The sequence below is a fragment of the Bufo gargarizans genome, chromosome 1 (genome assembly GCF_014858855.1).
Source record: "Bufo gargarizans isolate SCDJY-AF-19 chromosome 1, ASM1485885v1, whole genome shotgun sequence".
NCBI classification, from domain to species: Eukaryota; Metazoa; Chordata; class Amphibia; order Anura; family Bufonidae; genus Bufo; species Bufo gargarizans.
The window spans coordinates 373643287-373787465 of NC_058080.1; the positions used below are offsets into that span (position 1 = coordinate 373643287).

General features: G+C 44.1%; 1 protein-coding gene across 3 annotated transcripts; it reads left to right on the plus strand.

The window, feature by feature from the left end:
• The first annotated feature begins 26928 nt into the window (after positions 1-26928).
• On the plus strand, positions 26929-113671 carry LRRC25 (leucine rich repeat containing 25). 3 transcript variants are annotated; one of them, XM_044284883.1, is made up of 4 exons: positions 39132-39147; positions 46472-46543; positions 106211-107078; positions 112394-113671. In XM_044284883.1, the coding sequence occupies exons 3-4, from the start codon at positions 106219-106221 to the stop codon at positions 112560-112562; spliced, it is 1029 nt and encodes a 342-aa protein (XP_044140818.1). In that variant the 5' UTR covers positions 39132-39147; positions 46472-46543; positions 106211-106218; the 3' UTR covers positions 112563-113671. The 3 variants fall into 3 exon arrangements, with proteins under 3 accessions (XP_044140809.1, XP_044140827.1, XP_044140818.1); XM_044284874.1 differs by lacking the exons at positions 39132-39147; positions 46472-46543 and adding an exon at positions 26929-27057; XM_044284892.1 differs by lacking the exons at positions 39132-39147; positions 46472-46543 and adding an exon at positions 26929-27057 and having other exon boundaries at positions 112397-113671.
• The last annotated feature ends 30508 nt before the right edge of the window (positions 113672-144179 follow it).

Below are 144179 nucleotides of genomic sequence, written 5' to 3' on the forward strand. Positions count from 1 at the left end.
CATTTTCTGTCAGGTAGTCACACCTTGTGATGGCAAAGGCAAAAAAACTCTCCATTTTTGAACCTGGTCAGGTTGTTGAACTGCATAAGCAGGGTCTCTCACAGCGCGCCATCGCTGCTGAGGTGGGACGCAGTAAGACAATCATTTGGAATTTCTTAAATGATCCTGAGGGTTATGGAACAAAAAAGTCAAGTGGAAGACCCCAAAAAAATGTCATCAGCACTGACCTGGAGGATCCAATTGTCTGTCCGTCAAGACAATGGACGATCCTCGACCCAAATTAAGACCCTTACTGGTGCTGACTGCAGCCCCATAACCATCAGACGGCATCTGAGATTGAAGGGCTTCAAAAACAAAACAACGTCTTCAAAGACCTATTCTCCTTGAACGCCACAGAACTGCTTGTTTGGACTTTGCAAGAGAGCACTAAACATAGACATTCAAAGGTGGAAGAAAGTTTTATTCTCTGATGAGACAAAATTTAACCCTGATGGTTTTCAACGTTACTGGCATGACAAGCAGATCCCACCTGAGATGTTTTCTACGCGCCACAGTGGAGGGGGCGCCATAATGGTCTGGGGTGCTTTTTCCTTCAGTGGAACAATGGAGCTTCAGGAAGTGCAAGGGCGTCAAACGGTCGCTGGCTATGTCCAGATGTTGCAGAGAGCATTCCTCATGACTGAGGGCCCTCGTCTGTGTGGTAACGACTGGGTTTTTCAACAGAACAACGCTACAGTACACAATGCCCGCAGGACAAGGGACTTCTTCCAGGAGAATCACTCTTTTGGTTCATCCTGCGTGTTCCCCTGATCTAAATTCAATTGAGAACCTTTGGGGATGGATGGCAAGGGAAGGTTACAAAAATGCACAACAGTTCCAGACAGTAGTTGGCCTTCGTGCGGCCGTCTTCACCACTTGGAGAAATGTTTCCACTCACCTCATGGAAACTCTTGCATCAAGCATACCGAAACAAATTTTTGAAGTGATAAACAATAACAGCGGAGCTACTCATTACTGAGTTCATGTTTGGAAGTTGGATTTCTGTTTTGGGGGGGTTTAGTTTTTTTTGGGAGGTGTGGTCCTAAACTTTTGATCAGTCGATCAGTTTATTCGTTGTTTTCATTAAATCGAATGCTCAAAAAATGTGTTGTCTCACTCCCATTTCTTCTTGTTGCATGTTGAAGCTCTACTTGGAACCTTGTTAAGATCCAGCCATGTTAAATATTATTTTTTGGCATTTTTCAAGTGGTCTTAAACTTTTGATCAGGACTGTATTACTGGCTATAGCTACTAGAGAGGGGTCGTTGATCTAGGAAGTTATCTGATTGCCTGAATGGAGTCGGGAAGGATTTTTTTCCCCTCTTAAGTAAGGGAAAATTGGCTTCTACCTCACAGTTTTTTTTGCCTTCCTCTGGATCAACTTGCAGGATAACAGGCCGAACTGGATGGACAAATGTCTTTTTTCGGCCTTATATACTATGTTACTATTTTGGCATCAGATGTGTGGCATCAGGCTGGTGGCAGCATCAGAATAGTAGCTGAGGCAGGTAGTCAGAAGAAACCGGTCTATTTTGTCAAAGTGTTGGTGTGGCACCATGGATGATCTAGTCTGATGTATCAGGCATTGGTGGGTGGAAATCCTGGCTGATCCACATTTTTGGTGGACAGGCGAGTTCTTCTTGGGGTAACTATGGCCCTCGCCGCACTAATCACCCACTCTGATGCCACACTACTGGCCGGGCAGGACTGCTTTTCCAGGGCAAACTTAGCCAGTTGCGGCCACAAATCCAGTTTGGCTGCCCAGTAGTCCAGCGGATCTTCAATGTGGGGTGGCTGGGTGCTGTCCAAGTATGCCACCACCTACTGGTTCAGGTCCTGTTCCAGGTCTAGCTGCTGCTGCTGCTGCTGGTGAAACGTTTCTTCACTAGGTGGGTTAAGAAAGCTGCTCTTCAGGGACTCTAGACTCAAGTTGCTGCTAATGGAGCTGGAACTGCTCCAATTCCCCCACCCTGCGACAGCAGCCATGACAGAGGAATGTGAGCGCAGAGGACCCCCTGTCAGACCTGCGAGAGGACAGACAATGGTGCAGATAGGCAGCAACCAACGGACTACATAGGATGTCTTTATAGTAGTTCAGTTTGTCTTCCTTCTCAGTGGATGTAAAAAAAGGCCCCCATTTTGGACCGGTAGCGAGGGTCCAACAAGGTGGAGAGCCAGAACTCATCCCTCTGCCAAATGCTGTCACGACGCAAGCAAGTGAGCATGCATGGGGCCATTTGTTCAAGTGACTCGGAGGGAATCCCTGCCTCCATCTTCACTGCATACTGCCACCGTGTGTCTGGGTCCTCTGCCTCATCTTCCTCACTGCCCTGTAGCTCCTCTGGCTGCTTCTGCTCCTCCTCTCCTGTCACCTGTGTAGAAAAACCACCCATTTCGTTACACATTGCTTGTACTCCAATGTCTTCCTCCGCCTCCCGTTAAGCCCCAACAGGGCTCATGTGACCGTGAGATCTAGGCGCTACGTCTTCAGTCTCCTGACCAGCTAGATTTACCAGCATCTGTTCCAGGACATGAAGCAGTGGAATGACATTGTTCATCCCATTTTCCTGGTGACTGACAAATAACTTCCTCAAAGGGCCTGAGCAAATGGCAGGTGTCACACATGAGCTGCCACTGGCTGACATTAAAGTTACACAGGGAAGTACTCCTATCCACTTGGCTCATCAAGAAATTTTTTATGGCCTTTCTCTGATCATATAGTTGGTCCAACATATGGAGGGTGGAATTCCAACAGGTGAAAACGTCACATATCAGCCTATGTTGGGGGATGCCGTTCTGCCGCTGCAGCTCAAGGAGGGTGTGCTTTGTGGTGTACGAGTGGCTGAAGTGCATGCAAAGTTTCCTGGCCATTTTTAGAATGTCTAGCAGATGGGTGGAAGACTTCAGGAACCACTTGACAACCAGATTGAAAACGTGTGCCATGAAGGGGGCATGGCTCAGCCCTTCTTGACGCAGCGCTGACACCATGTTTTTCCCGTTGTCGGTTACCATGGTTCCAATTTTGAGTTGTCGCAGAGCAAACCAGGATTCTATTTCATAATGAAGGACATGGGGCAGTTCCTCCCATGTGTGTCTCTTGTCGCCCAGGCAAACAAGGTGTAGAACAGCGTGACACCGCCGTTCCCTCCACATTTGGTATGCTGGAGGGGCACTGTGAATTGTCCATGCAGTGGAGGCTGACGACATGTTGGAGGATGAGGAGGCAGAGGCAAACATTGTTGCAGGACCAACAGCGTGAGAACGTGGAGGCAGAAGTGGTGTCACCTGGCTAAGTTGCTGGTGTGGCTGTGCAGGAACCACATTCAACCAGTGGGCCGTAAAGAACATGTATTGTCTCTAACCTTAGTTACAGCTCCACATGTTATCGCTGCCGTACACTTTGGCAGACACTGGCAGGCTCAAGGACTGTTCTGTTCGTGTGCAGGGATGGTACTGCCTTTTTGGCAAAGAAATAACGGCTTGGGACTCTCCACCTCTCCACCAAGCCATCAGTTCTCTGAAAGATGCAGAGTCCACCACTTGGAAAGGGAGGGACTGCAGCACCAGCAACTTGCCCAGGAGCACATTTAGCTTCTGCGCTGTTGGATGAGTGCATGCATAACGATGTCTCTTGGCAATCGATTCGGTGATCTGACGAAGAGTACGAGGAGGGGCAGGAGCATCAGGACCAGCAACAATGGCACCCTGGCCACGCTTCACCTTCTGCCCACAGATTCTACAAATGGCCATGTTCACCTCCTTCGGCGGCTTATTAAAACTGCCACATCGCCGAGTAGGTGATTTTACCCCAACACTCTGCACTGACTGACTGATACTGCAGATATTTCCGTGAACCCCTGCACCACTACTTTCCGGGCAGGTAGGCTCCTACGAAGCGGGTGGTCTACCCCGGGCACATTTGGCTTCCGACCTCCCACTGCTTCCACCCTGCTGACTCACTGCCACGCTAGTGACTTGCTGGCCTGTGCAGGGCCTGGCACTTTTATGTCTGACATACTGTTGGATCAAATAAATAAATAAATACAAAGGAAATTAAAACACCCCCAAATTTTTTTTTTTTTACTTCACCACACAACGGCTAATAAGCCCTTTTTCCCTTACTACCACTGAATAGCAAATACAGTAGGTCCTTACTTTTTTCCACTTATACACTCCACAAAAGGCTCTAGAACATATAACTGCACCACTTAACGTCAAATAAGATATATTTTTTTGCCACTAATACACGCCAAAAAGGGCTTTAGAACATATAACTGCACCTCTGAACTGCAAATAGGCCCTTTTTTTCACTTATACACGCCACAAAAGGCTTTAGAACATATAACTGGCTGAACGGCAAATAATATATCTATTTTTTTGCCACTAATACACGCCAAAAAGGGCTTTAGAACATATAACTGCACCGTTGACTGGCAAATATATATATATATATATATATATATATATATATTTATTTTTTTTTTGACACTAATACATGCCACAAAAGGCTTTAGAACATATAACTGCACCGCTGAACGGCAAATAATATAACAATTTTTGCCATTAATACATGCCAAAAAAGGCTTTAGAACATATAATTGCACAGCTAAACTGCAAATAGGCCCTTATTTTTTTTCTCACTTATTCATGCCAAAAAATGCTTTAGAACATATAACTGCTACGCGCAAGGGCAAATAAGACGTAGAAATATTTCCTTGTAATAAACCTTGTTAAACTTGTTAATGGCTGTATCAAACAGCACTTGCATCCCAATAACAAGAACGGTTTGCTGGAATTATAGAGCTGTATAATGGCAATTTGGATGCAGCAAGGTGTAATAGAATTGTTCCTATTACCCAGGCTGTAAACTCCCCTACTGAACCCTGTATTTTCTACTGCTGTCCCTAGTGTTTGCTGGTGTCTCTCCCTGCATTAAGTACACTGGAAAATGGCTGAATTCAAAATGGCTGAGGCTATTTATAGGGCTGTGACATCACAGGGCTGGCTAGCTGCTCATTAGTTGCATACAGAGAGAATGCACCAAACAGATATAACACTGACTATGCTGGCAAGACATAAGTAAAGGTATTAAAAGCTGAGACTTTCGCCAATATGTTCCAGTCATGGAGATATCGGAGCCCACATGCACCACGTCACGGTTTCTCAGCATGGCAAGGGGTCCTAACCACTGCTCTGACTATGGTGTGAACACGGTCTGGGGATGATATAATTCAGCTCACAGCCAAGCTCCCCACAATTGCCCAGCATAAATGCTGTGGTTGTACAATGTGGATGAAGCCAGGCCGTGAGCCACACCCACACCAGACCATGTGAGGGAGGTTACCAGGTGCAAAAAAGTGCTAGAGTGCCAAGACCGTGACGTGGTGCCAAAACCGTGACGTGGTGCATGTGGGCTCCGATATCTCCATGACTGGAACATATTGGCGAAAGTCTCAGCTTTTAATACCTTTACTTATGTCTTGCCAGCATAGTCAGTGTTATATCTGTTTGGTGCATTCTCTCTGTGTGTTCTCTATGATTGCTACATTCTGTGTAGTTTGCTCTTGTGGTGCATGTGGACCGCGTCGATATCCTCCATTGTATGCATATTTTGCTGGGGTTAGTCGATTACTGCGGTCCACATGCGGTCGGGCTGCTCCCCTAACTAAAGACACGCTACAGTGTCATGGGCTGAGCAGCTCCTCCAGAATTGCCACTAAATTTTTTTGTTTTTCATTTTCTGTCATTAGTTGCATGCATGGCATTGTGGGTGATTCCTCATTCCCAGAGTTCCTTGGTCCATGTCCTAACATGTGCAGCAGCCATTTGAGGAAAAAATGCGATTTGTTACCACGAAGCGTGAGAAAATTCTGATTTGGTGCAAATTGAATGTTTTCCTGAAATTCAAATCGAATTCCATTTTGATTAGCTCATCTCTACTAATAACTAACACCTTCCATTTCCCTTATAAATTTAATTACTGTTTTTTGTACCTTTTCCTGCTCCAGTGCACCCTTTCTATGGACTGGTGCCCAGAACTGAACTGAATTGATATGCCATCTCATCTGGTTTCAACAGCTCCGGGCAATGTAAAGGAGTGATAGAGTGCTCCGTCAGATGAAATATCCTCCATTATCATCTGACCCTAATCCAATTGAAATGATTTGGGATGAGTTGGACCATGGAGTGAAGAAAAAGCAGCCAATTTTGCAACCTCTCTGGGAACTCCTTAAAGGGGTTTTTCACCCAGGCAGCCCTACATTTTCACCCAGGCAGCCCCTGTCACGGTCTGGAGTCAGGCTCGGAGGCCAGTAGCTATAGCAGCGGAGCAGATATTCACACTGGTCACCCTGGCTGATGACACGGGTTCACCTGAGGTGCGGGGTCTAAGTACTAACCGGTATTCGCCAGAGCTCCTGATGGTGGAGATGGACTTTGCTGCGTGTTAGTACCAGGTCGTGGTCCTCAGGATAGCCCCAGCAGGAGGTGAGCAAGCCGAGGTCCAGTAGCAGATATAGCAGACAGGGATCAAGCAGAAGCGTGGTTGAATAACAAGCCAAAGTCGGTAACAAATAGTGCAGGTTGGGATTAAGCAGGAGCATAGTCGAGGAACAAGCCAAATGTCAGTAACCGATGGTAGCAGAGATAAGGTCGGCAGCAGTATAAACAAGAGCAAGATATTGGCTGGTAAAGGCACAATAATCTGGCAACCAGGAAGTGCAGAGACATGGCTTAAATCAGGAAGTTCATGGGAGGAGCAAGGGGTTCAAGGTTCAAGGCAAACAAGATTCAAGACAAGATCATTCAAGGAATAGTCTAAGGAACTGTCCAGCACTTCAGGTGGCTCAGCAAGTAGAGGCACCGCCAGACACAGCAGAAGTGCCAGGTTCAAGTCCAGATCCTAACAGCCCCCCTGACTTGAGCATCAGATCATTTTCAAGAGTTCCGCTAACGAACCGGGCTCTCCATGGGTCTGCCAGGAAGCCCGGTGACGTCACTGGCACTGATGGGCGGGCTTTAGCGCTTCCGTAGCCAGTAAAATGGCTAGGGCAGCGCTAAAGCACGCCCATCAGAGACGGTGGTGTCACCGAACACACTGTTATTGTAAACAAAAGAGCCCTTGCCCTGCGCTATCTAGCACAAGGCAAAGGAGAGCATCAAAGCATGCTCAAGTCAGGGGGGCTGCCTGGGTGAAAATGGAGGATATCTCCGGGTTGAGCTCTGAACCCGGACAACCCCTTTAAAGACTATTGGAAAACCATTCTAGATGACTACCTGATGAAGCTGACTGAGAAAATGTCAATAGTTTGCAGAGCTGTTATCAATGCAAAAGAGGGATACTTTGAAGAATCTAAAATATGAAACATATTCTAGTTTGTTTAATAATTTGTATTCCTACATATATATATATAAATATATATATATATATTAGATAAAAATCGGACAGCACTCCAAACGGTTTCTTCAGTAAAACAGGTTGTGTTTATTCACCCATGTAGTGGCAGCAAAAAAGCGACGTTTCGGCTCTACATGAGCCTTTCTCAAGCATTGACAAAAGTGCAGAGCAAACATTATATCAGTGAATCAATTAAACCATTAATACATCAACATGATTGATACTTAATAAAAAACAGTATAAAAAATATACATACAGTCTCTAAGAGATCATCAAAGTGGTCATTAATAAAGTGCCTAGTGCTAACAGTACAACAAGTGCATAATCAGGCTGACTATCTTATATTATTACATAAAATCCATAAACTTTGTCAGCTGTTCATTGTATATCCATAATTGTTCATAATACATTGATAGTGCACATATGTGGTGGGGGTATAATGATGAGTTGATACCTGGGGAAGTGATGCAGCCCACACATACTATCGCGCTGTTCAGCGCGTCTCAGTGGTGTAAGTGCGCATGTCCCGGTCGCATATATTTCCTCAGACCGCGTCCGAGCAGCACCACGCTAGTTGGTGATGTCGCTCCTGAGTGACGTAACAGGCGCATATCCATTACTCCTGCCGCGTCATGTGCGCCGATTGTAGAGGGAGGAAGCGCATGCGCACTCCTATCATTGATGCCCGAAGTCACCATAATATAGAGGGGAGTCCAGCCAGTGTATCTATTAATACTGTATAACGTGCTGAAGGCCTAATAAGTTTAGTAACTGGTCACAGTGGATGAATTCCATCAAGTCGCATTCAAGAGGAGGGTCCCCACTTTTCCAAGATGGAGAACCCTGCTCAATGTGTGACCCCGATGCTGTCAGCACGCTAATGCCATCAGCACCGCGGGTTACATTCTTGCTGCGACTCATGATCTCGAGGGTTCTCCTCAGTTACATGTGCCAGAGCACAACGTTTTTATAGGCGGTCAGCACTATACTTCTATTCTCCAAATAAACCCCCTTGATATGCCATCGGGACAATAACATCATACCCCAGAGAGAGAAAAAACAAAATTTACACAAAGGGTAATAAATACTTTGTGGGCTCCTCATCCACCATCCAGGTTCATCATTTTTCTTTTGTATCTTTCTGTCCGATTTTTTCTATTTTGTATCTTTCTGTCCGATTTTTTCTATTGTCTACAAGTGGGTAAGCTCCAGTTACCGTACTCGAACTTTGTACCCGCTTTTGTCCAAAAGGTGGTGCTGCCGGTAATTTTTTCATTCTATACCTTGTGATACTGGCTTAGCACACCGACACAGCATATTGTTATATTTTTTCTTGGCTCTTTTTCGGCTTCTTTTGCCATATCAGCAATGACGTTTTTTGACGCACATGGTGGCTGCGTCTTCACGCAGGAAGATGCTGAGCACATCATTGGCGGCATAGAGGGAGATTCGGCTTTTCTCACTACTCCGTCTCCAAAGGAATTAAGACAAAAGTTTGGAAACTTATTCAGGCGAATTTTATCTCTCAAACTACACATGACCACCCTCGGACATTATTACAAAGAACAAAGGATCCCTAGGGGGATGCGATCTCATTTACGTCCTAATCTTTTTGCCAGTAGTGACCCTTTTTGCAAGCGTTTTGAAGCTTTGTCCAATAAGTACTCCATGGACTTTATCCTATTAAATATTGAGTTTTTGCAAGAAGAGGTTACCAGACTGACGGTGGATTTGGCGCAGGTAGAACAACGTTTGCGGATACTCATGACTGAGGAGGAATATACACAGTTTTATGATACATTACAACTACAGTTGCAACAGCTGCAGACTGATCTAGAGGATGGCAAAAGAATCAAATGGGCCCGCGACTCGGAGGATTACAAAAAGGGTGACATCTATAATTGGCAACCTGGCAACCCGGGATATAACAACACAAGAGATAATAAAAAACCAAGAAGGAACATTCAACTGCATAAAGGAGAAGCTGAGCCTTTTTTAGGGAACAAAATGGACACACATTTGGTAAAAGGAGACGCACCAGGAGAGGCGGCCGTCGATACCGACGTGGTAAAAAAAAACAGCAGCATAAAAGCACGGACTCAACATCCCAAAGTGAAGAAGTAGCTGTCATTAATCTGTTTTCAAAATTTTTAACCCCTGCACAGTTAACTGCTTTGTCCAAAGGTCTATCCTTCTGCCCCAACTCACAGGTAAATTGGCTAGAACTGGAGTCCGATTTGAATAATTTTTTCGTTCTTTGAAACTCAAGGTTTGGTTCCATGGAACCAGTGGGGAGCAGATGAGGAGAGAGCGTGAATTTACATGTCATATGTTTAATTTATTTAATCAGAGTTCTTTCACTCCAGTACTAAATGAACCTGCCATTGATGCTTATGCCTCGGCCGTTAAGTCTGAGATTGAGATGCTGAGGTTGCTCCCACATTCTGAGGGCTTCAGATTCCCGAATCTCACTGCGGCGGAGGCCTACGCATTAACTGAATTAAAAAGGGACAAAGATTTAACAATAAAACCCGCCGATAAAGGCGGTGCGGTCGTAATAATGGATACTGCCAAATACATCCTAGAGATTCTAAGGCAATTAGGAGATACCAAAGTGTACAGCAAGGTATCACAGGATCCTAAATTTCAGATTGTACGACTGATTGAACAATGTGTCTCTGATGCTTTGATTTCAGGTATTATAGATCAAAAATTGTCTGAATATTTGATTGTCTCTCATCCCATTACCCCGGTAATTTATGTACTACCTAAGGTCCACAAAACATTGGTGGACCCACCCGGGCGCCCCATTGTTTCGGGGACGGATTCAGTTTTTGGGCACGTCGCAATCTTCTTAGATAAGGTGCTGCGTGACTTCTCTACCGGAGGACAATCTTATATCAGGGATACATCCAATTTTTTGATAAAATTGAGGGAGACCGATTTGGCGGAAGTAGAGTCCATCACTTTGGTATCATTTGATGTTGTATCTCTATATACCTCGATCGAGCATCAAAAAGGAATCCCTGCGGTTCAGAGCATGCTTGAGATGTCTTCAATGACGCCTGAAGCCTGCTTGTTCATCATCAAACTCTTAACCATTGTCCTTGAATTCAATTATTTTCTTTTCCAGGACACCTACTATGTCCAAAAACGAGGCGTGGCAATGGGGTCCAACGTGGCCCCCACATATGCCAATATCTATATGCGCCGATTTTAGGAAGATAGACGACATCTTCCTCATTTGGACCGGAACCGTACAACAACTACAAGACTTCCATTGACATCTAAACAGCGTAGATGACGAATTGCAATTTACCATTACCTATCCGGAGGTTTCTGTCCAATTTTTGGATACTAATGTTTTTGTGTCCAATGGATCTTTGAGCACGCAACTCTATACAAAACCTACGGACAGAAACGTGACGTTACGGTACGAGAGCTGTCACCCTCGCAGGATGGTAAAACATTTGCCATACTCGCAGTTCTTGAGGGCAAGAAGGATAGTGATACCTTAGATAAAACCGTTGAGGAGATGACCTCTAAATTCAAACTACGAGGATATCCCAGTACATTATTAGAGATACAGAAGGACAGAGTATTAGCTTTGGATAGAGATTCTCTGTTGCAGACCAGCAGCAAAAATAGGAAGGCAGAAAAGAGGGTTTCATTTATATCCACTTATTCTGAATATAGCAATGATATCAATAAGATACTGAGACGACATTGGTCTGTATTAAGTGGTTGTAAAAAAGCTGTGCCTGAATTCAAGATACCACCCCTTTGTGCCTACCGGAGATGCAAAAATATCAGAGACCAATTAGTCAGAGCAGATGTGGGACCCAAAATTGCCACTAGACAAACTACATTGGCACCATCGGGCACTGGTTGTTTCCCGTGCCTGCATTGTGTCAACTGTCGATTCATCTGTAGATCTAGGTCCTTTATACATCCCAACACAGGTATATCATACCCTATCAAATTTCATTTATCATGTGACTCTACTTTTGTAGTGTATGTTCTTTCCTGCCCCTGTCAACTACTGTATGTAGGGGAGACCTCCACTGACTTAAAAACTAGGCTTAATAAGTTTAATAACCATAGATTCACTATCAGGAAGGGTCGCACAGATCTTCCAGTGCCGAGACATTTCTCACTTAAAAAACACAATGAAAGGGACTTGAGATGCTGGATCATTGACCAAATTCCAATGCCCCGTAGGGGTGGTGACCGTGTGGCGTTACTTAAAAAGAGAGAATCATTTTGGATTCAGACTCTAAATAGCTTACAACCTAATGGCCTGAATATTGATTACAGGTATGGAGGCACAATGTGAGATGAGAAGTTTGCCCTCGTACATGTTGCTTGTGATGTGTCCAGTACTTCCTCCTTCTGAGGACATGTTCATTGACAAAAATATTTTATATATAAAAAAATGTAAACCGTATAAAAATAATAATAAAAAATAATAGAAACAAGTAAAACAAGGCCATTGTATTTTAAAAATAATTTTTTGGGTGTCACTTACAGCACTAATCTTGTGTATCATTACAGATTCACTGGAATTTCGGGGGAAGATACGAAAGAAAAATGATGAACCTGGATGGTGGATGAGGAGCCCACGAAGTATTTATTACCCTTTGTGTAAATTTAGTTTTTTCTCTCTCTGGGGTATGATGTTATTGTCCCGATGGCATATCAAGGGGGTTTATTTGGAGAATAGAAGTATAGTGCTGACCGCCTATGAAAACGTTGTGCTCTGGCACATGTAACTGAGGAGAACCCTCGAGATCATGAGTCGCAGCAAGAATGTAACCCGCGGTGCTGATGGCATTAGCGTGCTGACAGCATCGGGGTCACACATTGAGCAGGGTTCTCCATCTTGGAAAAGTGGGGACCCTCCTCTTGAATGCGACTTGATGGAATTCATCCACTGTGACGTTACTAAACTTATTAGGCCTTCAGCACGTTATACAGTATTAATAGATACACTGGCTGGACTCCCCTCTATATTATGGTGACTTCGGGCATCAATGATAGGAGTGCGCATGCGCTTCCTCCCTCTACAATCGGCGCACATGACGCGGCAGGAGTAATGGATATGCGCCTGTTACGTCACTCAGGAGCGACATCACCAACTAGCGTGGTGCTGCTCGGACGCGGTCTGAGGAAGTATATGCGACCGGGACATGCGCACTTACACCACTGAGATGCGCTGAACAGCGCGATAGTATGTGTGGGCTGCATCACTTCCCCAGGTATCAACTCATCATTATACCCCCACCACATATGTGCACCATCAATGTATTATGAACAATTATGGATATACAATGAACAGCTGACAAAGTTTATGGATTTTATGTAATAATATAAGATAGTCAGCCTGATTATGCACTTGTTGTACTGTTAGCACTAGGCACTTTATTAATGACCACTTTGATGATCTCTTAGAGACTGTATGTATATTTTTTATACAGTTTTTTAGTAGGTATCTATCATGTTGATGTATTAATGGTTTAATTGATTCACTGATATAATGTTTGCTCTGCACTTTTGTCAATGCTTGAGAAAGGCTCATGTAAAGCTGAAATGTCGCTTTTTTGCTGCCACCACATGGGTGAATAAACATTACCTGTTTTACTGAAGAAACCGTTTGGATTGCTGTCCGATTTTTTTCTATTGTCTACAAGTGGGTAAGCTCCAGTTACCGTACTTTTTGTCCAAAAGGTGGTGCTGCCGGTAATTTTTTCATTCTATATATATATATATATATATATATATATATATATATATATATTATTATTATTTTTGCAATACAAAAAGAACATGCATATAATAACTACACATAAAATTAGTACATCTATCTTTTCAAAATTGTAAATTACCAAATCTACATGACAGTTTATGATTTTGTTGATTTATAATTGTTGACCTATATTAGCACCTTTTATTTACAAATTTATATAACACCTTCTGATATTATCAGATATAGATTTACATGGCATAAATCCTGTTTGATCACCATGAATTACCGTGGATATCACCTCTTTTAATCTAGTAGCTAGGACCTTCGCCAAAAATGTACTGTGTTTATTAGGGATATCGGACGATACAAGTCAAGTTTCTTTGGGCTTTCCCCTATTTTCAGAATCAAAGTTATCAGAGCCTCTTGTAGAGAATCAAGTAATATCACACACTCCCTTGAAACCTCCCACATTTGCAAAAACCTGTAGGACAACACTCCATTGAAATTTTTATAGACCTCAAAAGGGATTCCATCTAAACCTGGAGACTTGTTCTTTGATATGGAACTAAGGACCTTATTGATTTCTTCCAAGGAGATATCTACAGTCGTGGCCAAAAGTTTTGAGAATTACATAAATATTGGAAATTGGAAAAGTTGCTGCTTAAGTTTTTATAATAGCAATTTGCATATACTCCAGAATTGTTATGAAGAGTGATCAGATGAATTGCATAGTCCTTCTTTGCCATGAAAATTAACTTAATCCCCAAAAAACCTTTCCACTGCATTTCATTACTGAGATCATTTCAGTAATCGTCTTGTTAACTCAGGTGAGAATGTTGACGAGCACAAGGCTGGAGATCATTATGTCAGGCTGATTGGGTTAAAATGGCAGACTTGACCTGTTAAAAGGAGGGTGATGCTTGAAATCATTGTTCTTCCATTGTTAACCATGGTGACCTGCAAAGAAACGCATGCAGCCATCATTGCGTTGCATAAAAATGGCTTCACCAGCAAGGATATTGTGGCTACTAAGATTGCACCTCAATCAACATTTTATAGGATCATCAAGAACTTCAAGGAAAGAGGTTCAATTCTTGTTAAGAAGGCTTCAGGGCGTCCAAGAAAAGTCCAGCAAGTGCCAGGATCGGAGTGCCACCAGTGCAGAGCTTGCTCAGGAATGGCAGCAGGCAGGTGTGAGCGTCTCTGCACGTACAGTGAGGCGAAGACTTTTGGAAGATGGCCTGGTGTCAGAAAGGGCAGCAAAGAAGCCACTTCTCTCCAAAAAAAACATCATGGACAGATTGATCTTCTGCAGAAAATATGGTGAATGGACTGCTGAGGACTGGGGTAAAGTCATATTCTCCAATGAAGCCTCTTTCCGATTGTTTGGGATGCTTCTCATCCAAGGGAGTGGGCTCACTCACAATTTTGCCCCAAAACACAGCCATGAATAAAGAATGGTACCAAAACACTCTCCAACAGCAACTTCTTCCAACAATCCAACAACAGTTTGGTGAAGAACAATGCATTTTCCAGCACGATGGAGCACCGTGCCATAAGGCAAAAGTGATAACTAAGTGGCTCGGGGACCAAAACATTGACATTTTGGGTCCATTGCCTGGAAACTCCCCAGATCTTAATCCCATTGAGAACTTGTGGTCAATACTCAAGAGGCGGGTGGACAAACAAAAACCCACTAATTCTGACAAACTCCAAAAAGTGATTATGAAAGAATGGGTTGCTATCAGTCAGGAATTGGCCTAGAAGTTGATTGAGAGCATGCCCAGTCGAATTGCAGAGATCATGAAAAAGAAGGGCCAACACTGCAAATACTGACTATTTGCATAAATGTCATGTAATTGTCGATAAAAGCCTTTGAAATGCATGAAGTGCGTGTAATTATATTTCACTACATCACAGAAACAACTGAAACAAAGATCTAAAAGCAGTTTAGCAGCAAACTTTGTGAAAACTAATATTTGTGTCATTCTCAAAACTTTTGGCCACAACTGTACTTCCAATAGTTCTCTCTGCGGCTCCAACAACTGTTTCAATGATATATTCTCCAGAAACTTGTTCATTTCCACTATATTGCCATTTCCTTTGTACGAATAGATGTCCGCAAAATATTCTTTAAAGAGCTGGATTATATCCTCTTGTTCCGAGACAGAGGGGATATGATAGAAACTTTTTAATACATAAAGGGAATCAACAAGTTAAAAGAGGAGAGAATATTTAAAAGAAGAAAAACTGCTACAAGAGGACATAGTTTTAAATTAGAGGGACAAAGGTTTAAAAGTAATATCAAGTATTACTTTACTGAGAGAGTAGTGGATGCATGGAATAGCCTTCCTGCAGAAGTTGAAGCTGCAAATACAGTGAAGGAGTTTAAGCATGCATGGGATAGGCATAAGGCCATCATTCGTAGAAGATAGGGCCAGGGGCTATTCATAGTATTTAGTATATTGGGCAGACTAGATGGGCCAAATGGTTCTTATCTGCCGACACATTCTATGTTTCTATGTTTACCTGTCCATTATCATTCTCCAGTTGGAAAATGGAGTTGTTACTTGTCTGTGTTTTTATCAATGATGCCTACAGTTTTCCTGGTATATGACCCTGAGTATAATATTTTTTAACATAGTCTGTCTCCCTTAATACAGACCAAAAGTGGGCAGTGGTCTGATACCCCTTTATGTGTATACTTTATCTTATCAATGAAGTGTGCTCCTAAGTTATTACTAAGGGCCATATCAATCCTAGACATAACCTTATGTGATTTTGAATAGCAAGAAAATTTCTTTTTTCTAGGATTCTGCAATCACCAAATGTCCAGCCACTCAAACTCATCTGTGATATTTTTAAGTGTGGATTTTATAGTGCCCGATTTCTTATTACCAATGCTAAACATTTATCATGGATTTCATCCATCACCATATTATAATCCCCTATTACTAATAGTGCTCTGTTACCTCTATTTATAGCAAAATCATAAACCTTAGTTAATACTTCCGTCTTAAAGGGGGGGATGAATATAAATGTTAGCAATTATCCAGGGTTTATTTTCTAGTACACAGTCAAGCAACAAATATCTACCTTCATTATCCACCACTACATCGTTTATTTTTATTTTAATAGCCTTATGTATCAGAATACTTGCACCCCTAGAGTAGGATGGGTATAGAGCATTAACTTTTGATTCCTTAATTGTATATGTGTTCCTCACTTTAGTATGAATCTACAATATAAAAAAAACAAAACAACCAAGAAATAAATAAGAAAAAACATGGAATTAAAAGGTGTGTCCAAACTTTTTACTACTACTGTCTATAAAATCTTTTACTGTTCTATTGTCTCCCATTCAAAATCACATACATGGTGTATGTGTATGATTTAGTAAAGAAAGATATCCAACAAACTTGATTTAGTGTCTACTGTATATTTATAGAAGTCTGTGATAAATATCGTTTAAAAATATACTTTTACTTAATATAAATTAAACATTGAAAAATAAAGTACAGGTATCTGCTATATGTACAAACAATTTCAACATTAAGATGCATAAGTGAATTAAGTTGTGGTAAAAAAAGCACAGATCCTTTTACTACTACCACCTCTTGAATGATTATAAAAAGTGTGAATCCAGGTCCAGAACAGGAGTACTGACAATGCGAGGATCTTAGTGACCCGTTTAAAGAACTAGAATTGGCTAAGTCAGACCCGCATCTGACAGGACTGAGTCACCTTGATACTGCTCATGGTGTGAATACAGTGTTGTCCAAACTACCACATAGTATGCAGGAAAAATAGGTAGACCAGGGCTCCATGTACAAAAAAGAACATAAAGGTGGTAATTTGCTAATCTGAAAAAAGCCTAAACTAGGCGTATTTCAGGCACAGATGGTTATTTGTGCCGCTATCTGCAACTTTGCCCTGCTAACACCAGGTCTAAAATTGTGGGTGTGGTGTCGACAGGGAAGGGGACAGGCCGAGACGGGCCCGGGGGGGGGGGTGGTCTAACCAGGGTGCCGACTCTCACGAGGTGCCACTGCCAGGCCCAGAAGCAATTAGCGCTTTCATAAATACAGATGGAAGCGCTCATTGCTGAAGTGCTGACGCCCACATACTGCGGCGGGGCACAGGAGCGGAGCGCATAGTTCTCTGCCCCGCCGCCGATCACCGCCATAGGCTTCAGGCCTAGTAGGCACAGGCCCGCGTCATCGCGATCGCCTGTGCCGGGACTCAGCAACACAGTGCCGGGACTCAGCAACACAGAGCAAGCACAGGTTAGTATTTAGCTTTTATTTTATTTTTTTGTTTTTTTTTAATTTATGTGCCAACTTTGGGGGACATGAGGGGGGTGCACACAGGAGGACATGTGGGGGGGGGGGAAATATGGTGGGATACTGTGTGGGGGCAAATTTTTTATTTTTATTTTATGTGCCAACTTTGGGGGACATGAGGGGGTGCACACAAATTATTCTGGGAGGGATTACTGTGTGGGGGGTAATAATTATGGGAGGGATTACTATGTGTGAGGCAAATAACTATATGGGCAATGTGGGGGAAACTACTGTGTGGGGGGCACTACTGTATGGGGGCAGTGTTGTGGAAACTACAGTATGGGGGCAGTGTGGGGAAAACTATTGTGTGTGGGCAGTGTGGTGGGAAACTACTGTGTGGGGGACACTACTGTATGGGAAAGTGTGGGAGAAACTACTGTGTGGGGGCAGTGTGGGAAAAACTACTGTGTGGGGGACACTACAGTATGGGGACAGTGTGGGGGAAACTACTGTGTGGGGGTGGTGTGGGGGAAACTACTGTGTTGGGGAAACTACAGTGTGGGGGAAGTGTGGGGGAAACTACTGTGTGGGGGCGATGTGGGGGAAACTACTGTGTGGGGGCAGTGTGGAGGAAACTACTGTGTGGGGGCAGTGTGGGGGAAACGACTGTGTAGGGGACACTACTGTATGAGGTCAGTGTGGGGGAAATTACTGTGTGGGGAACACTACTGTGTGGGGAAAGTGTGGGGGCACTACTGTGTGGGGGCAGTGTGGGGGACACTAGTGTGGGGGCAGTGTGGGGGACACTAGTGTGGGGGCAGTGTGGGGGAAATTACTGGTGGGCAGTGTGAGGTAAACTACTGTATGGGGCAGTGTAGGGGCAGTGAGGGAAACTACTGTGTGGGGGAAATTACTGTATGGGGGTAGTGTGGGTGCAGTGTGTGGGAAATTACTGTGTGTGGGAAATTACTGTGTGGGGGAAGTGTGGGGGAAATAACTGTATGGGGGCAGTTTGGGGCAAATTACTTTGTGGGGGAAACTACTGTGTGGGGGCAGTGTGGGGGAAACTACTGTGTGGGGGCAGTGTGGGGGAAACTACTGTGTGGGGGCAGTGGGGCGAAATTACTGTATGGGGCAGTGTGGAGGAAATTACTGTATGGGGGCAGTGTGGGGGAAATTACTGTGTGGGGGCAGTGTGGGGGAAATTACTGTGTGGGGGCAGTGTGGGGGAAATTACTGTGTGGGGGCGGTGTGGGGGACACTACTGTGTGGGGGCAGGGTGGGGAAACTTCTGTATGGGGGTAAACTACTGTGTTGGGGGAAGTGTGTGGGAAATTACTGTGTGGGGCAGTGTGGGGGAAATTACTGTGGGGGGCAGTGTGGGGGAAATTACTGTGGGGCAGTATGATGGAAATTACTGTGTGTGGGGGAAAATACTATATGGGGCAATGTGGGGGAAATTACTATATGGGGCAATGTGGGGGAAATTACTATATAGGGAAAATTACTGTATGGGGGCAGTGTGGTGGAAATTACTGTGTCGGGGTAGTGTAGGGGAAATTGCTATATGGGGCAGCATAGGGGGACTTGCTATTGGAGAGGCACTGTAGGGGCAATTCTATTATTTTTGGGGACACTATACAGGGATTATTGACAGGAGCACAATATAGGGGACACTATAAATGCTGTAGGCACTATAGGGATATTTGGGGTAATTTATCAAACTGGTGTAAAGTAGGACTAACTTAGTTGCCCATAGCAGCCAATCAGATTCCACCTTTCATATTTGACAGCTCTTTTAGAACTCTAGTTCTACTTTACACCCGTTTGATAAATGACCCCAATTATGTCACTATTTTTTCAGCAGTATGGATCAACTTGCGGGATAACAGGCCGAACTGGATGGACAAATGTCTTTTTTCGGCCTTATGTACTATGTTACTATGTAGTATAGTACCTAGGGCATTGGGGGCATATCGGCCACAGTATTGGGGGTGGCAGCAGGATGACACTGTGGGGACACAAGGATGGGGAGGTTGATGGAAAAACTGAGAAATCTAACATGTCTGTGTTACAAACTCTGTAGAGATGAGATGCGGCTGAAAGAATTTGTCATGGCGGTCTAACGAAGGAGAAGAGGAAAGAGAAAGTCTAAATGACAGGAGATGTCCCTGGATGTAAGAGGTATGTGGTCAAGTATTGATGGGGGGTGCCAGACAAAAGACCCACCCTGGGTGCCAAACACCCTAGGAACGCCACTGTGCAAATGTAAGATAGCTCGGAAGCTGTTTTACATTTAGAACTGCCGCTGTAAGGGCTGAAGTTAGGGAGATGGGATGTTCCTGTAGCAGACTATTTGCATATGTTCTGGTCCTGTGCAGAGTTGAAACAATATTGGGGGGCTATTCATAAATATATTGAGGGAAAATTAAATGTGCTGATCCCCGTTTACCGCTGAGTGCTGGGTATTGGGTGAGCTTACCAAGGTGTGTTAACTTTCATATTGGTTGCTAGGGATGTTGCTAAGCTCAGACAAAGACATTACATCCGTCTCATTGGCCCACAAGCAAGAAAGAAGGTTACTGATTAAAAAAAATCTAGAATATTCAAAATTACGAATGTATATCACTATATTCAAAATATTCGCGAAGTGCCGATATTCGCGATTAATATTCGCCATTCGAATATTCACCCCCAACACTATTCGTTAACTTTGATTTGCTCATCTCCAATTACAAAGTAAAAGAAAAACTCTCTCACCGCATCCAAGAGCCAGATGACATTTCTATTTCTTATGATAATGAATTAGAGAGTGCACAACACAAGCTGTCAACAAAATAGACTTGTTCATAGAAGACAAAGGGCCAGATTTATCACGACTCTGACAGCTCACTCCACTTTCACATATGGCTAAAGTCAGTTTTAGCCAAGTCAGATTTATGATCGGCCCTTTAAGACTGTAATTAATGTGGTTTGACGGTAGCAGTTTATCCGTCAGTAAGCTTTACAAAAGTCGCACGTTTTTATGAAAAAGTCGCATGTTCTAAAAAAAAGTCTCATACGATAAGCATGGTCCTCACTGGAGTGAAATTGCGACTTTTTTGCGACTTTTTAAATAGTCCCAATAGTAAATCTGTCTAGAGATTCATTTACATAAGAAAACATGCCCACTTTCAGAAAACTGGAGAGCATAGTGCAGAGCAGAATTTGTGCGCAGTTTTAGCATTTGGGACTTTTTTGGGACTTTTTCACTTCATTATTCTGACCTGAGCTAATGATAAATCTGGCCCCAAGAGTTTATTAAAATAATGGACAGTGGATTCTCCAAAGATGATTCTTAAAAGCATTGAAAGGATTAGAAAGTCCTCTAAACCTAAACAATGGCATTATTTCCATCTTATCTCAACCCTGCAGATTATGCCACCAGACCAACGTCCTCTAGCGCCTTTGCAAATTCTTCTTGGTTGACAAGTCCAGAGATCCTGCTTAGCCATACTAAAAGACTTCTATTGGAGGTGTCTTCAGTCTCCAAGACCCTTACAATGATCCTAAGATTCATCCTGAAGTTTGTACCTTTTGCATCAAACCAAAAGAGAAGTTTGGCACCTGGGCTGACAACGCTTCCAATGCTTTTTAAGATGGCTAAGGCTTGTGTGTTATCTTTATCTGGGATGGTGATGCAGGAGATCTATGCACTTTTGTGGAAACACTAAATAAAAATAGCTGGAATCTCTCATTCTCGTTTGAGTACAGCCAGAGAGAAATAACCTTCTTGGACCTCCACCTGAGTGTTAAGGGTAACTGCATCACGACTAGAACACATTTCAAGCAGGTTGACACTAACAGCTATCTTGACTATAAGAGCTGTCATCATTACTGTTGGAAAAATAATATTCCATACGGTCAAATGCGTAGAATACAGAGGAATTGCTGTGATAAAAAAACACTACAGGGACAACTAGAGACGATAGGAAAGAGATTTGTGGAAAAAGGGTACCCTAAAAGCCTTATTGCAGACTCAAAAAGAAGGACCCTTGAGACCAAAAAAGAGCCTGTCCCTACAACCAATGTAGATGTAGGAAAGAAATCCAAGCAATTTCCTTTGAATTTCATTACTCGATACAATTCACAACATCTCGCCATCAAAACACCTTTATGAACCATTGGTCTATCTTGTTGAAAGATCCGAACATTGGCAAAAGTATCCCTCAGGCCCCTGTACTGACATTTCGGAGAGCCAGAACATTTAAAGAAATTTTGGCCTCCTCATGCCCTAAAATTGGCAACACAGACAAACCAACAACAATGGAGAGGTTTTTAGGAAACACTGCCCACCCTATCAGGGTGGGGTCTTATAGATGTGGGAAAGCTCGGTGCAAATGTTGCGCTATGATTTCCCATAGCACCAAAGTGTTATCCCTTACCAAGTTGGAGGGTACGATCTCCTTGCGGCAAGAGATGAACTGTGGCACCTGGTGTCTTTTTACATATACCCATGCTGGGTGAGAGAATTATCTCTCTAAAAGACAACTTTTCCCATTTTTTTTATACAAAGTTGGCATTTGACAGAGATATTTATCTCACCCAGCATGGTTATATGTAAAAAGACACCCCAAAACACATTGCCCAACTTTTCCTGAGTATGGTGATACCACATGTGTGACACTTTTTTGCAGCCTAGGTGGGCAAAGGGGCCCACATTCCAAAGAGCACCTTTAGGATTTCACAGGGCATTTTTTACGCATTTTGATTTCAAACTACTTCTCACTAGGGCCCCTAAAATGCCAGGGCAGTATAACTACCCCACAAGTGAACCCATTTCGGAAAGAAGACACCCCAAGGTATTTCGTGATGGGCATAGTGAGTTCATGGAAGTTTTTATTTTTTGTCACAAGTTAGTGGAATATGAGAAAACAGTATCTGATCTTGGGGAGACCAGCTAAAAAAAATACTCCGGAGCATTTAAAAGTCTCAACACAGCAACCCAAAGTGCAAAACTCCCTGGGAAACAGTAATATGCAAAATAACCCTCCATATAGATCATCCCTGCATGCCCGCTGCTGCAACTCCCCATCACGTGGATCAAAACATCTGGCGAGAGGGGTGCAGCGAATAGCAGGCCTAGTTGGTGACCAACTACCCTTGCATCACGGGTGACATATGAGGTACTGTGTGTAGATTGATGGGGGGAAACATAATGTGAAAAAAGTGAAGAGGTCTGAAGACTTTTTGAATGCACTGTCGGCCCAGAATAACTAATGTGTCTGCACCAAAAATCTGTTTAAAAAAGATGTGTAGATTGGCCCTCTAGTGTTTCTACACTTTATGGCATGTTTGACAATGGTGGGTCTCAATGGAAAGGGGGCTAGGTTGATACATTGTACATCAAAATGGTGCAGAAATTCTGGGGTAAAAATCTATCTCAAAGTAAGCCAACCAATCATTAATAAAGAGTCAGTTGAAAGTGTCTATCCCTGTACCAATGTGATAAATCTGGTTCAATCCTATGTCATCTTTAGGATTAGTAAATATTGGCCAAACTGTGTTGATTTCCTTTGTATGGAGAAAATACATTGATGTAAAGTGTGTAGGTCTAGTGTGTTCACTATTACACTGTAATTGGTTTTTCTGTACACTGTGCTTTTATTGTTTGCTTTCTGGTTTTCTTTATCTCAATTCTTTACAGTTTTACTAAGGTAAGGATAATAAAATTAAGAGAAACTTGGGGAATGTAGATTTGTCTTCAAGAGCATATGTACTGTAGATATGATCATGAAAGGAGGAAGGCCTTCTCATTGCTATCTATAACCTTAGCTTTACTTCCTCTGTGAGATTCATATACTTCTACGGAAGAAGTTGCTAAATTAAGTAAAGTCTGCTGCACATAACTAGTCTTACAACATATGCACAAATATGGAACCTTTGCAAAATGTTAAACATAGATTCTACCCGTAAAATTAACCATTTCATTTGAAAAATTTATAAAAATAGTGCCACGGATCAAAAAAATTATTCTTCTAATTATACAGTTGAAATGTAGTCTGTAGGTCTAAATTTGATGGTGTATCCATTAAAGGCTACCTTCACACTTGGTTGTTGTTTTCCAGTATTGAGATCCAGATGTTTCCATTTAGTCCTCATGCATTCTGAATGGAAAGAGATGCATCAGGATGTCTTCCATTCCGGCAGCATTTTGTTTTGTCACTGGACAAAAAAAAATGCTGCAAGTACACTGCAGTATTATGTCCGGTCATAAAAACAAAAAAAAAAATGATAAGGCAGTGAAAACGATGTAAGTCAATTGTGATGGATACGTTTTTTTTCCGTTTTGTTTCCACACGTGTCCTAACGGAACGGATGCATCCTGATGTGCAAAATCAAAACGGACCCATTTAATTCCGGTATTGAGATCCTTTGCCAGATCCGAATAATGGAAATAACAATGCAAGTGTGAAATTAGCCTAAATTTGGTATAAGTGTATGTTCCTGTGAAGTCAAGCACCTTACATATATTTCTTGTAATGCATTCCTCAGAACCTTACGACTAAATTTGGACTGCATATACTGGTTTAGTCAAAAGACACAGAACACCTTTTTATTTAAGAAATGAAAGGGAAAAGAAATATCTGAATACCCCAGCAAGTAATGAGTGAGGGGGCTATGTTTTAGGCTATATCCGGAACATGAATACCATCTTGAAAGTTGCCATATTGGATCAAGGGCAAATTTTTCCAATGGCAACGGAGTCATGTAGCATATCAAAGAAGAATTATCTCAGAAATCGACTGCAGCAATCAGATTTGCAATATCTCATGTGGTTCAAAAGTTATCAACACAGAAATTTGCAACAACTGGGAACATTCCCTGTGATGCACAGCTATTTGACGTGTTAAATGTGTTCTCCCTGATGCTGAACACACCTTTGAAGTTTTTAACTTTCTGTGTTGATAGGGGGTTATATGAATTTTTATATTTGTCCCCTTAGGGGACTTCAACATGCAATTCCATAGACTGCAATGGTTTAACATTGCAGCCTATGGGAGTTGCACTATGTTCCTATGGATTCCTGCCATCTGCAGGCCTCCATAGGAAGTATTACTGTAGTAGGCTTGGATCCTTCAAAGGGGCAGAGGCTACTACAAGAAAAGAACGGCTCTCCTGATCACAGCAAAGGGGAGCTGTTTGGACCTCAGGGAAAGCCGCCTAATGCTGTGGTCACAATTTTCCACAGCATCTGAGGGGTTAAATTGCTATGATCAGTGTTAACGCTGATCACAGACATTAGCCCCGGCATGTCTCTGTTTTTTAAGACCACATATAGCTAAGGACTCCCTGCTCTGCATCCATATATGGAGTCATTTGATTCTGGGAGTCCCCTCCTTTCACTCTTGTTGACTTCATACATGGAGTCAGTCAGTACACTGTCAGTACGTTTGGGGATGCCACTGCATATTTAACTTTTCTTTATTAATTAATAATTATTTTTATTATTATTATTATTATTTAATTGTCACTGCCAGGTCAGGAACCCAGGACCTTCTTTGTTGAAGGCTGAGACCCTAAACATTGAGCTACAGAGCCCAATGCAATTAATAGGATTTTTTCTGACTAAAAACCTCTATAGTATTCTTCCCATGCTTAATGTATTCCCATGTACAATGTAAGCTTTCCTGAAATATTATTGCGGCGGCCCATGCCAGCTGCCATTCTTCCAGCTTCTTTGACCAGCCAGTCTTCTCATTCTCCTTCCTGGAAGGCCTGACAGCCTGAATAGCTGGCTGGTTATTCACACAGGGTAAGGCATGCTTCTTGCCTGCAGTGCCTCATGCTGCCGTTGCTTCGTTCCGTAGTCCGCAAAACAAATATAACCTGTCCTATTCTTGTCTTTTTTTGCGGACAAAAATAGGCAGTTATATCACGCACATGGACACTATCCGTGTTTTGCGGATCCGCAATTTGAAGACCACAAAACACACAACGGTCGTATGCATTAGGCCTTTCTGTAAGGGTTTCACATCTCCCTTACAATGCTTGTTGGAGGTGCAGGCAGAGTATACCATATATAGGGGTTCTGCCCTAAATTGATAACTTTATGCTCTACCTCTATCAAAATCTGTGATGGGCTGGTATCCAAATTTCGAATCCCCTTCAATTGGAAAGGCAAGTGTCCACTCCTTTTAGACACGTGGATCCCTAAAACAAACCAATCTGTCACCTTGTGTAATTGGCAGGCTGGTAGAACAAAAAATAAGTTTCTTTATTTATAAGCATGGCAACGATGGTTGGACAACATTGCCTGCATGTGTGCTGGAAAGCTGAAGGCATCTGTGTTGGTCCCATGTAAATATTTCAATGCATTGCCGAGAAAGTGATGTTTTTATATATGCAAATGAACTTATAGGAGCAACGGGGAGGGGGGGGGGGGGGGGGGTTGTCATTACACCTAGAGGATCTGCTAACTCTGCAGTTGCCTTGCCTCTAGATATAACGGCAATGCCCCAGTCAGTTGCTCCTAGAGAGCACGTATGAACATGAAACCAACACAGATGCCTAGAGCTGCCCAATGCACAACTAATAGGTCAGCCAATTTTATAGGTACAAAGAGATGCCCTATAAATGTTTATATGCAATATCCTATGTTTCTTATGTACAGAATATCTTGGCTTTTACTTATATATAGGAAGTTTACCTAGTGTTGCTTGACTGGCATTATTTTCCTTTATTTGTATGCCACTAATAATTCCTTAACATCATAATCATGTATATATTCACAGACACCTGTCTTTTAGTTGGATTTATTATTTCTTCATGTTTTATATCCTTTTATTTTGCAAGTGGATATCCCACACTAAGCCTTCGATGTAGAAACTATAGATTCTATGTAGAAATGGGGATTAATTGTGCGCTGGATGAAAGACTCCTCATCCCTACCAAGTGAGTCCCTACAAATTGAGAAGGTTAGCCTTTTTGTCTCCCTGGCTGTAATGCTCTCCGCTGCGATTGGACAGCTCACAACCAGGGAGCAGGAGACAGCCATTGAGAAACAGGGACTTCTCCTCCTCGCTGTACCAATGGTATGAATTGACATACCAGGCGGGAAACCAATTAGGGGGGCAAAGCAGGCGAACGGAGAAGCGCATAGTAAACATAGTAAGCACTATAACATGACTTCAATGCCCTACACAGCCAGCTTAGTTATATGATAATGTCAGGATCGGTGAATGAAAACTCCTTTTAAAATGTAATATGCGTGTGTGGTTTAGACTTGTAGACCATGGTCAGAGCTGCTAAGCCACTTGTGGACTTTACATTTATGTGGAGCCTATAAAACAGTGAGATGTTGTTTTAAAAGGTGAATACTAAGTTACATTGCTGGGATCTGTCATATCCTGTAAGAAAAGAAGAAGTTAATGTTGAAATACCAATGTTTCTGTTTCCTTTTTTTGCAGTCTAGTTTGTAATTAGTGAAAACTCACTCTACAGTACATTGTCACTCTTGGATGTAGTGGACCAGTGTGGACTTCATATGCTGTGCCTATAAAACTGAAACTAACAGAAAGCAGTTGCAGAGAACTATAGATACAATTTAAGAGGTTAGTGACAGTAAATATATTGTTGCATAGTTGACTGTGCAGAAGAGCTGCAGTTTATGTTTTGTCCATTAACTAAAATATTGTTTTTGACAAAATTCCGTTTGTAATTGTAATGAAAAATGTCAAGGATTTTGTACTATTATTTACAGCTTGTTGAATATTTCTCCTATTTAACTAGTTTAGCTGCTTAAGGATGCCAATACTTGACATTACCTTGTGACTGTTAGTGAACTCTGTGCCTGACTGGTAGAGGTTGTGATCTTATAGGCACATTTCCGAGCCCCTTTGAACTGCATTTTAGTTTATGGATAAAACTAGTCCACTGAACTTGAGTTACACATTTTTCTGGCCAGGGACACTGTTAAGATCCAGATGATCAGGGTACTAGGCCCAGGTTATATGTTTTTCTCCACTCCCCAACCACCACCTAAAAACAATGCTGACTTTTAGGACATAATGTGCTTACATATATCACTGCATCAGAAAATATTGCTTTATTATGAAACCTGTAGCCATAAATACATCAGCTCTGCCCCAAAATAATTTGACTTAATGCTTATATTTACAATGTTGCTGAATAATGCTGTCATGCACTTACTAAATAATACCACTATACAAGACCCAAATAATACCTCCCGCGAACTCTGATGTGACCATCATCAATACTAAGGCAAAACCTGCTTTTGTCTCTGAACCCTACTGTTTGCCATTGATGGCTGCCTCAGAGTTCGTAGGAGGGCTAAAGAGAGCCTACTGCCATGATACATACTGTGGAGGCAACCAGAACCAACAACAGGTGTCACGGTGTTTGGTGCCCTTAGCTACCATCGCGATTCCCATATGGTATTCACAGAGGAATCACTGACCAGTGTTCAGTTAGTCCAGGACATAGAGAAGCTAGTCCTAATTTCTTTTTTGACTCAGGAGGCATAGTGTTCCAATAAGATAAAGCCCTCCTATACACTGGCCATGCTAAACAATGTGCTCTTAGAGGGGTATGCAGAACCCAAAATAAAGGGTGCATCACTTTGATTGTGTGATCAGTGACCAAGCACCACTAGCAGTCTATATATATGCAAAAGTTTGTGCAACCCTCATCAAAATGACTATTATTAGAGATGAGCGAATCAAAGCTGAATTCGTTCAGAATTTCAGGAAGAATTAGATTCTGAATGAATGCGAATTTCCTCATGCTTCGTGCTAACGAATCACATTATTTCCTACAATGGCGGGCGGCTAAAATGGCGGCTACCCATGTGAGGACATGGGTCAAGGAACTCTGGGAAGGTGAGACGACCCATAATGTCATGCATTCATTCACCATCGTAAATTGGTCAGGGACAGACCTGTAAGCAGGCGCTAGGGAGATTGAAAGAAAAATTAATTGTAAAAAAAAAAAAAAAAAAAAAGGAAAGAAGCGATTTACTAGTGCAGTGAAAGGATAGTGAGAGGAATCATTTCACAGTCAGGGAGAGACGTGTGCAGATGCTAGTAGGGAGAGTCATTGGAATTTCCTCATTGCAAAAAACAGCGATTTACAAGTGCAGGGAAAAGACAGTGAGAGGAATCATTTCACAGTCAGGGAGAGACACGTGCAGATCAGGGGCGTAGCTATAGGGGGTGCAGAGGTAGCAGTCGCTACCGGGCCCAGGAGCCTGAGGGGGCCCAAAGACCCTTGTGCCACATAAGACACTGGCATTATAGAAAGTGTATGCTGGCCAGCTTACACCTCTGGCTGGAGGGAAGGGGTTAGGTTTAGAATTTGGCATGAGGGGGTGCCCTTTTAATGTTTGCCCCTGGCAGCAGGAAGGATATGTGCTCCCCTGCCCCTTTCCAACAAGCACTGAGGGACGGGGGCCCAAGTAGTACTCTTGCACCAGGGCCCATGAGCTGTTGCATTCATTTCTGGTGAAAGAGTATAGGGGCTTATTTTATAAAAAAATAAAAATATATACGCACTGCTGGTGAAAGCGTATAGTGGCCTATTTCAGTCCAACACGAAAAATAAATTTTCAGGTCACTTTGGCAGTTATTTTTGTTGAAAGCATATAGGGATGTATTTCAGTAAACAAAGAAAAATACATACCCACTGCACTGTTGCAGTTATTTCTGGTGAAAGTGTATAGTGGCCTATTTCAATCCAACAAGAAATATATTTTCTTAAGTCACTTCTGCAGTTATTTCTGGAGAAGGCATATAGTTGCCTTATTTCAGTAATACAAGAAAAATATATACCCACTGCACTGTTGCAGTAATTACTGTTGAAAGTGTATAGGGACGTATTTCAGTTAAAAAAAGGAAAAATATTTACCCACTGCACTGTTGCAGTAATTACTGTTGAAAGTGTATAGGGACGTATTTCAGTTAAAAAAAGGAAAAATATATACCCACTGCACTGTGGGTGCAAGCGTATAGGGCAGTATTTCATAAAAAAAGAGATATATATGCCCACTGCACTGTTGCAGTTATTTCAGGTGAAAGCGTATAGTGGCCTTATTTCAGTAATACAAGGAAAATATATACCGTATTTTTCGCCCCATAAGACGCATCCCCCCCCTCCAAATGGGGGGAAAATGCCCCTGCGTCTTATGGGGCGAATGCTGACAGTTTTACATCGCAGGCTGCGATGTATGCGAGATCGGGGAGGGACTGGGAGGAGGAGCTGGGGCCCGGCAAGTGCGGCGGTGCAGTCACTGTACTATACCCCGCCGCTCCAGTGCTGCACTATACAAATATAAAATGTCTTATTCAATTAAAAGTGATTAAACATGCCCCCCCACTCCTAATATTACTGTACATCCTAACAGCTTCTGTAGAATGCAGGCAGGCCGGGGGGGCGGCAGCGTAACTCCCTAATGTCACGTGCCTGCGCCGCCTACTTTATGAATGAAGCTGAAGTTAGGATGTACGGTAATATTAGGAGTGAGGGGGCATGTTTAATCACTGAATGAGACATTTTATATTTGTATACTGCAGCACTGGAGCGGCGGGGGGGAGGGATTTGTTGATTGACAGTTTTATGGGGAACATCTGTGGATGGCACCGTTAAGGGGTGGGGGTCTGTGGATGGCACTGTTATGGCCTGGGGTGTCTGTGGATGGCACTAGTATGGCCTGGGGGGGTCTGTGGATGGCACTGTTATGGCCTGGGGGGGTCTGTGGATGGCACTGTTATGGCCTGGGGGGGTCTATGGATGGCACATATATAACAGTGCCAGCCACAGATCCCCCCTGTAGCAGTGCCAGCCACAGATCCCCCCGTAGCAGTGCCAGCCACAGATCCCCCCTGTAGCAGTGCCAGCCACAGATCCCCCCGTAACAGTGCCAGCCACCGATCCCCCCTGTAACAGTGTCAGCCACAGATCCCCCCTGTAGCTGTGCCAGCCACAGATTCCCCCCTGTAGCAGTGCCAGCCACAGATTCCCCCCTGTAGCAGTGCCAGCCACAGATTCCCCCCCTGTAGCAGTGCCAGCCACAGATCCCCCTGTAGCAGTGCCAGCCACAGATCCCCCCGTAGCAGTGCCAGCCACAGATCCCCCCCTGTAGCAGTGCCAGCCACAGATCCCCCCTGTAACAGTGCCAGCCACAGATCCCCCCTGTAACAGTGCGTCATCCACAGATCCCCAGTAATAGTGCCATCCACAGATGACCATTTGTTCCAAACCCACCAAAAGCACACCTTTTGGTTAAAAAATTTTTTTTCTTATTTTCCTCCCCAAAAACCTAGGTGCGTCTTATGGGCCAGTGCACTGCATTTCTGGTGAAAGAGTATTTCAGTAATACAAGAAAAATATATACCCACTGCACTGGTGCAGTTATTTCTGTTGAAAGCAAATAGGGCAGTATTTCAGTAAAAAAATGAGAAATATATACCCACTGCAATGTTGCAGTTATTCCTGGTGGAAGCGTATAGTGGCCTTATTTCAGTAATACAAGAAAAATATATACCCACTGCACTGTTGCAGTAATTTCTGGTGAAAGAGTATAAGGCTGTATTTCAGTAATACAAGAAGAATATATACTGTTGGAAGGCGCAAGGGTCCGTCATTGACTGGTGAATATGGCTTGTCAGGGGACTAGAGATCAGGTCGCGCCTAGATCTCACAACCACTTGAGCCCTGTGGGGGCTGAACTGAAAGAAGAGGAGGAGGGGGAGGAGGACATTGCAGCACAGGCAATATGTAGCCAATTGAGTGATTTTTCTACTGCGGTGACAGGAGAGGAGGAGCAGGAGCAGCCGGAGGAGCAAGAGGGCGATGAGGAAGAGGACCCAGACACACTGTGGCAGTATGCAGTGGAGATGGATGCAGGGAATCCCTCAGAGTCACTTGCACAAATGGCCTGCTGCATGCTCACTTGTTTGTGTAGCGACAGCAAAATTGTCACCATTCAGAAGAGGGACAACTTCTTGCTCTCCCCCATGTTGGACCCTCACTACCATTTCAAAATGGGGGCCTTTTTTAGACCCACTGAGAGGTAGGACAAACTGAAGTACTACAGAGACATCCTATGTAGTCAGTTGGCCTCTGCCTATCTGCACCATCGACCATCCCCTTGCAGGTCTAACCGAGGGGGCCCTCTGTGCTCACAGTCAACTGCCATGGCTGCTGGGGAGGGGTGCGGTGGCAGGAACAGTAGCAGCTGCATCAGCAGCCGTCTGATTCTAGAGTCCATGATGAGCAGCTTTCTTCTCCCGCATAGTGAAGAAACTACTCACCAGCAGCAGGTAGACCTGGAGCAGGACCTGAACCAGCAGGTAGTGGCATACTTGAACAGCACCCTGCAACCCCACATTGAAGATCCCCTGGACTACTGGGCAGCCAAACTGGATTTGTGACCGCAACTGGCAGAAGTTGCCCTGGAAAAGCTATAATGACTGGCCAGTAGTGTGGCATCAGAGCAGGTGTTTAGTGCGGCAGAGGCCATTGTTACCCCAAGAAGAACTCGCCTGTCCACTCAAAATGTGGAGAGACTTACTTTTGTCAAGATGAATCAGGCATGGGTCGACAAGGATTTCCACCCACCGATGCTTGATCCAGCAGATTAGATCATCCATCTCCACACCAAGTCACCATGCCACTCTGTGGTATCATGCTGCTGCTGTTGATGCCATCTCCACACTGTCACCTTGCCACATTGTAGTATCATGCTGCTGCTGTTGCTGCCATCTCCACACTATGTCACCTTGCCACTCTGTGGTATCATGCTGCTGCTGTTTCTGCCATGTCCACACTATGTCACTTTGCCACTCTGTGGTATCATGTTGTTGCTGCCATCTCCATGCTATGTCACTGTGCCACTCTGTTGTTTCATGCTGATGCTGTTGCTGCCATCTCAACACTATGTCACCCTGCCACTATGTGGCCTCCTCATGCTGCCATCTCCACACTATGTCACCTTGCCACTAATTTTTATCATCATGCTGCTGCTGCCTGAAGGTCTTGGACGGATTACCCGCCCCACGATCTAATTTAGGTTTTGGAACTGATAAACCCAACTTGCTTTTGAGGGCTGCATTATTCTGCAGGTTACTGTCATACAGCTCTACAGATAACTTTCCATCTGCATCTTTCTCAACAATCTGTGCCCTCAGTGTTTTATCCAGACTATGTCATTGTGCCACTCTGTGGCCTCCTCATGCTGCTGCCACCTCCCGAATCTCTGTCATTGAGCCACTCAGTTGCCTCCTGATGCTGTCACCGACTCCAGACTCTGTCATTGTGCCACTCTATGGCCTTCTCATACTGCTGCGAACTTCACACTGTGTCATTGTGCCATTCTATGGCCTCCTCATGCTGCCGCCACCTCCAGACTCTGTCATTTTGCCACTCTGTAGCATTCCTGACGCTAACACGGACCTGTAAGAGTTAATACTTGAGATTTTTGGTCAATTTTGGCCTCCTGACTGCCCAAAAAAAGTGAAGCGTGCAGTGATTCTAATAGCGACGCCTGTCATCTGCATGTCATCCTCACTAACAGTATTATTTCACTAACCCAGCACACTCCCTTTGCGTGTTACTGCAAGGTACAGTGTTCTACATCCATATAAAGGCTCTCTGCAGCCCAGAAATAGCTATTTTTTTTATGCGATTCGCCGCAAATAAATTTGGATCAAAGTGAATTTGTGCGGAAAAATCGCCAACCCAGCCAAATCAAATTTTTGAGAAATTCGCTCATCCCTAGTTATTATGAAAAGTTAAGCAAGTTGAACATATATAGCTAGACTGGAAACTAGTTTCCAATGTGCAAGTTTGTGGTAACTTTTTCCTTTGGTTTTGGATAAAGCTTTGTAATTTCAAATCTAAGCTAAGCACAAGTCTTGCTCATGCTTAACTGGCTTGTTCAAGAATGAAGGGGAAGGGGAAGGGGGGGGGATGTTGCCGGACCTGTGATACTCTTATGGACTTCCTTGCAGACAATATACAGTTTGACTGTATATCCAATTATTGGCTGTGGCGGTGACCGGATCCGCTTGTACAGTGTTCATTTTAAGACATGGTCAGATATCATAGTCAAGTATCAGAATAATGCCTGCCACTGTGACACCAGACCCTGACTTTGATATTGGACTCTGACATCTGAGTTTGAATTATTGTCTTCATAGGTCAGTGTCAAAGTGGGCAAGAGTTATAGATATACTGTGTAGTTGTATGCTATATCACACAACCAATGAAAGTCTATATAGCTCTGTGTATGAAATGCTATAAGCTGACATATCATAGTATTATATGAGTGCATAGATTACTGGTTTGTACTCTGGATTTTTTGGGTTCAGGTTCAAACCTTAAAACGACAAGTTAATGTTTTTAGACATTGCATAAGAAACAAATTCAAGTGATGTGTGACCTTGATGTCTGACTCCTCTCACTAGTCAGCATCAGCATTTCAAAGACTTTTAGGTTCATTGTACTATTAATATGCTTAATCACAAAGATGAAGAAAATCCTTCAGGTTGCTGTCTGAACCTATAGCTCCGTGTGTGGCAGGCGCAGCACTATGAAGTGCCTTTTGTGCTGTGGCATTAGAAGAATTTTAATATCTGACTTTTAGTCTAACCAGACTGTCTATTACTCTGTAATTCCTCTAGTGCCGTTCTATGAAAACAGTAAGTTTAAAGAGTACACCAAATGCTTCAAATAACTTCTTTATTAAGTTCAACTTTTCTTCATATATAACACTGCCGCCTCCGCAGCAGATAGTACATATACAAAACATGTTTTGAAAAGATATCACAAAATAGCAGTATGCATAAGATGGTGGTTCAACTGTGTAATCTTGTCATTCAACATAAAATGGTGGATATATTTCTCTCTTGAGTATCTGTACTCTCACTTTAAGTTATTTAAGCACTTTATGATCTCTCTGAGAGGAATGTCTGAGGTCTAACTAATAGTTCTGCTTGCTCAACTTGGTTTGCAGTATGCAATTGCTTATGATCTGGTATGAGCAGTTCACAGTTTGTATGCTTGCAATTTGCATTTGCAATTTGATTTGTATGCTATATGTAGTTCACAATTGGTGGAACTGTAAATAAACACACATACAGTCAGGTCCATAAATATTGGGACATCAACACAATTGTAACTTTTTTGGCTGTATACACCACTACAATGGATTTGGAATAAAACAAACAAGATGTGATTTAACTGCAGACTGTCAGCTTTAATTTGAGGGTATTTACATTCAAATCAGGTGAACGGTGTAGAAATTACAACTGTTTGCATATGTGCCTCCCACTTGTTAAGGAACCAAAAGTAATGGGACAATTGGCTTATCAGCTGTTCCATGGCCAGGTGTGAGTTATTCCCTCATTTTCCCAATTACAACGAGCAGATAAAGTCCAGAGTTAATTTCAAGTGTGCCATTTGCATTTGGAATCTGTTTCTGTCAACTCTCAAGATGAGATCCAAAGAGCTGTCACTATCAGTGAAGCAAACCATCATTAGGCTGGAAAAAAAAAAATCAAACCCATCAGAGAGATAGCAAAAACATTAGGCGTGACCAAAATAACTGTTTGGAACATTCTTAAAAAGAATGAACGCATCAGTGAGCTCAGCAACAACAAAAGACTCGGAAGACCAAGGAAAACAACTTTTGTGGATGACCCGAGAATTCTTTCCCTTGTGAAGAAAACACCCTTCAAAACAATTGGCTAGATCAAGAACACTCTCCAGGAGGTACAGTACAGACCAAAAGTTTGGACACATCTTCTCATTCAAAGAGTTTTCTTTATTTTCATGACTATGAAAATTGTAGATTCACACTGAAGGCATTAAAACTATGAATTAACACATGTGGTATTATATACTTATCAAAAAAGTATAAAACAACTGAAAATATGTCATATTCTAGGTTCTTCAAAGTAGCCACCTTTTGCTTTGATTACTGCTTTGCACACTCTTGGCATTCTCTTGATGAGCTTCAAGAGGTAGTCATCTGAAATGGTCTTCCAACAGTCTTGAAGGAGTTCCCAGAGATGCTTAGCACTTGTTGGCCCTTTTGCCTTCACTCTGCGGTCCAGCTCACCCCAAACCATCTCGTTTGGGTTCAGGTCCGGTGACTGTGGAGGCCAGGTCATCTGGCGCAGCACCCCATCACTCTCCTTCATGGTCAAATAGCCCTTACACAGCCTGGAGGTGTGTTTGGGGTCATTGTCCTGTTGAAAAATAAATGATGGTCCAACTAAACGCAAACCGGATGGAATAGCATGCCGCTGCAAGATGCTGTGGTAGCCATGCTGGTTCAGTATGCCTTCAATTTTGAATAAATCCCCAACAGTGTCACCAGCAAAGCACCCCCACACAACCACACCTCCTCCATGCTTCACGGTTGGAACCAGGCATGTAGAGTCCATCCGTTCACCTTTTCTGCGTCGCACAAAGACACAGTGGTTGGAACCAAAGATCTCAAATTTTGACTCATCAGACCAAAGTACAGATTTCCACTGGTCTAATGTCCATTCCTTGTTTTCTTTAGCCCAAACAAGTCTCTTCTGCTTGTTGCCTGTCCTTAGCAGTGGTTTCCTAGCAGATATTCTACCATGAAGGCCTGATTCACACAGTCTCCTCTTAACAGTTGTTCTAGAGATGTGTCTGTTGCTAGAACTCTGTGTGGCATTGACTTGGTCTCTAATCTGAGCTGCTGTTAACCTGCGATTTCTGAGGCTGGTGACTCGGATGATCTTATCCTCCACAGCAGAGGTGACTCTTGGTCTTCCTTTCCTGGGGCGGTCCGCATGTGAGGCAGTTTCTTTGTAGCGCTTGATGGTTTTTGTGACTGCATTTGGGGACATTTTCAAAGTTTTCCCAATTTTTCAGACTGACTGACCTTCATTTCTTAAAGTAATGATGGCCACTCGTTTTTCTTTACTTAGCTGATTTTTTCTTGCCATAATACAAATTCTAACAGTCTATTCAGTAGGACTATCAGCTGTGTATCCACCTGACTTCTCCACAACGCAACTGATGGTCCCAACCCCATTTATAAGGCAAAAAATCCCACTTATTAAACCTGACAGGGCACACCTGTGAAGTGAAAACCATTTCAGGTGACTACCTCTTGAAGCTCATCAAGAGAATGCCAAGAGTGTGCAAAGCAGTAATCAAAGCAAAAGGTGGCTACTTTGAAGAACCTAGAATATGACATATTTTCAGTTGTTTCATACTTTTTTGATAAGTATATAATTCCACATGTGTTAATTTATAGTTTTGATGCCTTCAGTGTGAATCTACAATTTTTATAGTCATGAAAATAAAGAAAACTCTTTGAATGAGAAGGTGTGTCCAAACTTTTGGTCTGTACTGTAGGTGTATGTGTGTCAAAGTCAAAAGTCAAGAGAAGACTTTACCAGAGTGAATACAGATGGTTCAACACAAGATATAAACCATTGGTAAGCCTAAAAAACAGGAAGGCCAGATTAGAGTTTGCCAAACGACATCTAAAAAAGCCTTCACAGTTCTGGAACAACATCCTATGGACAGATGAGACTAAGATCAACTTGTACCAGAGTGATGGGAAGGGAAGAGAAGAGTATGGAGAAGGAAAGGAACTGCTCATGATCCTAAGCATACCACCTCATCAGTGAAGCATGATGGTGGTAGTGTCATGGCGTGGGCATATATGGCTGCCAATGGAACTGGTTATCTTGTATTTATTGATGATGTGACTGCTGACAAAAGCAAAAAAAGTGTTTCAGGCAACATTATCTGCTCATATTCTGCCAAATGCTTCAGAACTCATCGGATGGCGCTTCAAAGTGCAGATGGACAATGATCCAAAGCATACTGCAAAAGTAACCAAAGAGTTTTTTTTTAAGGGAAAGAAGTGGAATGTTATGCAATGGCCAAGTCAATCACCTGACCTGAATCTGATTGAGAATACATTTCACTTGCTGAAGACAAAACTAAAGGGAAAATGCCCCAAGAACAAGCAGGAACTGAAGACAGTTGCAGTAGAGGCCTGGCAGAGCATCACCAGGGATGAAACCCAGCGTCTGGTGATGTCTATGTGTTCCAGACTTCAGGCTGTAATTGACTGCAAAGGATTTGCAACCAAGTATTAGAAAGTGAAAGTTTGATTTATGATTATTATTCTGTCTCATTACTTTTGGTTCCTTAGCAAGTGGGAGGCACATATGCAAACTGTTGTAATTCCTACACAGTTTACCTGATTTGGATGTAAATAACCTCAAATTAAAGTTGATAGTCTGCAGTTAAAACACATCTTGTTTATTTAATTTCAAATCCATTGTGGTGGTGTATAGAGCCAGAAATGTTAGAATTGTCGATGTCCCAAGATTTATGGACCTGACTGTATAACTGATTCAATGTACAGTTCTAATCACAATACTAACAACAGGAACATTATATAACTGTCATATTTTTACTCCAGTTATATAACTGTCATATTTTTACTCCACTGAGAGCTATGTTTTTACATTACTCTCAGTGGAGTGAATGTCTCTTCAGCTCCTGTCTCTGGTGAATAATGATTCTAGCAGCTCCTGCTAGGGGAATTCCCAGACAGGCTGTATGTGAGGCTTGCTGTGATTGGTGAAAACTCTTGCTATGTGAGAAGCTGGCTTTGATTGGTCTAGACTTCTGCCCAGCAACAACAGATTAACACTAGACTTTCTGTTGTTTCTGCTGTGTCACTGAGCTTACCTTACATTACAAAATGAATCTTAAAGGCATATTATCTTTTTCTGCTTCTGTGAACACAAAATATATCAGTTATATGACATACAAAACATGATGTCACAGTAAACTCTGCTTTTGTCTTGAACACATTAACATAGGAACTGTATTAAGGTTATTAGCAGGTTTAGCTGTATACACATATAAGGCTATACTAGCAACCTAGGACAGGTCCTAGCTGGCCAGCTACACCGTCATTTAGACAGTTGCCTCACATGCAGTGTTCTTGGCTTCAAAACCCCTCTCAGTCTTTAACAAAAATTAACATTTTATTGAGCCCAAGAGACTTTTAGGTTTACTGTGTATTTGTCTTCTGAATCACGTAGCTAGAGAAATCACTACCTAACAATGGGTAGACCTGTAAGCTTAATGGTGGGTTGTCTGACTCGCATGCAGTGTCCTAGGGTTTAAAACCCAATAATGGGCAAGAGGAAAAAAGGGCTTGTTTAAAAAAAATATATAAAATAGATGATAAAGAGTACTGTAAGTAGTCCTTTTCTCTTTTATGAAAGAGTACATGGGCAGCACTATAGTAAGGGGGGCACTAATTTACTGTATCTTCATCTATTTCCAGGTGACTGAAGGCTATTTTGTTTTCTCTTGTCTTGAAAGAGTCACTGTACAATACAATAATGTATTCTTATTTCTTAGAAGGGTTCTAATTATCAGATCTGTAAATTACTTTATTGAAATTATTTGTCGGCATCCACCCAAACATAAGCTGCAAAGAAATGACCACTAGAGGTCTCACTAGTGCACTGTGGTTAGGCATGGTTCAGCTCCCCCAGCAAATACAAGCAGGAGGAAGTGTGGGAGTGTTCTGGAGTAGCTGATGCTGCAGGAGACTTGCCAGATTCACTTCTTCTTCACAGATCTGCAAACCAACTTATCTTACTGTAAGTATGCTCTCTCTCTGCTATCTTACATGGCTTATACATTGATTCACCTCTTTCAAGTATGTATGCAGTTGCATATTAGCAAGAATCACTATTTGTCCGGTAGTCATGCTGTTTTTACTGTATAGCATCCTCTAATTTGTTGTGCAGTTACAATAATAGGCATTTTAGGCATCATATAAGTCACTTTTTTTTTTTTTTTTTTACCAGTTAGGAGTTACAGCATGCCTATATATTGTCCCTCTTTTCAACCAAAGTCCCTCTATCACTTTTTGCAACGTAATAAAGTTGTCAGAGTTCAGCTCTGAGCCCCTTTTTTACTCATATAGCCTGTATAAGTGGAGCATCAGAGCTCCCCCTTGCTCTGCACTGCATAGCACAGAATACAGACTTTTCTTTACTACCGGTGAATATACTAGCAGTGAGCCCAGTGATGTCACTGTCACAAATGGGCGATCTAAAGCGCTACTTTAGAACCTAGGTGTCATGGTCTTACCTCCTTGCTGTTCCCTTCGTTTGACATGTGCTGGCGGCCATCTTGGTTTCTGGGTTTTCTTGTAGCCTCCCACCCTGCGGCTTCTCCTTCCCACTGGGAGGAGCTGGATGCCCAGCTCATATATATAGGAGGTCTGTGGCTTCAGTTCCTTGCTTGGTCCTCCTGTGTTCACATGCTTCCAAGACTGCTGCTGCTTCTGGTTCCTGATCCTGGCCTCGTCTGACTACCCCGTTGGTTCCTGATTCCGGCTTCGTCTGACTACCCCGTTGGTTCCTGATTCCGGCTTCGTCTGACTACCCCGTTGGTTCCTGTTCCTGGCTTCGTCTGACTACCCTTCTGGTTCCTGACCTCTGTCTCCGCAAGACCCTGCTTCGGTTTAGCCATCCGTTCGGACTTTGCTTACGGCTTGCTCTTCAATAAAACCTTCTTATTTTCCACTTATCTCTTGTTGTACGTCTGGTTCATGGTTCCATGACATTAGGACCAAGCCTTGAATTCTGACGGTACAGGGCCACCCTCGCTACCTACGCTGGTTGCCAGACTTGATCAGCAGGATCACCTGTTGGGTCGGTTCGCTGTGGCGTTGCAAACCCTGCTTGAACGCACGGCTCATTTAGCTTCCGTTGCCGATGGGTCGGTTGTCGCTCCTGGGCCCGCTCCTACTGCCGCTCCGGTTGTTGCGCCAGAGTCTACCCTGACACCTGTTGCTGCGCCTGTGGTGTTTCAGGGTATGACCGGTTCTGCCCCCCTTCCACAGCGCTTTGGGGGAGAGCCAACTCAGTGCCGAGGTTTCCTTAACCAGGTGGGCATTTACTTCGAGTTGCTGCCACATGCCTTTCCTACTGAGAGATCAAGGGTGGGCTTCTTGATCTCGCTGCTCTCGGACAAGGCCTTGGCCTGGGCCAGCCCTTTATGGGAGAACAACAATCCGGTGGTTGCCGAGTTTTCCGGTTTTGTTGCTTCTCTTCGGAAGGTATTCAATGTGCCGGCTCGTGCTGCCTCTGCTGCGAAGCTCCTTATGTCAATCAGACAGGGTTCACGATCCGTAGCTGAATACGCCATTGAGTTTCGTACCCTGGCAGCAGAGGTGGGCTGGAATAATGAGGCTCTGGTCGCTGCTTTCTCTCATGGTCTCTCGGATGCCTTGAAGGATGAGGTTGCAGCTAAGGACCTACCAGTGGAGCTCGAGTCTCTTATTTCTTTCCTGATTTTGATTGACACCAGACTCAGGGAGAGACCTTCCTTTAAGGAGAGCCTGCGGAGGTCTCCTAACAGATTGGCGCCTACGTTTGCTGTCCCACCCGTGCCTCCCTCTCCTCCCACGCCTCCTGGGGATGACTTGTCTGGGGGTGAACCCATGCAGCGGGGGTTTGCTCGCCTGTCCGAGGGGGAGAGGGTACTCCGGAGACGCGAGGGCCGATGCATGTACTGTGGTCTCGGTGGGCATTTTCGGTTGGCATGTCCGAACCGTCCGGGAGAACGCTCGCACCTGAGGTCCTGTCGGGGGCAGATCTTGGGTGGAGTCTCCTCGTCCCCGGTTTCCCGTGTTGACAAACCACTGATCACGGTTGTCCTCTCCTGGGTCGGGGGCTCGGTGACGACCCAGGCGTTGGTGGACTCTGGTGCTGGTGGTTTGTTCATTGATAGAGTGTTCGTTGCCGCCAATTCCATTCCTCTGCAGCCTCGAGGTTCCCCACTGGCTCTTGAGGCGATAGACGGCAGACCCCTTCTGCCGCCACACGTGACTCATGAGACCCTTCCAGTGGGGATAGCCATTGGTGCCGTTCACAGAGAGTCGGTCTGTCTCCAGGTTATTTCGTCTCCACACTACTCGGTGGTCTTGGGGTACCCCTGGCTCCAGAAGCATAATCCGACTTTCGATTGGAGATCGGTCGAGATCCTCTCGTGGTCACCGCAGTGTGGGGCTAGTTGCATCCATGGGCCTGTCAAGTTGCTGTGTACTTCCTCGGACTCTCTGTTGCCTCCTGAATACGAAGAGTACCGGGATGTATTCGATAAGGTGCGCGCGGTTGCCCTACCTCCGCACCGCCCATACGATTGTGCCATAGAGTTACAATCCGGTGCCGTTCCTCCTCGTGGCAAAGTCTATCCACTGTCGGTAGCGGAGAATGAGGCCATGGAGGAGTACGTGAGGGAGGCGCTTTCACGCGGACACATTCGCAAATCCTCGTCCCCGGCAGGGGCTGGATTTTTCTTTGTGAAAAAGAAGGGCGGCGAGTTGAGGCCTTGCATCGATTACAGGGGTCTCAATCGCATCACGATCAAGAACGCTTACCCGATACCCTTGATTTCCGAGCTGTTCGATCGCCTCAAAGGGGCCACGGTCTTTACCAAACTCGACCGGAGGGCGGCATATAACCTGGTAAGGATCAAGGCGGGCGATGAGTGGAAGACCGCGTTTAACACCAGGACCGGTCATTATGAATCCTTGGTTATGCCCTTTGGGTTGTGCAATGCGCCCGCAGTCTTCCAGGAATTCATCAACGATGTTTTCCGTGACCTGTTGCAGCAGTGTGTGGTGGTCTATTTGGATGACATCTTGGTATATTCTGCATCCATGGAGGCCCACATTCTGGATGTCAGACGAGTGTTGCAACGCTTACGAGAGAACAAGCTGTTCGGTAAGCTTGAGAAATGCGAATTTCACCGATCCCAGGTAACCATCTTAGGTTACATCATTTCCGCTGAGGGGTTCTCCATGGATCCTGAGAAGGTTTCGGCTGTCTTACAGTGGCCCCAGCCCAGTGGGCTTCGTGCCCTGCAGCGCTTTTTGGGCTTCGCCAATTATTATCGGAAGTTCATCAGGGACTTTTCCATGCTAGCCAAGCCTCTCACGGATCTGACCAGGAAGGGCAGTAATCCTCAGGTCTGGCCGCTCGAGGCCATCCGAGCTTTTGAGGCTCTAAAGTCCGCCTTTGTGTCGGCTCCGATTCTGTCGCATCCCAACCCTGGGTTGCCTTTTGTCCTCGAGGTGGACGCGTCTGAGACGGGAGTAGGCGCCCTCCTGTCTCAGCGTAGAACACCAGAGGGTCCTCTGCTTCCTTGTGGGTTTTACTCCCGGAAACTGTCTTCCGCGGAGTGCAACTATCAGATTGGTGACAGGGAGTTATTGGCCATCGTGCAGGCCCTTAAAGAATGGAGGCACTTGCTCGAGGGCTCGGTGGTTCCGGTTCTCATCCTGACGGACCACAAGAATCTGACCTACCTCTCTGAGGCCAAGAGATTGACACCACGTCAGGCCAGATGGGCTCTGTTCTTGTCACGTTTTAATTACGTGGTCTCCTACCTACCCGGCTCCAAGAACATCAGAGCGGATGCCTTATCACGGCAGTACTCCGAGCTGTCCGGGGAGGAGTCGATTCCGACTACGGTCATACCCCCGAATCAGATCCTGGCCGCTATTCGCACCAGCCTGACTTCTCCTCTGGGTGAGCAGATTTTGGCGGCTCAATCTGGTGCTCCCTCTGGGAGACCCAACGGCAGATGTTTTGTGCCTGAGGAGTTGCGCACTCGGTTGTTGCGAACCTACCATAACTCCAAGGCCGCGGGGCACCCTGGAAAGAATCAGCTGTCCTGGGCGGTTTCACGTCTGTTCTGGTGGCCTTCTCTACGTTCCGACATCACCGCATATGTAGCGGCATGCTCCGTTTGTGCCCAGAGTAAGTCCCCTCGGCACCTTCCGTTGGGCCTTTTGCAACCCATAGCCACCGGGGAGCGTCCATGGTCACACCTGGGGATGGATTTCATTGTGGACCTCCCTGCATCCCGAGGCCATACGGTCATTCTCATGATTGTGGATCGGTTTTCCAAAATGTGCCACTGTGTTCCTCTCAAGAAGTTACCCTCTGCACAAGAGTTGGCCTCGATTTTTGCCAGGGAGGTCTTCCGGTTGCACGGTTTGCCCAAGGAGATTGTGTCGGATCGGGGGAGTCAGTTTGTGTCCAGGTTCTGGCGCGCCTTTTGCTCCCAGTTGGGGATTCATCTCTCTTTCTCCTCGGCCTACCACCCTCAGTCCAATGGGGCCGCAGAACGATCCAATCAGGCCTTGGAGCAATTCCTTCGTTGCTATGTCTCCGATCACCAAGACAATCGGGTTGACCTCCTGCCTTGGGCTGAGTTTGCCAGGAACACGGCGGTGAACTCTTCCTCTGGGACGTCTCCCTTCATGGCCAATTATGGGTTCCAACCTGCCGTGTTACCGGAGGTATTCTCTCCCCAGGATATTCCGGCTGTGGAGGATCACCTTTCCGTCCTACGTGCTTCTTGGGTACAGATCCAGAGGTCCCTTGAGGTCTCTGCGCAGCGCCAGAAACTCCAGGCTGATCGCAGACGAGCGCCCGCTCCTTCCTACCAGGTCGGAGACCGCGTATGGTTGTCCACCCGCAACCTCAACCTTCGAGTGCCCACTCCCAAGCTGGCGCCTCGCTTTGTTGGTCCCTTCTGAGTGCTTCGCAGGGTAAACCCGGTAGCCTATGCCCTTGCGCTTCCTCCTGGCATGCGGATCTCCAACGTGTTTCATGTCTCCCTGTTGAAGCCACTGGTGTGTAATCGTTTCACTTCCTCGATTCCTCGGCCTCGTCCGGTCCAAGTGGGCAATCGTGAGGAGTATGAGGTGAGCAATATCCTGGACTCACGCCTGGTCCGCGGCCGGGTGCAGTTTTTGGTCCATTGGCGTGGTTATGGTCCAGAGGAGCATTCCTGGGTTCCCTCCGCAGATGTCCATGCTCCTGTCTTGCTCCGAGCCTTCCACGCACGCTTCCCTCAGAAACCGTTCCTTACTCCGCGGAGGAGGGGCCCTTGAGGGGGAGGTACTGTCATGGTCTTACCTCCTTGCTGTTCCCTTCGTTTGACATGTGCTGGCGGCCATCTTGGTTTCTGGGTTTTCTTGTAGCCTCCCACCCTGCGGCTTCTCCTTCCCACTGGGAGGAGCTGGATGCCCAGCTCATATATATAGGAGGTCTGTGGCTTCAGTTCCTTGCTTGGTCCTCCTGTGTTCACATGCTTCCAAGACTGCTGCTGCTTCTGGTTCCTGATCCTGGCCTCGTCTGACTACCCCGTTGGTTCCTGATTCCGGCTTCGTCTGACTACCTTGTTGGTTTCTGATTCCGGCTTCGTCTGACTACCCCGTTGGTTCCTGTTCCTGGCTTCGTCTGACTACCCTTCTGGTTCCTGACCTCTGTCTCCGCAAGACCCTGCTTCGGTTTAGCCATCCGTTCGGACTTTGCTTACGGCTTGCTCTTCAATAAAACCTTCTTATTTTCCACTTATCTCTTGTTGTACGTCTGGTTCATGGTTCCATGACACTAGGGCAGTACTGTAGACCGCCTATTTGTGCCAGTAATATCACCGGGCTCATTTCTAGGTGGAAGTCTCTACCTAGCATACTCGCGTGAAGCCCTTTAAGACCTGTGTGTAAAATGGCAGTAAATATCCCTTAAGGTTTTTTGATTTTTGTTGTAGTTGTGAAGCAGCATTGATGTGATGTGCAACACCCTAATTGTAAATGCACACTATCAGGTTTGCGTGAGGATTTTCTGTGCCAATTTGCATGCGTAAAATATTTGAAATTCTCATGCACACTATGACGATTTTTTTCCGTGCAGATTTTGACCTACGGTGCGGCTTTTAAAATCCCCAGCATGTCAAATTTTTTATTTTTTTCCCTGACCGGATTTTCTCCATTCACTTCAACTGGGAGATTAAAATCTGCATCAAACCGCACGTAAATGTGCACCAAGTGATACGGATTGACCGCATGTATATCCCTGTGAACATCTGCGGATTTCAGTGCTGATTGTCCGCACATAAATCCTCAATGTGTGCATTTACCCTTAAGCTGGGTTTACACATAGTATTTAAAGAGCTTTTGGAGTTCTTTTTTTACTGATGATCTATTCTCTGGATAGATCAACTGTTTGAGAAGGCAGCAGTGCTCCAGGAGTGCCGCTGCCTCCTCTCTGTTTCCCTCAGGCCCATTGACATCATTCATAACTAGTATCGATGGCCTGGGCGCGGCTAAGCTCCATTGCAGTGAATGTCGCGTAGCCGCGCCCAGGCCATTGATACTAGTTATGGGCCTGCGTTAAACAGTGAGAAGGCCGCGGCACTCCTGGAGCATTTCCTTGCTTCGATGCTCCCCTTGGTCATGCTGCATTGCACTGCGCTAGCCTGTGTGTGTTTGAGTTGGTGATGCACTGAGCTTCACATCACTATGCTAGTCGGAGACTTCCTTCCTCCAAAACAGCCTAGCGCAGTGCTATAGACTACCCATTTGTGCTGGTGATGTCACAAGGTTCACTGCTAGGTAGAAGTCTCTGCCTAGCATAGTGATGTGAAGACAGGTACGTCATTGGCTCAAGACAAACACAGGCTTGCAAATGCTCCGTTGCTCCTCTAATTAATATATATATATATATATATATATATATATATATATATAGTAAAAGAATAAAATAAAATAAAAGCTCATATCTGAACCTGGAGAACCCATTTAACACACAGTGAGAAACTATTTTAGAGCACAAGTGCCATATAACATCATTCCACAGAAAGCAAGAAATATTTTTTGCATTTAATAATGCATTGTAAATTATTATCTTAAAAAAATGACAAAAAAATCAATGTTGCTAAAAATCATACCCAAAAACCATCAAACTAAATAGATTTTTTAGATTTTTTTTCTTTTTTTTTTTGCCTGATGCAATTAGCACTACCATTGTTGTATGATGGTACAAATGACATGCAGTTTGTTAAATCACAGTCCTATAGTTGCTTGATTATTGTTTTTATTGTAATATTTTTAAACAGACTTTGAAACCATGGATAGAAAATCAGATGTGTAATCGAAATACGATTAATTACAAAAGGAACTGAAAGAAGGTATGTATTGTATTAGTTATGTAGGGAGACCTCTAACAAGGTAAAATAGCTAGCAAACTGCGCACAAACTTTGTCTTGAAGAGTTGTACAAACTGACAGTTCATTTACATGTACAGATGGTTCTGCAGATTATTTAGAAGAAACCAAATGTTTCCGATAACTGCATAATAATCAGCGGAGAGGAAGGCAGTATTTACATTCATGAATTGTTTCTTCTGTATGGGGATGTCACAGTGCGGTTCACTGTGACAGTTGTGGTCATGTAGGCTGGCTGCCTTCTCTCTCGTGTACTGGCTGCAGGCTGATTCCTGTGTATGCTGGTTGCTTGGGGCTGTGGTCCTCTGTTTGTGCACTTTTTCCTGTGTTTGTGTCTTTGAGCCTTGCTAGGTGCAGCACCTTTGCTGCTGGCCCAGGGGGTTTTGCCATCAGTGGTGTCGCCTGGTAAAGTATTGATTTTTTCTTGCTTTCATGTCTGTCTGCTCTGTTTTACCATGTCTTGCCTGTATCCTTGTTCATGTCAGCCTGGCAGTGCTTAACTGCTTCTGATCCTGTCCTGTATATGTTTTACCTTCGGTAAGAGGGTGTAGCATGTTCTTTGCCTGCCTTGTCTTGTAGCGTGGTCATTTTGGTTTTCCAGAGGGAGGACATTTTAGTCCATGTGTGCAGCTCTGACTAGGACTGCTATGTAACAGCTTCTTCATAGGGTCTAGTTATCTGTCAGTTCTGTCTGTTCGCCCATGGACTAACTCTGCATTGAGAACAGGCATCTACTTGTCTGGTTCTGTGTCTTATCTGGTTCCCATTCTGTATTTTCTGAACTGTGTTCTGTGTTCTGGTTGGGTTCCTGTTCTTGTTCCTGGGTTCCTTCTAGTCTTGTGTTTGTTTGGACCACTGGTGTGTGCACCAGCATCTGTCTCTGCAGGTGAGTGGCCAAGTGTACCGGGACCATCCTGGATGTGCAACCTGGTGAGCCCTCGGCTAAGTTCATCCCCACCACCAGGGGCTCTGTGAAGAACGGGGCTCACTTAATGTCCACCCTCTGGATTTGGCCCCAAGCCAAACCAGTGCACTTGGACCAGTGGTGCTTTTGCCACAGTACCCTTGCCTGCTTGTCCAGTGGTTACTGTCATGTTCGTTTATTACATGTGTAATAAAGTATTCAGTAGGTTTCTTGGTCTTTTATCTGTCTCGTCATGTTTGTGAGACGCTCTTGGGGTCTGCCTGTCCTTCGGAACGTGACAGGGGACAGCCAATCAATACTGGAATTGGTTGTCCATATAGAAATGTATTATTCCTGCACAGCCGAGTGCTGTTTAAACAGGACGATCTTCTGCACAGGAACGGTGATTTTTGGTGTTGGACAGAATGACAGTCATCTGATAAACGAGCGTTTGCTCATTCACCAGGTGATTGCCAGCCCCTTTTTTTTACACAGGCCAATTATTTGCAACAAGCGTTTCTATAAACATTTATATTCAATAATGTATATATTATACAGTACAGACCAAAAGTTTGGACACACCCTCTCATTCAAAGAGTTTTCTTTATTTTCATGACTATGAAAATTGTAGATTCACACTGAAGGCAGCAAAACTATGAATTAACACATGTGGAATTATATACTTATCAAAAAAGTATGAAACAACTGAAAATATGTCATATTCTAGGTTCTTCAAAGTAGCCACCTTTTGCTTTGATTACTGCTTTGCACACTCTTGGCATTCTGTTGATGAGCTTCAAGAGGTAGTCATCTGAAATGGTCTTCCAACAGTCTTGAAGGAGTTCCCAGAGATGCTTAGCACTTGTTGGCCCTTTTGCCTTCACTCTGCGGTCCAGCTCACCCCAAACCATCTCGATTGGGTTCAGGTCCGGTGACTGTGGAGGCCAGGTCCTCTGGCGCAGCACCCCATCACTCTCCTTCATGGTCAAATAGCCCTTACACAGCCTGGAGGTGTGTTTGGGGTCATTGTCCTGTTGAAAAATAAATGATGGTCCAACTAAAAGCAAACCGGATGGAATAGGATGCTGTGGTAGCCATGCTGGTTCAGTATGCCTTCAATTTTGAATAAATCCCCAACAGTGTCACCAGCAAAGCACCCCCACACCATCACACCTCCTCCCTGCTTCACGGTGGGAACCAGGCATGTAGAGTCCATCCGTTCACCTTTTCTGCGTCGCACAAAGACACGGTGGTTGAAACCAAAGATCTCAAATTTGGACTCATCAGACCAAAGCACAGATTTCCACTGGTCTAATGTCCATTCCTTGAGTTCTTTAGCCCAAACAAGTCTCTTCTGCTTGTTGCCTGTCCTTAGCAGTGGTTTCCTAGCAGATATTCTACCATGAAGGCCTGATTCACACAGTCTCCTCTTAACAGTTGTTCTAGAGATGTGTCTGCTGCTAGAACTCTGTGTGGCATTGACCTGGTCTCTAATCTGAGCTGCTGTTAACCTGCGATTTCTGAGGCTGGTGACTCGGATGAACTTATACTCCACAGCAGAGGTGACTCTTGATCTTCCTGGGGCGGTCCGCATGTGAGGCAGTTTCTTTGTAGCGCTTGATGGTTTTTGTGACTGCACTTAGGGACACTTTCAAAGTTTTCCCAATTTTTTTCGGACTGACTGACCTTCATTTCTTAAAGTAATGATGGCCACTTGTTTTTCTTTACTTAGCTGCTTTCTTTCCATATTACAAATTCTAACAGTCTATTCAGTAGGACTATCAGCTGTGTATCCACCTGACTTCTCCACAACGCAACTGATGGTCCCAACCCCATTTATAAGGCAAGAAATCCCACGTATTAAACCTCACAGGGCGCACCTGTGAAGTGAAAGCCTTTTCAGGTGACTACCTCTTGAAGCTCATCAAGAGAATGCCAAGAGTGTGCAAAGCAGTAATCAAAGCAAAAGGTAGCTACTTTGAAGAACCTAGAATATGACATATTTTCTGTTGTTTCACACTTTTTTGTTATGTATATAATTCCACATGTGTTAATAATTTTGATGCCTTCAGTGTGAATCTACAATTTTCATAGTCATGAAAATAAAGAAAACTCTTTGAATGAGAAGGTGTGTCCAAACTTTTGGTCTGTACTGTGTATATATATATATATATATATATATATATAACATTCTCAATTTCAGAGCTTCTCCTATTCTGTAACTTGTTGTCTCTAGATCATACACCAGGTTTAATGTGACAAAATTCTGTATAATATCTATTTTAAAGAAGCACCTTCCAAAAAAACTAGTTGTTGCACCACTTTACACACATTAAAGTGGTTTTCTGGGATTATGATATTGATCAGTGTGGGAATGACAACTGGCACCTCCGCCAATTAGCTGTTTGAGGAGATTTCAGCACTCCTGTAAGGCTACTTTCACATTAGTGTTAGCAGCGTACAGAGGAACAGCCTGCCATATTCGTACTAACGCTAGCCCACGTGTGCCACCGGAAGTCCGCTCCAGCCCCATTCACTATAATGGGGACGGAGATCCAGCCGCAGCACGGCAAACATGCCAAATGGCATCCGGAAAAAAAATGCAGCATGCGGAAGCAGAGGAAGCACGGCAAAACGTTAGTCAGGGTCTGTCCTCCCCAGATCCTAGATTGTCTTTTTTGTCTCTGCCGTTTCAGTACTGTACCTTTAGTAATGCCATAGTGTGTAGCCCAACTTCCAGAAGGCTCCATATTTCATGTATTGCTATGATTAATGGCTCTATTGAACATTCAGAATACTTACAGAATACTTAGTGATGGACGAACATCGACGGGGAAGTTTCGCAAACGCGCGTTCACGATAAATTTTTAGCGAACTGCGCTTTTGCAGCGAACACCATTCACTTAAATGGCAGGCGACTCCTGAAAAACCTTCAGGTCATATTTGCAGCCATCAAATACTTACTAGAAGTGCACAAATAGTCCCACAACATGTCCAGTAACATAACAGAGGGGGATCAATGGCAAAAATTCCCACAAAAAATATGCATTTTAATCAGGGGCCATTTCTATGCATCTTAAAGGGAAACTCTAAAAAGTGTGCTCTGCTGGAGCCTAGAAATTTTTTATTTTAGCCCATGGGATTACGGGCCCCAAAAATTAGGCTGGAGGTACATTAAGCGGTCACTGAATAACAATTTTACTGTAGGCCAGTGAAGTACAGGCCTGAAAAATTAGGCATTTACCTGACAGAAAAGAACAAGTGATTATGTGGCTGGAGGTATATTAGACGGTCAGTGCAGACACATTTTCCTGTAGGCCAGTGGAATACAGGTCCCGAACATTACTCATTCACCGAACAGAAAAGAAAAAGTGATTATGTGGCTGGAGGTATAATAGACAGTCAGAGGATAATAATTTTACTGTAGTCCAGTGGAGTACAGGCCCCAAAAATTATGCATTTACTTGACAGAAAATAACAAGTGATTATGTGGCTGGAGGTATATTAGGCGGTCAGTGGATAACAATTTTACTGTAGGCCAGTGGAGTACAGGCCCCAAACATTAGGCATTTACCAGACAGAAAAGAAAAAGTGAATTTGTGGCTGGAGGTATAATAGACAGTCAGAGGATAATAATTTTACTGTAGTCCAGTGGAGTACAGGCCCTAAAAATTAGGCATTCACTGGACAGAAAAGAACAAGTGATTATGTGGCTGGAAGTATATTAGACGGTCAGTGCATCAAAATTTTACTGCAGGCCAGTGGAGTACAGACCCCAAACATTAGGCATTCACCGGACAGAAAAGGCCTTTTATGCCGCTGTATATACATAAGAAAGGGGCCATTGTTTGTTGTGGTGGCGGATATGTGTGGGCTAACATGAGGAAATTCAATTACACGTGGTCGTCAAAAGTGTTGAATACCTCTGAGATCCATGCCTCATTCATTTTTAGAAATGTGAGGTGGTCCACACTGTTGTGAGCTAGGCGAGTGCGCTTATCGGTCACGATCCACCCTTCTGTCCTTTCAGAAAGGACACTCGACGAGGGCAAGCCAAGAGTTCCATAGCAAATTGTGCCAGCTCTGGCCACAGGTTAAGCTTGCACACCCAGTAGTCCAGGGGTTCCTCATTTCTCAGCGCGTCCACATCGGCCGTTAACCTGATGTAGTCGGACACCTGTCGGTCTAGGCGTTCCCTGAGGCTGGATCTGGAGGGCGGCTGTCGATAGGTTGGCTGCAAGAATGATCTCATATCTGAAGTGACCAACACATCTTTAAACCCCCCTTTTCTTGCAGGCGCGGTAGGATTGATACCCGCACCTGTTTCACTGCGGGTGGAAATTTATCTTCCAGTGCCCGCAACAGCAGAATGCAGCATCTCTCACAGCAAGGCCTGGAAATGCTGCATTCTGCAAAATTGGTAGCAGTGGAGTGCCATGGCTCCTGCTCATCGCCCAGGAGAATGTCGTCCTCGGTCTCCTCCCCCCAGCCACGGACAACACCAGGGATCCCCGTAAAGTGGTGGAAGGTGGAGTGGAGGACAAATTGGAGGAGAAGGAGAAGAGGTAGTATGTGGAGCATCGGAAGTGTGGCTTTGTGGGTTCTGACGGCATTGCTCCCACTGGGCTCGGTGATGGGAGGATTAAGGCGGTCGTACCTAGGTGAGTGTTGGGCTTACCGAGACTTATGCGTTGACAGCACAGGCTGTAGGTGGCAACACTATTGTCAGCAGCTCACTAGATTAAAAAAAAGCCCACACTGCGGACCAATGTGTCGGCATCCTGGGAGCGCAAGATGTGACCGTGCACGGTGATTGGCTCACTCCAGATACATTTGCAGTCTGCTTTTCGCCTCCTGTGCACTGCGAGTTCTGTCTCCTTCTCCTCCTTCTCCTCCCTATCTGCTTTACGTCCATCGACATGTCATCATCGCCATCTTCACCCCCACGACATTAGAGATCTCGGAATAGGCAGCAACAGCGGGGTCCACCCTCCTTGGGCTGATCTGGATACTGTCGTCAGACCGATGGGTGGCGACTGGAGGGGCTATGGTGGTTGTGGTGGTGGTGTCTTTGGGGGTGCACACAGCAGAGAGTTAGGAGGGTGCAGATACAGAGGATGAGGAGGGTGCAGAAGCAAAAGGCTGAGTGAGACAATCAACCAACTCTGGCGCGTCCTTTGACATAATCGCATGCACCTTCTTCAACGTCCCACTTAGGCTCCAGCCTGGTGCACCTGCCTGACCCCTGCCACCTGTGCGGAATGGCCTGCCTCTTCCTCTGCCTTTCAATTTTAAAATGACCCTGTGCCAAAGTCCCTAGAGAAAAGCTGTATTTGTGGAAGCAGGTATATCGCAGGCCTCAATCAGTATTTGGTGAAAGCCGGTATATCACACCCCTCAATCAGTATTTTGTGGAAGTAGGTTGTCGAGTTATATAAAGAAAATACTTTATATACATTTTTTTTTTTTTTATTAACGGATCAAAAGAAAAATTGTGCAAATGATATTGATCCGCAAGGTGGACATATATACACTTCCAAAAGTGCGATCGAGAACCTAGTTATTTTGTGCAATTAGTAAAACAGGGTACAAGCATCTATGCAAAAATATAAATGGTTTAGTATACAATAGTTTAAAATACAATCAAAAATGAATCAATGAAAATTTCAACAATATACAATTAGATGCAGTACCCAGAATTCGCCACTATATAGTGCCAACAAAACACTATTGGCCACGGAGGAAGGAGCAAGTTCATGCTCCGAAACATGTCTGGTGAACAAGTATACCACTATTCAAAACAATATCAGTGGAGCGCTCCAAGAAGAACAAAAAACATATTCACAGCTACCCGACATCATTCCCGGTTCGCAACACGTGGAACGCTGGCAGCAAATTGAGGAGGTGAACCCACTAATAACCTGTGGACGAGCAGAAGAATCTGGAGTAACACTGAGACTCCGCTATAACACATGGCACTCTAAGTTTGGATAACAGCTGCGATCGGAGGTTCTAAATTTAACTGGATACGGGTAAGTCACACATGGAGACAGACAAACCGTGAGTAAATCATTTTACATATTATAAGTGAAATAAGAAAGGAACTATCTCGCAAAGATTGTTTATACCCCAGCAATAGTGAAGTTACGGAGGAACTGTAATTACCGAGGAACTGCTGTGATTTTGTCTTCAAACACCGTATAGAGAATTAAGGAATAATCCCATTGTGGTTATACCAGCGTTGCACTACATTGCACCTTATTACCATTACTGTTGCTACTGTTACTATTATTGCTGACATTGTCGAAACAGTGTTGCTGGAACATTGCTGCAAGTGGCACATAGACATTGTTATAGCGTAATTTTCCTGATGAGATATTGCTAGATTACCGGCACGCTGGAACATTGCTGCAATTGTTATATCTTAATGCTGCTATCATTGCCCATATATATTTTTGGTCGATGAGATATTGCTAGAATACTGGCACGCAAAGACATCGCTAGAATACCGAATTGCTAGAATATCGCACTATATATATTTAAGTTTATGCTATTTCTATTTTTAATGGTTTGAATAAATGTGTTTTTTATCCATAGAAAACATTTTTTTTCATGACCCCATAATTAGAGTGCATGCACGTCACTACTACCACTAAAACACTACTCAACCAACACAAAAATATTATGCAATACGGCTCTAAAATTGTGAGAGATATAAAATCAATGGCTTATGTGCATCAAGAAAATGACAGATACGAGCCCTTGCTCTGCCCAAAATGATGACCATTCTCAGATAATGGCAGTATTGCAACAAAACTTATAAATTATTGACTTGATATCAAACTAAGTAATATAAAGATTCCTAACAGAGTTTCTCCACTATTATCCCCTTTAATCAGTTATATGCATCGTAACTGAAATCAGCAAAAATATTGATGTATCAACTAACGGTACACGTCCGCAAATGAGCGGGTGTCTGGCTAAGTATCAAGCCAGTTAATTTATATTAATACTACATAAAACAAAAATACACATTACACAAGGGTCAAGTGATGTGCAGAGTCTTGGGGCAGTCAGCTCAAGAGTTTTTCTGATAATCCAAATGTTTCTCCAGAGATCTCCCTTTCTTTCTTAGTTTTTTCCTTTCTGTCCTTTCCTTTTTTTCTTTTTGGAATCTGGTTTCTTAACCAAAAAGTTATCAGATGAACACACCTTCCTAGTTTGGAACTTTCCAATCATTGTTGGATGGGCGTGTGCATTGATAAGGAATGTGACGTCATAACACTACCCAGGATGCAATGTTGCTACTGGTGTAGTATTAACTGCTCATATCTCAGTGGCACTGTTGTATAAGCAATAAGCATCATACTATTAAGTGTTAACTCATACATGCATGATATTTTCAATACTACACACCTCTGACATCTGGAGGCCTTGCCTCAGAGCCGAGGGACAAACTTTGATACATGAATGTATACTTTGAGGAACATTGCACCCCTCAATCATTATTTTGTGGAAGCAGGTATTTCAAACCCTTCAATCAGTATTTTGTGGAAGCAGGTATATCACACCCCTCAATCAGTATTTTCTAGAGACAGGTATGTATATAGAACACCTGAATCAATATTTGGTGGAAGCAGGTATATTGCACCCCTCAATCTATATTTTGTAGAAGCAGGTATATTGCACCCCTTAATCAGTATTTTGTGGAAGCAGGTATATTGCACCCCTTAATCAGTATTTTGTGGAAGCAGTTATCTAGAACCCCTTAATCAGTATTTTTTGTAGAAGCAGGTATATTGCACCCCTCAATCAGTATTTTCTAGAGACAGGTATGTATATAGAACACCTGAATCAATATTTGGTGGAAGCAGGTATATTGCACCCTTCAATCTATATTTTGTAGAAGCAGGTATATCAAACCCCTTAATCAGTATTTTGTGGAAGCAGGTATATTGCACCCCTTAATCAGTATTTTGTGGAAGCAGTTATATAGAACCCCTCAATCAGTATTTTTTGTAGAAGCAGGTATATCGCACCCCTCAATCAGTATTTTGTGGAAACCGGTGTATAGTAGGCCTCAATCAATATTTGGTGGAAGCAGGTATATTGCAACCTTCAATCAGTATTTTGTGGAAGACTGTGTATTGCAGGCCTCAATCAATATTTGGTGGAAACAGGCATATCGCAACCCTCAATCAGTATTTTGTGGAAGCAGGTATATTAAACACCTGAATCAATATTTTGTGGAAGCAGGTATATCGCACCCCTCAATCTGTATTTTGTGGAAACAGGTATATAGAACCCCTTAATCAATATTTGGTGGAAGCAGGTATATTGAACACCTGAATCAATATTTGGTGGAAGCAGGTATATCGCACCCTTCAATCAATATTTTGTGAAAGCTGGTGTATCGCAGGCCTCAGTCAATATTTGGCGGAAGCAGGTATATCACACTTCTCAATCAGTATTTTGTAAAAGCAGGTATATAGAACCCCTTAATCAGTATTTTGTAGACTCGGGTATATCCCTTCCCTCAATCAGTATTTTGTGGAAACAGTTATATAGAACTCCTGAATCAATATTTGGTGGAAGCAGGAATATTGCACCCCTCAATCAGTATTTTGTGGAAGTGGGTATATCAAACCCCATAATCAGTATTTTGTGGAAGCAGGTATATCGCACCCCTCAATCTATATTTTGTAGAAGCAGGTATCTCAAACCCCTTAATCAATATTTTGTAGATGCAGGTATCGCACCCCTCGAACAATATTTTGTGGAAACAGGTATAGTGAACCCCTAATTAGTATTTTGTAGAAGCAGGTATATCGCACCCCTCAATCAGTATTTTGTGGAGACAGGTATATAGAACACCTGAATCAATATTTGGTAGAAACAGTTATATCGCACCGCTCAATCAGTATTTTGTGGAAGCTGGTGTATCAAACCCCTTAATCAGTATTTTGTGGAAGCAGGTATATCAAACCCTTTATTCAGTAATTTGTGGAAGCAGGTATATCGCACCCCTCAATCATTTTTTTTTTGTGGCAACAGGTATATTACATCCATTGCAAATAGTTATTCCAATAACGCTTGTCCCTCTATATGCCTGCGGTATCGCAGAAGAACCGCACACAACTGCTGCACAATACAAATGCACTATAATATGCTTTCTATGTTAGAAAGTATATCATAGGTATATTACACCCCTCAATAATTTTTTGGGGGGCAACAGGTATATCACACGAGTTGCAATTAGTTACTCCAATGACGTTTGTTCCTCTATATAGATGTGGTATTGCAGCAGAACAGCACACAACTGTTGCACACTACAAATGCACTATAATATACTTTCTATGTTAGAAATATATTACACCCCTCAGTATATCACACCTATCTATAGCACACCTATACCAGTCCTTATAAGGACTTTTGTGGCCCTATTAGCTAGCATTTGGTGTCCCTAACAGTCTGTCCCTGCTCCACAAAGAAACCTCTCCCTACACTGTCAAAAGACAGAATGTAAAATGGGTTCTGTTATAGGGTGGGGGTGTGTCCATGTGCTGAAACATCTCAATTGGCTCTCCTGTCCCACCTGATGGATGTGTAATGGGTCAAAGTCTGGCGCAATGCAAAAAAATATGGCGCATGCGAACATCATCATATTTTAGGCAAATCGCGATAGTTTGCCGCGAAACGACCGCCGGGCGAACCGCAAGGCCACCTCTACTTACATGTGTTATGAAGTGATTTAACAGTGGAGTATCTTTTATAAGTTTACAGATTTGTGTAACAAGGTATTAAATACGGTGGGAGGAGTGACTCACTACCTCACTCCAATTATGATATGATTGCTAAGGTGACATACATAGGACCAGGCCACTGGGGGGTTTTTGCACTGTCATAGTCCTTTTTGCATTGGCTTTCTCATATTTATTTATATGTACGTATTGTATGTCTTTTTGATGAGATACAATAAAGATGCGTTTTTTATTGCATGTGTGGAGTTTGTAGTTTGTTTTAGTAGACATGTTATCACACATGATTGTCTGCTTTATGGTTCCTTTTCTTTGGTTATCTAACCATTTAAACCACTGAGCTATAAGTTCAGACAGCAACCTGAAGGATTTTCTTCATCTATGTGATTGAGCATATCATAAGTACAATGAACCTAAAAGTCATTGCGATGCTGACTACTGACTAGTCAGAGGAGTCGGACATCAGGGTCACACATCACTTGAATTTGTCTCTTTTCTAGGGCTCAATAAAATGTTAATTTTTGTTAAAGACTGAGAGGGGTTGTGAACCCAAGAACACTGCATGAGAAGCAATCGTCTAAACCACAGAGCTATAGGTTCAGACAGCAACCTGAAGGATTTTCTTCATCTTGAGCATAATAAAGGTACAATGAACCTAAAAGTCTTTGCGACACTGACGCTGACTAGTCAGAGATCAGGGTCACACATCACTTGAATTTGTCTCTTATCTAATGTTTAAAATCATTAACTTGTCGTTTTAAGGTTTTGAACCTGAACCCAAAAAACCCAGTGTACAAACCAGCAACCTAACCACTGAGCTATGCACTCATATAATACTGTGATATGTCAGCTTATAGTATTTCAGACACAGAGCTATAAGACTTGCTATAGACTTTCTTTGGTTGTGTGGTTTAGCATACAAATACACAGTATATCTATAACTCATTCTCACTTTGACCCTGACCTACGAAGACAATAAGTCAAACTCAGATGTCGGTGTCAGAGTCAGGTGTCAGGGTCAGGTGTCACAGTGGCATTATTCTGATACTTGACTATGATATCTGACCATGTCCTAAAATGAACACTGTGCCCTTGTGTCATGTGACCATTTGTCATGGCATGTGAGGAGCCAGTCACTACTATGGCCAGTGATTGACTGACGGTGATTTTAAACCAGATGTTAACAGCGATGTAGCCCAGTGGATCATCACAGTCCTGGAAAAGAAGGAGCTGGGAATGCAATACCAGGAAGAAGGTAAATACATTTTCCTTTACAGGTCCAGTCAAGTGGGGGGCTGGCCAAAAATCACTCCATTCTTGCACAACCCTTTTACGTTTCTGAGTATGCGCTGACAGTAGGGTTGGTTTTACTAATAATTTGTTTACATTATAGAAGTATTTGCAAATTGAGGTTATGTCTGGGGTGAGACTTCTCAGTGACTCTGATTTGGCACTTAGGTCTTGATGTTTTTAGCAGTGATTCACTGTCAGTATCCTCACACCTTTGCTTTTGACTTTTAAGGCTGGGCAGGCAGTGCGCACATGACTGGCATGGCTTTCTAGTAAAAAAAAAAAAGCAACACCACCAGCCCACACGTAACCACCCACACCCCTTAGCAGGAGTGGTTTATCAGCCTGCTGGCAACTGTAGCAGGCAGCCCACTTATCTACAGTAGCTCCTGACAGCATATGCCGATAATTAAGTTGTTCTGTTTCACTTGTTTCTTGAACTTTCTTGCTTTTCATATTTACTCTTCTTCCTTGAACTTTCTCTTTCTTGTCTCCTCTGTATACCCTTAGTTGAGTTACTCTTCAGTTCAGTTCATGGATACTGGTAATTTTTATTCTATGCCTGCATATGTGACTGTATCATTTTACTGACATTTCTCATTAGATTTGTGGTATACTTTAGTTTTTTTAAGCAAGTGACTTCAGATGCTTTCAGTTTGATGCTCTGTATATTTTGTACTGTATGTCTTCATGTCCATGCCATATACAATTGATGGTTATAAATATACAGCATAACGTACCTATATTATATAATGCAATATACCTATATGCTGCGTGCTGGTTGTAAACTGTGTTCCAGAACTCCCAAGACTGGGCATGCAGTGGTTATAGAGGGGCACTCTTTCTTCTGCTTGGGCATACCCTGGATTTGGGAGCTCCTGCCTGGTAGTGGCAGGGGTGACCTCTGTGTTAGATGAGCATCAGAGTGCAAGTCAGGAGAAATGGTGCCTGAACCAGACAGCTGGTTGGTGCATCCCGCATTCTAAAGCCAGGGTGTTCCTCCATAATATGTGACAGTTTTTCTTTTTAGTTTGTGAAATATCAGACAGGATCAGGGTCAGGAGATAATGTCAAAGGAGTAATAAGCAGTCAGGAACAAGGTCAGATATAATGTAAAAGTCAGAATACCAGTAATACAAACAATAGTGCAATATATGCTGGTATGTCTAAGAAGACCAATCACAGGCACCTGTTGCCAACACCTGCCTGTTTAAATCTCATGTGATGCCAGCACGAGCCTGTTTAGCTCAACATCCCCGCTCCCTGATAGGCTGATCAGTCCAACTGACTGGATGTGCAGCAACAGAGATCACCTCTGGAGCATGGACAGGTAAGTACATGACAGAGAAGCAACATTTCATAGTAGTAGTTGTTGAGAAGTATGAGAAGAAAATTTAGATGGGACAGTTATGAACTGCTGGCTATGAAAGTACCTTTGAGTATTTATATATCATGATGACATTAAACGCAGCACTACAAAAATCTAACAAGTTGGGATGTTGATATTTCGTTACTGTGAAAAGGGAATTTCCCATTAATGTACTGACTTGAAACATATGGACAGCTCTCTCACAGTTGGGATAGGTGGTTTTAGCATTACACTTATTGCAAAAAGAGGAAAGAAAAGTGTCTTCCTTTTGTTACGCAAGTATTACACACAGTATGTTCATACATTAAGCAAGAGGAAGAATGCCGTTATGCTGTTTGAGGAATGTTACCATTACTGCAAAATTTTAAAGGGGATCTGTCAGCAGATTTGTATTTCTGAAACTGGTGGACCTGTTGCATGTGCGCTTGGCAGATTATGTTATCTGTGTTGGTCCCATGTTCATTTGTACCCGCATTGCTGAGAAAAATGATGTTGTAATATGTGCAAATGAGCCTTTAGGAGCAATAAGGGCTTTGCCATTACACCTAGAGGCTCTGCTTTCACTGCAACTGTCACCCCCTCCCTACTTAGATTGACAGGGCTAGGTGTGATGACATTTTTACTAACTGGCTCTGTCAATCAAACTGCAGAGGGCGCAGCAGTTGCATAGAGAGCAGAGCCTCTAGGTGTAGCAGCAATGTCCCCGTTGCTCCTAGAGGCTCATTTGCATATACAAAAACATTTTTTCAGCAATACAGGCATATATGAAGATGGCATCAACACAGAAGCCTTCCATTGCCAAGTGCACATACAACAGGTCAGTTAGTTTCATAGGTACCAATCTGCTGGCAGATGCCCTTTAATTTCAATGTTGACACTTCTGAACAGACCCTAAAGTAAGTGTAGTTATCAGTTTAGATGACTTTTCAGAATAAACTGACATGTGTGAGCACATGAGTAGGGTTGAGCGAACCTGAACTGTAAAGTTCGGGTTTGTACCGAACTTTAGGATTTTTGGACCCTGGACCCGAACCCGAACATTTCAGTAAAAGTTTGGGTTCGGTGTTTGGCTATTTTATGGCGCTTTTTGAAAGGCTGCAGAGCAGCCAATTGACAAGCGTTTAACTCTATGCCCTTAGAAGCCATCACAGCTATGCATACTAATGGAATGTCTGTGATTGGCCAGTGCAGCATGTGACCCAGGCTCTATATAAGCTGGAGTCACGTAGCGATGCACGTCACTCTGCTGTTACTAGTGTAGGGAGAGGATGCTGCTGCTGTGAGGGAGAGAATAGGAAAGAATCTTTAATCAGAAATGCTTGTTAACTCAGCGATCTACCTAGATTTTGTTTTGTGGGTGCAGTGCACAATCTTTTTACCCTGCCCTGAGCCCAGTGACACAGAAAAAGAACTTTATCTATGTCTGTTAGTTAGGTGGGCGGCGGCGGCCAATTTGTGCAAGTTCAGTGCACCAGCACAGCATATGTGCTTTTGTGACATTCAAATCCAAACTTGAAATACTGCAATAATAATCAGGGTTTAAAAAAACTCAAATTTTTGGCAATATCCTACATCTGGTGCCTTTGCAGCATTTAGATAAAAAGAAAGAGACAGGAGGCAGCGCCTCGTGTGTAAAACCGTATGCTATTATAGAAAGAACAATGCACTGATTGCGCTTACCGTATCGGGTTGTGATGAGTCACAACTCCTATGGATCACTTGTGCTGGTAAATGCCCGTCCAGCTTGCGGGGGTGACTGCTGCTGCTGCCCAGGTTCTTACCCGTGGCCGTAGAGTACGGTGTCCGGGGTATAAGGAATAGTAGATAGAGGTAAAAAAGGAAACTTATATAAAGTGGCTCTGCTGCAGAAGACAGGACTCAAGTAGGTAAAATAAAGCGGGTCTTTATTTGTATAAGTCTACGCGTTTCTGGGGCAGACTGCCCCCTTCATCAGGACAATAGGTCTGCTCACACATGTCAGACCCGCTTTATTTTACCTACTTGAGTCCTGTCTTCTGCAGCAGCGCCGCTTTATATAAGGTTCATTTTTTACCTCTATCTACTATGCCTTTGCAGCATTTGTCAGTGTGCAATTTAAGCTAGAACTACAGCCTTTTTGTGCAAAATACTCAATTTTACAGCCCTTGCTGCATCTGTCAGTGTGAAATTCAAGAGTTATATACTGCTGTTATATTCTGTTATTAAAAAACACTATTTTTGCACAAAATTCTTGAGGCTTTGTCTGCATCTGTCAGTGTGAGATACACGCTTTAGACATTTCTATGCTATTCTGCTATAAAAAAAACACCTATTTTGGGCAAAAATCTTAATTTTGCAGCCTTTGCTGCATCTGTCATTGTGAGATACATGCCTTAGTTACCGTTGTTCTCTTCTACTATTAGAAAAAAATACCTATTTAGGGCAAAAAACTTAATTTTGCAGCCTTTGCTGCATCTGTCATTGTAAGATACATCCTTTAGATACTGTTGTTCTATTCTGTTATAAAAAAAAATACTCATTTGGGCAAAATGCTTAATTTGCGGCCTTGTTAGCATCTGTCAGTGTGAAATTCAGTTGTTATATACTGCTGTCATATTCTGTTAGTATAAAAAACACCTATTTTGGGCAAAGTACTTAATATTGCAGCCTTGTCTGCATCTGTGATTATTAAAAACAAGATTGAAATACTTCAATAATTTTCAGCCTTGTCTGCATCTATCAGTGTGAGATACACGCTTTAGATACTGCTGTGCTATTCTGGTATTAAAAAAACACCCATTTTGGGCAAAATACTTAATTTTGCGGCCTTGTCTGCATCTATCAGTGTGAGATACACACTTTAGACACTTCTGTGCTATTCTGGTATTAAAAAAACACATATTTTGGGTAAAAATCTTAATTTTGCAGCTTTTGCTGCATCTGTCATTGTAAGATACATCCTTTAGATACTGTTGTTCTATTCTGTTATAAAAAAAAACACCTATTTAGGGCAAGATCCTAAATTTGAATAATATGAGGAGAGTGTCAAATGTGGCCCCGATCGTGGTGCTGCTGGTGGAGCTCTGCCCTTGCTGCATCTGTCAGTGTGAAATTCAAGCGTTATATACTGTTTTCATAGTCTGTTATTAAAAAAAACACTCTTTTTGAGCAAACTTCTAAATTTGAGGTCTTGTCTGCATCTGTCAGTGTAAGATACACGCTGGTATTAAAAAAACACCCATTTTGGGCAAAATACTTAATTTGCGGCCTTGTCTGCATCTGTCATTGTGAAATTCAAGCGTTATATACTGCTGTCATATTCTGTTAGTATAAAAAACACCCATTTTTGGGCAAAGTAATATTGCAGCCTTGTCTGCATAAGTGATTAATTAAAAACAAGCTTGAAATACTGGATTTTAAAAAACACCCATTTTTGGCAATACCCTCGATCTTGGGCCTCTGCCACATTAGTCAGTGTGCAATTTAAGCTAGAAATACAGCTCCACAATGTCCCACGGAAGCGTTCAGCTACCCACCCACAAACCCTGGCCCTGAATGCCAGCATTTAAAAATTACTGTCCTTTGAAATGCTGTCATTCCGTCTGGAGACGGAGAGTTTTAAAAGCATTATGGCGGTGGCTGTCCCACAGTACGTCGTGCCCAGCCGCCACTACTTTTCCAGGTGTGCCATCCCTTTCCTGCACAACCAAGTGGGGGATAAAATCAGGTGCACACTGCGCAACGCCATCTGTGGCAAGGTCCGCCTAACTACGGATACGTTGACCAGTAAGCACGGTCAGGGAAGTTATATCTCCATAACAGCACACTGGGTAAATGCAGTGGCGGCTGGACCTGAGGCGGATAGCAGTTTGGGACTTGTCCTTCCACCACCGAGCATTGCAGGGCGCTTCAGTTTGCCTCCTGTTGCTTCCTCCTCCTACTCCACTTCCTCATCCTCTACCGGCTCCTAATCCGATCAGCGTAACACCTTCACCACCAACTTCAGCACAGCCAGTGGTAAACGACAGCAGGCAGTTTTAAAACTTATCTGTTTGGGGGACAAACCCCACACCGCACAGGACCTATGGACAGGCCTTGAATAACAGACCGATGAGTGGTTGGTGCCAGTCAGCCTCAAGCCTGGCCTGGTGGTGTGTGATAATGGTCGAAATCTCGTAGAAGCTCTGGGACTAGCCGGTTTGACGCACATCCCTTGCCTGGCGCATGTGCTGAATTTGGTGGTGCAGAGGTTTCTTAAAAACGACCCCGATAGTTTTTATTAGCTCTTCCTGAGGCTTGCTCTACTAAGTGGCTTCTTATTAAGTGGAGTTTAAAAACAAGGAGTTCTAGTGCTGGGTGTGGTTTTGTGGGAGTGATTGCAGGTGGCTGAGTGTGGATTAGAGCAGAGATCCTTGAAAGTTAAGGGTTTGCATTCTAGTACTGCCATTTAAAACTTTTTTTTATTTTATTTTTCTCTCTCTCTGCTTGATTAAGGGGAGTGCCCTGGGCAACCAGGTGCTATAAATTGAACCACTTAAATTCTCCAGCGCTAGCTCTTCCTGAGGCTTGCTCTACTAAGTGGCTTCTTATTAAGTGGAGTTAAAAAACAAGGAGTTTTAGAAAAGGAGTTGGAAACTAAGGTTGGATATAATTTCCTTGTGTGTTGTTGGCTTAATTTTACGTAGTCCTTCAACTACAGCAGACAGGGTCTAATTCAAAATCATATATACTGTTTTACTTTTTTACTGTTGTAATCCCCATTTAGTATGTGTTGCACAATTGACAACGCAGTCCAGTGCACATCTTGCATGATGTATGCAGTCCTGGAACTGCCGTTCCAGGGTGTATATCTTTGTTCAAGATGTGAGCAAATTACCCGTTTGGAATCGCAAATCGAGTCTCTAAATGGGCAAGTTGCAACACTGAGAGGCATTGACAATTTGCAAAAGAGTTTGCTTCTCACCGAGCAAGCACTCTTTGGGGTAGATGAGGGGTAGGGTGACAGAGAGGAGGCTGAGGAAAGTGAGGTAGCTAGCTGGGTAACAGTTAGAAAGCGGGGTAGAGGGAAGAGTGCCAGGGAGGCTAGCCCTGATCTGACACACCCCAACAAGTTTGCACATTTGGCAGATGAGGGGGATGTCCAGGGACGGCACTGCTGCAGCCGGACACTTCCTCTGCCAGTCAGGGGAATGTCAGCTCCAGTAAGCAGGGAACCAGGAGAGCAGGGCAGGCAAGACAGGTGCTGGTAGTGGGAGAATCCATTATTAGGGGAACAGATAGGGAAATCTGTCACAAAGACCGTGATCGCAGAACAGTGTGCTGTCTTCCTGGCGCTAGAGTTTGGCACATTGCGGATCGGGTTGACAGATTACTGGGAGGGGCTGGAGACGATCGAGCAGTCATGGTCCATATCAGAACCAATGACAAAGTTAGAGGTAGGTGGAGAGTCCTTAAAAATGATTTCAGGGATTTAGGTCAAAAGCTGAGGGCAAGGACCTCTAAGGTAGTATTTTCCGAAATACTGCCTGTACCACGAGCCACACAAGAAAGGCAACGGGAGATTAGGGAGATTAACAAGTGGCTCAAGAACTGGTGTAGGAAGGAGGGGTTTGGGTTCCTGGAGAACTGGGCCGATTTTTCTATCGGCTACAGGCTCTATCGTAGGGACGGGCTTCACCTCAATGGGGAAGGGGCAGCCGTGCTGGGGAGAAAGATGGCTGGAAGGTTGGAGGAGTGTTTAAACTAGGGACTGGGGGGGAGGAAAATTACATTATAGGAGGGGAAGATAGTGCAGATAGAGACTGGCGGCAAGGTAGTGGGACTGGGGGAGGAATGGAAGGAGGGACTAGAACAGTTCAGAAGGAAAGGTGTAAGGTAAAAAATATACATAAACCTCTCAAATGTATGTATACTAATGCCAGAAGCCTGACTAATAAAACTGGGGAGTTGGAATTGCTGATGTGTGAGGAGAACTATGACATAGTGGGAATAACTGACACATGGCTGGATAATAGCTATGACTGGGCAGTTAATGTACAAGGTTACAGTCTGTTTAGAAAGGATCGTCAAAACCGGAGAGGGGGAGGGGTTTGCCTTTATGTAAAGTCTTGTCTAAAGCCCACACTCTGTGAAGATATAAGTGAGGGACATGAACACGTGGAGTCACTGTGGGTAGAGATACATGGAGCTAAAAACAACAATAAATTACTAATAGGAGTTTACTATTAACCACCTAATATTCCAGAGTCCACAGAAAATCTACTACTAAACGAGATAGACGAGGCGGGAAATCATAATGAGGTGGTTATTATGGGGGACTTCAACTACCCAGATATAGACTGGGAAACTGAAACTTGTATATCTCATAGGGAAACAGGTTCTTGGCAATAACCAAAGACAATTACCTCTCCCAACTGGTTCAGGACCCGACTAGAGGGACGGCCATACTGGACTTAGTATTAACCAATAGGCCTGACAGAACAACAGACGTGCAGGTTGGGGGCACCTGGAAAATAGTGACCATAAAGTAATAACCTTCCAATTATCATTCAAAAGAGCGTTTCTACAGGGAGGAACAAAAATACCAAAATTCTTAAAAGCAAAATTTAGCCAACTAAGAGAGGCCATAGGCCGAACTAACTGGGACAAAGTCCTCAAAAATAAAAATACAGCCACAAAATGGAATATCTTTAAAAACATCCTAAAATCTCATTGTGAGAGGTACATACCGTATGGGAATGAAAGGTTAAGGAACAAGAAGAAACCAATGTGGATAAATGGAACTGTAAAGAAAGCAATAAATGACAAAAGAAAGCATATAATTCACTGAAACAGGAGGGTAGCACGGAAGCACTGAAAAACTATAAGGAAAAAAATAGAACATGTAAAAACAAATAAAAGCGGCCAAACTAGAGACCGAGAGATTAATTGCCAAAGAGAGTAAAACTAACCCTAAAATGTTCTTCAATTATATAAATGTTAAAAAGTATAAATCTGAAGGTGTCGGCCCTTTAAAGAGTAATGAGGGGGGAAGTCACAGAGAGCGATGAGGAGAAAGCAAAGCTGTTAAATATTTTTTTCTCCAATGTATTCACTGAGGAAAATAAACTGTCAGATGACATGCAGAATGAAAAAATAAATTCCCCATTAAAAGTGTCCTGTCTGACCCAGGAAGAAGTACATCAGCGACTTAAAAATATTAAAATAGACAAAATCGCCAGGACCGGATGGCATACACCCCCGTATCCTAAAGGAATTAAGTAATGTCATAGCCAGACCCTTATTTCTGATATTTGCAGACTCTATACTGACAGGGAATGTCCCACAGGATTGGCGCATGGCAAATGTGGTGCCAATATTCAAAAAGAGTCCAAAAACAGAGCCTGGAAACTATAGGCTGGTAAGTTTAACATCTGTTGTGGGTAAACTGTTTGAAGGTTTTCTGAGAGATGCTATATTAGAGCATCTCAACGGAAATAAGCAAATAACGCCATATCAGCATGGCTTCGTGAGGGATCGGTCATGTCAAACTAATTTAATCAGTTTCTATGAGGAGGTAAGTTCTAGACTTGACAGCGGCGAATCAATGGATGTCGTATATCTGGACTTCTCCAAAGCATTTGACACTGTACCACAAAAAGGTTAGTATATAAAATGAGAATGCTCGGACTGGGAGAAAACGTCTGTATGTGGGTAAGTAACTGGCTCAGTGATAGAAAACAGAGGGTGGTTATTAACGGTACACACTCAGATTGGGTCACTGTCACTAGTGGGGTACCTCAGGGGTCAGTATTGGACCCTATTCTCTTCAATATATTTATTAATGATCTTGTAGAAGGCTTGCATAGTAAAGTATCAATTTTCGCAGATGACACTAAACTGTGTAAAGTAATTTACACTGATGAGGACAGTATACTACTACAGAGGGATCTGGATAGATTGGAGGCTTGGGCAGAAAAGTGGCAGATGAGGTTTAACACTGATAAATGTAAAGTTATGCACATGGGAAGGAAAAATGCAAGTCACCCGTTCATACTAAATGGTAAAACACTCAGTAACACTGACATGGAAAAGGATCTAGGAATTTTAATAAACAGCAAACTAAGCTGCAAAAACCAGTGTCAGGCAGCTGCTGCCAAGGCCAACAAGATAATGGGTTGCATCAGAAGGGGCATAGATTCCCGTGATAAGAACATAGTCCTACCACTTTACAAATCGCTAGTCAGACCACTCATGGAGTACTGTGTAAAGTTCTGGGCTTCTGTAAACAAGGCAGACATAGCAGAGCTGGAGAAGGTCCAGAGGAGGGGCATCTAAAGTAATAACTGGAATGTGGCAATTACAGTACTCTGAAAGATTATAAAAATTAGGGCTATTCACAGAAAAAAGACGACTGAGGGGAGATCTAATTAATATGTATAAATATATCAGAGGTCAGTACAGAGATCTATCCCATCAGCTATTTATCCCCAGGACTGTGACTGTGACGAGGGGACATCTGGAGAAAAGAAGGTTTGTACACAAACATAGAAAAGGATTCTTTACGGTAAGAGCAGTGAGACTATGGAACTCTCTGCCTGAGGAGGTGGTGATGGTGAGTACAATAAAGGAATTCAAGAGGGGCCTGGATGTATTTCTGGAGCGTAATAATATTACAGGCTATAGCTACTAGAGAGTGGTCGTTGATCCAGGGAGTTATTCTGATTGCCTGATTGGAGTCGGGAAGGAATTTTTTATTCCCCTAAAGTGGGGAAAATTGGCTTCTACCTCACAGGTTTTTATTTTGCCTTCCTTTGGATCAACTTGCAGGATAACAGGCCGAACTGGATGGACAAATGTCTTTTTTCGGCCTTATGTACTATGTTACCTTGCCTGGCGCATGTGCTGATTTTGGTGATGCAGAGGTTCCTTAAAAACTACCCCGATATGTCAGAGCTGCTGCATAAATTGCGGGCCATCTGTGCGTGCTTTCGGCGTTCTCACCCTGCTGCTCGCCTCTCAGCGCTGCAGCGTAAGTTCGGCTTTCGTGCTCACCGCCTCATATACGACGTGCCCACAAGGTGGAACTCCACCTTGCACATGCTGGCCAGACTGTGTGAGCAGCAGCAGGCGAGTTTCAGCCGCAGCACACACGGATGAGTCGCTGTGCGGAACAGCACCACTTCACCACCAATGACTGGGCCTCCATGCGAGACCTTTGTTCCTTGTTGAGCTGTTTCGAGTTCTCCACCAACATAGCCAGTGCCGATAACGCCGTTCTCAGCGATACTATCCCACTTCTACGCCTCCTTGAAAAACGCTGCTGGCGATGATGGAGGAGGATGTGGCACAGGAGGAGGAAGAGGGATCATTTCATAGGGTTTCCAGCCAGTCATTAACAAGTGGCTCAAAAGGTGGGTTCCTGCACCAAAAAATGCCAGGTACACAATTGTCCAGCCAGGGCACAGTTCTGGAGGTTGACGAGGTGGAGGATGAGGAGGAGGAGATGGAGGAGGAGGAACCGTGTTCACAGCAGGGTAGCACCCAAACCAGCTCATGGCCATCACTGGTGTGTGGCTGAGGGTATACAGAGGAAACAGACGATACACCTCCCAAAGAGGACAGCTTTTCGTTGCCTCTGGGCAGCCTGGCACACATGAGTGATTACATGCTGCAATGTCTCTGCAACGACCGCCAAGTTGCCCACATTCTAACTTGTGCTGATTACTCGGTGGCCACTCTGCTGGATCCCCATTACAAGGACAACGTAACGTCCTTAATTTCGTCACTGGAGCATGATCATAAGATGCGCGAGTACAAACACACGCTGGTAGACGCGCTGCTGGTGGAAACAGTGGAAGCACAAGGCGAAGGCAGAGGAAAAGGTCGCCATCGCAGCTGGGGCACCACCAGCACTTCAGAAGGCAGGATTAGCATGGCCGAAATGTGGAAAAGCTTTGTCAGCACGCCACAACAACCAGCACCACCAGCTGATATGGAACTTCTTAGCAGGAAACAGCATTTCAGCAACATGGTGGAGCAGTATGTGTGCACACGCCTACACCTGAATGACGGGTCTGCCCCCTTCAACTTCTGGGTCTCCAAATTGGGCACATGGCCTTAGCTTGCCCTTTACGCCTTGGAGGTGCTGGCCTGCCCTGCAGCCAGTGTATTGTCTGAACGTGTGTTTAGCATGGCAGGGGGCGTCATCACAGACAAGCTCAGCCACCTGTCCACAGCCAATGTGGACAAGCTCACATTCATTAAAATGAACCAGGCATGGATCCCACAGGACTTGTCCATACCTTGTGCAGAATAGACATGTATACCGGCACTAACCAGCCATTGTTATACTGCAGCGCATTTGCTCATGCTTGTATTTTGGATATTTCACACTCTTTTAGAGTGTACCCTAATTAAAAAAAAATAAAAAATTAAACCAAAAACCTATGTTGGCTACCTCGTCCTCCTCCAACGCCGCTTCCACCTACACCGCTACATCCACCGCCTCCTCAAACTCCTACTCCATATGGAACTCCACCTCATAAATCAATATATATATTATTTTTTTTGGTACGTATTTTATTTTATGTCATTTCACTACTTTGTCATTTACATTTTGGGCAGCGATATTTCAAATGGTTTTATAAAGCTACTAGCAGTGATTTTTGTGAGTATAATAAAGCCTTTATTCTTTGACATATTCACGGGTACTGCACTATGTTGCTGATCTTTTGAAAGGTTGCCTCTGCCCTGTGAAGTTTTGGTCGGCAGTGTGGAGTGTTCTTGTGGGGAAGTTTCAGCGTGGGAAATGAACTAACTGCGCTTTCCTTCTACAAGGCGTTTCTATCTCCTTAGAAGTGCGGACCTGGACTTTTGTTTTGTTGATTGCATGTTATAAGGAGGGAGGATTGACTCCTATTCTCAGGACTGCTGCTTAGTTTGCGACTTTACACATAAAACTCTTTATTTTTATCTTCCTCTTCCTCTGCCTTCGCCTTGTGCTTCCACTGTGCACCCGCTGTCAGGTGGGAATACCACCAGCAGCGCATCTACCAGCGTGTAGATCTCATGATCACGTTCCAGTGAGGGAATTAAGGACGTTACGTTGTCCTTGTAACGTGGATCCAGCAGTGTGGCCACCCAGTAATTAGCACAAGTTAGAATGTGGGCAACGGTTGTTGCGGAGACACTGCAGCATGTAATCGCTCATGTGTGCCAGGCTGCCCAGAGGCAACGAATGGTGTATCGTCTGTGTCTTCTATATCCCCCCAGCCATGCACCAGTGATGGCCATGAGCTGATCTGGGTGCCACCCTGCTGTGAACATAGTTCCTCCTTCTCCATCTCCTCCTCCTCATCCTCAACCTCGTCATCCTCCAGAACTGTGCCCTGGCTGGACAATTGTGCATGAACCCACCTTCAAAGCCACTTGTGAATGACTGGCCGGAAACCCTACAAAATGATCCCTCTTCTGTCCCACATCCTCCTCCATCATCGCCAGGAGCGTTTTTTCAAGGAGGCATAGAAGTGGGATAGTAACTCTGAGAACGGCATTATCGGCACTGGCCATGTTGGTGGAGTACTCGAAACAGTGCAACAAGAAGCACAGGTCACGCATGGAGGCCCAGTCATTGGTGGTGAAGTGGTGCTGTTCCGCTGAGCGACTCACCCGTGTGTGCTGCAGCTGAAACTCCACTATCGACTGCAGCTGCTTGCACAGTCTGGCCAGCATGTGCAAGGTGGAGTTCCACATTGTGGGAACGTTGCATATGAGGCGGTAAGCGGGAAGTCCAAGCGCTGACCGGCGAGCAGCAGCAGTGTGAGAACACCGAAAGCGCGCACAGATGGCCTGCACTTTATGCAGCAGCTCTGACATATCGGGGTAATTTTTAAGGAATCTCTGCACCACCAAATTCAGCACACGTGGCAGGCAAAGGATGTGCGTCAAACTGGCTAGTCCCAGAGCTGCTACGAGATTTTGCCCATTATCGCATACCACCAGGCCGGGCTTGAGGCTGACTGGCACAAACCACTCATCGGTCTGTTGTTCAAGGCCCATCCACAGCTCCTGCGTGGTGTGGGGCTTGTCCCCCAAACAGATACGTTTTAAAACAGCCTGCTGTTGTTTACCCCTGGCTGTGCTGAAGTTGGTGGTGAAGGTGTTACGCTGACTGGATGAGTAGCCCATAGGAAGCTGAGTAGGAGGAGGAAGCAACAGGAGGCAAATTGAAGTGCCCTGCAATCCTAAGTGGTGGAAGGACAAGCGCAAAACTGCTATCCGCCTCAGGCCCAGCGGCCACTGCATTTACCCAGCGTGCTGTTATGGAGATATAACGTCCCTGACCGTGCTTACTGGTCCACATATTTATAGTGAGATGCACCTTGCCACAGATGGCATTATGCAGTGCACACCTGATTTTGTCCCCCACTTGGTTGTGTACCTGGTGTCTGTTGTGCAGGAATCCACCCTCCAAGCCATTTGTAAATGACTGGAGTGATTAACTGTGGAAATGATCCCTCTTCCTCCTCCTCTTTCTCCTGTGCCACATCCTCTTCCATCATCGAGCAAAGTTTTTTTTTAAGGAGACATAGAATTGGGATAGTAATGCTGAGGACTGCGTCATCGACATTGGCCATGTTGGTGGAGTACTTGAAACAGCGCAACACAGCACACACGCCCCGCATGGAGGCCCACTCATTGGTGGTGAAGTTGTGCTGTTCCGCAGAGCGACTCAGCCGTGCCTGCTGCAGCTGAAACTCCACTATTGCCTGCTGCTGCTCGCACAGTCTCTCCAGCATGTGCAAGGTGGAGTTCTACCTTGTGGGAACGTCGCATATGAGGCGGTCATCAGTAAGGCTGAAGTTACGCTGCAGAACAGACAGGCGAACAGAAGCAGGGTGAGAACGCCGAAAGCGCACACACATGGCCCGCACTTCAGCAGCTCTGGCATATCAGGGTAATTTTTCAGTAACCTCTGCACCACCATATTCAGCACATGCGCCAGGCAAGGGATGTGCGTAAAACTTTCTGGGCCCAGAGTTGCTACGAGATTTCGCCCGTTATCGCACACCACCAGGCCGGGCTTGAGGCTCAGCAATGAGAAATGTCCTGCAATCCTCAGTGGCAGAAGGACATGCGGCAAACTGCTATCCGCCTCCACTAAATTTACCCAGTGTGCTGTTAGGGAGATATAACCTCCCAGCCCATGCTTACTGGTCCACGTATGCCACTTGGTTGTGTAGGGAAGGGCTGACTCGCCTGGAAAAGTAGTGGTGGCTGGGCATGACGTACTGTGGGACAGCCACTGCCATAAGGCCTTTAAAACTATCCGTCTCCACCAGATGGAATGACAGCATTTCAAAGGCCAATAATTTTGAAATGCTGGCATTCAGGGCTAGTGATTGCGGGTAGGGGAGTACTTCCTCTTCCTCTCCAGCATTTGGGATATGGAGAGCTGAACGCTTCCGTGGGACATTGTGGAGATGCTTGGTGACCCAGGTGGCGGTGTTGCTGGAAGATCGTCTGTTTGCGGGGTGGCATGTGGCACTGTCACTCCAGAAGTGAATGAAGAGGCTGAGACTGCAGCAGAAGAGGTAGCAGGAGGAGCCAGAGACCTTCCTTGGTTTTTGAGGTGTCTACTCCACTGCAGCTCGTGATTAGCACTTAAATGCCTGGTCATGCAGGTTGTGCTCAGGTTGAGAACGTTTATGCCTCGCTTCAGGCTCTGATTGCACAGCGTGCAAACCACTCGTGTCTTGTCATCAACACATTGTCTGAAGAACTGCTAAGCCAGGGAACTTTTTGGAGCTGGCTTTGGTGTGTTCGGCCACTTGCTGCGGTGGGCAGAAGCAGGCGTACTGTCTAGAGGACGGCCGCTCCGCTTTTGCACCCTGCTCCCTCTTCTGCTGTGCTGGTGGCTCTGTGCGACCATCGCCTCTTCCTCCGAACTACATAGGTCACTCGCATGACCTTGATTCCATGTGGGGTTGAGGACCTCATCGTCCTCCACATCATCTTCCACCCAGTCTTCACCCTTGTCGGTCTGCACACTTTCGAAAGCCCCAGCAGTTGGCACCTGTGTTTCGTCATCATCCGAGACGTGCTGCAATGGTCCTTCCATGTACTCATCTTAAAAAGATAAGTGGTTGGGCATCGTTGCACTCAATCTCTTCCACTTCCGGGGCAGGGATAGGTGGATGGCCCTGGGAAATCCTGCTAACAGAGTCATCAAAAAGCAGAAGAGACTGCTGTATGACTTGGGGCTCAGACAGCTTGGCTGATTTGCAAGGGGGTGAGGTGAAAGACTGATGGACATCGGCTGCAGGTGCCAACTGTGGTCTTTCAGCAGGAGACTGGGTGGAAGACAATGTGAAGGAACTGGATCCACTGTCAGCAACCCAATCTACTATCGCCTGTCCTTGTTGAGGCCTCACCATTTGTAGAGCAGGTTCTGTCGCCTACTCGCACCTGAGGAAGCGTTTTCACTTGTGCGTGTAGCTGGCACAGATCGACCTTAGACTAGGCCTTAATTAAAGATTTGTGCACCAAATGGCAGTATTTTCAAATATCTGAATATAACCCAAATATATAAAGGGTGTCTCTAGCAATGACATATGCAGCAAAGGCTGCCAAATAAACTTTTTTTTTTACCAAACGGGTGTTTGTTTAATAACTGAATATGGCAGCATCTTTTAACTTCAAGATGCTGCAAGGCCTGAAAAATTGTGCATTTTGCCCCAAAAATTGTGTTTTATAAATAGAAAGGTGTATCTCACACGGCCTGACCCACACTAGGCCTCAATTAAATTTGTTTGCCTAAAATGGCTGTATTTCAAATGCATGAATAGAAGCCCTGTATTTAAAGGGTGTATTTCACACGCCCTGAACCAGACTTGGCCTCCAAATGGCGGTAAATTGTGCACCAAATGGCGGTATTTTCAAATTAAACAAATACACCCAAGCGGGTGTTTGTTTAATAACTGAATATGGCAGCAGATAACCCTGGCATTTCAAACGTCAAGATGCTGCAAGGCCTGAAGTATTGTGTATTTTGCCCCAAAAAGGGTGTTTTATTAATGGAAGAATATAAACCCTGTATATACAGGGTGTATCTCACACGGCCTGACCCACACTAGGCCTCAATTAAAGATTTGTGCACCAAATGGCGGTATTTCAAATATCTGAATATAACCCAAATATATAAAGGGTGTATCTCACAATGACATATGCAGCAAAGGCTTCCAAATAAATTGTGTATTTTGCACAAAAAAAAGTGTTTTATTAATAAAACCCCTGTATTTAAAGGGTGTATCTCACACGCCCTGAACCAGACTAGGCCTTCTTTTAACCACTTCAACTTCCCTAGCTGAAACACCCTTAATGACCAGGCCACTTTTTACACTTCTGCACTACACTACTTTCACCGTTTATTGTTCGGTCATGCAACTTACCACCCAAATGAATTTTACCTCCTTTTCTTCTCACTAATAGAGCTTTCATTTGGTGGTATTTCATTGCTGCTGACATTTTTACTTTTTTTGTTATTAATCTAAATTTAACAATTTTTTTGCCCAAAAATGAAATTTTTCACTTTCAGTTGTAAAATTTTGCAAAAAAAATGACATCCATATATAAATTTTTCGCTAAATTTATTGTTCTACATGTCTTTGATTAAAAAAAATGTTTGGGCAAAAAAAAAAATGGTTTGGGTAAAAGTTATAGCGTTTACAAACTATGGTACAAAAATGTGAATTTCCGCTTTTTGAAGCAGCTCTGACTTTCTGAGCACCTGTCATGTTTCCTGAGGTTCTACAATGCCCAGACAGTACAAACACCCCACAAATGACCCCATTTCGGAAAGTAGACACCCTAAGTTATTCGCTGATGGGCATAGTGAGTTCATAGAACTTTTTATTTTTTGTCACAAGTTAGCGGAAAATGATGATTGATTTATTTTATTTTTTATTTTTTTCTTACAAAGTCTCATATTCCACTAACTTGTGACAAAAAATAAAAACTTCCATGAATACTTCAGGGTGTCTTCTTTCCAAAATAGGGTCACTTGTGGGGTAGTTATACTGCCCTGGCATTTTAGGGGCCCATATGCGTGAGAAGTAGTTTGCAATCAAAATCTGTAAAAAATGGCCTGTGAAATCCGAAAGGTGCTCTTTGGAATGTGTGCCCCTTTGCCCACCTTGGCTGCAAAAAAGTGTCACACATGTGGTATCTCCGTACTCAGGAGAAGTTGGGGAATGTGTTTTGGAGTGTCATTTTACATATACCCATGCTGGGTGAGATAAATATCTTGGTCAAATGCCAACTTTGTGTAAAAGAATGGGAAATGTTGTCTTTTGCCAAGATATTTCTCTCACCCAGCATGGGTATATGTAAAATGACACACCAAAACACATTCCTCAACTTCTCCTGAGTACGGCGATACCACACGTGTGACACTTTTTTGCAGCCTAGATGCGCAAAGGTGCCCAAATTCCTTTCAGGAGGGCATTTTTAGACATTTGGATCCCAGACTTCTTCTCACGCTTTAGGGCCCCTAAAAAGCCAGGGCAGTATAAACACCCCACATGTGACCCCATTTTGGAAAGAAGACACCCCAAGGTATTCAATGAGGGGCCTGGCGAGTTCATATAAAAAATTTTTTGGGGCATAAGTTTGCGGAAATTGATTTTTTTTTTTTCTCACAAAGTCTCACTTTCCGCTAACTTGGGACAAAAATTTCAATCTTTCATGGACTCAATATGCCCCTCAGCAAATACCTTGGGGTGTCTTCTTTCCAAAATGGGGTCATTTGTGGGGTGTTTGTACTGCCCTGGCATTTGAGGATCTCTGCAATCATTACATGTATGGCCAGCATTAGGAGTTTCTGCTATTCTCCTTATATTGAGCATACAGGTAATGAGATTTTTTTTTCCGTTCAGCCTCTGGGCTAAAAGAAAAAAATGAACGGCACAGATTTCTTCATTCACATCGATCAATGTGGCTGAAAAAATCTCTGGCAAAAAAAAAAAAAGGAGGGGAAAGGCGTCTGCCAGGACATAGGAGCTCCGCCCAACATCCATACCCACTTAGCTCGTATGCCCTGGCAAACCCGATTTCTCCATTCACATCAATCGATGTGGATGAATAAATCATTGTCTGGATTTTTTTTATATACAAAGTGTTTGCCAAAGCATATGAACACCGCATAACGTATCTTTTACTGCAGAGGAGAAATCTCGTAATGCAGCGCCGCATACACCGACTTGTGTGTAATCTGACAGCAGCGCAATGCTTCTGTCAGAATGCACATCAGTGCTGCAGCTAGTCGATCGGTTGGTCCACCTGGAAGGTAAAAAAAAAAATAATATGAAAAAACCAGGCCGCAACGCAATAATTTTATTAACTTTAAAATAACTTTTGAACAGAACATATAAACTTTAACTTTTTGAACTGAACGTTAACCTTTTTGCTTACTGGTGATTTTATTTTATTTTTTACCTTTTATAGGACAAACCTCTCCTTCCCCATGGGACAATGTGCAAAGCGCAAATCGCCCAAAGATGTGGCGAAGTGCATTATGCACTTTGTCTCAGGTGAAAGGAAAGGTTTGCAGCAGCTCTGTGTGTAAATGATCCCTAATAGCCCTGTTTGCCGGTCCTGGTGAGATGTGATCCTTATGCTAGGTGTACCTGTGTGTGGTACTTCCGTAAACACTCCCCTAAGCATAAGGCACGGTGGTCAGGGCAGTCAGGAAAGAAATAGCGGGTGTCACGCCTTATTCCACTCCTGCTACAGACACAACATCTTTTTTGGGGTGACGATTGGGTTGAGGTACCAGCAACGGCATTGGGGAAATGTCGCTCGTGTAGATGGCTAACTACACTGGTGGATGGGGCCACGGAACCTCCTGGGTACAGGAGTTTCTGGATAATCTCTTCCTGAAATTTGAGGAAGGATTGTGTTCTCCCAGCCTTACTGTAGAGAACAAAACTATTATACAGAGCCAATTGAATTAAATATACAGACACCTTCTTATACCAGCGTCTGGTGCGGCGGGACACTAAATACGGAGACAACATCTGGTCATTGAAAGCCACCCCTCACATGTGAAGGTTATAGTCGTGGACTGAGAGGGGCTTTTTAATGACACGGGTTGCTCGCTCAATTTGGATTGTCGTGTCTGCGTGAATGGAGGAGAGCATGTAAACGTCACGCTTGTCTCTCCATTTCACCGCGAGCAGTTCTTGGTTACTGTCACAACCAGACAGCTGAGAAGCGTTTCAGAACCTCCTCCTTGAGTTTTCTTTGTTGTGGTGTTCAGTTCCTCATCTCGTTAGCCTCTCTCAGCTGTCATGTAGTTGGACTGATTGCTTCCCTTTAAATTCCTCCCCATAATGCATTACTGGGCAGCTTATACTTCTTCCTGGAGTGTATGTGCATGCTGATCCTATTTCCCAGTCTGCTACTAAGTTAAGTGCTGTACATTTATCTGTTATTTTCTGTTTGCTGGATCCCAGGTGACCCTGACTCCCTCCGTGTCTGGTGTAGGGAGCCGGTGGTCGTGTCCCCTCACTATTGTAGGGTGTTCAGGTGTTATATAGTCGAGGTACGTGGATATGCAACCATCCACCTTTGGGATTTTTGCATAGGCTGAGCAGCCAGGGAAAGTGCCAGGTCTTGTGCAGGGGTCTCCCTTTTGGTTCCTTAGCTTTGGATCCAGTGAGTCATATATGCATGTTGCATTGTCTTGTTTCCTGTACACCGTCCGTGACAGTTACACAAGGCAGCCCTCTCCCCCTTGCAAGACGGGTGGTAACAAGCCGTTGGGGGAAACCCGCGTGACTAGTTCGCCCGGTGCCACAGCAGCCAATCTGTTCTAGAAACAAATGCCTGAAGAGGGCCGCACTTGTGTAGAAATTGTCCACATAAAGATGGTAACCCTTGCCGAATAAGGGTGACACCAAGTCCCAGACTGTCTTCCCACTGCTCCCCAGGTAGTCAGGGCAACCGACCGGCTCCAGGGTCTGATCTTTTCCCTCATAGACATGACATTTGTGGGTATAGCCTGTGGCCCTTTCACAGAGCTTATACAATTTGACCCCATACCGGGTGCGCTTGCTTGGGATGTATTGTTTGAAGCCAAGGCGCCCGGTAAAATGTATTAGGGACTCATCTACGCAGATGTTTTGCTCTGGGGTATACAAATCTGCAAATTTCTGGTTGAAGTGGTCTATGAGGGGCCGAATTTTATGGAGCCGGTCAAAAGCTGGGTGGCCTCTGGGACGGGAGGTGGTGTTGTTGCTAAAGTGCAGGAAACGCAGGATGGTCTCAAATCGTGTCCTGGACATAGCAGCAGAGAACATGGGCATGTGAGGAATTGGGTTCGTGGACCAATATGACCGCAATTCATGCTTTTAAGTTAGACCCATGTTGAGGAGAAGGCCCAGAAAAATTTTAATTTCGGAAACTTGGACTGGTTTCCACCGGAAAGGCTGGGCATGAAAGCTTCCCGGGTTGGCGGTTATAAATTGTGTGGCATACCAATTTGCTTGGTCCAAGAGCTCCGCAGTCAAGAACAGCTCAAAATATCCCAGGGCCGAACCGATCTGAGCTGTCTCAACCCGAACTCCAGACTGGGCGGTGAAAGGGGGAACTACAGGTGCGGCTGAAGTTGGGGACTGCCAATCAGGGTTTGCCAGCACCTCAGGGATTCTAGGGGCTCTACGGGCCTGTCTGTGCGGTGGCTGCGACAGGGTAATTACTGCACGTGCCACCGTACCAGCTTCAACTGCCCTTCTGGTGCTCGCCACTTCACCATGTTGTACGGCAGTGCTGGTAATAGGTCCAGGATGGGCTGCACTGCTGGTGTATGCCTCACCACGTAATCCGACAGCGCCAGCCCCACTCTGCTTCCCTTGAAGCGGATCCTGCGCAACCTGTGGTCTAGCGACACGGGGCCGGGTACGCCTGGTGCTATCAGGGACCTCAACCTCCTCGTCCGAACTTTCAGTCAGACTGCCACTGCTTTCTACAGGTTCATATTCTGACCCACTAGATTCATCAGATGAGGGTTCCCATTCCTCATCCGACTGGGTCAGAAGCCTGTAGGCCTCTTCAGAAGAATACCCCCTGTTTGACATTTGGGCAACTAAATTTAGGGGTATTCCCTGAGACTACCCAAGAAAAAAAGCAAGCCTGTCTTACAAATGGGAGGCTAGCGAAGTACCGGTGGCCGCTGCGGTTGATAAAAAACAGATTTTTTTATCGCCGCAGCGCTTGTGAAGTGAATGTGCAGTGATAAAAAAAAAAAAAATTTTTAGGCATGGCTTCTAAGGGCACGGAGTCAAACGCTTTCAAAAAGCGCCGAGAAATCACCGAACCCGAACTGTTACTAAAATGTTCGTGTTCGGGTTCCAAAAATCCTAAAGTTCGGTATGAACCTGAACTTTACTGTTCGGGTTCGCTCAACCCTAATCCTTATCCATTCAGAATGCATTTGGGCAAAACTGATCTGTTTTGGACCGCTTGTGAGAGCCCTGAAACGGTTCTCGCAAACGGAAACCAAAATGCCAGTGTGAAAGTAGATAACTATTCTATTACAGTGTCATGGATGCAAAGGAGATGTTTTGCACCTTAAAAAATGGCTATAGGTCACCAACAGAATTAATAGCCCAATTAAACATTGTATTCCTGTGTCACTGGTGGAAAGTAGGTGTATTGCACCCCAAAAATGGTTATGGGTTGACCACAGAATTAACAGCCCAATTAAACATTGTATTTATGTGTCACTGGTGCAAAGGTGTTGCATTGCACCTACAAAATATGCCTTCAGGTCACCCAAAGAGTTATCAGACACATCAAAATCCTAACACTGTCCCTCACTGCAGCAGTGTCCCGTCCCTACACTAGTTAGAGTAGAATGGCGGTGCAACACGTGATCAGGCATTTATGCAGGCTGGGTCATGTGCTAAGCCAGTCAATCACAACCATGTCAATACTAGGCATGACTATGATGGCTTCAAAGTGCTAACAACTTAAAAATTTGATGATTGGTTGCTGATTTTCATGTTTTACATTTTCAAAATAACAAAAAAGGAAAAGAGCCTGAAACAAAACCTTGGGCACCCTCCACGGTTAGTCCCAGCTTGTACATTTTTCTTTCAATTCTTATTTGAGGGATTTTCAGCCATTCTTCCTTGCAAAAGTGTTCCAGTTCTGTGAGATTCCTGGGCCACCCTACTCTTTCAATGATGTTCAGATCAGAGGGCTGTGTGGGCCATGATAAAAACTTCAGCTTGTGCCTTTTGAGGTAGTCTATTGTGGATTTTGAGGTGTGTTAAGCTGTGTTTAAGATCATTATCCATTTGTAGATCCTATCCTCTTTTCAGTTGCAGCTTTTTTATAGTTGGTGTTATGATTGCTTCCAGAATTTGCTGGAATTTCATTGAATCCATTCTTCCCTCTACTCGTGAAATGTTCCTTTCATTGGCTGCAACACAACCCCAAAGCATGATTTATCTACCTCCATGCTTAATGGTTGGAGAGGTGTTCTTTTCATGAAATGCGGTGCCCTTTTTTCTCTTAACATACCTTTGCTCGTGGCCAAAGAGCTCTATTTTAACCTCATCGGTCCACAGGACTTTTTCCAAAATGCTTTGTTTAAATATTCTTTTGCAAGCTGCATTTTATGGTTAGGATGCAGGAGAGCTTTTCTTTTGATTATTCCACGAAGACCATATTTTTGCAGGTGTCGCTGAACAGTAGAAAAATGTACCACAAGTCCATAGTCTGCTAAATCTTCCTGAAGATCTTTTGCAATCAAGCTGGGGTTCCTATCTGCCTAGCAATCCTATCAGTTGACTCTGGAATATTTGTTTGTCTTCCAGACCTTTTCTTTACCTTCACTGTTCTTTATAACTGCCATTTCTTAATTCACAATGTACATTTCAACTGAAGACTTGGCAACCTGAAAACATTTTGTTATCTACTTATAGCCTACTCATGCTTTGTGTGCCTCAACTATTTTCATTTTCGGAGTGTTAGGCAGCTGCTCAGAAGAACACATGGCTGCTGTTTTTGGGACAAGGTTAGAGGAGTCTGGGTATTTATAAAGCGTTGAAATTTGCATCACCTGGTCTTTCCTAACTATGATTGTGAACAAGCCTTAACTCTAACAGGCTATTTAAGGTCTGAGAGCTATCTGAGAGCTCAAATCTCCTCGAGTACTAAAAAATACACTGATATTGCTAAAATGTTGAAAAGTGTGTTTCATCTTTAACTTTATGCCTTTAGGAGATCATTTAATCTTCAAATTGCCTAAGTGTTCACAATAACAGTAATTTTGACCACGTTGACCAAACTTTTTTATGCCTCTGTATATATATGCACTGTTACATTTTTCTGAGCCTTTAAGACACCCATAGTATAGAACAGGGGTAGCCAACCTTACAGACACAAAGAGCCAAAAAACAAACAAAAAAAAAGTATGACTACCAGGAGCCACAAATTATACATTTACACATAGTATTTTTCGCCCGACAAGATGCACCTAGATTTTAACAAAGAAAAATAAGAGAAAAAATATTTTTCATCTGATCTGAGGTCTGATAAAAAATATGTTTTTCTTATTTTTCATTAGCAGAGAAAGAAAGAAAATATATATTTTTCATCTAGACTCCTAAATCAGATCCCCAATCCTCATCTGACCTAAAATAAGATCCCCAAACCTCATCAGACCTCCAAATCAGACCCCCAAAATAAGACCCCTAATGCTTGGATCAGACAACACAAATCTGACTCCCAGTGTCAGACCCTCAGTGCTCAGATCTCCCCCCCATTCTAGATCTCCCCCTTCTCAGATCTGACCCCCCCATGCTCAGACCTGACCAACCCATGCTCAAACAAGACCCCCCATGCTCAGATCAGACCCCCATGTTCAGATCAGACTCCCATTGCTTAGATCAGGACACCCCCATGCTCAGATCAGAACCTCCCATGCTTAGATCAGACCCCATGCTGAGTTCTATCATTTCAATAAATCTCTTCTCCTGCTCTGGCACCTGCCACTCTACAGGTCTGACACTCTCTCCACTGTGACCTGATGAGCACAATATTGGGTCATAGTGCGTGTCTCCACGTACTACGTTCTCACACTGTGTGCATCAGGACCTAGCGGAGAGTGAGCTGGAGCTGTAAAGTAGCAACAGTGCCTGATCAGGAAAAGAGATCTGAGCATGGGGTGGAGAGTGAGCCGGCCTAACTGCTTCCCGGCTCCATAGCTAGAGCAACACTTGAAGAAGCAAAGAGCCACGTGCGGCTCAAGAGCCACAGGTTGGCCACCCCTGGTATAGAACATATGTTTGTTTTTAGAACAGAAAATAGTGGAAAGAATATTTCATACTAATGAAATCTTTCCCGGAGGTCTAAGGTGACAGAGGAGGGAATATCTGATGGTCTAGGGTAGAAAAGGAGGTAAAACTTTATAATTTGATGATATAGGGTTCCTTTGGCATATAAAGGGGTTAATACTTTGCTCACTGTTAATCCATCATTAGATTTTAAAGGGGTTGTCCAGCCATTAGTATTGATGACCTATTGTCAGGATAGGTCATCAATATTTTATTGCTGGGGGTCTGACTTCCAGCGCCTCCACCGATCAGCTGTTTGAAGAGATGGCAGTGATCCATATGAGCGCCGCTTCCTCTTCATTACACTGCACTCAGAAGTGTAGTGTAATAGAAGTCCTCACTCCATTCAAGTGAATGGAGTGGGTGCTTGTATTTACACTACACCACTGCTCCACAGGAGGCCAGATGTAGTGAAATGAAGAGGAAGCAGCGCTTACACAGAGTGCCCCTTCCTTGTCTTACAGCTGATGGATGGAGGTCCTGGGTGTCGGCGATTATATATTGATGACCTATTCTGATGATATGTCATCATCGATATTAAAGGCTGGACAACCCCTTTAACTTGCCCTTTTTCAGTGTTTTTTGTGTTAAAGGGGTATTCCCACCTGGCACCTGTGTTCACACAGAAAACTAAGCTGATATACTGGATAGATAATAATTGTTATATTACTGGGGGTCCAACTATTGGGGACACCCCTATGAGTCAGAGAACAAGGATTTATGGGGGTCATTGATTAAACAGAAATATGCCTAAATTAGACATATTTCTGGCTCTGATTGTGGCACAAAGGTCCTTTGCGCCAAAATCAGCTACTTCAGCTCGCTCACGCCAGGTCTAAAAATGTGGGAGTGGCGTGGGTGGGGAAGGGGACAGACCGGCAGGCCAGTCTCATCTACCATTTTCCAATCCTGTTTTAGGCATAGAAAATTATCTAAATATAACACAACAAGGGAGCTGTCTTACATTTAGAAGCGAAGGAGGAAGTTGAAGTTATGTAGAGGCTGGTGCCTTTTCATACCTTCGGCGGATACACCTCCAGGTATAGGACTTATTAAGACCGGCATCTAAAACACCAGTCTTAATAAATGTGCCCCTATGAATTTTCTATAAATACATATATAGTATTTGAGAATATTGCTATTTTCATATATGAAAACTTATTATAAGGAATGTTCAGGATTCATGTAAAGGCAAAAGAAAATAATCTTTTCTTCATCTATCTCTTTTACAAATGATATAGGTACATGAGAATTCATCATCAGCTGGAATATTATGTTGCATTGGTTGCTGATGCTGAAACGTTATTAGAACAAAGAAAATATTGTTAGTTGCTGATTAAATAAGCTACAGTATGTCTATACTTATGAACAGCTGTCTTTAAAGGGAACCTGTCATCAACTTTATGCTGAAGGGCAGCATAAATTACTGACAGAAATGCTGATTTCAGCAGTGTGTCACGTATGAGCTAAAAGTAAGTGGTTGCCAAGAACTAGCATCATAATCATTCCAGAACAGGCCTTGAAAAGAGCCACATCTACCTGAGAAGAGTCCTGGTTATTCATAATCTCCTGCACTCCCCACCCATCTGCTGATGATTGGCAGTTCTCTCCTAGAGAGAAAGGGAGAAAACTAGGTAGAAGTCATCAGCAGGTGGGCAGGAGAGCAGCAATTCATGAATAACCATGACTCTTCTCAGGTTGCCGTTACTTTTTTCCAGGCCCAGTCTGCAATGATTGTGATGTTGGTTCACGGCAACCACTTTTAACTTTTAAATGACAGACCGATAGTATAGGCAGCATAAAGTTGATGACAGGTTCCCTTTAAAGAACAACTTCCTCCTCCAGGGTTCATTTATATTTAACCTGAATATGAGGAAGTCTGTTTTTTATTGTGTGGTGTTCTGTGCACAAAAAAAGTTTGCTTTAAAATGTCTGTATGTGGGTAACTGGCTCAGTAATAGAAAACAGAGGGTGGTTATTAATAGTACACACCCAGATTAGGTCACTGTCACTAGTGGGGTACCACAGGGGTCAGTATTAGGCCCTATTCTCCAATATATTTATTAATGATCTTGTAGAAGGCTTGCACAGTAAAATATACATTTTTGCAGATGACACTAAACTGTGTAAAGTAATTAACACTGAAGAGGACAGTATACTACTACAGAGCGATCTGGATAGATTGGAGGCTTGGGCAGATAAGTGGCAGATGAGGTTTAACACTGACAAATGTAAGGTTATGCACATGGGAAGGAAAATGCAAGTCACCCGTACATACTAAATGGTAAAACACTGGGTAACACTGACATGGAAAATGACCTAAGAATTTTTGTGAGTAGAAAACTAATCTATAGAAACCTGTGTGAGGCTGCTGCTGCCAAGGCCAATAAGAAAATGGGTTGCATCAAAAGGGGCATAGATGCCCGTGATGAGAACATCGTCCTACCACTTTATAAATCAATAGTCAGACCACACATGGAGTACTGTGTACAGTTCTGGGCTCCTGTCAACAAGGCAGACATAGCAGAGCTGGAGAGGGTTCAGAGGAGGGCAACTAAAGTAATAACTTGAATGGATGGACTACAGTACCCTGAAAGATTATCAAAATTAGGGTTATTCACTTTAGAAAAAAGACAACTGAGGGAAGATCTAATAACTATGTATAAATATATCAGGGGTCAGTACAGAGATCTCTCCCATCATCTATTTATCCTCAGGACTGTGACTGTGAGGAGGGGACATCCTCTGCATCTGGAGGAAAGAAGGTTTGTACACAAACATAGAAGAGGATTCTTTACAGTAAGAGCAGTGAGACTATGGAACTCTCTGCCTGAAGAGGTGGTGATAGTGAATTCGCTAAAAGAGTTCAAGAGGGATATATTTCTGGAGTGTAATAATACATTACTATTATAACATTATGTCTCGTGAGCCTGTGTTCAGGATGGACAGTGTTGGACCGGGGTCCCCTGGGCTCCCCAGAGGAAAGTATTCTCAGGGCCCACCCCCCACATCCTCAATAAAGTCTGATTCAAAGAAAAAACCCTAGTCACAAGTGATTGGCTCCAAATGCAGCTCCACATGTTTTCTTCTTATGAACCTTTGCAGCTCAATATGGAACCAGAGCCCTAGCCCACCAGAGTATCCTATGGTAGGCCAGTCCAATACTGTGGGTGGGGCTCAGTGTATTGCCTGCTAGTGACAATAAAGCAATATCCTGAAATCTACAGCATATATCTTACAGGTGAAACTCGAAAAATTTGAATATTGTACAAAAAATCATTTATTTCAGTAATGCTAATTAAAAGGAATTGCATTAATGCAGCTTAAAATTAGAATTTTGTGAAAAGGTTCAATATTCTAGGCTCAAAGTGTCACACTCTAGTCAGCTAATTAATCCATACCCCCTGAGCATAGGGTGCCTCAAAATTGAGACTTTGGGGTTTCATAAGCTGTAAGCCATAATCATCCAAATGATAACAAATAAAGGCTTGAAATATGTCGCTTTGCATGTAATGAGTCTATCTCATATGTTAGTTTCACCTTTTAAGTTGCATTACTGAAATAAATTAACTTTGCACGATATTTACATTTTTTGAGTTTCACCTGTATGTCCATACACTATATATTGGTGATGAGGATGGTGAGATTTCTTGATTTAACTGCTAATGGATCCTTTGACATTTCTGAGGTCCACACTAGCTTGTCACAGCACTAGTACAAACAGAGTAAAATATTTCACTTTTATGTTGCAGTTCCAGGAGCGACTATACCTGCCTAGAAAAGTTTTTGAGAAACAGGGGAAGATTCAGACTATGGACTCATGCACATGGCCGTGTTCCGCGCATGGCCGTGTTCCGCGGCCGAGAGCGGACCGTGGAAACCCTGCCGGGATTCTTGCTGACAGCATGAGCGCACAGCGTCATTGGTTGCTATGACGCTGTGCGCTTCATGCAGCTGCTGCTGTACAGTAATACACTAGTATAGTATGCATGAGGCCTATGTCCCATGAACGAGTACTTTGACCAAAGAAAAACACTCAATATGAAGGATATAAGATTAGATAATGCAAGAAGTGGGGGAAAACCATTGACATCATATAACCAGTTTGAAGTATCTTACAAGCCTTATGATGTTGTTGCTGTAACAGACAAAATAACCAGATTGGATTATAATTGAAATAATCAGATCAGGTTATTGAGAAATGTGCCTCTCTGCACCTCAGAAGAAAACTGCAGAGAGAACATAATCTGACACTCTGCAGAATATTGTGAAAAACATTGAAGTACGTGAGTCACAGGCTTTTCATATTGAAAGAAAATAATCTACCATATTTTGGTTTGCAAAAAAGAAGGACACTTGAGGCAGGATGGTTGGCAGCGCTGCATTACGTCCTGACAGTGTATTCGGCGAGAACATAGGCAGTGGCAGCACATGCAGAAGAGGTCCAGGGAATGGACTTACTGCTCCCTGGGACCTCCTGTCCTGTAAAGCTGAACTAATGATCAGGGCCGGTTCAAAGTATTATGCTGGCCTGGGCACAGCAGGCGAATTGCGCCTCCTCCTCCCAAATCAATTTAATTCAAATCAATACAAACTGACCCTACTTTCTAATAAAAAGATTTAAACACATTTTATAAGAAGCAATCACAGGTACACCAAATATAAATCCAGTGATTTATAGGCGACATCGCCACAGATTTCAGTTGTTCATACTCTTTTGGTTCAGATCATCATGGGCAGATGTGTTTGGTCAGGTGTGTGCAGCCCCCTCTGCCACATAAGAAAACACCAGTATTAATAAATGACACACTATAGGTGGGGCCTGTTACAGATTTGACATTAGGACCCAGGAGATTAGGTTACACCTCTGACTCATTCCTTCTGCAGTCCATCCCCCACCCCCTATCCAGCTGCCAGTTTAACACTGCCATCCTGTAGCTTCCACCAATACTGTGCCTGCTGCTGCCCCCTGTGCCCACATTACTGTACCAACAGTGCTGCCAATGACCTGAAATACTGTACTGCCAGAATAAGAGCCAAAGGACATGGCTACGGACCTTGGAAATGATGAGGCCCAAAGCAGACTTTTCAAACCCTAGACCCCAAAATTAATCCAGATCTCCTGACAGACCCAAAACTAATACAGACCCCAAATTAGCCACAAATTTACACAAATCCAAGATTACACTTAAAGTCAAATGGCATTATACATCATCGTACAAACCTTTATTGGCTGCCAGCTAATGGGATAATTGACTGCCAGAACAGGACTACTGTAGGTTAAGAGCTTTACTAATCGCACATTTGGAGCAGAGAGGCTATAAAAAGTAACTTAACATTTTATTTGACAAATTATTCTACAACGACTTACAGCTTTCTACAAAACAAGTAATTCCTGCTGAACTTGTTTGTGTTTGCAAATACCAGACATGGTTCTTCCAGCACCTGATGCTTATGAGAATTTTAGAGAAGGGGTTTTCTGGGAATTAAGCAAATTAAAATACTTAAACATTTCTTTATTATAAATATATTCCCAAATACAAATGCCTTTGTCTAGGGAGCAATCATTAGTACACACAAAACCTGTCCTAATCAAACAGACGGACATGTTACTTCACAACAACATCACTGAGCTAAAGATCTGCCTCATTCTTTTCTCTGCTTTTCTTGTCAAGGATTATTATCCTGAAAATAGCTGATAAGATCTTCAGCTAAATCTCTGTGGGAATGTAGTTCATGATAAGACTTGAAGTAAAGAGAGGACGGACAGGGCAGACTGTGGTAATGTGGGGTTGTGGTAATGGAGACTGCACACAAGTGCTGCCGCTTCATTAGCTTCCCCCCTCCACCCTGCTCTGTACGTCATATATCTTGATGAACTCCTTTCCTGCAGAGATTTAGCTGAAGATCTTATCAGCTATATTCAGGATTATAATCCCTGACAAGCAGAGCAGAGAATGAGGCAGTTCTTTAGCTCAGTGATGTGAGGTTGCTTGTCCTCCTGTGTGATTAGGACAGATTTTGTGTTTACTAATAGGGCGGTGGTCATTTTATTTCTCCTGATGATTGCCCCCTAGACAAAATAAGCCATTATAACTATTGAGAGTTATTTAGGAATATATTTACAATATAGTAATATTTTAAGTATTTTCATTTTCTTAATTCCCAGGGAGCTCCTTTAATGAAGAAAGGAAGACTCTTGGTGAACAGTATGTGGACTAGTGATGGACGAACATCGGCTGAGATGGATTGCATACGCGATCGTGCGAACGTGATCAAATGATCGCAAACCGCAAATTCGCGGAGGGCCCCATACACTTTAATGGCAGACAAACCTGGAAAACCTTCAGGTCATATTAGCAGCCACTAAATACTTACTAGAAGTGCACAAATAGTCCCACAACATGAACAGTGACATACTAGAGGGGGATCAATGACTAAAATTTCCACAAAAAATATGTATTTTAATCAGGGGCCATTGGAAATTCTCAAAAATGTGTCCTGCTGGAGCCTAGAAATATTTCATTTTAGGCCACGGGAGTACGGGCCCTAAAAATTTGGCCTTTCGTCTGACATAAAAGAACAAGTTATTAGGTGTCTCAAGGTACATTATGCGGTCAATGGATAACATTTTTACTGTAGCCCACTGGAGTACAGGCCCCAAACATTAGGCATTCACCGTACAGAAAAGATCAAGTGATTATGTGGCTGGAGGTAAATTAGGCGGTCACCGTATAACAATTTTACTGTTGGTCAGTTAGATTATAAGCCCCAAAAATTATGCATTCAACGTACAGAAAAGATCAAGTGATTATGTGGCTGGAGATATATTAGACAGTCAGTGGGTAGCAATTTTACTGCAGGCCGGTACAAATACATGTCAAATACATATGTTTTTGGATTAAATATGAAATTGGATTAAAAACATGGCTAACAAAATCCCCCCTCTTTAGTAAACCCCAAATGATAATAGGTGAAATTCGATAATACGTGATCGCCACAGGTGTTGAATTCCTCCGAGGCCCCAACAATTAGGCATTCACCATAGAGAAAATATCAAGTGACTATGTGGCTGGAGGTATATTAGACGGTCATTGGATAACAATTTTACTGCAGGCCAGTGCAGTACAGGCCCCGAACATTAGGCATTCACCAGACAAAAAAGGCCTTTTATGCCACTGTATTTACATAAGACAGGGACCATTCTATGTTCTGGGTGATGGCGGATATGGTCCGTCACAGGTGTTGAATTCCTCTGAGATCCATGCATCATTCATTTTTTTAAATGTGAGATAGTCGTGAGCTAGGCGAGTGCGCTTATCGGTTGGGATCCCCCTGCTGCAATGAACGTCCTTTCGGACAGGACACTCGACGAGGGGCAAGCCAAGAGTTCCATGGCAAATTGTGCCAGCTCTGGCCACTGGTCAAGCCTGCACACCCAGTAGTCCAGGGGTTCCTTGCTTCTCAGAGCATCCACATCGGCTGTTAAACCAATGTAGTCGGGCACCTGTCGGTCTAGGCATTCCCTGAGGCTGGATCCAGAGGGTGGCTGTCAGTAGGTTGGCTGCAAGAATGATCTCATATCTGAAGTGACCAACACATCTTCAAACCGCCCTCTTCTTGCAGACATGGTAGGATTGATACCCACACCTGTTTCGCTGTGGGTGGAAATTCCTCTGCCAGCACCCGGAACAGCAGAATGCAGCATCTCTCACAGCAAGGCCTTGAAATGCTGCATTCTGACAGCCCTCTGTGATGCTGGTATTATGTCCGCCATTTTGAATTTGTACCGGGGATCTAAGTACGTGGCCACCCAGTACTTTTCCTTTCCCTTTATGCTTTTTATACGGGGGTCCCTCTTCAAACACTGAAGGCCACCATTTGCACTACATTGGAAGTAGTGGAGCGGCCTAGCTCCTGCTCATCGCCCAGGAGAATCTCGTCCTCGGTCTACTCCCCCCAGCCCTGGACAACACCAGGGATCACCGAAAAGTTTAAAGCCTGCTCTTCTTGCTCCTCCTCCTCCCCCTCCTACCCCCAGCCACCATCTTCCTCTGACTCCTCTTCAGACTCCTGCTGACTTGTCTCAGATGGAGTAGCTCCCCCTGGGAATTCCGATTTCTTCATCTTCCAGCTCCTGCTTTGCATGACGCAATGCACGCTCCAGAAAGAAGGTGTAAGGTACGATGTCACTGATGGTGCCCTGGCTGCGACTGACCAGTTTGGTGATCTCATCAAATGGCCGCAGAAGTCTGCATGCAACGCGCATGAGCAGTCACTGGCGCGGTGAAAAGAAACCAAGCTCCACAGAACCTGTCCTGCTGCAGAGTACGTACAGGTAGTCGTTAATATCTCATTGCTGCTGGAGCAGCCTATCAAGCATATACAAGGTGGAGTTCCAGTGCATCGGGTTGTCAGAAATCAGACGTCTGACGGGCAGGTGGTGTCGTCGCTGAACGTAAGCAAGGTGAGCCATGGCCGTGTAAGATCTTCTAAAATGGCCAAAGATTTTCCTGGCCTGCCGCAAGTCGTCCTGGACCCCGGGGTATTTGGCAACAAATCGCTGCACGACTAAGTTCAGAACGTGTGCCATGTACGGAACGTGTGTCATTTTGCACTGTTTCAGCATGCTCAGCAGATTGGCACCATTGTCACACAACACTTAACCAGCAGGGTTAGCCATTGATTGGCCTGTGACCACAGAGCTGAAAGCAGTGCAGGACCAGTGTGGCTCTTGGCTTCCAGGCATAACAACCGCAGCACAGCATGGCAATATCTCACCTGGCACATCAAATAGGTTCTGGGGAGCTTGGGGGGTGCAGCGGAAGAGGCGGTAGCAGTGGAAAAGGAGGAGTCGCCTGAGGAGACGGAGGATGGAGTAGGAGGAGGAGAAGAAGAGGGAGCCCTGTATGTCCACATGGGTGCCTCGGGTTGCAAGCTTGACAGCCATCAGAAGGTTCACCCAGTGGGCAGTAAAAGTTATGTACCTTCCCTGCCCGTGTTTGCTAGACCACCGACACTGTGTGTCAGAAATACATTCACTTGCCTCTGAACATGGCCATATAGCTCCGGGATGCCCTTCTGGTAGAAATATTTACTTCCGGGGACCTTCCATTGCGGTGTGCCAATGGCAACAAATTTTCTAAAGGCCTCCGAGTCTACCAGTTTATATGGCAGTAATTGGCGGGATAGCAGTTCCAACAAGCCAGCGGTCGCCGTTGGGCAAGAGGGCTATCTGGCGTCATCAACTTTTTACACTCAAACATTTGGGCCACGGAAGCCTGCCTTGTGCCAGATTAACTCGACAATGGCACGGTGGAAGGTGGAGTGGAGGACAAATGGGAGAAGAGAGGAGAAGAGGCAGGACGTGGAGCGCCAGGAGTGTGGCTTTGTGGGTTCTGACAGTGTTGCTCCCACTGGGCTCGGTGATGGGAGGCCAGGTCCCTTCTTAAGGCAGTCGTCCCTAGGTGAGTGTTGGGCTTACCGCGACTTATGCGTTGACAGCACAGGCTGCAGAGCACGCGCTGGAACTCTATATTCCACATGTTGGCCAGGCTTTGTGAGCAGCAGAGGGCAATTGTGGTAATACCAGCTACAACTATTCACAAGCGAGGAGTGGGCATTGATGTCAGACCAATGTGAGGTTTGAAAAAACTTTGATAAATCCACACAAATGGTTAGTGGCGATAACGCTATTATCAGCGTAATCATCCCACTGCTGTGTCTACTCCAATGATCGCTGCTCACAATTAAGGACAACACTCTGAATGTGGCAGATGAGGAAATGGGGGAGGACATTACACAGGATGATAGCCAGCCCACCCTCAGCTCGTCTTCTCAGCGCGAATTGGACTGTGAAGAGGAGGATCTGGAGACAGTTGCCTCTGCTACAGAGGGTAGTACCCATGGAACTTTAATTTAATCTGTTCAGCGTGGATAGGCAGAAGAGGAGGAGGAGGATGAGGATGAGGAGATGTAGATTCATCCTGATGTCGACATCGACGTCTTGCCTGTTGGTACTTTGGCACACATGGCTGACTTCATGTTAGGCCGCCTTTCCAGCAACCCTCGCGTTATATGCGTTTTAAATAGCACGGATTACAGGGTGTTCAACCTTCTCGACGGCCAGCATTTTAAAGGGGAATCAGCGGGAGGGGGGGGGCGGCAAAAAATAACTTAGGGGGCAATTGCCTCCCTGTAGCGACGCCTATGGTTAGGAATCTGGCTATTTGTTTTGTGGGTGACCTATAATGATTTTTTGTGGGTGCAATACAGCAGCTTTGCACCCCTAACACAGAAATATAATAATAAATCTGGCTGTCAATTCTGTGGGTGACTTATAGCGATTTTTTTGTGGGTGCAATGCACCATTTTTGTACCGCTGACACATAAATATAATAGTTAATCCATCTGTTAGTTCGATGGGTGACATATACCCATTTCTGGTATGAGCTACACATGCACTGCATATGTGACAGTGAAATTAATATAGTTAATCTGACTGTTAGTTCAACCGGTGACATATTCCCATTTTTGGTGTGAGATAAACGTGCACTTTATACGTGACAGGGAATTTAATATAGTTATTCTGTCTGTTAGTTCGGTGGGTGACCTCAAAGTATGAGGAGAGCATTGTGGTGCTCCTGTTGCAGGGAGAGGACGTGGTCGATCTGTGCCAGCTACAAGCCCAAATGAAACACCTACCTCAGGTGCACGAAGGCGACAGGACATTCAGCGTAATTTTGTAGGCCCGAATTCCGGTGTATTTCTCGTTGCTGAGCCTCAATCCTGGCCTGGTGGTGTGCGATAACGGGCAAAATCTCGTAGCAGCTCTGGGCCCAGTCAGTTTGACGTACATCCCTTGCCTGGCGCATGTGCTGAATATGGTGATGCAGAGGTTACTGAAAAATTACCCAGAGCTGCTGAAGAAAGTGCGGGCCGTGTGTGTGCGCTTTTGGCGGTCTCACCCTGCTGCTGTTCGCCTGTCTGCTTTGCAGCGTAACTTTGGCCTTACCGATGACCGCCTCATATGCGACGTACCCACAAGGTGGAACTCCACCTTGCACATGCTGGAGAGACTGTGCGAGCAGCAGCAGGCATTAGTGGAGTTTCAGCTGCAGCAGGCACGGCTGAGTCGCTCTGCGGAACAGCACAACTTCACCACCAATGAGTGGGCCTCCATGCGGGACGTGTGTGCTGTGTTGCGCTCTTTCAAGTACTCCACCAATATGTCCAGTGTCGATGACGCAGTCCTCAGCATTACTATCCCAATGTCTCCTTAAAAAAAACTTTGGCTGATGATAGAAGAGGATGTAGCACAGGAGAAAGAGGAGGAGGAAGAGGGATCATTTCCACAGTTATCAGGCCAGTCATTCACAAGTGGCTTGGAGGGTGGGTTCCTGCACAACAGATGCCAGGTACACAACTGTCCAGCCAGGGCACAGTTCTGCAGGATGAGGAGGAGGAGGATGATGAGGAGGAGGAACCGTGTTCACAGCAGGGTGGCACCCAAAGCAGCTTATAGCATCAATGGAGCGTAGATGGTAGGGGTATAGAGGACACAGACGATACACCTCCCATAGAGGACAGCTTGTCGTTTCCTCTGGGCAGCCTGGCAGACATGAGCGACTACATGCTGCAGTGCCTGCGCAACGTCTGCCAAGTTGCCCACATTCTAACCAGTGCTGATTACTTGGTGGCCATCCTGCTGGATCCCCGCTACAAGGACAACGTGCTGTCCTTAATTCCGTTCCGATGCGCGAGTACAAGCACACGCTGGTAGATGAGCTGCTAATGGCATTCACATCTGACAGTAGGGGCTCAGTGGAAGAACAAGGCGAAGGCAGAGGAGGAGAAAGAAGTCGCCAACGCAGCTTGGGCACCGCCAGCATCTCAGAAGGGAGGGTTAGCATGGCAGAAATATGTAAAAGCTTTGTCAGCACCCCACAACAACCAGCACCACCAGCTGATATGGAATGTCTTAGCAGAAGGCAGCATTTCACCAACATGGTGGAACAGTACGTGTGCACATGCCTACACATACTGACTGATGTGTCTCCAAATTGGGCACATGGCCAGAGCTTGCCCTTTACGCCTTGGAGGTGCTGGCCTACCCTGCAGCAATTGTATTGTCCGAACGTGTGTTTAGCATCGCAGGGGGGTAATCACAGACAAGCCCAGCCGCCTGTCCATAGCCAACGTGGACAAGCTCACGTCCATTAATATGAACCAACCATGGATCCCACAGGACTTGTCCATACCCTGTGCTAAGTAGACAAGTATACCGGCCTCACCCAGCCATTGTTATACTCCAGCACACTTTCTCTTTGAATTGGAACCCAATGTTTTGGGGTCTTCCCAAATTTATAAAAAATAAATAAAATAAAAAATAAAGCAAAATAAAAAATAAATAAAAACTACAAAAACAGTGTTGGCTACCTCCTCCTCCTCCACCGCTGCTTCCACCTACACTGCCACGTCCACCACATCCTTAACCTCCTACTCCATTTTGACCTCCGCCTCCTAGTTCAAGATTATTTTTTTTATTTGTTTTCTATTCTATGTTATTTTAAGTCATTTCCCTATCCACATTTGGTTGCAGGACAACTGTCCTGCTCTTACCCCCATTTTGCTTCTTTTTGCAGCCCTTTAGACCTTACTATGACTTATTATTATGACATATTAGTGCACCAAAGTTCAGGTCCCCATTGAATTCAATCGGGTTCAGGTTCGGGTCAAATTCGGGTCCCGAACCCAAACTTTGACCCTAAGTTTGGCCAAACTCGGCAAACTCGGACATCCAAGGATCATCCCTAGTGGTCATCCAAGATATACTGATTGCAAAATTTAGACTTGTTCCCTTCTTTTGGATCCATTTCTCAGGATAATAGACTGAACTGGATGGACGCATCTTTTTTCAGCCTTACACACTATGGTGCTATGAAATAATTATCGCAGTGATGTCATAGTAAATGGATATTAATTAAACATTAAAGCTTAAAGGGAGTGTATCGGATATGTTTTCTTACTAATTAAAACCAGACACTGCTATGTAGTCTTTTTTATAACTCTTTTTTATTTTCTGATTGTAGTCTTTTTAATTCTATTTTCTGTACATGATTTTGCAGGTCCCCTTGTTTCCTGAGATGCTGTTGGCAGCATTAAGAGATATGTTTTAAAGTGGCTGTCCTTTAAAATAATTATAAACACTGACGTCACAGTAGAGAGAATAAACACTGATATTCCCTTGCATGTCAAGGTGTCTATTTTGTCTCTGCAGGCACTAGAGCTCAGGTGTAACTGCTTCCTTTGCGCCACTATAGTTATGCCTATGACCATTTTTTTTACTGTACTGAATGTTTTTTTTTCTCTTGATGGTTGCAGTAGAGATGAGCAAAGTTTTGAAAAATTTGATTCGCCGAAGTTCACTAAGAAAGTCTATTTGTTCCAAATTAAATTTTCACGAATCGCTATAGATCAGGTATAGCCAGGCCACTCTGTCAACAGGCGCCATGGCTGCTGGGTGTCTGCTGTTTTATAGAGCAGACACCCGGAACTAATTTCCACAATCGGCTGTAATGCCTGTCACAGATTTTTTTTTATTTTTTTTTATTTTAACTCTTTTATTGAGTAATATCACAGATACAGAGATAAAGTATCATGAAAATAGAGACGTCCATAAGTCTCCAGCAAATTACAATTGTTTCTTCAATGAGCATTGCTTCAATAAACATTACTACAATAATGGGGATGGGGAAGAACAACTGGTCACACGTTTATGTGTTATGTTAGGCAAGAGCAAACAGGTAATTGAGTTCACAATAATAAGGGTAGATTCATCATCTGAGGCGGGTTAGGCAGGTAATCTCCAGTAGCCGCGGATCTATAACTTAGCGTGTAGGTGGCTGAAGTTATCAACCTTACTCAAAGATCTTGTTAATTTCTAGAGGGATTAAGCCCTCAGAAGTTTTAGTTAATGTATCCTCTAAAGGACTTCCACACCTTCCATGTCTTTTCAAAATTATGGTGTGATCTGGCTTCCCAGGAGGATATCTCCTCAATGTGAATATGCACAAAGAAAAGTCCAGCTCACCCAATTATTCCACCACCTGCGTGCACGGAAAAGGCCGGCAAGGATATCTCCTCAAGTCTGAATATCTGATCGATCTTAATTAAGGAACCATTGTTCCATGGATGGGACTTCAGGAGAGAGCCACATGGTTGGGATCAGGAGTTTGGCCGCACTTAGTAAGTATTTAAACAGTTTTAAGTTGGGAGTAAAGAGGTCTGCAGGGAAGAGGTTTATGCAGTGGTCATCCGGGTGTGCTCCGGCTCCCTCTGGCGGGGATCGAGGGAGCCAGAGCATGTATGCAGTAGCCCCAGTCCTCCTGTGTGATGGCACCAGAGATGATACACAGCATTTAGGTGGGAAAACCTTCCTCAAAGCAATAAAATTCAGGGATTCACAACAGGGATAACCATTATCTCATGTGGAGATTAATCTCATAATCTCATGTGAGATCCCTTCCTACTATGAACCAATTTGTATTTTGCTTTTTAAATTATTAAGGTTAAAACCAGATGTCGAACATGGTGGATGGATCAAACATGGTCACTGGATTATTGCAGCAACACTTGAACACTTGCCACGCCCTTCACTATTCTCACCTCACAGGACGCTGGCAGACAGAGTGCTAGATGAGGCTTTTATAGGACTGTGACATCATAAGGGATAGCTACTTGCGGATTGGATGGCTACACAGCATTATGGGTGATCTTGAGTTTCCGGGCAGGCACCTTTTTAGGAAAACCTGATTTGTTACCACGTATCACGAGGAAATTCAGCTTCATTGCGAATCACAGTTTTCCTAAACTTTGGACTAAATTCTGTATCAAATGCTTTACTTTGCTCAACACTAGATGCAAACTACACAGAATTCTTTTTATTTCTAAAAAGGATCTTTAGGGTGCTATTACACATAGGACGATGGTCAAATGTCACGTTCATCAGTTACCAGTAATTGCCAGGCTGTGCCTGTACTTGCAAGTTGAAACCACAGAAAGTAAAGATGCAGGCTGACAATTAGAAGTAAATGCTGCTGAAAGGGTACACAGTTTTGAAATGTACATATATTTATATAGTGTGCCTGCAGTCCACTGCATTAGAGGATAATGTAATGTCAATATTGCACTATGCATCTCACAGGATGTGTATGGGGGTAGACAGTCAACTTGCTGCTCCTGCAGGTTTGGAAGGGGCATCAGTCTGAACCTGCAGATCTGATTGAGACCCCTACATCCTGTTTAGTGGTGGAAGCCCCATGGCATGTGCCCTGGGTGCTTTACCTTTAATTCAGCCCTGGTTGTAGTACATATTCCCAGATAAGCAAGAGTAATTTCTTTTTATTTATATGCTGAACATGTCCATACTTTTGAAAGTCCAAGGAGGGACAATGACAGGAATTTTTTTATACTAAGACAAGCATATAACTCCAATCATTGCCTGTCTATACATGCCCAATCCTGCCCAGTCTCCACACAGTAATTATTCCTCCGTACTGCACCCTATACAATAGTTATGCCCCCTTTACACTCCCACACAGTAAAATGTTCCCTTACTGCCCCCACACAGTAGAATGCTGCCTTAGTGGACCGATCATTATAGTATGTCCCCTTAGTGCCACCTCACAGTAAGAAGGCACTTTGTGCCCCTACACAGTAGTTACAGTATTCTTATTATAGTGACCTACACTGTAGTTATTCCCTCTGAGTGCTCCCACACAGCAGTTATGCCACCTTAGGTTCCCCACACAGTAGAATGCCCCCATAGTGCCCCACAAGTAGTTATGCCCTCCTTACAGTAGTTTTGCCCACATAGTACCCCCCACACAATAATATAAAAAAAGGAATACTCACTTAGCCCTATTCCTCCCATGAATGGATCACTTCATGCTCTCCCCAACAGAAGGCACCATGCGATCATGTCATCACACCTGCTGAGCTGAGCCTGAGAGCGCACTGGCAGGACATGATCCTCAGCCTGAGAGCTCTCCAACACAGCTCAGACTGAACAATGTAGTCACCGTACTGTGCTTGCTGCCACGGAGAGCACAGAGCAGAGAATAGTAGAGCAGAGAGCTATTGGCTTCCTAATCCACCTTTGTATTTAACTCTATTTGCATCCTGAGGACGCAGCTACACTTGAAATCAATACATACTTAAGTGGCCTTGGGACTGAAAGACAGCTGCTATAAATTCAGGATGTAGGCATGTCCATATCCTATAATGGGTCTAGTATTTGCCAAAAGAGTATCCTTTTGAAATATATTTTGGCGTTAGCAGATTTTCTTATTATTGTGTTACTGGTCGCCTACAAACCTTTTTAGTACAAGGGAATCCAGTTAAGAACATAAATAATACAGCAAATCTTGAAAACAGAAACTGCAACAGGAGTATTTGTTTGACACTAAGATTTTTTTGTACTAAATGAACACTATATGGTATTGTTTTGTTGCTCATGTGTCAGTAATTTGCACATTCTATGTGCTCACTGTTTGTGGCCACAACCACATCAGTTGTGATTACAATATGGCACTGCTGTTTTAATAATTAAATTGTGATAATATAAAGACTGTTATGTGGGCACATAAAGACGACTGTGTGGTCTGGTGTGGCATTTCAGTGGTCTTTTGTGCACTGTATACCACTGGTTTGTTTGTGAGACTGATGAGGAAATACTAATACTGTGGGCATGGTTATGAACTAATATGTGAGTATGGTAAAACCTTGTCCTACATTGTCTTTATTTTTGTTTTTCAATTATTTAAATGTATACTTTAAAATAATTATTCCACAATGATGTTACATGTTTTGATTACTCAAAACATTACTATTTATCAGTTTTAATTATTTTTAGGAAATACTCATGTGTTGAGATGTTGCTGGTACATACCTTTTATGACACCTGTTCATTTGCATCCGTGTCAGATCAACTACCTAATACTATATGTCCAGGGTGAAAAGAAGTCCCTTTTAGTGCGCTGAATCTTATTGTCTGGCCTGCACAATAGCCACCACCGGTTGGACAGAGCTACTGGGCATATTGATCCGCACACACTGGACAAATTAGGTGGACATTCTGAAGCGGAAATCAAGCAAACAAAAGACGTTGCAATATCCAGTATGTAGCAGCAATATGTAGATATGAGTATTTATAATACAATATTTAATCATGGTGACAACCCCTTTAACCACTTCAACCCCACTAGCTGAAACCCCCTTAATGACCAGGCCACTTTTTACACTTCTGCACTACATTACTTTTACCGTTTATTGCTCGGTCATGCAACTTACCACCCAAATGAATTTTACCTCCTTTTCTTCTCACTAATAGAGCCCAGACAGTCGAAAACCCCCACAAATGACCCCATTTCGGAAAGTAGACACCCTAAGGTATTCACTGATGGGCATAGTGAGTTCATAGAACTTTTTATTTTTTGTCAAAAGTTAGCGGAAAATTATGATTTTTTTTATTTTATTTTTATGTTACAAAGTCTCATATTCCACTAACTTGTGACAGAAAATAAAAACTTCCATGAACTCACTATGCCCATCACAAAATACCTTGGGGTGTCTTCTTTCCAAAATGGGGTCACTTATGGGGTAGTTATACTGCCCTGGCATTTTAGGGGCCCAGAGGCGTAAGAAGTAGTTTGAAATCAAAATCTGTAAAAAATGACCGGTGAAATCCGAAAGGTGCTCTTTGGAATGTGTGCCCCTTTGCCAACCTAGGCTGCAATAAAGTGTCACACATCTGGTATCGCCGTACTCAGGAGAAGTTGGGGAATGTGTTTTGGGGTGTCATTTTACATATACCCATGCTGGATGAGAGAAATATCTTGGCAAAAGACAACTTTTCCCATTTTTTTATACAAAGTTGGCATTTGACCAAGATATTTATCATACCCAGCATGGGTATATGTAAAATGACACCCCCAAAACACATTGCCCAACTTCTCCTGAGTACGGCGATACCACATGTGTGACACTTTTTTGCAGCCAAGGTGGGCAAAGGGGCACACATTCCAAAGAGCACCTTTCGGATTTCACCGGCCATTTCTTACACATTTTGATTGAAGACACCCCAAGGTATTCCCTGAGGGGCATGGCGAGTTCCTAGAATTTTTTATTTTTTGTCGCAAGTTAGTGGAATATGAGACTTTGTAAGGAAAAAAAAAACATCATTTTCCACTAACTTGTGTCAAAAAATAAAAAATTCTAGGAACTCGCCATGCCCCTCACGGAATACCTTGGGGTGTGTTCTTTCCAAAATAGGGTCACTTGTGGGGTAGTTATACTGCTCTGCCATTTTAGGGGCCCATATGCGTGAGAAGTAGTTTGCAATCAAAATCTGTAAAAAATAACCGGTGAAATCCGAAAGGTGCTCTTTGGAATGTGTGCCCCTTTGCCCACCTAGGCTGCAATAAAGTGTCACACATCTGGTATCGCCGTACTCAGGAGAAGTTGGGGAATGTGTTTTGGGGTGTCATTTTACATATACCCATGCTGGGTGAGAGAAATATCTTGGCAAAAGACAACTTTTCCCATTTTTTTTATACAAAGTTGGCATTTGACCAAGATATTTATCTCACCCAGCATGGGTATATGTAAAATGACACCCCAAAACACATTCCCCAACTTCTCCTGAGTACGGCGATACCACATGTGTGACACTTTTTTGCAGCCTAGATGCGCAAAGGTGCCCAAATTCCTTTTAGGAGGGCATTTTTAGATATTTGGATCCCAGACTTCTTTTCACGCTTTAGGGCCCCTAAAAAGCCAGGGCAGTATAAATACCCCACATGTGACCCCACTTTGGAAAGAAGACACCCCAAGGTATTCAATGAGGGGCCTGGCGAGTTCATAGAATTTTTTTTTTTTTGGGCATAAGGTAGCGAAAATTGATTTTATTTATTTTTTTCTCACAAAGTCTCACTTTCCGCTAACTTGGGACAAAAATTTCAATCTTTCATGGACTCAATAGGCCCCTCAGCGAATACCTTGGGGTGTCTTTTTTCCAAAATGGGGTCATTTGTGGGGTGTTTGTACTGCCCTGGCATTTGAGGGTCTCCGCAATCATTACATGTATGGCCAGCATTAGGAGTTTCTGCAATTCTCCTTATATTGAGCATACAGGTAATGAGATATATTTTTTCCGTTCAGCCTCTGGGCTGAAAGAAAAAAATGAACGGCACATCGCATCGATCAATGTGGATGAAAAAATCTCTGCCAAAAAAAAAAAAGGAGGGGGAAGGCGTCTGCCAGGACATAGGAGCTCCGCCAACATCCATACCCACTTAGCTCGTATGCCCTTTCAAACCAGATTTCTCCATTCACATCAATCGATGTGGATGAATAAATCATTGCCGGGATTTTTATTTTTATTTTTATATACAAAGTGTTTGCCAAAGCATAGAAACACCGCCTCCTCCTCAGCTCATATGCCTCGGCAAACGTATCTTTTACTGCAGAGGAGAAATCTCGTCTTGCAGCGCCGCATACACCGACTTGTGTGTAATCTGACAGCAGCGCAATGCTTCTGTCAGAATGCACATCAGTGCTGCAGCTAGTCGATTGGTTGGTCCACCTGGAAGGTAAAAAAAACTAAACAAAAAAGAAAAAACCAGGCCGCAACGCAATAATTTTATGAACTTTTGAACAGAACATATAAACTTTAACTTTTTGAACTGAACATTAACCTTTTTGCTTACTGGTGATTTATTTTAATTTTTTTACCTTTATAGGACAAACCTCTCCTTCCCCATGGGACAATGTGCAAAGCGCAAATCGCCCAAAGATGTGGCGAAGTGCGTTATGCACTTTGTCCCAGGTGAAAGGAGAGGTTTTGCAGCAGCTCTGTGTGAATGGGCCCTAATAGCCCTGTGTGCCTGTCCTGGTGAGATGTGATCCCTATGCTAGGTGTACCTGTGTGTGGTACTTCCGGAAACACTCCCCTAAGCATAGAGCAGGGTGGTCAGGGCAGTCAGGAAAGAAATAGCGGGTGTCACGCCTTATTCCACTCCTGCTACAGACACAACATCTTTTTCGGGGTGACGGTTGGGTTGAGGTACCGGCAACGACATTGAGGAAATGTCGCTCTTGTAGACAGCTAACTACACTGGTGGATGGGGCCACGGAACCTCCTGGGTACAGGAGGTTCTCGATGATCTCTTCCTGAAATTTGAGGAAGGATCGTGTTCTCCCAGCCTTACTGTAGAGAACAAAACTATTATACAGAGCCAATTGAATTAGGTATACAGACACCTTCTTATACCAGCGTCTGGTGCGGCGGGACACTAAATATGGAGACAACATCTGGTCATTGAAGTCCACCCCTCCCATGTGAAGGTTATAGTCGTGGACTGAGAGGGGCTTTTCAATGACACGGGTTGCTCGCTCAATTTGGATTGTCATGTCTGCGTGAATGGAGGAGAGCATGTAAACGTCACGCTTGTCTCTCCATTTCACCGCGAGCAGTTCTTGGTTACACAAGGCAGCCCTCTCCTCCCTTGCAAGACGGGTGGTAACGAGCCGTTGGGGGAAGCCCGCGCGACTAGTTCTAGAAACAAATGCCTGAAGAGGGCCACACTTGTGTAGAAATTGTCCACATAAAGATGGTAGCCCTTGCCGAATAAGGGTGACACCAAGTCCCAGACTGTCTTCCCACTGCTCCCCAGGTAGTCAGGGCAACTGACCGGCTCCAGGGTCTGATCTTTTCCCTCATAGACACGAAATTTGTGGGTATAGCCTGTGGCCCTTTCACAGAGCTTATACAATTTGACCCCATACCGGGCGCGCTTGCTTGGGATGTATTGTTTGAAGCCAAGGCACCCGGTAAAATGTATTAGGGACTCGTCTAAGCAGATGTTTTGCTCTGGGCTATACAAATTTGCAAATTTCTGGTTGAAGTGGTCTATGAGGGGCCGAATTTTGTGGAGCTGGTCAAAAGCTGGGTGGCCTCTGGGACGAGAGGTGGTGTTGTCGCTAAAGTGCAGGAAACGCAGGATGGTCTCAAATCATGTCCTGGACATAGCAGCAGAGAACATGGGCATGTGATAAATTGGGTTTGTGGACCAATATGACCGCAATTCATGCTTTTTAGTTAGACCCATGTTGAGGAGAAGGCCCAGAAAAAATTTAATTTCGGAAACTTGGACTGGTTTCCACCGGAAAGGCTGGGCATAAAAGCTTCCCGGGTTGGCGGTTATAAATTGTGTGGCATACCGATTTGTTTCTGCCACAACTAAGTCTAAGAGCTCCGCAGTCAAGAACAGCTCAAAAAATCCCAGGGCCGAACCGATCTGAGCTGTCTCAACCTGAACTCCAGACTGGGCGGTGAAAGGGGGAACTACAGGTGCGGCTGAAGTTGGGGACTGCCAATCAGGGTTTGCCAGCACCTCAGGGATTCTAGGGGCTCTACGGGCCTGTCTGTGCGGTGGCTGCGACGGGGTAACTACTGCACGTGCCACCGTACCAGCTTCAACTGCCCTTCTGGTGCTCGCCACTTCACCATGTTGTACGGCAGTGCTGGTACTAGGTCCAGGATGGGCTGCGCTGCTGGTGTATGCCTTACCACGTAATACGACAGCGCCAGCCCCTCTCTGCTGCCCTTGAAGCGGATCCTGCGCAACCTGTGGTCTAGCGACACAGGGCCGGGTACGCCTGGTGCTATCAGGGACCTCAGCCTCCTCGTCCGAACTTTGAGTCAGACTGCCACTGCTTTCTACAGGTTCATATTCTGACCCGCTAGATTCATCAGATGAGGGTTCCCCACTGGAGGCCGCTGCGGTTGATAAAAAATATCAAAACTGATTTTTTTTATCGCCGCAGCGCGTGTAAAGTGAATGTGCAGTGATCAAAAAAAATAAAAAATTTTGTCACTGCGGCAGGGCGGGCATGGGTGAACGCACGTGTGGGCGACCGATCAGGCCTGATCGGGCAAACACTGCGTTTTGGGTGGAGGGCGAACTAAGGTGACACTAATACTATTATAGATCTGACATGATCAGTTTTGATCAGTTAGAGATACTATAAAAGTACAAATGCTGATTAGCGATACACTAATCAGCGAATAAGTGACTGCGGTGCGGTGGGCTGGGCGCTAACCGATCGCTAAACTACCTAACCAAGGGGCCTAAACTATCCTAAAACCTAACGGTCAATACCAGTGAAAAAAAAAAGTGACAGTTTACACTGATCACTTTTTTCCTTTCACTAGTGATTGATAGAGGCGATCAAGGGGTGATCAAAGAGTTAATAGGGGTGCAGGGGGTGATCTGGGGCTAAAGTGTAGTGTTTTTGGTGTACTCACTGTGAAGCCTGCTCCTCTGCTGAGACCAACCGACGAAAAGGACCAGCAGAGGAGCAGGGAAGCCATATAACACATCATATTTACTAATATGATGTGTTATATGGCTTCTGATTCGACATTTTAAAAATTGCCAGCCTGCCAGCCACGATCATTGGCTGGCAGGCTGGTGACGAAATGGTGCTTGTAATTTTGCCGACCCGCGATGCGCATGCGCGGGCCGGCTCAGCCCGAAATCTCGCGTATCGCGAGATGACGCACGGATGCGTCCAGGAGGAATAAATCAACCGCCTCCCGGACGCATCCGTGCGTTACATGGTTGGGAGGCGGTTAAGTACTGTATATATTATTGTCAATAAAATTGTGCTGGAGAGCAACACTTACACATTTCCTACATTGTACAAATAGTAGAATGATTTTCTATATTTGTTCCTTAAAGTGTAAAACTGACCTAGATAAAGCAAATTGTGTGTGCTTTGGTTGATGGAATTGGGGGGCACCATGTCTAACCTCTATCTTCAACCTTACTTTCACATGTTAGATTTTAAATAATAATAAATAACAATGTTTCTGTCTTTTAGAAAAGAAGATGTGGACGGTAATGATACTGATGACCTTTCTGCATACCCCTGCATACACCATTGCTGAAAGCAATACATGTTATACATTAAATGGTACTATACTAATTTGGTCAAAATTCAACAATTGTTCGAATGTAATCTTAAGGCATAAAAGCATCACTGCTATTGAAACGAGTCAGGAAAGTCGTTATGACAAACTTATGAAATTTGATATTTCTGATAATAATCTTAAAAGACTTCCTGAAGATTTTCTATTTAATTCAGTTTGTTTGGAAGAAGTTCACCTAGGTAACAACAGTCTAGAGAGCTTACCAGAAATGTTTCTCATAAATTCATCTAGACTGAAAACTTTAAGTCTTGAAGGTAATCCACTACGTGAAGTTCCTGCAAGTGTTTTCCATGTGACTCTTGTCACCCTGACCATAGACTGCAAATGTGAATTGGTCAGCAATATTTCGATGCATTTGAATGGCAATGTTACAAAATACCCCAAACTGTCTGCAACGTGCCAAATGTCTTCAGAGTGGATGAACCTAAAGGACTTCTATGAAGAAAACTGTGGCAAACAATACTTAGCCCTGTACATCGTTTTACCAATATTGGCGATAGGATTGATCATTGGAGGTGTAGCTCTGTATATATGGAAGTGGAAGAGAAGTTCAACAAGTTTAGAAAACAAGGGTGCACCAGACAAGTCACCTGCTCATGTGCAACAACGTTACACGTCAAGGAATACGGAAGGAATTGAGACAACTTTAAGCCCACACCAGAGACAAGATTATGAAAATGTTTTTGTTGATCACTTGCGGGCTACTGAAACAAAATCTCATGGCTTTATGGGAAATGAGCATAAACCAAGCACTCACAGGTAGGCGGTTGTGTTAATTTTGTTTTATATTGCTACTGTATAAACTGTTTTGATATAATCTTCGAGCGTGCCACATTCCATAGAGTCTATGGAAGAGTACTCTGCCATCTGATCTGACTTTATTTGTGGGAGATGCAGCCATCTAACACCCAGAAAATATTAGGCATGTTCCTTTTGCTAAGAATACAGTGAAATGCATATAGGTAGATTAGGTTGGCTCACTGACTGCATAGACAAGGGTGTAGACTAGAGTCAAGCGAGCAGTTGTGTCCTGTACACCTAGAGCAACAATCAATAAATGCAGAAACTAATAGATATTGGCACTCAAGACTTTTGCAGTATCTTATATTTATTCTGTTAATGATGCATAAAATATACCCTGCGGTAATAACCATAAAATGATCAAGTACTCAATGATAACAAAGATCAAACATATATGTATGTAAAATAAATAAAACATTTGCAAAGTTCCATTTGAACTAAATATATTCCTAAATACACGAATCACTCTTTGGCCAGATTCAAATCTACTGCAATTCTGGCATAGGAAAAAAATTTTTTATCCCTGGACCCACTGGATTTCATTGATTATAAAGAGGTCCATCAGATTTCCAGTGTGGATATTGTCATTTTGATGGACAAAATACTATTGAATGCTTTCAATCCACCAATAACGCACAGTGTGAATACCACAGTACATAAATGATCCAATACCACTGATCTAAGGGATTATTTGAATAGAGAACATATATAGATTCTAGTTTAATGATGCATAAGAAAATAAATAGTTCTATGGGCTGCATGCTGCTAAAACTGTTAAGACGAAGTCTGTTATGACCACAAATATAAATTGTGAAATAAGATTAAGACATGGTTCGATTTGTAGACTACACATTATTAAAAAATAATAAATAATGCATTGTTTGAATTTTTTTTAACATGCATGAGAAAACATACAGTACTTGAAGCATAATTAGTTGAACATGAACAGGATTGCTTCAGTAACATATACAGTGCCTATGTTGGGATTGATGTCAGACCAAGTCAGGATGCTCATGTGAGAAGGAGCCTACTATAGATATTGTGAAACCGTAAATCTTTGTATCTACATTCAAACCAATGGGAGCAAGTGTTTCAGATTCATGTATCATTCTATTACTTTTTCTGGGCATATGGGTTAAAAAGTCCCTATACAGTATGTAATGCTGTCAAGACAAGACGTTTTGGGTTACTTCAATGTGCCTGTTTAACCCCTTACTGACATTTGCCATACATGTACACAGAATATCTGGTGTTTAAAAATGACATCTTCTCAGGAGCTAAGTGAGGACAGTAGCCAGAAGGTGCCTGCAGTTTTACCTTTTATGGAGACCCTTGTTCTTTGCTTTTCCTATCAGCTCAAACAGCTATTATGTCCACTATGAGAAAAAGTCACTTTTAGTGCACTAAATCTTATTGGGTGACCTGCACAATAGCTGCCACTGGTTGGACCAAGCTACTGGGGATATGCATCCATCCACACTGTACAAATGTGGGCATCATTTAACTCCTCAGATGCTAGATGACAATGGCAACTGAGTGGTTATGACTAGGAGTGGACTGCTGACATTGATCAAGAAACCTGAGCAAAGAGATTGTGGGAGCCATTTGACTGCGATGGCAGCCTTGGGTATTGTGAATGTTCTCAGGCCTGCCATAGTTAATGGGGTTCTCTGGGAGTGATTTAAAATAGTTGAAAACATGTCCTAGAATGCAAGCAGGAATGGTTGCCTCCACTTGCAGAGCTGCCTAGTCGGATGAAAGGAGTGGGCCTCACTACACACTATACCCCCATTAAGTTCCTATTAAATGCTATTAAGGAATAGTGATGAATGGCAGGGGTCATATTCGAATTTGTGATATTTTGCGAATATTTTGTAGAATATTTATCATATATTTGCGAATTCGTATATTCGTTATATTCTATATTCTTTTTTTTTTACTCAAAAATCGACAAGGTAATGATCGTGTAATATGCAAATGTTGTGCGCTCAATACAGGCATGGACCAAAAACGAATATATAGCACTATAGAATATAGTAAAAATTTTCCTGAAATTTGGATCGAATTCCATTTTGTCAACTTCGATTTGCTCGTCTCTAAATGTAACCTTAAAGGGAATTTGTCACCTATATTTATTCTGCCAGTTAAAAACCTGATTTTGGCACATATCTGTTTTTCGGATCTGTTTTTCTTGGAAACTTCTAGTTCCTGAACAAATTTATGGGAGCTGCCATCTTGCCTGAGCTTAACAGCATTTAAAGAATTGCTTTACAGCAGCCACCATAAGCCATAGACACAATGGTCAGGAGGAGGGGACCTCATTGACTTCTGTAGGAGAGTTTTATAGGCATGTCCTGTGACCTGTGCGGAGGACATTGTACAAGGAAAGAAAATATAAACTTTGAGAATCACCTCTTGTGAATGCTGTGTAATAGTGCTGCTATTAGGTTTATTGGTGCGAAAACTGCAGGATTTCGAGGGGTCATTCACTATACTGAAATATGCCTATATTAGCTATATTAGCCTATATTAGGCACATTTCTGGCGCAGATAGTGGCTCAACGGTTGGTTGCGACTTTGTCCTGCTCGCGCCAGCTCTAATGTGGTGTGGATATGGAAGAGCCGGTAGGCCTGTCATATTCATTGTTTTATATGCCTGTTTCAGGCGTAGAAAATGGTCTAAATGTAAGACAGCTCGGAAGCTATCGTACATTTAGAACTGTCACTGGATGCGCCAAAGTTATGGAGACTCCTACGACTCTTCATAACTTTGGCAGATCCACCACCAGCTATGGGCCTTTCTTAAAGAGCTTCTGTCACCCCACTAAAGTCATATTTTTTTGGGGGGGGGGCTAGTTAAATTCCTTATACTGCGATATATGAAAATATAATGCTCTTACTTACTTTCCTTCAGCAGTTTCTTCTAAAAACAAACTTTTATAATATGTAAATGAGGTCTCTACTAGCAAGTAGGGCATCTACTTGCTGGTAGCCGCCGCAAAAAACTGCCCCCTCATCCTGTTGATTGACAGGGCCAGCCGCGATCTCCTCCTCCGGCCGGCTCTGTCAGCATTTCAAAAATCGCGCGCCTGTGTTCATTCGGTGCAGGCGCTCTGAGATGAGGAGGCTCACCTCCTCAGAACTCCCTCAGTGCGCCTGCGCCGATGACATCACCAAAAGGGAAGGCGCCGAATGAACACAGGCGCGCGATTTTTGAAATGCTGACAGAGCCGGCTGGAGGAGGAGATCGCGGCTGGCCCTGTCAATCAACAGGACGAGGGGGCGTTTTTTTGTGGCGGCTACCAGCAAGTAGACGCCCTACTTGCTGGTAGAGACCTAATTTACATATTATAAAAGTTCGTTTTAGAAGAAACTGCTGAAGGAAAGTAAGTAAGAGCATTATATTTTCATATGTCGCAGTATAAGGAATTTAACTAGCCCCCCCCCCCCCAAAAAAAGGACTTTAGTGGGGTGACAGAAGCCCTTTAAGACTGGCTTCTAAAATACAGTCACTTGAAATACAGTGACATGAAAAATTGATTTAAAATCATACAAAATTATTTAAAAATAGGTGTAGCATAAAAACTTAATTTAAACAATAGGTTATTTTCTGATGACACATGATGTTGATTATTGCTTTTGTCATCATCCTTCTGGATTATTATGGTAGCTTGTCTTGATGCACAGAACTTCTATCTTCATGTTACTGTGTCCCCTGGTTAAACCAAACATCTACTCCACTTGTGGTACCAGTGCAAGCATGGAGTAGCCTCTAAATGTTCCTACTCACCCTCACTTTGATGTATCAATAAATACTTCCATATACTACATACATGATTAATGCTTTAAGCACAGATATAGGCACTATACAGGTATACATTAGACAGTTTTAGCCAAAGTAGAAGGCTGGCAGCAGTCATTGATTCTGTTAAGAGAGTAGGCATAGGTGGGGAACAGGGCAACTAAAACAAGGCTAGCCCTAGTGATTGACAGTTGTTTTGTGAACTAGTGGAAATGTTGGCCAGCAGCTGGTTCTGCAATACAGTAGCAATTTTACTAACTGGTACAGAACTGGACTGAACTAGTTACAAAACCCTTTAATCCTTTTTGTCCACACAGGGATCATGGCTTCTGTTTCTACAGGATCGAAAATTATGATTGGTCATGATTCGCTTGATGGAAATGCATTATAGATATGGTATATAGTATACCCATGATCAACTTTTAAGAGTCACTGTGCTTTCACCGAAGTTCATTTCATTTAATAGGCAATAGTGTAATTAGCACATTTCAAATTCACTTCTTTTTAAAAAATCTACCTGCATCCACCTGAAAAAAAAAGCTATAAAAAGGCATGGCCACTAGGGGTCTCACTTCCACCTAAAGTCCACTGCCTGTTGTCAGGCAAGATCTGTCCCTAGTAACAGACACAAAAGATGGTTCACAGGAAGTGGGGACTTATCAGAGTTTGCTGAGCCTGATAAAAGAACTGCTTCTACATTTAAAGGAAACCGGTCACCAGTTTTATGGTGTCCTAACTAAGGGCAACATAAATAAGTGACTGATTCTCTTAGCAAAATGCTGGGTCACTTTCTTTAATTGACCCAGTCAATCTGCCAACATCTTGTATTGAAAAGCTCCAGCTGATAATGATGGTCATGAATATTTATGAGCTCCTGACTCTCCCCGCCCACCTGCTGCTGAATGACAGTTTGTTTCCATATGAATAAGCAGTAGGTGGGCAGGGGAGTGGCTATAGCTCTGAATTAAATATACGCTGGACTCAATGACATCACGCCGGACTCAAATCAGCTCATTAGCATGCAGCATTTTTGTGTGTATATTATGAGGTAACCATCTGTCACACCAGTAACTGAATACATCTAAGGCACTTTTTAGTAGTTAATGATTGTATATAATTAGTTAGATTATAATCAAATATCCACATGATAGGTTCCCTTTAAGGTCACAGGAGCCTCCTGTGTGTCAGTAAGTGTGATTTCACTTACTCCAGAGCTCAAAACAAAAGTAGTGTAAAGTAAGGGAAATTTGGTCACTGCACTAACTACTGGCAGATTTCACAGAAGGGAGATGTTCCTGCTTGTGAGAGAAATGCATCTAGCTATGAAGCTGAAACAGGGAATAATATGGCTTAGGAAGACATTAGGGAAGCCCAAAAATACATATTCTTTCCAGGTTTTGATTGTACAAAGAAGTACAGTTTTTTTTTTTTACTCAGGTACACTTTAACATTGTTCTCTTTGTTTCACCAGCAGCAAACATACAGCAGAGGAAGACGTATATCTGGAAAGTGAGATCAATGACGGTGACCAACCAATTTACACCAACACCCAGGGGATTTATTACAATTACACAGAACCTAGTTTTATGGAAGGCATGAACAAAGAAGAAGATGATGTGTACATTTTACCTGATCAGTAAAGTATCTGTTGTCCATATGATACAGCATGTATAATGGGTCAGACATTACACCAATGATATCTTATTGTACCCATAGCAATCATCAGTATGAAGCTACAGTTAATACCACACAATCTGCATTTATTTCTGTCACAAACTCAGCAGTGTAAGCCTGGCCATTCATGTAAGATACCTGTTAACAAACAAATACCACTTCCAATCCTTTCATACACACGCATGCTTAGTAGTAGGAAAGAATCTTAAGAATATTTGCAGCACTCTAATGTGAATTGTGTCAAACATTGCAGTGACATGGGTGAATAAAGACCATATTGGTTGACACAATTCACATTGGAATGTGTGGATTTTCCTTTTATGTGTACTGGAACCCTTTATCAAGGTCTGATACACTTGCACCCAACTCTTTTTCATTCACTGTGGAAGTGCTGTGTATTATATAAATTGGAAAATTGATGTTACAGTTATTATTGGCAATCCATGGATATATAAATAGGGAAAGGGAAGAAGTAAATATTACAAGCATAGGACCAACAGTAATTATAGCTAACTGTAAGATTATAGTAGAAACTTCAAGGAAAATAAAATTACCATACATGGACACTATACAAACTTTGGTCTCTCCAGTCCCTTTTGTCTCTTCCCCTTATTTGCTCATTACAGAAAATGAAAATTTTCACCCCCTATTTAGCATATATAGGAGATGCCGGATACACTGTTTGAAGTGAGTAGGTCATAGTAAAACAATGAGTGCATACTAATGAGGTACATTTCATTCAGATATGCAATCATATGCATGATTCTCTACTGAATTCACATAAATGACTATCATTATTCCCATAAAATCATATTTCTTATAAAAGGATTGGGTGGGCAGTTGAAATCCAACATGCCTATTTTTATCTCCTGCAACATCTGATCTTAAGAGTCAGGAGGTCCCGTTATACCGTAGATGCTTGACCAGTCCTCCCAAAACCAGTGAGTTTGGCCGCAAACATTTAATATTGCATGGCCAGCTTAAGAGATACGTCTGCCTTAATGATGTATTTCTGTCATTCCTTCAATATACGTATAGTTCATGTAAAATAAAATATTCTCTTTTGTTCACCATTTATTGTTTATCCTTCTGTTATTTTTAACATTGTGTAGTTCCTGAAGTAGGGATCACCAGAATCAGAACAATTCTAGTCGACAATGAACACCCTTTTAGGCTACTTTCACACTTGCGTTCGGGGCTCCGCTTGTGAGTTCCGTTCAAAGGCTCTCACAAGCGGCCCCGAACGCTTCCGTCCAGCCCTAATGCATTCTGAGTGGATGCGGATCCGCTCAGAATGCATCAGTCTGGCACCGTTTGTCCTCCGCTCCGCTCAGCAGGCGGACACCTGAACGCTGCTTGCAGCGTTCGGGTGTCCGCCTGGCCGTGCGGAGGCAAACGGATCCGTCCAGACTTACAATGTAAGTCAATGGGGACGGATCCGTTTGAATATGACACACTATGGCTCAATTTTCAAACGGATCCGTCCCCCATTGACTTTCAATGTAGAGTCTGGACGGATCCGTCTGAGGCTACTTTGACACTTAGAATTTTTTTTACAATGTAATGCAGACGGATCCGTTCTGAATGGATCCACCGTCTGCATTATATGAGCGGATCCGTCTCAGACGGATCCGCTCTGAACGCAAGTGTGAAAGTAGCCTTAATACTTTAAAGTGAATATATAATAAAAACTTTATATAAGAAGCAGTTTGTGAATATTGTACACACAATTTTGGATGTTCTTACTGTATTGCAGTAATGGTAGATGGTTGTCAAACTTGATTTACATTAAACTAGAAAATTCATTATTGATTGTATTTTACTCCTTAGGGTTATGTGATAATTTGCCTAACTTTGTACATAGGCGTTAATTTGCATGAATTTCTTGATTCTCTGTGTCCTACTTGTATCCTATGGTGCACAACTGAAATTGTTTGTTACATACCATTCATTTAATGTTTTCAATAAAACAAATGAAAAAAGTCAGTTTGCATTTACTAAAAAGAGTTATCCAAGATTGAATACCCCCCTTACCCCCCTTACAAATGCCCGGACCCACAACACAGAACATACTTACCTGGTCTCCAACTTTGATTTCCTCCTGGATCATTCAATGGCAGTTTTCACATCTTCCCTGCCTGCAGAAAACATCCATTGACGGGAGGATGCAACCAGGCAGGCTGTGGCAGTGACCTATACCCTTGTGTCACATGTGACATCACACATGATGCAAAGGGGCAGGCCACTACTACAGCCTGCTATTAGCTGCACCCCTCCATTGACAGATGTTGTTTTCTGCAGGCATAGGAGATGCGTATATGGCTGTGGAGCGTTCTCGGAAGATACTGGCGAGGTTATAAAACAATTTCTGTAACCTCATTGAGTGTGTACAGTTGTATGGACTGTAGTTTGCAGATCCAGGAAGCTTCATGCTTTCTAAATCTGTAATACTGTAAGTACCTATAGGTACAGTATATGGTCAATAGGTATCGCTAGAGATGAGTGAAGTTTTCAAAAAATCTATTTGAACGCCTCCCAAAATTTTTTATTCAATCAGAATTATTTTAAAAATAATAATAAAAATTTTAAAAATCAGCTATTTCCCAGCTGCAGAGAGCCTGCTTATCATTGTACATTACTGTGCATTGCAGAAACATGCATAGCTAGTTCACTGAGGTAATAAAACAGTTACTGTATGTCAGTATGACAGGCAGTTGACAGGCATCACTCTTGGAATCAGTTCGCACTTCACCTATTTGGTCAGCTATAGGACCAAAACTGATCAAATAACTCAAGTGTGAATTCATCCTTACATTTCAATGTTAGCATCAGGTATAAAGAACAGTGCAGTGGCCCAAGATTGTACTATAGAGTGTAAGCGCACACTTCTTTTACACCATTAGCGGATTCCCATGACACCAGTGGAGAGGGTGTCAGTAGTAAGTTTGTGTTGACGTCACTGTTTATTTTCCCCTTCTTTTGATCTGTCACAGGAACAACCCCCAAAAAATGGATCCTGTCTTTTGAGCATCCGCCTTCACACAGTCAGCATTTGGTCAGTAATCTATCAGTATTGATCAGTAAGGCCAAAAAAAAACATGAGTGAAACCAAAACAGAGATGACACGTCATTGGAATGTTTGCATGTCTTCTGTGTCTTGTACCCACTCCTGCTTTTGGCTTCCAAATCATGAGCATATCTTAATGCAAAATAGGGACCCTGTGATAGAGGCCTTACGCATGCTCCAAAGACAGGATCCTTTGAGTTTTTCATTTTTCTGTCCTCCTGAAAAATCAGAAGAAGGGTAAAATAACTGGTGATGTCAACAGCATGAGGAGTCACAGTGGTCCAGTCGCAGAGTGGTGAAGATGCAACAGCATAGGCAGGTGAAGAAAAGTGCTCATTAAAGACTCTAGACTTAAGTTTCTGATGATGAAGCTAGTACTGGTCCTGCCTCCCCCACCCCCCTCCAGCAGCCATGGCAGTGGTACATGAGAGCAGAGAGCACCCCTGGTCAGAACTTTGTGAGGATGGTAAATAGAGCACATAGGCATAGGCCTACTGACTACATAGGATATCTTAATAGTTGTTCAGTTTATCCTCCCTCTTGGATGGAAAAAAGCCCCCCATTTTGGACTGATAGTGAAGGTCTAACATAGTGGGGAGTCGATAGTCATCCCTCTGCTGAATTACGACAATTTGGCTGTCATTACACAAGCAACTGAGCATGCATCGGGCAATTTGCACAAGGGACTCGGAGGAACTCCCTTCCTCCATCTCCACTGCATACTGCCACAGTGTGTCAGGGTCATCTCCCTGGTCTTCCTTATCACCCTCTTGCTCCTCCTGCTTCTCCTCTCCTGTCACTTGTGCAAAAAAACCTAAAAAAAGTATGTATACATTGCTTGTGCGTGAATTCCCTCCTCCTCCAGTTCAGTCCCCACTAAGCTCAGGTGGCCTTGAGATGTAGGCGCTACATCTCCTGTCCCCTGGCCAGCCAGATTTGGCAGAATCTGTTTCAGGACATGAAGTAGTGGAATGATGTTGTTCATCCCATAGTCCTGGCGATTGACAAATAAAGTGGCCTTCTCAAAGGCCACTGGCTAATGTCAAAGTTACACAGGGGAGTATCCTGTTCGCCTGCATCATCAAGAAATCATTTATGGCCTTCCTCTGCTTATATAGTTGGTCTAACATGTGGAGGGTAGAGTTTCAATGGGGGAGAAGCATTGCATATCAGACAATGGTGGGGAACACCATTAACATAGCAACATAGATGTATTTTTTCAGCCTTAGAAACTATGTTACTGTCCATCTAGTTCAGTTTGTTATCCTGCAAGTTGATCCAGAGGAAGGCAAATAAAACCCCTGTGAGGTAGAAGCCAATTTTCCCCAATTTAGGGGGGAAAAAATCCTTCCCGACTCAAATCAGGCAATCAAAATACCTCCCTGTATCAACGACCCATCTCTAGTAGCTATAGCCTATAATATTATTACACTCAAGAAATACATCCAGGCCCCTCTTAAACTCATTTAGTGAACTCACCATCACCATCTCTTACCGTAAAGAATCCTCTTCTATGTTTGTGTACAAACCTTATTTCCTCCAGATGCAGAGTATGTCCCCTTGTCACAGTCCTGGGGATAAATAGATGATGGGAGAGATCTCTGTACTGATCACTCATATATTTATACATAGCTATTAGATCTCCCCTCAGTCGTCTTTTTTTTAATTCTGCCTTTGCAGCTCAAGGAGGGTATGCTTAGCAATATAGGAGTGGCTGTGCAGTTTGTGCATGCACAGTTTCCTGGACATTTTTTTAGGATGTTTTGAAGATGGGTGGAAGACTTCAGGAACCGCTTTACAACCAGATTTACCCCTTAAGGACACAGCCCTATTTCACCTTAAGGACCAGGCCATTTTTTGCAAATCTGACCAGTGTCACTTTAAGTGCTGATAACTTTAAAACACTTTGACTTATCCAGGCCATTCTGAGATAGTTTTTTCTTCACATATTTTACTTCATGACACTGGTAAAATAAAGTCAAAAAAATTATTATTTTTGCATAATAAAATACCTAATTTACCAAAAATTTTGAAAAATTAGCAAATTTCAAAGTTTATGTTCCTCTACTTCTGTAATACATAGTAATACCCCCAAAAATTGTGATGAATTAACATTCCCCATATGTCTACTTCATGTTTGAATTATTTTGGGAATGATATTTTATTTTTTGGGGATGTTACAAGGCTTAGAAGTTTAGAAGCAAATCTTGAAATTTTTCAGAAATTTACAAAAACCCAATTTTTAGGGACCACTACAGCTCTGAAGTCACTTTGCAAGGCTTACATAATAGAAACTGCCCAAAAATTACCCCATTCTATAAACTACACCCCTCAAGGTATTCAAAACTGATTTTACAAACTTCGTTAACCCTTTAGGTGTTGCACAAGAGTTATTGGCAAATGGGGATGAAATTGGAGAATTTCATTTTTTTGCCTAATTTTCCATTTTAACCCATTTTTTCCACTAACAAAGCAAGGGTTAACAGCCAAACAAGACTGTATCTTTATTGCCCTTACTCTGCTGTTTACAGAAACACCCCATATGTGGCCGTAAACTACTGTACAGCCACACAGCGGGGCGTAGAGTGAAAGGTGCGCCGTATGGTTTTTGGAAGCCAGATTTTGCTGGACAGTTTTTTTGACACCATGTCCCATTTGAAGCCCCCTGATGCACCCCTAGAGTAGAAACTCCATAAAAGTGACCCCATCTAAGAAACTACACCCCTCGAGGTATTCAAAACTGATTTTACAAACTTTGTTAACCCTTTAGGTGTTGCACAAGATTTAATAGAAAATAGAGATACAATTTCAAAATTTCACTTTTTTGGCAGATTTTCCATTTTAATATTTTTTTTCCAGTTACAAAGCAAGGGTTAACAGCCAAACAAAACTCATTATTTATGGCCCTGACTCTGTAGTTTACAGAAACACCCCATATGTGGTCGTAAACTGCTGTACGGGCACACGGCAGGGCGAAGAAGGAAAGGAATGCCATACGTTTTTGGAAGGCAGATTTTGCTGGACTGTTTTTTTGACACCATGTCCCATTTGAAGCCCCCCTGATGCACCCCTAGAGTAGAAACTCCAAAAATGTGACCCTATTTTAGAAAGTACGGAATAGGGTGGCAGTATTGTTGGTACTAGTTTAGGGTACATATGATTTTTGGTTGCTCTATATTACACTTTTTGTGCGGCAAGGTAACAAGAAATAGCTTTTTTGGCACTTTTTTTTTGTTATTTACAACATTCATCTGACAGGTTAGATTATGTGGTAATTTTATAGAGCAGGTTGTCACGGACGCGGCGATACCTAATATGTATACAATTTTTTTTATTTATGTAAGTTTTATACAATAACTTCATTTTTAAAACCAAAAAATTGTTTAGTGTCTCCAAAGTCTAAGAGCCATAGTTTTTTCAGTTTTTGGGCGATTATCTTGAGTAGGGTCAAATTTTTTGCGGGATAAGATGACGGTTTGATTAGCACTATTTTGGGGTGCATATGACTTTTTGATCGCTTGATATTACACTTTTTGTGACGTAAGATGGCAAAAAATGGCTTTTTCTACACCGTTTTTTTTTTTTTTCTTTTACGGTGGTCACCTGAGGGGTTAGGTCATGTGATATTTTTATAGAGCCAGTCGATACGGATGAGGCGATACCTAATATGTATACTTTATTTTTATTTATGTAAGTTTTACACAATGATTTTATTTTTGAAACAAAAAAAAAATCATGTTTTAGTGTTTCCATAGTCTAAGAGCCATAGTTTTTTCAGTTTTTGGGCGATTATCTTGAGTACGGTCTCATTTTTTGCAGGATGAGATGACGGTTTGATTGGTACTATTTTGGCATACATGCGACTTTTTTGATCACTTTTATTACCTTTTTTGGGAAGTAAGGTGGGCAAAATTTCAATTTTCTCATAGTTTTTTTTTTTTTATTTTTTTTTATGGCGTTCACCGTGCGGGGAAAGTAACATGACCGTTTTATAGATCAGGTCGTTATGGACACGGCGATACCTAATATGTGTAGTGTATTTCATTTTTTTAATTTTTATTCAGTGATAAAAACATTTTTTTTTTAATCTTAACTTTTTTCACTTTTAAAAAAAAAAAAATGGACCCAGACCCACTTGGTTCTTGAAGATCCAGTGGGTCTGATGTCTGTAAAATACAGTACAGAACCCTATAGGGTTCTGTACTGTATTTTACTTACACTGAACAGATCTATGCTTTAGCATAGATCTGTTCAGCACCATGGATAGCAGGACGCCTGAGCAGGCGTCCTGTTGCCATGGGAACGTTCCCCGTCTGCCACAACTTCACAGACGGAGAAGGGTGAGGACAGGGCTTCGGGGGGCTGCCTGGGGGCTCTCTCCCTCTCCATCGGGGGGCTGCAAAGGCACAGCAGCCCCCCGATAGGAGAGGGAGGGAGCTCCCTGACCGATGACAGTTAACCTTTTCCATACAGCGGTCCGTACGGACTGCGGTATGGAAAGGGTTAAACGGCTCTGACATCTGCACAGATGTCAGCCGTTTATACCAGGGTGTCAGCAATGTGCTGGCACCCTGGTATAACCCACTAGACGCCAACGATTATTCAAGGGGAGGCGGGCGGGGGATCGCGATTCCGCCTGCCGCTCCGCCCGCCGCTCCGCCCGCCTCCCGCAACACCCCCACCGCCTGCGACACCCCCCCTGCACCACCCGCCGCCATCAAATCGTGCAGGGGTGCAGAGGGGGTGCAAAATCTCTAATTTAGGCACTCTAAAGTTTCTGATCCCCGCGGTCAGGGACCGCGGGGATCAGAAACTGCAAAAAGCGCAGCAAACCGCAGGTCTGTATTGACCTGCGGTTTGCTGCGATCGCCGACATGGGGGGGTCACATGACCCCCCCTGTCGCTGTGACAGGATGCCGGCTGAATGATTTCAGCCGGCATCCTGTTCAGATTAACCCCTGGGGCGCCGGAATCCCGATTTAAAGTTAGGATGTACCGGTACGTCCTGTGTCCTTAAGGACTCGGGAAACAGGGCGTACTGGTACGTCCTATGTCCTTAAGGGGTTAAACAATAAACATGTGTGCCATGTAGGGAGCATGGCTCAGCCCTCCTTGAAGTAGCACCAATACAATGTTCTTCCCGTTGTCAGTAACCATGGTACCGATTTTAAGTAGACGAGAAGACAGACAGGATTAGATTTTTTAATGGAGGACGTGGAGCAGTTCCTCCCCGTGTGGCTCCCTTCGCCCAGGAAATCTAGGTGCAGAACAGTGTGACACCGCCGTGCCCTGCACATGTGGTATGCTGGAGGAGCACTCTGAATTATTCCTGCAGTGACTGGGCAGAACCCACATTTACCCAGTGGGCCTTAAAGGACATATATTGTCCTTGATCGTAGTTACAGCTCCACATGATAGCACTGCCATGAACTTTAGAAGACACAGACAGGCTCAAGGACTGTACCACCTTCTGTTCAACATACGCGTGTCGGGGTGGTACTGCCTTTTTGGAAAATAAATTATGGCTTGGGACTCTCCACCTTGGCTTGGCACAAGCCATCAGTTCTCTGAAAGGTGCAGAGTCCACCACATGGAAAGGGATGGACTATAGTACCAACAACTTGGCCAGGACCACGTTCAGCTTCTACACCATTGGATGATGGCACACATATTGTTATCTTTTTGCAATCGCCTTAGTGATCGATTGCTAATGAAATGTGTGACAAGGAGTAGGAGGAGAAGAAGCAAGAGCATCAGGACCAGTAGATGATGGGAAGGAAACATAGCTCTTTTCTGTTGTGGTGGTGGAGCCTGATTGCAGGAAAAGCGGCGCTGGCCACCGGGTGATGCAGCGGTTGCTGCGTTAGGCTGTACGACTGCGTCACAGTCTTCCCAGGCCACTTTATTGAGATGCTGCATGTGCTGACACATGGCCATGATGCTAACATTGACTCTCTGGCCACACTTTGCCTTCTTCCCACAGATTCTGCAAATGGCAATGTCCTCTGGCGGCTTGATGAATAATTGCCACACTGCCAAGTATGTCATTTCCCCCCCACCACTCCATGCTGACTGCCTTCTACCACTGCCTCCATGAACACATGCACTGCTACTTCTTTCCAGACAGGTAGGCACCTGCATAGTGGGCAGTCTACACCAGGCACATTTGGCTCTCGACCTCCCACTGCTACCACCCTGCTGGCTCAGTGGCTGCCTCCCGCGCAAGCTGCCACCCTATTCTCCTAATGATAATGAAGCCCCCTCTTCACCTGTGTGATCAGCTACATTATAGTCCATCACTGTCTTCACGTCACTGATGTCACCCTCACCAGTCTCAGCATCACATGCCTGACTGCTCGCAACACCAGCTCCCATGTGACTCTCATTGTCGCTACTTGCCCACCTACCGGAGGAAGCAGCAGATCTCTCCTCCAGATCGTGGCTGGGTAGTAGTTGCTGACTGTCCTGTAGAATTTCGTCCTTGCTTAAAAGTGGAGCCGAAGACATACAATACTTCTCGAGCTGAAGGAACAGAAAATTACAGAGGCAGGTTCAGGACAAGTGGGGGCACAAAGCTTGTTCCCAGCCATGAAAACTAAGCACAGTGTCAGAGGAACCCACCGACTCCTGGCGATGAAGTAGAAGACCAAGTCACTCATTCAAGGACAGCTAGGTGACTTGTCAAAACACTGCTCTAGATGACACTGGCAGTTCTGGCCTGTCTCTGTGACTGCTGCTACTACCCCCTTCTGCCGCTACTACTGCCAGCTCCAGAAACATTTTGGCCACTGCCCGTTCCCTTAGAAGGTCCTGTCACCTGTCTGTACAAACATACTGTAAATTAAAATAAACTGCAATGGTAATAGAGCAATAGTATCAGGCCACCATTTCACCCAAGAAAAAATAAGGAATGGATATACCTATATATCAACTAAATAGACCCCAAAACTGATTGTATCAGACTGCAATTTTAACTCAGAATCAAGGAAAAATTGAAGTACTTATATATAAAATAAAAACACCCCAAAGCTGTTTATTTCTGGTGTGAAATTACATATGCTGTGAAGATACGAGATGTGCAGCACCTGAAACTACGGATACTGGAAGCCTGTGCTAGCATTTCTCCTGCGGTGTTGCTATCAGTGTGTGAAGAGTGGGAGAAGAGGATTGCATCGACAATCCAACACAATGGGCAGCACATTGAACACATTTTATAAGTGGTCAGAAACTTGTAAATAACACATGAAAGAATAAAGTTACGTTAAAACCAATCACACCATTGTTTTTCTTGTGAAATTCCCAATAAGTTTGATGTGTCACATGACCCTCTTCCTATTGAAAAAATAAAAAAGGTGGATTAAAAATGGCCGACTTCAAAATGGCCACTATCGTCACCACCCATCTTGAAAAGTTTCCTCCCTCACATATACTAATGTGCCACAAACAGGAAGTTAATATCACCAACCATTCCCATTTTATTAAGGTGTATCCATATAAATGGCCCACCCTGTACAATACTCTCACTTCCACCATAACCCTCCCTAGGACATACATCACTTATCACTAATCCAAAATTCCTCTGAAACTCTTTTACTGGTAACACTCTATGTAAACTCTGCCAAACCACTTCACTCTGTCTATTAGTTAACCCATCCATCCTAACTTTCTTCCATACCTTCTCTATATCAGCACCCCTTACCATATTTATTCCACACTCCATCTCTTTACACTCTATCATCCTGTATACTAAACTTGTATTACGCAACATTCTAACATCTACTCCACATAATTCATATTTAACCAAAAACTTATACACCCACATATATCATACTGGCACCCCAAATGAAATTAGACATCTCAAATCCCTCACACACCACTTCAAACGTATCAAGTAGGTTCCAAATAATTATCTATACATACATGAGTATTTCGTCTCTATCTTAACTATCTTTAATAAAAACAAAATAATATTAACTCCAAAATATACAGTACTTTCAAATTTGGAAACTCCAAACCTCCTTTACTTATCCCTTTAACTAATATTTCCCTCTTGGCTCTCTCCATCTTCGATCCCCATAGGAACACAAATAAAATTCTATTCAGATTTCTCAACATCATATAACCTGGTGGAAAAACTATTGCAGTATACACAAAAATAGGCAAGATAACACATTTAATCTCCATTATTGTACACAAAAGGACAAATCCCTCATCCGCCAAAAATGTAACTTATTTTTACATTTCACCTTCACATCTTCTCAACTATCCTTTCCTTCTAATTTCTCATCAAATTTCACAACTAAAATCTTAAATCGGACCTTCCACCACGCTTACTCCCACATCCCTCCCAATCACTCCTCCAAAAGCTTTACATTCACTCTTATTCCAATTCACACGAAAAGCAGATGCTCCACAAAATATAGACACTAACAATTTCACCCGTCTTACTGAACACTCGGAATCACATAACACACACACATCATCCATATAACCACTCACCTTCCATTCACACGCACCACCTCCTGGTATTTTCACTCCAAGAATCACCTTATCTTTCCTTAAACACAACAATGGTTCAATCGCACATATGAACACAATAGGTGACAATGGACACCCTTGCCTCGCCCCTGAAAATACATTTACTCTTCTACCTATACAACCATTCAACAACATTCGACTAAAAATTCCATCATACATACTTCTCACTTTCCACACAAACGCAGCTGGAAATCCCATTCTTAACAACACTCTATACACAAACTTATGAGCCAATCATATGCTAATCCAAACTTAACAAAAACACCTTCTTCCTCTCCATACAGTCCCACAAACAATCTCTCAACATACACATATTTTTTTGAATCCACCTTCCTGGTATCGCACAACACTGTCCTTCCCCTATCACTCTATCAATCACTTCTTTCATTCTATTTGCAAACATCTTCGCGTAAAATAGTCACCTTTTTTTCGGATGCAAGGTAATGACCCCCGACCGCATACTATCAGCCATTTTCCCATTCATCCACATAAACTTATACAATGCTACCACATCAGTTCCTACCACATCTCACATCTTTCTATGGAATTCAACTGGAAGACCAACCTCCCCTGGCATCGTATTTGCTGCCATACTACTAACCACCCTCCATATTTCATTACTTGTTATATCCCTTATAATCCCCACTCTTTCTTCTTCATTCAAGCTCTTATCTATCAAATGTAACACATCTCCTTCCAACCTTTCATCCCTCCGTTTCTCAGCATACATTTCTTCATAAAATTTTGCAACTTCTTCCTTCATTTCTTCTATATTAACCTCATTACCACTCTGATTATAACATACATGTATGCACTGCCTCCTTCCAAATACCTTTATAAATAAAAGTGCGCATTTTTCATTCTCCAATTTTTCTAATTTTTCCCTATAAATTATACTAAAATTCTTTAATCTCATGTTTCACTCCCACAATATCCTCACTTACGACCCCCCCCTCTCTTAATTTATACAAATACCTTAACCTAGCATTCAATCTTCCATACTGCTCTCTTTTTGCCGTCACTATTTTATAACCTAAATTCATTTTCACCCAAACCCACCACTTAGACATATCACTAAACTCACTTATTCTCCTACACCAACTTTCATACAATCTTCTATAATCCATTTTAACATCCTCATTTTCCAACAAACTTTCTTTAATTTAATTTCCACAACCCACGTCCATACACTCCTCTTGATTCTATATCCAACTCATTCATGATCCGAATAAACAACTTCTTTCTGTTTATAACTTAAAGGACACATTTTGTGATACAAAACAATAGTCTAACCTGCTATGAAATCTGCCACTATCAGCATGATAGGTGTTCAATTTAGGTTCAACTTTACGTAAATTTTGCATATCAAATAATTTTAAATCCGAAAGTAAGTCTATTAACCCTTTCCCAGACTCATCAATATGACTCATCTAAATCACAATTAAAATCTCCCGCAAGAAATACTGGCATTCTCCCAGGGATAAACAATCTCACCTCAAACAAAAGTTTCCGTTCATTCTTATTTATAGGTGCGTAAATATTAATCACACAAAATTTCACATTTTTATATTCAAAAATTGCTAATATACACCTCCCTTCTTCTATTACCATGTAACTTACTAAAGATACATCTCTCCCTTTAACTTATAAACCAACACCATAATTTTTATTTAAAACACTTCCAGACCACACAGACTCTTTCATACACCCACTCTTTTGGGGTGCTGTCAGGACGCTGTCCTTACAGCAGATCAGATGAGTCTTTCAGGACTGGAGTGGAGACTGGCCTAGCTATCGATTTCCCTATTCAATCAGCAGCAGCTGCACTATCCCTGCTCTGACTAACACTGCAGCTTCCGAATGAATCTAAGATGGATGTTGTCCTTGCTTTGTGATAGGAGGTGGGAGGGTCTGGGAGGGAGGGTATGCTGCTGATTGGCTGGAATGTGTCTGCTGACTGTGAGGTACAGGGTCAAAGTTTGCTCAATGATGACGTATAGGGGGTGTACCGAACATCGCATATGTTCACCCGCCGCGGCGAACGCGAACAAGCGATGTTCGCCGGCGAATAGTTCGGGACTAGAGTTGAGCGAACACCTGGATGTTCGGGTTCGAGAAGTTCGGCCGAACATCCCGGAAATGTTCGGGTTCGGGATCCGAACCCGATCCGAACTTCGTCCCGAACCCGAACCCCATTGAAGTCAATGGGGACCCAAACTTTTCGGCACTAAAAAGGCTGTAAAACAGCCCAGGAAAGAGCTAGAGGGCTGCAAAAGGCAGCAACATGTAGGTAAATCCCCTGCAAACAAATGTGGATAGGGAAATGAATTAAATTAAAAATTAAATAAATAAAAATTAACCAAAATCAATTGGAGAGAGGTTCCATAGCAGAGAATCTGGCTTCCCGTCACCCACCACTGGAACAGTCCATTCTCAGATATTTAGGCCCCGGCACCCAGGCAGAGGAGAGAGGTCCCGTAACAGAGAATCTGTCTTCATGTCAGCAGAGAATTAGTCTGCATGTCATAGCAGAGAATGAGGCTTCACGTCAGCCACCACTGCAACAGTCCATTGGCATATATTTAGGCCCAGCACCCAGGCAGAGGAGGGAGGTCCCGTAACAGAGAATCTGTCTTCATGTCAGCAGAGAATTAGTCTGCATGTCATAGCAGAGAATGAGGCTTCACGTCAGCCACCACTGCAACAGTCCATTGGCATATATTTAGGCCCAGCACACACACAGGCAGAGGAGAGAGGTCCCGTAACAGAGAATCTGGCTTCATGTCAGCAGAGAATCAGTCTGCATGTCATAGCAGAGAATGAGGCTTCACGTCAGCCACCACTGCAACAGTCCATTGGCATATATTTAGGCCCAGCACACACACAGGCAGAGGAGAGAGGTCCCGTAACAGAGAATCTGGCTTCATGTCAGCAGAGAATCAGTCTGCATGTCATAGCAGAGAATGAGGCTTCACGTCAGCCACCACTGCAACAGTCCATTGGCATATATTTAGGCCCAGCACACACACAGGCAGAGGAGAGAGGTCCCGTAACAGAGAATCTGTCTTCATGTCAGCAGAGAATTAGTCTGCATGTCATAGCAGAGAATGAGGCTTCACGTCAGCCACCACTGCAACAGTCCATTGGCATATATTTAGGCCCAGCACACACACAGGCAGAGGAGAGAGGTCCCGTAACAGAGAATCTGTCTTCATGTCAGCAGAGAATTAGTCTGCATGTCATAGCAGAGAATGAGGCTTCACGTCAGCCACCACTGCAACAGTCCATTGGCATATATTTAGGCCCAGCACACAGGCAGAGGAGAGAGGTCCCGTAACAGACAATCTGGCTTCATGTCAGCAGAGAATCAGTCTGCATGTCATAGCAGAGAATGAGGCTTCACGTCAGCCACCACTGCAACAGTCCATTGTCATAAATTTAGGCCCAGCACCCAGGCAGAGGAGAGAGGTCCCGTAACAGACAATCTGGCTTCATGTCAGCAGAGAATTAGTCTGCATGTCATAGCAGAGAATCAGGCTTCATGTCAGCCACCACTGCAACAGTCCATTGGCATATATTTAGGCCTAGCACACAGGCAGAGGAGAGGTTCATTCAACTTTGGGTAGCATCGCAATATAATGGTAAAATGAAAATAAAAATAGGATTGAATGAGGAAGTGCCCTGGAGTCCAATAATATATGGTTATGGGGAGGTAGTTAATGTCTAATCTGGACAAGGGACGGACAGGTCCTGTGGGATCCATGCCTGGTTCATTTTTATGAACGTCAGCTTGTCCACATTGGCTGTAGACAGGCGGCTGCGTTTGTCTGTAATGACGCCCCCTGCCGTGCTGAATACACGTTCAGACAAAACGCTGGCTGCCGGGCAGGCCAGCACCTCCAAGGCATAAAAGGCTAGCTCTGGCCACGTGGACAATTTAGAGACCCAGAAGTTGAATGGGGCCGAACCATCAGTCAGTACGTGGAGGGGTGTGCACACGTACTGTTCCACCATGTTAGTGAAATGTTGCCTCCTGCTAACACGTTGCGTATCAGGTGGTGGTGCAGTTAGCTGTGGCGTGTTGACAAAAGTTTTCCACATCTCTGCCATGCTAACCCTGCCCTCAGAGGAGCTGGCCGTGACACAGCTGCCTTGGCGACCTCTTGCTCCTCCTCTGCCTTGGCCTTGGGCTTCCACTTGTTCCCCTGTGACATTTGGGAATGCTCTCAGTAGCGCGTCTACCAACGTGCGCTTGTACTCGCGCATCTTCCTATCACGCTCCAGTGCAGGAAGTAAGGTGGGCACATTGTCTTTGTAGCGTGGATCCAGCAGGGTGGCAACCCAGTAGTCCGCACAGGTTAAAATGTGGGCAACTCTGCTGTCGTTGCGCAGGCACTGCAGCATGTAGTCGCTCATGTGTGCCAGGCTGCCCAGGGATAAGGACAAGCTGTCCTCTGTGGGAGGCGTATCGTCATCGTCCTGCCTTTCCCCCCAGCCACGCACCAGTGATGGACCCGAGCTGCGTTGGGTGCCACCCCGCTGTGACCATGCTTCATCCTCATCCTCCTCCACCTCCTCCTCATCCTCGTCCTCCTCGTCCTCCAGTAGTGGGCCCTGGCTGGCCACATTTGTACCTGGCCTCTGCTGTTGCCAAAAACCTCCCTCTGAGTCACTTCGAAGAGACTGGCCTGAAAGTGCTAAAAATGACCCCTCTTCCTCCTCCTCCGCCTCCTCCTCCTGGGCCACCTCCTCTTCCATCATCGCCCTAAGTGTTTTCTCAAGGAGACATAGAAGTGGTATTGTAACGCTGATAACGGTGTCATCGCCACTGGCCATGTTGGTGGAGTACTCGAAACAGCGCAACAGGGCACACAGGTCTCGCATGGAGGCCCAGTCATTGGTGGTGAAGTGGTGCTGTTCTGTTGTGCGACTGACCCGTGCGTGCTGCAGCTGAAACTCCACTATGGCCTGCTGCTGCTCGCACAGTCTGTCCAGCATGTGCAAGGTGGAGTTCCACCTGGTGGGCACGTCGCATATGAGGCGGTGAGCGGGAAGGCCGAAGTTACGCTGTAGCGCAGACAGGCGAGCAGCAGCAGGATGTGAACGCCGGAAGCGCGAACAGACGGCCCGCACTTTATGCAGCAGCTCTGACATGTCGGGGTAGTTGTGAATGAACTTCTGCACCACCAAATTCAGCACATGCGCCAAGCAAGGGATGTGCGTCAAATTGGCTAGTCCCAGAGCTGCAACGAGATTTCGCCCATTATCACACACCACCAGGCCGGGCTTGAGGCTCACCGGCAGCAACCACTCGTCGGTCTGTTGTTCTATACCCCGCCACAACTCCTGTGCGGTGTGGGGCCTGTCCCCCAAACATATGAGTTTCAGAATGGCCTGCTGACGTTTACCCCGGGCTGTGCTGAAGTTGGTGGTGAAGGTGTGTGGCTGACTGGATGAGCAGGTGGAAGAAGAGGAGGAGGAAGCCGAGAAGGAGGAGGTGGCAACAGGAGGCAAAGAATGTTGCCCTGCGATCCTTGGCGGCGGAAGGACGTGCGCCAAACAGCTCTCCGCCTGGGGCCCAGCTGCCACTACATTTACCCAGTGTGCAGTTAGGGAGATATAGCGTCCCTGGCCGTGCTTACTGGTCCACGTATCTGTGGTTAGGTGGACCTTGCCACAGATGGCGTTGCGCAGTGCACACTTGATTTTATCGGATACTTGGTTGTGCAGGGAAGGCACGGCTCTCTTGGAGAAGTAGTGCCGGCTGGGAACAACATACTGTGGGACAGCAAGCGACATGAGCTGTTTGAAGCTGTCTGTGTCCACCAGCCTAAATGACAGCATTTCATAGGCCAGTAGTTTAGAAATGCTGGCATTCAGGGCCAGGGATCGAGGGTGGCTAGGTGGGAATTTACGCTTTCTATCAAATGTTTGTGAGATGGAGAGCTGAACACTGGCGTGTGACATGGTTGAGACGCTTGGTGACGGAGGTGGTGGTGGTGGTGTTGGTGGTACATCCCCTGTTTGCTGGGCGGCAGGTGCCAACGTTCCTCCAGAGGCGGAGGAAGAGGCCGAGGCGGCAGCAGCAGAATAGGCCGAGGCGGCAGCAGCAGAAGAGGTAGCAGGGGGAGCCTGAGTGACTTCCTTGGTTTTAAGGTGTTTACTCCACTGCAGTTCATGCTTTGCATGCAGGTGCCTGGTCATGCAGGTTGTGCTCAGGTTCAGAACGTTAATGCCTCGCTTCAGGCTCTGATGGCACAGCGTGCAAACCACTCGGGTCTTGTCGTCAGCACATTGTTTGAAGAAGTGCCATGCCAGGGAACTCCTTGAAGCTGCCTTTGGGGTGCTCGGTCCCAGATGGCGGCGGTCAGTAGCAGGCGGAGTCTCTTGGCGGCGGGTGTTCTGCTTTTGCCCACTGCTCCCTCTTTTGCTACGCTGTTGGCTCGGTCTCACCACTGCCTCTTCCTCCGAACTGTGAAAGTCAGTGGCACGACCTTCATTCCATGTGGGGTCTAGGACCTCATCGTCCCCTGCATCGTCTTCCACCCAGTCTTGATCCCTGACCTCCTGTTCAGTCTGCACACTGCAGAAAGACGCAGCAGTTGGCACCTGTGTTTCGTCATCATCAGAGACATGCTGAGGTGGTATTCCCATGTCCTCATCATCAGGAAACATAAGTGGTTGTGCGTCAGTGCATTCTATGTCTTTCACCGCTGGGGAAGGGCTAGGTGGATGCCCTTGGGAAACCCTGCCAGCGGAGTCTTCAAACAGCATAAGAGACTGCTGCATAACTTGAGGCTGAGACAGTTTCCCTGGTATGCATGGGGGTGATGTGACAGACTGATGGGGTTGGTTTTCAGGCGCCATCTGTGCGCTTTCTGCAGAAGACTGGGTGGGAGATAATGTGAACGTGCTGGATCCACTGTCGGCCACCCAATTGACTAATGCCTGTACCTGCTCAGGCCTTACCATCCTTAGAACGGCATTGGGCCCCACCATATATCGCTGTAAATTCTGGCGGCTACTGGGACCTGAGGTAGTTGGTACACTAGGACGTGTGGATGTGGCAGAACGGCCACGTCCTCTCCCAGCACCAGAGGGTCCACTAACACCACCACGACCATGTCCACGTCCGCGTCCCTTACTAGATGTTTTTCTCATTGTTATGGTTCACCACAACAACAAATATATTATTTGGCCCAATGTATTGTATTCAAATTCAGCGGGATATAAATTTGAGGCCTAGTATTTAGGCGCTGGGTGACCGGTATGGATTTAGTGACAGAATTAGACTTGGAAATGCACAGAAGCGTGTGTGTGAAGTTATTCTGAATGACCCTATGTGCACCTTCAATATGATCTACCCTTTTAGGGATAGATTTCAAATAGCTCTGATATAGCAGAAACGACTAAATTATGAAATTGCTAAATTGGGAATTGTATTTCAACCCAGAACAAGAAATGTGCTTGAACGGACACTAAATAACTCGCCCAGCTACAGCACTAGGGACAGATTTAGCTGGATATAAATTTGAGGCCTAGTATTTAGGCGCTGGGTGACCGGTATGGATTTAGTGACAGAATTAGACTTGGAAATGCACAGAAGCGTGTGTGTGAAGTTATTCTGAATGACCCTATGTGCACCTTGAATATTATATACCCTTTTAGGGATAGATTTCAAATAGCTCTGATATAGCAGAAACCACTAAATTATGAAATTGCTAAATTGGGAATTGTATTTCAACCCAGAACAAGAAATGTGCTTGAACGGACACTAAATAACTCGCCCAGCTACAGCACTAAGGACAGATTTAGCGGGATATAAATTTGAGGCCTAGTATTTAGGCGCTGGGTGACAGGTATGGGTTTAGTGCCAGAATTAGACTTGGAAATACACAGTAGCGGGTGTGTGTGAAGTTATTCTGAATGACCCAATGTGCACCTTGAATATTATATACCCTTTTAGGGATAGATTTCAAATAGCTCTGATATAGCAGAAACCACTAAATTATGAAATTGCTAAATTGGGAATTGTATTTCAACCCAGAACAAGAAATGTGCTTGAACGGACACTAAATAACTCGCCCAGCTACAGCACTAAGGACAGATTTAGCGGGATATAAATTTGAGGCCTAGTATTTAGGCGCTGGGTGACAGGTATGGGTTTAGTGCCAGAATTAGACTTGGAAATACACAGTAGCGGGTGTGTGTGAAGTTATTCTGAATGACCCAATGTGCACCTTGAATATTATATACCCTTTTAGGGATAGATTTCAAATAGCTCTGATATAGCAGAAACCACTAAATTATGAAATTGCTAAATTGGGAATTGTATTTCAACCCAGAACAAGAAATGTGCTTGAACGGACACTAAATAACTCGCCCAGCTACAGCACTAAGGACAGATTTAGCGGGATATAAATTTGAGGCCTAGTATTTAGGCGCTGGGTGACAGGTATGGGTTTAGTGCCAGAATTAGACTTGGAAATACACAGTAGCGGGTGTGTGTGAAGTTATTCTGAATGACCCAATGTGCACCTTGAATATTATATACCCTTTTAGGGATAGATTTCAAATAGCTCTGATATAGCAGAAACCACTAAATTATGAAATTGCTAAATTGGGAATTGTATTTCAACCCAGAACAAGAAATGTGCTTGAACGGACACTAAATAACTCGCCCAGCTACAGCACTAAGGACAGATTTAGCGGGATATAAATTTGAGGCCTAGTATTTAGGCGCTGGGTGACAGGTATGGGTTTAGTGCCAGAATTAGACTTGGAAATACACAGTAGCGGGTGTGTGTGAAGTTATTCTGAATGACCCAATGTGCACCTTGAATATTATATACCCTTTTAGGGATAGATTTCAAATAGCTCTGATATAGCAGAAACCACTAAATTATGAAATTGCTAAATTGGGAATTGTATTTCAACCCAGAACAAGAAATGTGCTTGAACGGACACTAAATAACTCGCCCAGCTACAGCACTAGGGACAGATTTAGCTAGATATAAATTTGAGGCCTAGTATTTAGGCGCTGCGTGACAGGTATGGGTTTAGTGACAGAATTAGACTTGGAAATACACAGTAGCGGGTGTGTGTGAAGTTATTCTGAATGACCCAATGTGCACCTTGAATATTATATACCCTTTTAGGGATAGATTTCAAATAGCTCTGATATAGCAGAAACCACTAAATTATGAAATTGCTAAATTGGGAATTGTATTTCAACCCAGAACAAGAAATGTGCTTGAACGGACACTAAATAACTCGCCCAGCTACAGCACTAAGGACAGATTTAGCGGGATATAAATTTGAGGCCTAGTATTTAGGCGCTGGGTGACAGGTATGGGTTTAGTGCCAGAATTAGACTTGGAAATACACAGTAGCGGGTGTGTGTGAAGTTATTCTGAATGACCCAATGTGCACCTTGAATATTATATACCCTTTTAGGGATAGATTTCAAATAGCTCTGATATAGCAGAAACCACTAAATTATGAAATTGCTAAATTGGGAATTGTATTTCAACCCAGAACAAGAAATGTGCTTGAACGGACACTAAATAACTCGCCCAGCTACAGCACTAAGGACAGATTTAGCGGGATATAAATTTGAGGCCTAGTATTTAGGCGCTGGGTGACAGGTATGGGTTTAGTGCCAGAATTAGACTTGGAAATACACAGTAGCGGGTGTGTGTGAAGTTATTCTGAATGACCCAATGTGCACCTTGAATATTATATACCCTTTTAGGGATAGATTTCAAATAGCTCTGATATAGCAGAAACCACTAAATTATGAAATTGCTAAATTGGGAATTGTATTTCAACCCAGAACAAGAAATGTGCTTGAACGGACACTAAATAACTCGCCCAGCTACAGCACTAAGGACAGATTTAGCGGGATATAAATTTGAGGCCTAGTATTTAGGCGCTGGGTGACAGGTATGGGTTTAGTGCCAGAATTAGACTTGGAAATACACAGTAGCGGGTGTGTGTGAAGTTATTCTGAATGACCCAATGTGCACCTTGAATATTATATACCCTTTTAGGGATAGATTTCAAATAGCTCTGATATAGCAGAAACCACTAAATTATGAAATTGCTAAATTGGGAATTGTATTTCAACCCAGAACAAGAAATGTGCTTGAACGGACACTAAATAACTCGCCCAGCTACAGCACTAAGGACAGATTTAGCGGGATATAAATTTGAGGCCTAGTATTTAGGCGCTGGGTGACAGGTATGGGTTTAGTGCCAGAATTAGACTTGGAAATACACAGTAGCGGGTGTGTGTGAAGTTATTCTGAATGACCCAATGTGCACCTTGAATATTATATACCCTTTTAGGGATAGATTTCAAATAGCTCTGATATAGCAGAAACCACTAAATTATGAAATTGCTAAATTGGGAATTGTATTTCAACCCAGAACAAGAAATGTGCTTGAACGGACACTAAATAACTCGCCCAGCTACAGCACTAGGGACAGATTTAGCTAGATATAAATTTGAGGCCTAGTATTTAGGCGCTGCGTGACAGGTATGGGTTTAGTGACAGAATTAGACTTGGAAATACACAGTAGCGGGTGTGTGTGAAGTTATTCTGAATGACCCAATGTGCACCTTGAATATTATATACCCTTTTAGGGATAGATTTCAAATAGCTCTGATATAGCAGAAACCACTAAATTATGAAATTGCTAAATTGGGAATTGTATTTCAACCCAGAACAAGAAATGTGCTTGAACGGACACTAAATAACTCGCCCAGCTACAGCACTAGGGACAGATTTAGCTGGATATAAATTTGAGGCCTAGTATTTAGGCGCTGGGTGACCGGTATGGATTTAGTGACAGAATTAGACTGGGATATGGCCAAAAAATAAACAGACTATTGCTGGTTAAATGCACTTGGTGTGACAGCTTCACCCTGATGTAGGCTTTAGCCAAAAAACAACCACACCATTGAGGGTTAAATGCACTTGGTGACAGGCGCAGCTTGCCCCTGATTTAGTATATGGCCAAAAAATGAACAGACTATTGCTGGTTAAATGCACTTGGTGTGACAGCTTCACCCTGATGTAGGCTTTAGCCAAAAAACAACCACACCATTGAGGGTTAAATGCACTTGGTGACAGGCGCAGCTTGCCCCTGATTTAGTATATGGCCAAAAAATGAACAGACTATTGCTGGTTAAATGCACTTGGTGTGACAGCTTCACCCTGATGTAGGCTTTAGCCAAAAAACAACCACACCATTGAGGGTTAAATGCACTTGGTCGCAGCTTGTGCTGGCGCACCACAAGACACAAAATGGCCGCCGATCACCCCAGAAAAATGTGACTGACAAACGGTCTGTGCAGCCTAAAAACAGTGAGCAATTGAGGATCAGCAGCTCAATGATCCACAGCTGCAGATCGATCAGTTAATCAAGTCCTTTGGAGGAGTTAATCTGCCTAATCTCGCCCTACTGTCGCAGCCGCAACCTCTCCCTACGCTAATCAGAGCAGAGTGACGGGCGGCGCTATGTGACTCCAGCTTAAATAGAGGCTGGGTCACATGGTGCTCTGGCCAATCACAGCCATGCCAATAGTAGGCATGGCTGTGATGGCCTCTTGGGGCAAGTAGTATGACGCTTGTTGATTGGCTGCTTTGCAGCCTTTCAAAAAGCGCCAAGAAAGCGTCACAAAAGCGCGAAGAAAGCGACGAACACCGAACCCGAACCCGGACTTTTACGAAAATGTCCGGGTTCGGGTCCGTGTCACGGACACCCCAAAATTCGGTACGAACCCGAACTATACAGTTCGAGTTCGCTCATCCCTAGACACTGAGTTTATTTTGAATTGTGTCATGTGGCTGGCAGTAGGCCGCCCATATAGAAAGGGTGATTTTATGTTTAGTTAGTGCTCAGCCGAGCAGGAATTTATTTTGTATCTTTGCCTTATATTTTGGTTGTGGATGAGAATAAAGAAATCAGGCAAATCCCTGTGTGAACTGTGCCATTGTGTCACTGTCTCTGACTGCTGTGCCTACCTACTATTGAGCTGATCCCCACAGTGGGGAGAGCGGCGGTACCCATGCCTCCTCGCAGACAAAAGGAGGATGAGAGAGCCGCTGCTAAACCCCGACACTCCTACTACTCTCTGGCTTGGAGGAATCAGCACACGGTGAGGCAGGCTGCGTTACCGCAGTGTTCTTCTCCGGACTCTATGGCTGGGTTCAGACCTCAGCATTTTGGATATGCGCGTTTTATGAGCGACAACGCATGTTTTTGTTGCGCGTTTTTGTCCATAGTCAACGCGCGTAGAACGCGCGTTTGTGTGATTGACAGCAGTGTTGTCCAATGAAAATACAGGCCTGTCTATATGAAAGATGTCTAATGAGAGAGAAATGGAGGTGATAAATTTCATGTGTGTTGAGAGAGTGGATTGTTTGCGACCATGGAATACTCCCAAAGGCGACCAATTGCGGCAGTTGTGTCAGCAATCCTTCTCCGACGTTTGAGGCGTAGGGGAGAGAGCAGGCGACGCTTCTGGGTCCATCCTGTCATTGCCAACCGACAGGAAAGGGGACAGTTCTGGGCACTGTACGAGACCCTCCGGGCCCATGAAGTAAAAATTTTTTCATACACGCGGATGTCCATCACCAGGTTTGTACAAATACAATAGTTCTAGGAGTGGGGTTCCAATTGTGAAGGTACAAGTTGTAGTTTTTGGGTATTGTTAACCCTCACCATTTTCGTTTGCAACAGCTTTGATGAGCTCCTGGGGTTGTTGGGCCCCCGTTTACAACCTCAGGACACATTCATGCGGGACAGTATCCCACCAGCGGAAAGAAGACTGATAATTACTTTGCGGTAAGTAGACTGTAATTGTGGCCTAATAAAGCATTTGCATTGGGTGTTGACTGTATATTAGTGTGGCCTTTGTTATTTACTACTGGTGGTTGTGACTAGGGATGAGCGAACTCGAACTGTATAGTTTGGGTTCGTACCGAATTATGGGGTGTCCGTGACACGGACCCGAACCCGGACATTTTCGTAAAAGTCCGGGTTCGGGTTCGGTGTTCGTCGCTTTCTTGGCGCTTTTGTGACGCTTTCTTGGCGCTTTTTGAAAGGCTGCAAAGCAGCCAATCAACAAGCGTCATACTACTTGCCCCAAGAGGCCATCACAGCCATGCCTACTATTGGCATGGCTGTGATTGGCCAGAGCACCATGTGACCCAGCCTCTATTTAAGCTGGAGTCACATAGCGCCGCCCGTCACTCGGCTCTGATTAGCGTAGGGAGAGGTTGCGGCTGCGACAGTAGGGCGAGATTAGGCAGATTAACTCCTCCAAAGGACTTGATTATTGATCGATCTGCAGCTGTGGGTCATTTAGCTGCTGATACTCAATTGCTCACTGTTTTTAGGCTGCCCAGACCGTTTGTCACTTTTTTCTGTGGTGATCGGCGGCCATTTTGTGTCTTGTGGTGCGCCAGCACAAGCTGCGACCAAGTGCATTTAACCCTCAATGGTGTGGTTGTTTTTTGGCTAAAGCCTACATCAGGGTGAAGCTGTCAAACCAAGTGCATTTAACCAGCAATAGTCTGTTTATTTTTTGGCCATATACTACATCAGGGGCAAGCTGCGCCTGTCACCAAGTGCATTTAACCCTCAATGGTGTGGTTGTTTTTTGGCTAAAGCCTACATCAGAGTGAAGCTGTCACACCAAGTGTATTTAACCAGCAATAGTCTGTTTATTTTTTGGCCATATACTACATCAGGGGCAAGCTGCGCCTGTCACCAAGTGCATTTAACCCTCAGTAGTGTGGTTGGTCAAGCTGTCACACCAAGTGCATTTAACCAGCAATAGTGTGGTTATTTTTTGGCCATATCCCAGTCTAATTCTGTCAGTAAATCCATACCGGTCACACAGCGCCTAAATACTAGGCCTCAAATTTATATCCCGCTAAATCTGTCGTTACCGCTGTACTGTTCTGGCTGGGCAAGTTATTTAGTGTCCGTCAAAGCACATTTTTTGTTCTGGGTTGAAATACAATTCCCAATTTAGCAATTTCATAATTTAGTGGTTTCTGCTGTATCAGAGCTATTTGAAATCTATCCCTAAAAGGGTATATAATATTCAAGGTGCACATAGGGTCATTCAGAATAACTTCACACACACGCTACTGTGCATTTCCAAGTCTAATTCTGTCAGTAAATCCATACCGGTCACCCAGCGCCTAAATACTAGGCCTCAAATTTATATCCCGCTAAATCTGTCGTTACCGCTGTACTGTTCTGGCTGGGCAAGTTATTTAGTGTCCGTCAAAGCACATTTTTTGTTCTGGGTTGAAATACAATTCCCAATTTAGCAATTTCATAATTTAGTGGTTTCTGCTGTATCATCGCGATTTGAAATCTATCCCTAAAAGGGTATATAATATTCAAGGTGCACATAGGGTCATTCAGAATAACTTCACACACACCCGCTACTGTGTATTTCCAAGTCAAATTCTGTCAGTAAATCCCTACCGGTCACCCAGCGCCTAAATACTAGGCCTCAAATTTATATTCAGCTGAATTTGAATACAATACATTGGGCCAAATAATATTTTTGTTGTTGTGGTGAACCATAACAATGAGGAAAACCTCTAGTAAGGGACGCGGACGTGGACATGGTCGTGGTGGTGTTAATGGACCCTCTGGTGCTGGGAGAGGACGTGGCCGTTCTGCCACATCCACACGTCCTAGTGTACCAACTACCTCAGGTCCCAGTAGCCGCCAGAATTTACAGCGATATATGGTGGGGCCCAATGCCGTTCTAAGGATGGTAAGGCCTGAGCAGGTACAGGTATTAGTAAATTGGGTGGCCGACAGTGGATCCAGCACGTTCACATTATCTCCCACCCAGTCTTCTGCAGAAAGCGCACAGATGGCGCCTGAAAACCAACCCCATCAGTCTGTCACATCACCCCCATGCATATCAGGGAAACTGTCTGAGCCTCAAGTTATGCAGCAGTCTCTTATGCTGTTTGAAGACTCTGCTGGCAGGGTTTCCCAAGGGCATCCACCTAGCCCTTCCCTAGCGGTGGAAGACATAGACTGCACTGACGCACAACCACTTATGTTTCCTGATGATGAGGACATGGGAATACCACCTCAGCATGTCTCTGATGATGACGAAACACAGGTGCCAACTGCTGCGTCTTTTTGCAGTGTGCAGACTGAACAGGAGGTCAGGGATCAAGACTGGGTGGAAGACAATGCAGGGGACGATGAGGTCCTAGACCCCACATGGAATGAAGGTCGTGCCACTGACTTTCAGAGTTCGGAGGAAGAGGCAGTGGTGAGACCGAGCCAACAGCGTAGCAAAAGAGGGAGCAGTGGGCAAAAGCAGAACACCCGCCGCCAAGAGACTCCGCCTGCTACTGACCGCCGCCATCTGGGACCGAGCACCCCAAAGGCAGCTTCAAGGAGTTCCCTGGCATGGCACTTCTTCAAACAATGTGCTGACGACAAGACCCGAGTGGTTTGCACGCTGTGCCATCAGAGCCTGAAGCGAGGCATTAACGTTCTGAACCTGAGCACAACCTGCATGACCAGGCACCTGCATGCAAAGCATGAACTGCAGTGGAGTAAACACCTTAAAACCAAGGAAGTCACTCAGGCTCCCCCTGCTACCTCTTCTGCTGCTGCCGCCTCGGCCTCTTCTGCTGCTGCCGCCTCGGCCTCTTCCTCCGCCTCTGGAGGAACGTTGGCACCTGCCGCCCAGCAAACAGGGGATGTACCACCAACACCACCACCACCTCCGTCACCAAGCGTCTCAACCATGTCACACGGCAGCGTTCAGCTCTCCATCTCACAAACATTTGAGAGAAAGCGTAAATTCCCACCTAGCCACCCTCGATCCCTGGCCCTGAATGCCAGCATTTCTAAACTACTGGCCTATGAAATGCTGTCATTTAGGCTGGTGGACACAGACAGCTTCAAACAGCTCATGTCGCTTGCTGTCCCACAGTATGTTGTTCCCAGCCGCCACTACTTCTCCAAGAGAGCCGTGCCTTCCCTGCACAACCAAGTATCCGATAAAATCAAGTGTGCACTGCGCAACGCCATCTGTAGCAAGGTCCACCTAACCACAGATACGTGGACCAGTAAGCACGGCCAGGGACGCTATATCTCCCTAACTGCACACTGGGTAAATGTAGTGGCAGCTGGGCCCCAGGCGGAGAGCTGTTTGGCGCACGTCCTTCCGCCGCCAAGGATCGCAGGGCAACATTCTTTGCCTCCTGTTGCCACCTCCTCCTTCTCGGCTTCCTCCTCCTCTTCTTCCACCTGCTCATCCAGTCAGCCACACACCTTCACCACCAACTTCAGCACAGCCCGGGGTAAACGTCAGCAGGCCATTCTGAAACTCATATGTTTGGGGGACAGGCCCCACACCGCACAGGAGTTGTGGCGGGGTATAGAACAACAGACCAACGAGTGGTTGCTGCCGGTGAGCCTCAAGCCCGGCCTGGTGGTGTGCGATAATGGGCGAAATCTCGTTGCAGCTCTGGGACATCCCTTGCCTAGCGCATGTGCTGAATTTGGTGGTGCAGAAGTTCATTCACAACTACATCGACATGTCAGAGCTGCTGCATAAAGTGCGGGCCATCTGTTCGCGCTTCCGGCGTTCACATCCTGCCGCTGCTCGCCTGTCTGCGCTACAGCGTAACTTCGGCCTTCCAGTTCACCGCCTCATATGCGACGTGCCCACCAGGTGGAACTCCACCTTGCACATGCTGGACAGACTGTGCGAGCAGCAGCAGGCCATAGTGGAGTTTCAGCTGCAGCACGCACGGGTCAGTCGCACTGCGGAACAGCACCACTTCACCACCAATGACAGGGCCTCCATGCGAGACCTGTGTGCCCTGTTGCGCTGTTTCGAGTACTCCACCAACATGGCCAGTGGCGATGACCCCGTTATCAGCGTTACAATACCACTTCTATGTCTCCTTGAGAAAACACTTAGGGCGATGATGGAAGAGGAGGTGGCCCAGGAGGAGGAGGAGGAGGAGGAAGAGGGTTCATTTTTAGCACTTTTAGGCCAGTCTCTTCGAAGTGACTCAGAGGGAGGTTTTTTGCAACAGCAGAGGCCAGGTACAAATGTGGCCAGCCAGGGCCCACTACTGGAGGACGAGGAGGACGAGGATGAGGAGGAGGTGGAGGAGGATGAGGATGAAGCATGGTCACAGCGGGGTGGCACCCAACGCAGCTTGGGTCCATCACTGGTGCGTGGCTGGGGGGAAAGGCAGGACAATGACAATACGCCTCCCACAGAGGACAGCTTGTCCTTACCCCTGGGCAGCCTGGCACACATGAGCGACTACATGCTGCAGTGCCTGCGCAACGACAGTAGAGTTGCCCACATTTAATTTTGGATCCATGCTACAAAGACAATGTGCCCACCTTACTTCCTGCACTGGAGCGTGATAGGAAGATGCGCGAGTACAAGCGCACGTTGGTAGACGCGCTACTTAGAGCATTCCCAAATGTCACAGGGGAACAAGTGGAAGCCCAAGGCCAAGGCAGAGGAGGAGCAAGAGGTCGCCAAGGCAGCTGTGTCATGGCCAGCTCCTCTGAGGGCAGGGTTAGCATGGCAGAGATGTGGAAAAGTTTTGTCAACATGCCACAGCTAACTGCACCACCACCTGATACGCAACGTGTTAGCAGGAGGCAACATTTCACTAACATGGTGGAACAGTACGTGTGCACACCCCTCCACGTACTGACTGATGGTTCGGCCCCATTCAACTTCTGGGTCTCTAAATTGTCCACGTGGCCAGAGCTAGCCTTTTATGCCTTGGAGGTGCTGGCCTGCCCGGCGGCCAGCGTTTTGTCTGAACGTGTATTCAGCATGGCAGGGGGCCTCATTACAGACAAACGCAGCCGCCTGTCTACAGCCAATGTGGACAAGCTGACGTTCATAAAAATGAACCAGGCATGGATCCCACAGGAACTGTCCGTCCCTTGTCCAGATTAGACATTAACTACCTCCCCATAACCATATATTATTGTACTCCAGGGCACTTCCTCATTCAATCCTATTTTTTTTTTTCATTTTACCATTATATTGCGAGGCTACCCAAAGTTGAATGAACCTCTCCTCTGTCTGGGTGCCGGGGCCTAAATATATGCCAATGGACTGTTCCAATGTTGGGTGACGTGAAGCCTGATTCTCTTCTATGACATGCAGACTAATTCTCTGCTGACATGAAGCCAGATCCTCTGTTACGGGACCTCTCTCCTCTGCCTGGGTGCTGGGCCTAAATATCTGACAATGGACTGTTGCAGTGGTGGCTGACATGAAGCCTGATTTTCTGCTATGACATGCAGACTAATTCTCTGCTGACATGAAGCCAGATTGTCTGTTACGGGACCTCTCTCCTCTGCCTGGGTGCTGGGCCTAAATTTATGAAAATGGACTGTTGCAGTGGTGGGTGACGTGAAGCCTGATTCTCTGCTATGACATGAAGACTGATTCTCTGCTGACATGAAGCCAGATTGTCTGTTACGGGACCTCTCTCCTCTGCCTGGGTGCTGGGCCTAAATATCTGACAATGGACTGTTGCATTGGTGTCTGACGTGAAGCCTGATTCTCTGCTATGACATGAAGACTGATTCTCTGCTGACATGAAGCCAGATTGTCTGTTACGGGACCTCTCTCCTCTGCCTGGGTGCTGGGCCTAAATTTATGAAAATGGACTGTTGCAGTGGTGGGTGACGTGAAGCCTGATTCTCTGCTATGATATGAAGACTGATTCTCTGCTGAGATGAAGCCAGATTGTCTGTTACGGGACCTCTCTCCTCTGCCTGGGTGCTGGGCCTAAATATCTGACAATGGACTGTTGCATTGGTGGCTGACGTGAACCCTGATTCTCTGCTATGATATGAAGACTGATTCTCTGCTGACATGAAGCCAGATTGTCTGTTACGGGACCTCTCTCCTCTGCCTGGGTGCTGGGCCTAAATTTATGAAAATGGACTGTTGCAGTGGTGGGTGACGTGAAGCCTGATTCTCTGCTATGACATGAAGACTGATTCTCTGCTGACATGAAGCCAGATTGTCTGTTACGGGACCTCTCTCCTCTGCCTGGGTGCTGGGCCTAAATATCTGACAATGGACTGTTGCATTGGTGGCTGACGTGAACCCTGATTCTCTGCTATGATATGAAGACTGATTCTCTGCTGACATGAAGCCAGATTGTCTGTTACGGGACCTCTCTCCTCTGCCTGGGTGCTGGGCCTAAATTTATGAAAATGGACTGTTGCAGTGGTGGGTGACGTGAAGCCTGATTCTCTGCTATGACATGAAGACTGATTCTCTGCTGACATGAAGCCAGATTGTCTGTTACGGGACCTCTCTCCTCTGCCTGGGTGCTGGGCCTAAATTTATGAAAATGGACTGTTGCAGTGGTGGGTGATGTGAAGCCTGATTCTCTGCTATGACATGAAGACTGATTCTCTGCTGACATGAAGCCAGATTGTCTGTTACGGGACCTCTCTCCTCTGCCTGGGTGCTGGACCTAAATTTTTGAAAATGGACTGTTGCAGTGGTGGGTGACGTGAAGCCTGATTCTCTGCTATGACATGAAGACTGATTCTCTGCTGACATGAAGCCAGATTCTCTGTCACGGGACCTCTCTCCTCTGCCTGGGTGCCGGGGCCTAAATATCTGAGAATGGACTGTTCCAGTGGTAGGTGACGTGAAGCCAGATTCTCTGCTATGGGACCTCTCTCCAATTGATTTTGGTTAATTTTTATTTATTTAATTTTTATTTTAATTAATTTCCCTATCCACATTTGTTTGCAGGGGATTTACCTACATGTTGCTGCCTTTTGCAGCCCTCTAGCCCTTTCCTGGGCTGTTTTACAGCCTTTTTAGTGCCGAAAAGTTCGGGTCCCCATTGACTTCAATGGGGTTCGGGTTCGGGACGAAGTTCGGATCGGGTTC

Bases quoted from the DNA above. Each gene is read 5' to 3' on its own strand.
- LRRC25 (XM_044284874.1), top strand. From the start codon at position 106,219: ATGTGGACGGTAATGATACTGATGACCTTTCTGCATACCCCTGCATAC. The intron at 107,079-112,393 runs GTAGGCGGTTGT...TTGTTTCACCAG, and splicing joins CATAAACCAAGCACTCACAG to CAGCAAACATACAGCAGAGG.